The sequence below is a fragment of the Carassius auratus genome, chromosome 4, assembly GCF_003368295.1.
Source record: "Carassius auratus strain Wakin chromosome 4, ASM336829v1, whole genome shotgun sequence".
Taxonomy (NCBI): Eukaryota; Metazoa; Chordata; class Actinopteri; order Cypriniformes; family Cyprinidae; genus Carassius; species Carassius auratus.
Window position 1 is genome coordinate 1,614,963 of NC_039246.1, and position 144,179 is coordinate 1,759,141.

General features: G+C 38.7%; 3 protein-coding genes across 8 annotated transcripts; 1 reads left to right on the forward strand and 2 right to left on the reverse strand.

Moving 5' to 3' along the window:
* Nucleotides 1-12,047: 12,047 nt before the first annotated feature.
* LOC113066761 (C-type mannose receptor 2-like) lies at nucleotides 12,048-18,398 on the reverse strand. Its single transcript, XM_026238782.1, has 4 exons — nucleotides 18,365-18,398; nucleotides 17,913-18,272; nucleotides 16,587-16,934; nucleotides 12,048-12,409 (listed from the first exon to the last, which is right to left on the reverse strand). The coding sequence occupies exons 1-4, from the start codon at nucleotides 18,396-18,398 to the stop codon at nucleotides 12,048-12,050; spliced, it is 1,104 nt and encodes a 367-aa protein (XP_026094567.1).
* Nucleotides 18,399-50,256: 31,858 nt separating this feature from the next.
* LOC113068402 (uncharacterized) lies at nucleotides 50,257-52,232 on the forward strand. Its single transcript, XM_026241182.1, has 5 exons — nucleotides 50,257-50,878; nucleotides 51,117-51,399; nucleotides 51,570-51,660; nucleotides 51,778-51,877; nucleotides 52,166-52,232. Exons 1-5 carry the CDS (start codon nucleotides 50,565-50,567, stop codon nucleotides 52,230-52,232), a joined length of 855 nt encoding a protein of 284 aa, XP_026096967.1. The 5' UTR covers nucleotides 50,257-50,564.
* An 808-nt stretch (nucleotides 52,233-53,040) lies between these two features.
* Nucleotides 53,041-105,938, reverse strand: LOC113065764 (NACHT, LRR and PYD domains-containing protein 12). Of its 6 annotated transcripts, none has more exons than XM_026237304.1 (12): nucleotides 105,733-105,935; nucleotides 104,667-104,858; nucleotides 93,987-94,265; nucleotides 93,826-93,894; nucleotides 91,776-93,522; nucleotides 91,352-91,525; nucleotides 82,119-82,292; nucleotides 81,831-82,004; nucleotides 81,543-81,716; nucleotides 75,598-75,771; nucleotides 53,994-54,040; nucleotides 53,041-53,907 (listed from the first exon to the last, which is right to left on the reverse strand). In XM_026237304.1, exons 3-12 carry the CDS (start codon nucleotides 94,243-94,245, stop codon nucleotides 53,381-53,383), a joined length of 3,519 nt encoding a protein of 1,172 aa, XP_026093089.1. In that variant the 5' UTR covers nucleotides 94,246-94,265; nucleotides 104,667-104,858; nucleotides 105,733-105,935; the 3' UTR covers nucleotides 53,041-53,380. The 6 variants fall into 6 exon arrangements, with proteins under 6 accessions (XP_026093089.1, XP_026093079.1, XP_026093063.1 ...); XM_026237294.1 differs by having other exon boundaries at nucleotides 91,716-93,522; nucleotides 104,667-104,855; nucleotides 105,733-105,934; XM_026237278.1 differs by having other exon boundaries at nucleotides 91,716-93,522; nucleotides 105,733-105,934.
* Between the last annotated feature and the right edge of the window lie 38,241 nt (nucleotides 105,939-144,179).

Here is a 144,179-nt window from a genome sequence, read left to right on the forward strand (position 1 = left end):
AGCTTTTAAGTAAATCTAGGTTTACACCTATTTTTTTAGTATGAGCCAATGAAGTGTAAACAAACTAAGGCGGGAAAAATCTTCTTTGTTTGCTGATCTCCGCCCACTGGTCTAATTTATGGCGATGTCAAAGTTAAACATTTTTCTTAAGCAAGATCGTTCCTCTGAAACAATGCATCTTTTTGTAATTTGCTATCAAGATTCGTTACAGTCGTGTTTTTACGATTTTACAGACACCAAGAACTATGATTTTACCAGTCCTGTATCCAAAGGTACAGAGTTATTCTTAACGAAATGCATATAAAGTTTGCATTAAACACGCAGTAACATTCATATATTCCACTATGCCGCATACATACATTTGAGCACAAAAAGGGAGACATTAAAATACATTTAGAGGTAGTTTTAGTAAAAGAAGGTCCATGGGCCAGCAAAAATGCTTGTGCCTGTTTTTGAGTGTGTGTGCGTCTCATGAATGTGTGTGCGTCTGTTTCACTGGAATGTGCGATCAAGAAGGGGGGGGGTGTTTGTCTTCCCTTTTGAAGTTCGATATCGCATCTCTGGATAGTCTCCAAGGTGTTATAACTCTCATCCTCGCCAGGACATTGCCGTCATGGCGGCGCCCAGGGTGGTGAGTTATGTTGTAAGAGGGTTGTAAAACGAAAGTCCTTGTTTTTTCTTTAACTCACGTTCTGGTCTTTGAGTGTAGAATGTGTCAAAAGGGTCAGGATTCATTAACATGGAACAGATGGTTGAATACCATCCGCTCATTGGTGTTACACTAACCATTTGAAAAGCTCAGTCTATCACGCCCGACATGCATTTCACACATTCACCTACCCACCCATATCACCCTCCTACATACATTGCAGACTTCTTAAACAAGTTTGGAGATTTTTAGGGTGAAATTGTACCAAAGTATGATAAATGGTTAATTCTTGGCAATTTGAATATACATGTTTTGCACAACAGACCCTGCCTTTGATTTAGATCATCGTGTAAATGTTCCTACTCATCAGGGTGGTTATACTCTTGATCTTGTGTTATCACATGAAATTTCTCTTTATGATCTGGAGATTGTGTCATGTTTTCTATTCCTGTATCATCAAACTCTTTGCAACTCAAAAAGCAGGTCCATAAAATCAGTATTAATTAACTCTGCTACTAATATAGTTTTTTCATCAGCTTTCTGCGATACTATGCAAGCTATGGATGCAAACCATGAATTAAGTGCAGAGGAGCTTTTGAGTTCAGTTGTACGTGTGAATGTTTTAAACATAGTGGCTCCTGTAAAGACCTTAAAATCTAAACCAAGAGTTGACTCATGGATTGATAACGCGCTCCCTGAGGCAGTCTTGCAGAAGAGCAGAGCATAGATGTAAGAAAGATAAGCTTCAGGGGTCTCATTTATAAATGTCGCGTATGCACAAAATTTGGAGAGAAATTGCGTGCGCAATATACCACATACATATCGGGATTTATATAAAATAAATTTGCCATAAATATGTACGCATCTTATGGACATTCTAGACAATGGATACACACTCTTTTTCCTGGCGTGAGAAATGTAATGAAGTAAACATCCATTTTAAAACCATTTTTCATTTCAATATACACATTTACATTAAGTATTCCACTGTCGTTAATGGAGATAAGCACTGAAAATACATAAAGCAACAGAATACCACTTATTTGCCCCAATAAAATAATCAAATCAAACTTTTTCTCGACTTTGTTTCGATAAGTGGGGCAAGAATGGGGAGAAAAGAATAAAAAATAAATAAAAAATGCACCATTGGAGAATCCGTGAATGTAGAAGATGTAAACAACAGCTCTCCATCGCAGGCCCAAGATGGTGAAGCTAATGCTAATGATAATACTCATTTGAGCGATCCAACAATTTTGACAAAAGTTCTGGAGGAGATAAAGGACTTTCAAAAGACACAAAATAACAACTAAACAAGATTATTACTGAACTCACCAGTGTTAATCAAAAGATTGCAGAGGTGGAAACGTGAATTGGAAAGCAGAAGAACATGTTAAAAATGTAGAACAGATGATGAGCAAAATTATTCGTGATGAACCAACAAGAAAATAAACTCCTTGATCAAGAAGGGAGATCACGACGAGAAAATATAAGGATCTATAATGTTCCCAAAGGAGCAAAGGGGAGGTCAATGATGCTGTTTGTGGAAAAATTGCTACGGGACAAGCTGGAGATCCTGTCACGGTTGGTAAACCGTGATCTCGGGTTGTTTTCACTTTGTGGTGAATTCTGTGTGTTCTGCGTCTGCACTGATTAGTTGTGGGCGTCTCCGTTAATTGTATCAGCAACAGCTGCCACTCATTACTCATCTCCTAAATAATGGCTTGTCTCACGTCTTGTGTTTGTGAGATCGTTGTTTCATGTCGTTGTGTTACCCCCGTCTGGCTTCTGTGTTAGTTTGCGTTTTGGATGTCTGTGTTTTCCCTAGAACCTCATCCACTCTCCGCACGATCACTCAGCCACGGACACTTACCTTCGGCTCTGTTCCCCGCAGTTCCTGTGCCACTCTCTCCTGCTGCCTCACGCCGTCAAGACCCGGACTCCTCACCTACACTCCACTACCAGCTGGATTTCTCACCTTCCACCGTCTCCCTGGAGTGTTATCGCCTCATCGTCTTTGTGTGTCTTTGTATCATTCTCAGCATCTCATTAAATCCTGTTAACTCGCATTTGTTTCCGGACTGTCTTTTCACCAGCCGTCACAGAACGATCTCACCCAACATGGAAGCAGCGAGCACCAACACCTTCACCGATTTCCTGCACCATAGCGTCAAGAGAATGGATCAGCAGCAGGAGAGCATCTCGAACACCGGACGCGCTGTCCAAGGGCTAGTGGCACAGGTGTCCAAGCTCACCCAGCAGATCCATCAGCTCACGTCTCCCACTGCGCCCATCGCCCCGCCTGCGCCGACCGTTCCCCCGGGGATTCCCCAGGACCACTTCCGGCCTGAGCCGCAACCTCCGGCTCCGGAGAGTTACGCTGGTGAGCCAACTTATTGCAGTACATTCCTTAACAAGTGCTCTATGCATTTTGCCCTGCAGCCCCGCACTTTCGCCACCGAAGAATCCAAGGTAGCGTTCATGCTCACACTCTTATCGGGCAAGGCTGCCTTATGGGGAACGGCGGTGTGGGAAAATCAACATCCGTACTGTGCCTCGTTCCACCTCCTTTCTGACGAGATGAAGAGAGTTTTCGACCGGGCCGCGACCGGCAGGGAGGCCGCCCATCGCCTCTCGGAACTCCGTCAAGGACATTCATCGGTCACAGAATATTCCATCGAGTTCCGTACCCTGGCGGCCGCGTGCCAGTGGAACGAGGCGGCGCAGTGGGATAGATTCCTGCATGGGTTATCCGACCGTGTGCAGCAGGAGATCTACCTCCTCGAGCTGCCCCCTACCCTCAACGAACTCATCGACCTGGCGTTGCGGGGGGAGGCCAGGTTTAATCGCCTGGGCCGCCAACACAGTCCTTCCAGACCTCCATTCTCTCCTGGTAGGGGGCGCTTGAGTCGAGAGAACACGGTCGGCTCTGTCGACGATCACGAGCCCATGCAGGTGGGTCAAGCTCGGCTGTCCCGGAGGGAGAGGGAACGGCGGAGGTCCCAAGGACTATGTTTATACTGTGGAGACTCTGATCATAACATCTACTCATGCCCGGTTAAAGGACCCAGCCCGGTAGTAAACCTGAGGCTACTATCGGGTGGGATCTCCGCTGAGAAGTCCTCACCTACATCATCGACCCTCCTTCCGGTGAAACTGCGGTGGAGAAATCAACATCACGAGAGTCACGCCCTTCTGGACTCCGGAGCCGAAGGTAACTTCATGGATTCTTCACTTGCACATCACCTGAACATTCCTGTCCTTCCTGTGTCTCTTCCCATCCATGTCACCGCACTCCACGGCCAGGAACTGCCTCCCGTCACCCACCATACTGAACCCATCACACTCATCACATCCGGCAATCATCAAGAAACCATATCCTTTTTTCTCATGGACTCCCCTGTTGCTCCCATTGTTTTAGGTCACCCATGGTTGTCCAAACATAATCCACGAGTGGAATGGGGTTCGAACACTATCACATTGTGGAGTGAAAGTTGTCATGAGTCTTGTTTGGTTTCTGCCTGTCCTGTTGTTCCTGTGTCTGTCTTTCAGAAGGAGATCATGGCGTTGCCAAACATGCCCGTAGAGTATCTGGACCTGAAGGAAGTGTTCAGTAAGTCCCGGGCTGCTTCTCTTCCTCCGCATCGTCCCTATGACTGTGCCATAGACTTAGTGTCAGGTAAATCTCCGCCTAAAGGCAAGTTATACTCTCTTTTTATTCCTGAGAGGGAGGCCATGGAGAAATACATTTCTGATTCCCTAGACTCTGGGTTCATCCGTCCTTCCTCATCTCCAGCGGGGGCGGGGTTCTTTTTTGTGGGTAAGAAGGATGGTTCTCTGCGACCTTGTATTGATTACTGGGAGCTGAACAACATTACTATTAAGAATACTTATCCATTACCACTCATGTCTTCAGCTTTCGAGAGGTTGCAGGTAGCATCGGTATTCACAAAATTGGATTTACGTAACGCTTATCATTTGGTCCGCATCAGGAAGGGGGATGAATGGAAAACTGCCTTTAATACCCCTAGAGGGCACTTTGAATATTTGGTTATGCCGTTCGGGCTCTCCAACTCACCCGGGGTTTTTCCAAGCACTCGTGAATGACGTGTTGAGAGATATGGTAGATCAGTTTATATATGTTTACCTGGATGACATACTGATTTTTTCTTCATCTCTCCAGGAACATGTTCAACATGTCAGACGAGTGCTCCAGAGGATACTAGAGAATGGGCTTTTTGTCAAGGCGGAGAAGTGCGTATTCCATGCACAGTCAGTCCCCTTCCTAGGGTTTATCGTGTCATCTGAGGGAATACGAATGGACCCTGACAAGGTAAAGGCTGTGATAGATTGGCCATCTCCAGATTCCCGTAAGGCCCTACAGCGGTTTCTGGGGTTCGCCAATTTCTATCGGCGTTTTATTCGTAATTACAGCCAACTAGCCTCACCTCTGACAGCCTTGACCTCCCCCAGTACTCCGTTCAGGTGGTCTGACGCAGCTGAAACTGCGTTTTCTAACCTTAAGAGCCGCTTTGTTTCGGCTCCCATCCTTGTCGCCCCTGATCCCACACGGCAGTTCGTGGTGGAGGTCGACGCATCAGAGGTGGGGGTAGGAGCAGTGTTGTGCCAACGTGCTGCTTCAGACGATAAGGTCCACCCTTGCGTGTTTTTCTCTCATCGATTATCTCCTGCCGAACGTAATTATGACATTGGCAATAGAGAGTTGTTGGCGGTCAAATTAGCGTTGGAGGAGTGGCGCCACTGGTTAGAGGGTTCAGGGGTTCCCTTTATTGTTTGGACCGATCATAAGAATTTAGAATACATTAGAACTGCTAAAAGACTCAATTCCAGGCAGGCTCGGTGGGCACTTTTTTTCGGTCGTTTTGATTTTACCCTATCGTACCGCCCGGGTTCCAAGAACGTTAAACCCGATTCTTTGTCACGTCTTTTTGATCCCTCCGCCCGTCCCGTTACTCCTGAGTGTATTTTGCCTGAGAGATTAGTTGTCTCAGCACTCGTATGGGAGGTCGAGTCGAAGGTCAAGACGGCCTTAGAAGGGGTAATGCCTCCGTCCGGTTGCCCACCGAACCGCTTATTTGTGCCGGAGGACTTAAGGTCCGAAGTTGTCCGGTGGGGCCATTGTTCCAACATGGCTTGTCATCCAGGGATAAGCAGAACTAATGGGTTGGTTAGACAACGATTCTGGTGGCCACGTATGGCTCGCGACGTCCGCGATTTTGTTTTGGCTTGCTCCGTTTGTGCCAGTGGTAAGTCATCTAACCGACCTCCTGATGGGCTCCTTCAACCGCTGTCTGTCCCTTCGAGACCCTGGTCACATATCGCTCTAGATTTTGTTACCGCCCTTCCGCCCTCTAATGGCATGACAGTCGTTTTGACTGTAGTGGACTGGTTCTCGAAGGCGGCACATTTCATTCCCTTGCCCAAATTACAGACAGCCAAGGAGACAGCGGTTACTGTTTTAGATCATGTCTTTCGGCTCCATGGCCTCCCGGTAGACGTGGTCTCAGACAGGGGATCCCAGTTTATATCCAAATTTTGGAAGGAATTTTGCAAGTTATTAGGAGCGTCAGTTAGCTTGTCGTCGGGTTATCATCCCCAAAGCAACGGACAGTCTGAGCGAGCCAACCAAGATTTAGAGAGGACGTTGAGATGTTTGGTCTCCAAGAATCCTTCTTCCTGGAGTCAACAACTCTCTATGGTGGAGTACGCCCACAATTCGTTGCCAGTGTCAGCTACGGGCCTCTCTCCGTTCCAGTGTAGTGTAGGGTACCAGCCACCAGCTTTTCCCAGTCTGGAGTCTGAAGTCGCGGTCCCCTCCACTCACGCGTTTGTCCAGAGGTGCCACCGCACCTGGACCAGAGCCCGTGAGACTCTGCTCCGGGTGAGGGAGCACACTAAGGCCAAGGCCGATCGCCACCGGTCAAAGCCTCCCGTCTACATCGTGGGTCAAAAAGTGTGGCTTTCTACCAGTAACATTCCATTGCGATCTGTTTCGAACAAATTAGCTCCCGAATTTATCGGCCCGTTCACTATCACCAAGATCATTAGTCTGGTGAAAGTCCGCCTCAAACTACTTCCTGCGTACAAGAGGATACACCCCGCCTTTCATGTGTCCAAAATTAAACCCGTGTTTTATGCACGTATTAATCTGCCTACTCCGGTTCCCCCGCCGCCGCGTCTCGTAGAAGGGGAACCAGCATATTCGGTTAATCGTATTCTGGATTTGAGACGGAGGGGACGAGGATTCCAGTATCTGGTGGACTGGGAAGGTTACGGTCCGGAGGAGAGGAGTTGGGTACCTGCTAGGGACATATTGGATCACTCCCTTATTGATAAATTCAATCAGCAGGTAGGCCCTTCTGGGAACTCCAGGAGGAGTTCTTAGAGGGGGGGGTACTGTCACGGTTGGTAAACCGTGATCTCGGGTTGTTTTCACTTTGTGGTGAATTCTGTGTGTTCTGCGTCTGCACTGATTAGTTGTGGGCGTCTCCGTTAATTGTATCAGCAACAGCTGCCACTCATTACTCATCTCCTATATAATGGCTTGTCTCACGTCTTGTGTTTGTGAGATCGTTGTTTCATGTCGTTGTGTTACCCCCGTCTGGCTTCTGTGTTAGTTTGCGTTTTGGATGTCTGTGTTTTCCCTAGAACCTCATCCACTCTCCGCACGATCACTCAGCCACGGACACTTACCTTCTGCTCTGTTCCCCGCAGTTCCTGTGCCACTCTCTCCTGCTGCCTCACGCCGTCAAGACCCGGACTCCTCACCTACACTCCACTACCAGCTGGATTTCTCACCTTCCACCGTCTCCCTGGAGTGTTATCGCCTCATCGTCTTTGTGTGTCTTTGTATCATTCTCAGCATCTCATTAAATCCTGTTAACTCGCATTTGTTTCCGGACTGTCTTTTCACCAGCCGTCACAGATCTCCCCCCAACTACAGACCTTGATATCGAGAAAGCTCACCAGTTGCTCGCACCGAAACCTTCTGGCAACAGGGAAAACAGACCGTGATCAATAATAATCAAATTTAACCACATAAAAATCTAAGAGATTCCGAGCAAAGCCTGGGGAAAGGTGTTTTTGAATGAAAGACCAATATACTTTTACCAAAATTATTCTCCGACAATACTACAGAAACAAAATACTCTAAAGCCAAATGTGTACTAAAACAAAAACAGATGTGCTTCCAGACCCCATTCCCAGCAAAACTACGGGTGTTTTATAATGACGGGAAGTGGATGTATCAAGCGGCAGAGGAGGCAACTGCAGACATGAAGGATAGTGGATTGCCAATCAGGGTTATTACACCAAGAGAGAGCCTTGCTGAGCAACTATCCCGTATGGCTTGGGAGACGTTGAGAGGACTGAGACAACAGGGAATGGAAGAAGAATGTGAGAGGAACATTAAAGAGAGGTTTCAAGTTTTCAGAAGACGGCCCCTTTCTCCTCCAGAAGAAACTTTAAACCTGAACTAATTTCAAATTTCTGGTGAGCTAAGCAAACGATGAAAGAGATGGTGATCTATATACATCTTTTTCCCCTATTTAAAGAAGAATATATACAAGGGAGGAATACGTAAGAAAATTTGGGGAAATGTACACAGACTTAAAGACTTAATTTTTTTATATTCTACAATGGGGGCCCCATAACCATTTGGGACAGAGATTTTCCCCAATAGCTAGATGTTTCTTCTAGCTTAGTTCAGGGTCATCTGTTAGCGACCCCAGCCTTGGAATCATATCACTGTTATTTGTTTTCATGCTATGTGTTTTCTTGTTCATACTTGGATGGTCCACTCCCTGAACAAGTTCTAACTAGCGAAGTTTATTAACACAGGATCTTCAGATAAATATGGTTAGAGACAAAGTTAACATGTATATAATTTAATGTCAATGGGTCAAATGTCAAACCTTTTCTAGGCTGTTCTTCTATTCATATAAAACAGGGCCTAGGAAGGGAGTCGCTATTCTTATTTTGAACAAACTACATTTTTAGTACATCAGAAATGGCAGACAAGGAGGGCAGAAATATCATAGTAAAGGGTAAAATATATGAGAAATCATATACTGTTTTAAATATATATGTACCCCCAGGAAGTGATTTTAGCTTATTCCAGAATATTACTAATATCATGACATTGAAAGCGGAAGGATTTTTAAAATGTGGGTGATATTTAAATACATATTTGAAACCAAAATTGGATTCCTATAGAACAGGGGTAACCAACCCCTGCTTAATTTTTAAGTGATTCTGAAGACCTAAATTAGTTGCTTCAGTTGTGTTTGATTAGGATTGGAGCTGAACTTTGCAGGACAGTCGATTGCGAGTAGCAGGGGTTGGTTATCCCTGCACTAGAAAGAGAAATCTAGTGGAATTTAGGAAAAGATGATCATCACAATCAGAACAACTGGTGTGTGACATCAAAGAACCATAAGAGCTTAGAGAGCAGATGACTCTGTGTGCTTTTGAATTGCTCTCACGGTACTTTGATGTCATACACCGATCGTTCTGATGTTCAATGATTCAACACACCCTAATGATTCAGCCAATTCGTTCAAAACCTGGATTAAGAAATTAAATGCTGCTCTATGTTGCTCGGGGATGGACAGTTCTGATTTGTCTTTATCTTCTGGTTCGCAAAATTGAGCAAAAAAGGACAACATTGTGTCTAAAATAACAATTTTAACTTCTTAAGGAATTGTTGTATACGATGAGTATCACATTTGCACTCGTGTGATATTGCACTCAGTTTACAGCTTGTGTGATATTTCTTAACAATATTATGTACATATGAGACATAATCTTAAATGGCCATTTTGCCTCATATCTTTAATTTTAGGGATATTCTCTAGGGTCCATCATGCAGTAAGTTGTTGCTCTGCCTCATATTAGTCATCAATCGACTGTATGAAATGGCAGATGATCCACATAGGTCTGGGGCAGGGCAAGTGCTTTAAATGCGTTAATAATTAATTATGGAGAAAAATAACACATTAAAATTAATATAATACGTTAAATTACCAGCCCTAATTTCAAGTATACTTTAACAATAAAGCATTTAAATCAGGTTCATGATTCTTAGAGTTTCAGATACAGATACAGTCAGATACAGTGGCTGGTTTTACATCCGTTTCTTCATCGGAATCAGATGATCCCCACAACCCTTATTTTTGTCACTATCATTAGCTGGAGTGCCCATGAACTTCAGTAGAGGGCACTCCACTCAGGACCATTCCATCCATCCACCACCAGATGTCACCATTTCATCACTTGTTGCACCTCTCATACACACCTCTCATACTGTTGCACCACACCCGAACTACATCTCCCATAAGTCATTGCATCACAACCCTTGCCACACCTGCACCTCATTCATCAGCCAATTTCCTTGCCACACCTGCACCTCATTTAGATTAGTGAAGTGACATTCAGCCAAGTATGTTGACCCATACTCAAAATTTGTGCTCTGCATTTAACCCATCCGAAATGCACACACACAGAGCAGTGAACACACACACACACACTGTGAGCACACACCCGGAGCAGTGGGCAGCAATTTATGCTGTGGCGCCCGGGGAGCAGTTGGGGGTTCGATGCCTTGCTCAAGGGCACCTAAGTCGTGGTATTGAAGGTGGAGAGAGAACTGTACATGCACTCCCCCCACCCACAATTCCGTCCGGCCCGAGACTAGAACCCACAACCCTTCGATTGGGAGTCCAACCCTCTAACCATTAGGTCACGACTTCCCCGTGGGGGAATATATTTACACACACATATAAGTACCACAATCACTCTCACTCACTGTGAAGTCTTGTTTAGCCTGTCTAGCATTTCCGAGCATTTTCCCTTGTGTTTGATATTCCCGTGTCTGATCTTGGATTGTGTATTTTGTCTCTGATTCTCTGCTGCCTGCCCCGATCTCTGCTTGATTCTGGTTACGATTCTGGTTATCCCTGACACACCTGATGCCATTCCTGATTTCTGCCTGTCTGACCATTCTCTGAATAAAGTTCTGCACATGGATCCGAACACCTCTGACTCCTCGTTACAATTTTATTCTTTAGATTACAGACGGCACAAAATGTAATCTCAGCTCATTTAATTAATGAGTCGTCACACACAGGCACACACTTTGTTTTTTATGGTTTATATGGAATTTCAATAGGTTAAATGGTTTTTATACTGCACAAAATGTATTTACTATTACCATAAACCAGCCCTACACCTAAAACTATCCATCACTGGAAACTTTTTAGATTTTTTAGAATTAAAAAAAAAAAAACACCCTTTTTGTTTTAGAGTCTTTTGAATCATGGGGAACACAGGAAGTTACCTTATAAATCACTCTCACATTGTAATACCCATGTCATACCTGTGTCCTCATAAAAATGCACACACAAATATATAAAAGTTTTCTTATGTCCCAGTTAGTGCTGGGCCTGTCTTTGTTTTTTGTTAAGTTTTAGGTATGTCGTTTGTGGGGGTGTGGTCTTTCCACCTGCGGCTCATCATCGGGCCTGTAAGAGCTACAGCACGGTGGATTTGCGAGAGGGTGCAACGATGTGATGGTACTTGAATGAGCGGCTTCTTTTGGTTTTCTGTCATTTGTGTTACTATTCATGCTGACCTTCAGCTTCCAGTCCTCTCTCATCCATTCTTCACTACTAATGTCTATATACTGACTACTGATTGTTTGGTTATCTTTTGTTAAATATATTATTTTGTTAAATAAATCTTTTCTTTTTTCTACTTGCCCGCCAGTGTTGCCTCATGTTAATGTTGTAACTACGAGCCAGTTGTAAGAGGTATGCTCAATAATCGAGGCAACATGCTTTGTTATACAAGATGTGATTTAAGTCGTTTTAATAGTTAAAATTAATTAAAATGATTTGTGCAGCCAGTTCTAATAACTTAAAGCAGTAAATTAACTTATGTTTTGAGTTAAAAGTGGAAGTTTTGTCATGTTTATTTCATCAGACTATTAGAGAAGAGAATCCATATTATAATTCACAGGATTATTATACAATCAAATTAAAATTTTACCTATTTGTTACTAACAAACATTTAGTTTAATGCAATGTTGAGAGGAATAAAAAAAATGAGACAAATCTAGCTGTACGTGAGTTTATTTGAGCCGATGTTGTGTTTTCATGTTTGTGTTCAAAATAAATTATTAGTGCAAAACATACAGAGTCATAACCACACTGGAAATACACATATATCATAACAGAAATAAAACAGATTTTTTTTCCACTTTTAAAACCCAATAAGGAGATTCACTCAGAACTTACTAAATAAATAAAAAAACATAAAAGTAAATCAGAAAGATAATGAAGTGGCCTATGAAAATTGTTAATGTGAGTAAACAAATTAGCTCTTAATTTCTGATGCAGATGAAGTTGAGTTTGTGAGATTCAGGAAGGCTGATCCAGCGCTGATCTCCTCCAGACTGAACTGCTCCTTTTCTGTTCTCCAGTTTGCAGTTTTCGCGTGTCGTTCCGTTCCCTGGAGCCCAGTTCTGATAGCACACGACCTCTCCACTCAGCCAGAGCCACATGTTCATGACACAGTAGTTGTGTAAACCCAACCACACTGCCTCAGTAGACGCTCGTTTAACCACGTTCATCACACGACGCTGAATCTCTTCTGAATGAACCGACACCAGATCCATATGATTCTGTCTGCAGTATCTCAGAGCTTCAGCCCACGTCAGATTCTCCATGATCAGAATCAGTTTATCTGGAAACCAAACAAACCAGAAGCAGAAACTAGAGAGAGACAACATGGAAAACAAACACTGTGGAGGAATTTGTCATGTCAGACATGTACAGTAGGTGGCCAACCAAAATAATGGTTCTACCACCAGGTGTACTGTCACCACACACTCTGCAAAATGCATTTGCAGCTTTTGACCGCTGAGTAGCGCTTTATCTACAAGTTATCAAACAAGCGCATTAAAGCACATTTTCCCAAATAGCCATCAGCTTTGCTTCACCGATGTTTTACATTTGATGGCTGCAGTCGGGGGAAATGAAAGAGAAACACTGTAGTTAAAATATTTAATATTCACAGATGAAAGTTTAGTACTTATGCATTTCTTAGAACGAATTCAAGTAGGATGAATGTCAAGCCTATGTGCCTTTGCTTATATTTTCTCTAAGCTGCACAGTATTACACAATATATTAGATTTGACATTTAATAGGTGTGGAGTGTTATTTATATAATATGAAATGTTATGTTATCCTAAAGAAATTGTGGTTTACTTTGTATTGAAGCATTAAAAGTGGTAGCCTAATTTATTAAACTCCTTCAATAAAACAGCATGCATTTTTTTTTCAGGCACTACTTTGTTATTCGTTACCTGTCCTTTATTTTGACAAATATCTGTACACTGATTTAAAATTTGTTGTGTTTAAAAATTATTTTAGTAAAACGTGAGGCACTGTATAATTTAACTCCCATTATTGAGGCCTAATTAAAACAAGAAATGAATAAATTAAACCTGCATGATAAGAGCTTCATTAATTGACAACTGCAGTGATTTTAAAGGGAGCCTTGTTTACTTGCTTTCATTTAATTTAAGTAAAGAAAAAATAAAATAAATAAATAAATTGCATCCGCATTTAAATGCAGGTGTGTAAAATATCAGAGTGCATGATTTGCACGGCGCTTGTGATGCTGAGTGCATGTGCAGCATTTATTCTTATTTGTCTCAATATTCTTCTTAAGATTCAATAATTTTTTGTCACATACACAATAATATAGAGCATACATAACCAGCAGTGAAATGTGAATCAGGACCATGAGAATCTGCTCCATGGACAGTGCATTTATTAAAAAATACATCACAGATTAAAATGTACATACATCTAGTTATGAAAGAATTAAATAAAAGTAAATCATACAAATATAAGAATAAAATATTTAAAACATATGTATACTGTAAAATTAAATAGATTATACAGAATAATGTGCATTATGCAAAGTACACTGTAGTCTTCAATATTAAGGTACCCAGGATGTACAAGAGGCAATATAAATATGTGCATTATACTCTAGTCTTAAATATTAAGATACACAGGAATGTACAAGAGGCAAATGTGCAAACAGGTTGAGACTGTCAGTATGTTAATGTGAGTTAGTGAATGATGAATATCTTACTGATAAAGTGAACATTAAGTGGAGGCATGAAGATGTTAAGAGGCTGGTTTTGAGTTTAGGTCTGGGGGAAGAAACTCCTCCTGGGTCTCTCGGTTTTTGCCATCAGGCTATGAAGTGCTTACCACATGGCACCAAAGTGAAAAGATGGTTACTGGGGTGAGACCCTGAATTTCCTCAGCTGTTGCAGATGGTACAGTCTTTGCCTGGCTTTATTAACCTGAGTTTGAAAGTGTGTAGTCCAAGTCAGGTCCTCCGAGATGTTTTCACCAAGGTACTTGAAGCTGCTCACCCTCTCCACAGGGGTCCCGCTGATCATAAGAGTATAGGGCTGCTGCTGTCTCTTCCTGAAGTCCACAATCAGCTCTTTAGTTTTGCTCACATTCAGAGAGAGACAGTTGTCCTGGCACCATGATGTTAGTTTCTCTACCTCATCCAAGTATCCGGTCTCATTATTGTTGTGAATGAGGCCCAGAACCACAGTATCATCAGCAAATTTGATTATAGATGTGGAGCTGTGCGAAGACACGCAGTCATGTGTGGAGAGAGTAGAGCAGGGGACTCAGGACACAGCCCTGTGGGGCTCCTACGTTCAGGGTGATGGAGTTAGAGGTGTACTGGCCTACTTTCACCACTTGAGGTCTGCCGGTGAGGAACTCTTGAATCCACTTGCAGAGTGAAGAATTCAGGCTGAGGTCTATGAGTTTAGAAGCAAGTTTATGGGAACTATATTATTGAAAGCTGAGCTATAGTCAATAAATAGCAGCCTTACATAGTTCCCGTTATTGCTGTCAATGTGCATGAGGGAAGAGATGTGAGAGATGCCATCATCAGTGGATCTGTTTGGGGTAATAAGCAAACTGAAGAGGGTCAAAACTGGGATGGAGGAGCATTAAGTAGTTTTTAAACACTCCTTTGAAGACCTTCATGACTGTTGATGTGAGGGCAACTGGATGATAGTCATTCAGACAAGATGGTTTATTGTTCTTAGGCACAGGGATGATGACAGATTTTTTAAAGAGGTGAGAACCACCGAGGCAGCAAGAGACAAACCAGTGAGCTGATCAGCACAGGACCTCATAATGGCCAGAAATCCCATCAGGTCCGGCTGTTTTTATTACATTCACTCGCTTTAGGGCTCTCCGAACCTCATCCTTCGACACCGTGATCACATGATCATTGCTGCTCTAACTGCTGCTTCCTGACGCACTGATCATCAGAGTCGCATTGCTTAGATTGTTTTCAAAGCGGTCGTAGAAAGAGTTTAGCTCGTCAGCCAGCAACGGATCTGTTCTCACCTCTGCAGAGAATTTATTTCCAAAGGCACAGATGGTCCTTAGTCCCTGCCTCATGGGTCCGGAGTCACTGAGCAGAAAATGGCTCAGCTGTCCTGTCCCTTTCCGTAGAACAGAGAAGTTATCAGATGACATTACAGCAGCGTCCGGGACTGAGGGCATTTCCTTTGTCCTTAAGACAAAGGATGTTACAGTCCTTAATGTCCTGTTGGAAATCCTGACTCTAAGATTGTCCATCTTATTCTCCAGAGACTGGACATTGGCAAGCAGAATGCTCATTAGAGGAGGACTGTGAGCTGTTTTCCTCAGTCTGTTGATCCCGCAGTGTTTCTTGATCTGTCACCTCGGGTGGAGAATCTCAGATGGCCACGATGAATTAGAGGATAAAGTTTTCTGAAACAGGTCAGTGAAGTGGTGTCCAATTTCCAAAAGTGTTTCTTTGTCGTAAATGATCAGTGCAGGCGTTATGTGTGTTAAAAGAGAAAGCAAAAGCAGGTTAAAAAAAGTAAATAAAATAACAATCTAGGCGGAGCAACCTGGACGGCGTCCGAACTCGACGGTGCCATTACAAATCTTGTTTGGTTTTTCAATTTTGGATAATTGTTTAAATTGTTTACTTTGTAATGCATATGCAAAAAGTGAATTATTATTCATATTCAAGTGTTTGTGTGAAAATTATTAATGCACAAGCATGACAGGGAGGCACCCTCTCGATCACTTGAATTTTTTTCCTGATAATGAAATAACTTAAAATTGGGGTGTCTCACATACATGAGAAATGTATCTACAGAAAGCTTGAAATGTCTTATTTTAAACTAATCAATTCAAAACGAGAGCATTACCTAATCTGTGAAGGTTGCATTTCTCTATAAAGGTCCATGTGGAGAGAGTCAGCGCTGTGAATTTCACCTTGCAGCCGATTAAAAAAAACAATTTCTTTATTAATAAATAATTAAAATGTCTCCTTTTTCTACTATTAAGCTACTTCTGTCTGTGCCTTGTGGTACTTAATGCTTGTGCTCAACCTATTATGTAATGGCTTTTTAATAACAATAGCATGCAGTAAGAGCCTTTGTGTAAAGGTCTTTCTTTTAATTTTTGATGAGTAGACTGTAGCCTAAGACTATCCTACATTTTGAAATTAACTCACTTTAACTAAATTTTCTAATGGTTTGTAAGGATGTTAAAATGTTATATTATAATGTTATTGTTGTTTTACTTCCTCCTTTCATCTCCATTAAAAAAAAAAAAATTTTTACAATTATATTCAGTTCATAATCCATCCCTTTGTGCCACCGGGCGGTAGTTTCACTAATTATATTAACACACGACTGACTTGCAGTTAACACCGTGGCCCTGTGGTACACATGGTGGTATTACCCATTCTGGTTGTCTACCTACTGTAGCGTGAACTTTATGAGATCTGGAGGAGATGGATAGTTTTTTGTGAGGATCTACTAACCTTCATGACACACAAAAGTATAGTTGTGGGTGCAAGGGACGTCATCCCATTGCCCCTGAGCATTCAGTTCAACCACTGTACAGTTTTCACCACCTCCATAATTATCAGGTTTACCAATTTTCCAGTATCTGAATGAGGAGTTACTCTGATCTGACCACTGCCATGAGTTTTTGAACAGACCGATCCAGACCCATGATCCAGATAAATGATTATCACTGATGATCTTCTGAACCTGTTGATTCTCATTCTGGTTCCTCACACTGACCAGATCGGTGTGATTCTGTCTGCAGTAACTCTGAGCATCTTTCCAATTCATCATCTGATTGACAAGGACGAGTCCTGTGTTTGCTTTAAGAAAAACAAATGAAAATCCATTTGTTCATTATTCTTATGCTGTTTTATGGTTTGGATGTGAACAGAAACAGCAGTGGAAACATTAGAAATGCATAATTTAACCCCTTTTAACCCTGTGTATGAGGTTATCATATTAATTATAACTATTCAGTGTTTCCACCATATAATGCTTATTTTAAGTTTCAGCCATTTAGATACACATAAGCATTCACAAAATATATATTTATAGTTTGCAAAATACACACCAATGTCTATGGAAGTGGCAATAACAATCCTTAGAAATATAATATGACAACTTTTTATTGATATACACATTGGGTGGGTTATAAGTTATATTTTAAACTCACTTGTAAAAAGATTAAAGACTTGAGCTGCTTCTACAGCTGGTAATTATGATGTATTAAATACTCAGATATTTCACATTATACTGTGATCTGTCTAAAAACTTAATTTTGATCGTCTAGATGTGCATTCAAACCATTTAATGAAACACACAGAAATACAGACAATCAGTGGCACACAGAGAAACATTTAAAAGCACAGAAACTTGATGTTAGCCCAGCACTGTGTCCTAAAATAGCTTCACTATCGAATCACATTATTTTTCTCTGAAATTAGGGTTTATGTTATAATGGACTATCATTCCTTTATGGACCAGACTCAAGTTAATCTACATAGGAAAAACAAAACCCTTGTAGCTGAAACATGTCTAGTGGTTTATTAATAATAACATAAGATCAATTTAGATCTCTAAGATTTTCAGGCTCTTTAATAGCAAGTTTTCATTGTGATGAATTATCATAAAGAGGGACAACAAACGTCTTTTCCTCTGGAAAATATTGTATTGACACAAAATTTGTATCAACACTGAAAGTGTGACAAATATCCACAGTCTCTTCTAAATTCACAAAAAAAAAAATTAAAGTCATACCTTTTACAATCCAAAAACTGGTGCATTTAAAATGAACTCACTGTTGTTGCAGATGAAGGGCCGGTTATCATTACATGTCAAATCATGCCATTGTCCATTTGTCATCATACCACACTCTTCTCCTTTAGCTTCAGGTTGTCCAGAAGCCCAGTTCAGATAGAGCGCAGGTTCACCTGAAGACCACTGCCATTCATCACGACCCGTCTTCTGCAGCCCAATCCAGACATACTGAAGACTTCTATCAGTCACACTCTTGTTCAGCTCCTTCATGTCGTTCATGTCATCAGTGGTGGCCAGATCTGTGTATTTCTCTCTACAGTATCTCTGAGCTCCAGTCCAGGTCTTCTTCTCATTTATAAAGTGATACTGACGCAAAACACATTGAGATACAGAGCAGAGAGCTGTGAAAGAGAGACTTTGAATTAATGCTTTTCTTAACAGAATCAAACCTAATGAAACTAGAAACCAGAAATAAAACCACAAACACACTCACCAATAAGAAGGATGAAATATAGAGTTTGGTCCATTTCTGAGGAAGAAAAATATAGATAAACTCAGATTAATTTTGGTGTAAAACATGATTTCAGTGATAAATGAAAATCCATCTCAAAAGGAATATAAATGCACATACACAACGATAGAGACAGTATTGACATGTCAAAGTCTAATTCTAGTTTAAGATTTAAATTATGGGTTGTTCTTACTTCAGAGGTTGTGTGTTTCTGTCCTGATTCTGATCTTTCTGTATACAGCTGCAAACTGTGTGATTATTATATCTGCTTTCATCCCTCATTCAGCATCACATCATTTGTTTATTACTCTGAACAATAGCACTTTCAGGTTTTCTTCCTCATTCATGTGTTTTTCTGACATTTTGCTTTGTTGTTGGTCTTTCTTTCTGTAATTCTCTGGAAGTGTGTTAATTTGAATGTGGTAGAGACTGATGGTCTGTATGAATTGCATTTACATAGAAGCCTCTCTGGAAAAATCCACCTCAATATTTGCATTTTCTTCTTTTTGTTTGTTTTCAATGTTGTTGCACCTTTGATACTGTCAGTGACCAACAGCATGTTTCTGTGTGATAAATTAAAATGTAAATTAAAACCTGTCGCAACAACATACATGAAGGAACGTGATTAAATTGTGTTCATAAAACAATTTTAAAAAAGCTTATAATTTATTTGTTCAAATAATGTAAATGGAAAGTTTGTTTCCATGGTTTGTTGTGCATCTGTAATCTATTAGTCAAGTTAAGGTATGTTGGTATTTGAATTATAAAAGCTGCACACTTAAACAGATGAAACAAGTGAAAATAAACAAAATATATATAAAAGAAGTTTATAATGATAATGAATTACAGCAAAACATTACAAATTCTCATATTAACATTTAATTAATGAAAACTCATTATATATAAATTTGTTTGTTCGGAGCCTTTTCTTAACATTTTATAAAATATATATATATATATATATATATATATATATATATATATATATATATATATATATATCATTAAAACTCATTTGACTTGGCATATGCTACTTTCATTGTATGACAAAATAGCATCATCAGGATTATGAAAAATATAATCACAATTTCTACCAACAAATTATTAACTCGACATAAATTGACCTTATTTATTCATCTTGATGGGTATAAACAACTGGAGATATGTCATTTTTTGCTAATAAATTGTCTCATGACCGCAGTCAAAGAAGCAAACTCGAAGATAAAACAGGTTTGGAAGGTCATGGTATCTGGGTAGGGATGCTAACATTGACCCATTAACTGACAGTAAGAATTTTTACCGTTAAATTGTAAAAAATAATTTGTAATGTTTTTTATAAAAAAAAAAAAGATGAGTCATATTCCGCACCCGTGATATATTCACTCTTTGTTCACCTGCTGTCCACTTAGAATAATTTTCTTTCTAACCCAAGCGTTCTTTCTAAATTTAGATATTGCTACCAGAATCTCACATTCAAATTTGTGCTTAAAGTAGATTTCTGAGTAAAGTGCAGATATGCTATTCTGCAGATATGCTCCCATTCAAATTACACCAGAAGTACAAGCTGCTACCATGTTTTATTCAGTAATTTATTCGCCGCAAGAAATCTGGTCAGGTCGAGCCATAGTTGTAGTATCAACTTTATATGGCCGCTCAAGCTAATGTTAATCTACAGAAATGTGCGCTATTGAAGTGTGTGTGGAAGCTGAACCGCAGCGCTCACAGCAGGACAGATGGAGGCGCCGGTGCTCTCACTTGCTCTTAAAATACTCCAACATTTTTGGTCATAAAGATAAAAGAAATAAATCTTTTCAATCCGTATATGTTTATTTGTGTGCATGCATACAGAATAACAAAGAAACGTTGTACTCTTTCAACACCTTAACTGGCACTTTTGGATTTTTGTATCTTTTAGTTTTGCATAAATTAAGTAATAAGCATCAAAAAAGTGTCTAGGTTTAGTGAAAACTTACTTCTAACTGTTGTAACATCAGTAAAAACAACAACAGCACTGATTATATCTATTATCAAGGGAAATGCGCCATTTCGTTCTTCCAGTTTAAATTTTATGAGAACATATTTCTCATAACGAAACTCCGTTCCTGGAGAGCCCCAGTCCTGCAGAGTTCAGCTTCAACCCTAATTAAATCTCACCTGCCTGTAGCTTTCTAGTAACCCTTCATCCTTGATTACCTTGTTCAGGTGTGTTTGATTAGGGTTGAAGAAAAACTCTGATCGCGAATAGCATATAAAATTATCCATAGCGGATCTATACAGGTGGAGCTGGGAAAGATGGAGGGTTTCAGAGAAACTCTGAAACCGCGCTGCAGGAATCTCTAATGAATGCTCGCCAGCCATATAAATGCAAGGCAGGAAGCTCATTGGCTGCATATGCAGCATGATCCAATCAGCTTGTGCCAAGTCATCTAACTCTCTGAATATTATCAGATACATTAGCATCCTGTGTTATCTAGAGTTTCTTGACAGAAATATATATTTAATATTCATCATACATTTTAAGTTAGAAGTTAAAAAAAATAATTTTATTAGTTTGTAGTCTAGATAAGGCTATAGGCTAATTTTTTTTAATTAACTTTTATTAGATGCATGCAGATTGAAAGAAATAATAATTCTTAATAATCTTTAAAATGAGATATTCACTGTATTACATCTTGAGTCATATATTTGATTGTTTTATGTGCCTTGTGGTGTTTTTCCTTTTGTTTCCTGCTACCACTCTCATGGAGGAGGTTAGCTCAGCTTCACTGATTGGCTGCAACCAGGATAAAGTCAGCATATAAAGTCAGCACTGCCTCACTGCAAGCTGAGAGGGAGTATATTAGCTGATTGGTAGACTTTATGGTACAGTATGCAGAAAAAAACTTTCAGAAGTAAACCTTCCCTCTGAAATATTTACTGTAGGAAATCTGGCGGCTAGTGGCGTGGCCCAAAGGGATGTGACTATGAAATTGAAAGTAAAAAACAAGAGACTCTGAGGAGGAAAAAGCAACTCAAGGACGTAACATTCCAGAATAAAGAAATGTTGACAAAATCAAAACAAGTCCATGTCAGTCCACTGGGAACTTATGCTGTTCCCCTGCTGTTCTCATTTAGGATCTGCTGTTCTCTTGCATTATATACTCACAGATCTTGCGTTATTCCTCCAGGAACAATGGCAACTGATCATCTGTGTGTCTGGGAGTAAAGAGCATGTGGTCTCTTCAGTCTTTATGTCACAGGTCGGAGCGGACCACAGATGTCGTGAGTCTCGCCCCTCCCTAGTTTCCACCTCGAGGAGGTCTCAAGAACACCTCAATGACCAGACGCACGAGAGAGAGTGGGTATAATTAAAACAACTTTGTTTAAATTATTTAAAAAGTGTGAGGGGAAGGGAAAAGGGAATCTAAAATCCACTCTCGAGGCCAGAGAGTATAGGTCCGAGTCGCTTCTGACTCTGTCACGGGGACTCTCAGGTAAGCCTGTAGGTGAATTGGTGTCCTTTCCTTCACTTGACTCAACAGGGTTTTTCTCAGTAGTGCCTTTGTGTTTCTCCTGCAGGAGAACCGTCGGTGGGGCCCTTCCAGTCCCTGCACACAGAGCAAAGAAGGTAAGTAATTCTGATTAATTGGGTGGGGTGCGTACCTGACGCCGTTCGCCACGAGATTCTGGGTCCGCGGTTTGAAATGCCTAAAAGGTCCACAGGTAAGTATGCAGGTGAATATATTGGGGTCTTGGCCTTCAGTGTATAGGTAAGTATGCAAGAAAGATACACAATCCTTAACTCCGATTTTCGTCCAGGTAAACCCTACGGGTGGAGTTTGCAGGTGAGCATGAAAGGACGATGCACTGGTATTTCATTCGGGGCGTACAGGTAAGTATGCAGAAGGACAACTGGGTCTTTACGTTGAACGTACAGGTGAGTATACAAGGGCAACTACAGCTTGACTCTGGGCATACAAGTATACAAGGACAATACGCTGGCTCTTAGCTTTGGGCGTACAGATGAGTATACAAGGACAATATGCTGGCTCTTAGCTTTAGACGTACAGAGGGGTATACAGGGGCAACTGGAGCTTGACTTTGGGCATACAAGCATGTATACAAGGGCAATACGCTGGCTCTTAGCTTTAGGCATACAAATGGGCATACAGGGGCAACTGGAGCTTTGCTCTGGGCATGCAGGTGGGTATACAATGACAATACTGAATGGATACAACTCACAGACCCTCGACGAGGTGGACGTCAGGCTTTTCAGCTCGGGAGTCTAGAGAAGGTGTATATGTCACGACAACTGTGGTCTTCTTCACCGGGGCAGACTTCCCAGACCAACACTCAACACGGTCAACTCAAACCGTGGAAACACTCCCACGACGACTCAGAGCCTCAAGCTCAGACCTGTAGGACTGGTAAGCAGACAGACATGGTTCCTTCACAAATGTGCTTAGCTTCAGTGAATATGTGGAGAAAGACACACCACCTCTCGAATTAGACCAAGAGTGGATAGAAATACAGATTCAAGTTGCTGCACGTTGGGCCTTCCACGGCCTCAGCTGGTGTCACCACGCTGGGTGACTTCAGGTAGGTTTGTGCCACCGGGTATGTACCTCAGGAATGACTCAAACGCTTCCCTCTCCTCTCTTCCAGACAACAGACCAGAGATCTAGACAGGGGCGAACCTCTGAAAGCGCTCCACAAACAGGTATTCATACACAAGGGCTACACAGCTGGATGTTCATATAGCAGCCAACACTTCTCTCAGTCGTCGTCCCCCACAATATGCACACTGTTCCTTACTTGCTATTGTTGACACGTCACCACTGGGCGGAGTAGGGGTCCAAAAGCCATGAGCGGGCATGTATATAAAAGACGGTCGTCTCACAACACCGGTGCACGTTCTTCTCCACAGGGTTTTCTCACCCTGCCTAGAGGGTGATTACTGACGACATGACAGCACGACACTGCAGACTTCAAGTGTACACACGGCAAAGAAAAGGACTCACCCACTGCACTCCACACACTCACAGTGAATTAGGGTCAAAACCACATAGGACCGGGGATTAGTTCCTGGACGTTGGGGGCACCGATGCAGCAGACGGCCAGAGGAAATGTCACAGCCACGACAAGGCACCAGACTCCTTTTTCGCTGGTTCCGGCTCACCCACCAATCCTATTACGGTGGGGCCGCTCACACTGGCCACAACTCACAAGAGGTATATGGATATTCCACACTTGCAAAATAACTGTTGACTCGATGAATATTTCAGTGTACTCACACTTTCATTAACACTGGATCTTTCCACTTCTCTTCCGGATAACCGACATCCGACACAACTGGCAGCACAATCTCCTTCCTGCAATCCTAGCAGATCTTCAATGTGTGTTAACTTCACCTCACACAATGCATCTGAACACAATGCTCCAATAAAGATATTCGTATACTCAGCCCTGTGTGTGTATCTCTCTTTGCCCAAGCTCCACAGTACACCATACACTCTCTCTCCAACTCGCCCCTCCGCTCCGTTGCACCCACAATAACTACTAGGAATCACCAACAACTTCCTGTGTTTCTGATGCCCTATTTATGTGTCTCCTCTTCACCAAATTGCCCAATCAGTGATCGCCACGCTCAACAAGACACCTGTTCCCAATAACACGCCGATTTGGGTTCGCCAGCGTTCCCGGAAGCAGCAGTGTTTGCGATATATGGTCCGGGCGGAACCAATCTCCGTCACTTTTAGTTCCACCCTTACAAAGTCACTCCGTGACATTTAGCCATCACTAAGATATGAATTTCTTATCTCCAGTTACTTCTTCCTGTGGAGGACAGCAAGGGAGTTTACTGACTCCAGATCTGCATCTGTGTTCAAGCGGTACTGCACTCCTCAGGTGTGTAAATATAAAGTTCTGTATGGACGTACCATGCTGCTTCAGAGCATCCCACAGATTGACAATATACTTGTGTACTGCATACTAGCCTGCATCAGATACTGCTGGCCTTGTGCCTGTCCTGACCAGTGTTGCATTTCCTGATAATGATGGATTTTAGCACTTAAAGCTGCAGTAGGTAACTTTTGTAAAAAAAATTTTTTTTACATATTTTTATAACTGTCATTATGTCCTGACAGCAGAATATGAGACAGATAATCTGTGCTATCTGTCCTATTGCCATTTGCAGAAATACACCGCTCCCGGTAAGAAAACAACCAATCAGAGCCAGGAGGAGTGTCTTAGGAGTGTCAATCAAGCTTGTGTGCGCGCTGATCACCCCCCCCTCTCCTGCACACTCACAGCATGTGCAGCCATTCAAAATCAATACTGCCGGTGTGCTGCCGCTGTGCTAATGACGGATAAACTATCCAAACTGCCAATTCCTCGTGTGACACTAGCTCATAATATAACAGGTAAACGGAAAAAGACAGATGGCGATGAAAAAAAAAAACAAAAAGAAAGAATTTGATAGAGTCCGAAATAAAAGAGGGTAAATATCGGAGCGGCTTGTCAGAGGTGGAGGGAGCTACGTGTCCTGAAAGGATTTAAAACCGATGCAGAGTTAGCCACATTTCTGCTTGACAAGTAAGTATCCATGCTTGATTTGTTTCATTTTTTAAAAACTACACAACTAAGATAATTTCAAAACGGGCCTGAAAAAATTATGTATGGCATGATTTCTTGTAGATTTCAGGGTTGAGCTGTTGAGGGAGGGCTTTAGCGCAGCAGAGAGCGAGGGGGAGTGACCTGTAAGCTGTGATTGTTCAAAATCTCAGGCTAAGTCGACGTTTTCTAAAAGTTCCCTACTGCAGCTTTAACAGCGTTCTCTACAAGCGATTTTACAAGTGCTTGTTTCTTTAACGCACTTTTCACAAAAAGCACTTATCTTGAACACACAGCTGTACTTAAAAGAGACAGTTCGACCCCCCCACCCAAAAAAAAAAGAATCTGTTTTTTTTTTTTTTTTTTTTTTTTTGTCACCCTTAGATTTGTACCAAATCCTGTAAAAGTTTCTTTCTTCCATTCAACTCAAAGGAAGATATTCTGAAGGATGTTGATAACAAGACATTGACTTCCATGGTATTTTAATTCATACTATGGAAGTCAATTGCTACTGTCAACTGTTTCATTTTTGCGAGACTATCCCTTTAAAGATCCCCTTTTATAATTAAAATCATCCCAAACAAACACACCTCATTGCTCCACCTCCAAAACACCCTACAATCGTAACCGCCCTGCTTCGAATCAGTCTTGAACCCTGATATCGCCGGCATGTGAGATTAATGCACTAACAATGACAATAAACACCACATTCTCTATCAGTCTTCAGCACAGCTCTCGAGATCAGGGGTTTAACTGCACAAATCTCACTAGCTGGCCTCCTTTACACATGAAACGCAAGAGTGAATATTATTTGTCATAGCAGACACACAACAAAATAATGCTTCATGATAAATAAAGAGCTGATGATAAAAGAATGACAACGAAGCACAAAAAATTAACATACAGTATAAAATAGTGAATGCTTCAGACAATAACACGTAAAAACCAGTGCTACTCACGTATAAACCAAGAATAGGCTTTCTCTTTCGGGCAAAAAAAAAAAGTTTTTCCTTTGGAGCTAGAAAGAAAATTATTCATAGTACTTTTTTACCCATTTTAGATTATGGAGATATTATTTGTATGCATTCTTCTATTTATTTATTAAAAAGATTAGATTGTATTCATCATGCTGTGTTGCGTTTTATAACAAACGCTTGTTCACGTACACATCATCGTTTGTTATATAATCATGTAGGCTGGACGTCCTTACATCAAAGAAGGAAATCACATATATTAGTATTTACAGTAAAGGCATTGCTGGGTATGCTGCCAAATTACATTACTAGGCTGTTATGCCTGTATAAAAAGAACTATAACACTAGATCATCGATTGGCATTAAATTAGAAATACCTAGGATACACTCAGAACATGGAAAATCAGCTTTCTCCTACTCTGAGGATTTTTTTATTCTTAAATTTTCATATTCAATGAAAAATATGGGTTAAAAATGAAATAAAAAAGTAAATAAAATAAATTGATATAAAGTATATCCACTTAGCTTACCTGTTGGGTTTACCTCTCTCATTCTGGACACATCCAAATGTTTCTATATTCGTGATTATTATTTATTAGGTAAAATAAAAATTCTCTTCACATTCATCTGTGCTCTCTTGCGCAATACCTTCCTCTCGCATTGCTCAATTGTGGACGACGTAAAAGTGTTTGATATAACGGTTGCTGTCCCATTTTATACATGAATTGTTAATAATTAAAAAAAGTTATTTTGTTAGTTCCATGGTAACATGCAATCAAGATCTTCTGTTATATAGGCTATATTTAATATTCACTGTGGCATTTTCACCCGTTTACACTTAAAATTCCATTACATTTTAAATTCAGTTTAATAGTATTAAAAATTCAGATTTAAACTAGTATAAAAATGCATTAAATTGCTTAAATTATTTCTATAAGTTAAAGTAGCCAACCTTAAAAATGTGTTGTCAAGACTTTATTTTTTTACAGTCTGATAACAACTGTATTCGTTTTCATTTTTTTATTATTATTTTTGTTTTAGTTTATTGAAAATAAATTGGCTAAAATAGAAGCAGACACGTTTAAATTAAAACAACCACAAAAACATGACTAGTCTTAAGGGAAATATAGGTTTTATTATTTTTATAAATCACAGATCTCACAGACAAACGTCTTAATATTATCGCACATTAGAAATGTTTGGTGAGATAAAATGTGCATGATAACATTAAGCAAATCTCTTCGCCATCGTCACTCTTTATTATTAAGCAGGAGTTCACGTTATTGCGTGTGCATGCGCGGGGCTCGTTGTGGTGTGTGTGTGTGTCTCTCTCTCTCTCTCTCTCTCTCTCTCTATTTAACAGCATTAGCTCAATAAAATCCGTCTTCCTTCTGTTAGAATGAATGTACATCGTCTGATGAAGCTTTCAAAGTTGCTGAACCGGTTTATATAGGACTGTTGTTTTGGTTATAGACAAAAAAAATCGTCTGTCCCCACGTAAGATTTTTCTAGTCGTCCATTTGTTTTACTAATCAGGGGTTTATATTAAATTTACATAATCAAATCTTAATATATTCCGCGCTCAAGCACATGCATTAAGTTTGCCACAAAGTACATGCAGAAGTAGCCTAATAATTGTGAAAAATGAGACATTTTAATTATTTATTAATAAACAAATGTTTTCTTGTCTGCTGCAAGATGAAATTCACAGTGCTGGCTCTCTCCGACAGAGAAATGCAACATTCACAGATTGTTGAATGTTGAATATTAATGCGCCCTGTCATTAATGCGAATTAATAATTTTTGCACAAATACTTGCATATGTATTAATTCACATTTTGCATTACAACGAAAATATTTTTTTACATGCAGTTATCCAAAATGAAACCAAACAAGATAAAATAAATATAAAATAAAATAAATAAGAATAAAAGCTTCACATCTACCATAACACGTGCAGTGCAAATCTTGCACATATTTTACACACCTGCCCAGCTGGCATTTCAACGTTGATTCAACGTTGAAACAACGTCAGGTACCATGGTTGAATCAACGTTGAAAAACCTTTCGATTTTGCAAATTGGATCAACGTTGAAATCACGACGTTGATTCACCGTTGAAAACGTGACGTTGATGTACGGTGGAAATCACAACGCTGATTCACTGTTGAAATCCCGACGTTGAATCAACGTTGAATAACCTTTCGATTTTGCAAATTGGATCAACGTTGAAATCGCGACGCTGTTTCACCGTCTTACCTGCATTATGGGTGAATTAGGGTCGTGCTGCAGCCCTGGGATGAAAGCTGAATGAGGTGTTGATTTTGAAAAGTTAATCAGCGTTGATAACACGACGTTGTTTCCCCGTCGTACCTTGCACCGTGTGTAAATACACCTAGATCCTAGTTGGCATTTAGATCAACAATGTACATGCAAGGCTAAAAATCTAATGACTGGCAGCAATGACTTTACACACAACTTCAATAAACGACCACATCCTCAAAATTGTCAAACAGCAGTTAAATTTTGGAAACATACTGAATAAAACAGATGAAAATAATCCCACACTTTATTATGCAGAGTATGCATGGAGGTAATGCTAAAAACATGTAGTAGAACAATCCAAATACAATAATATTTAAAGGTTTTTGTAAAATAATTTGGCACAAAAATGCATATTTTTTTCAGCACTTACAAGACAAACCCTTGAACCTTTATGACTGAAACCAGTGGATCTTTTATTTTGGTGGAAAACTACAGTTTCTGTCAAAAACATGTTTTAGTAATGTGTCTCATTTCAAGTTGTGCACATTTGTGCAGTGAAAATGTGTTGCACAGTACGAGCAGGGAACCTTCAACCAGTTGATTTCTAATGGAACCCCCCGGACTGTGTCTTCTTTACCGTGGGGAATGCAGAATGAGATTTCTACCGCAGGGCACTCTAAACTGTTAGAACCAGCAGCCTTAGTGTATACAGTGTGGTTGTGCTTCGGGTGATCCTTGAAAGTGTCCCAGCGCTAGGTCCATTCTGACGCCGTCCCCTCCACTCTCTCCCACTTGTGCACTTTCTGTACCTTCCTGTATAAACATTTACATTTAATCATTTAACAGACGCTTTTATCCAAAGCGACTTACAAATGAGAAGAACAGAAGCAGTCAGGTGTACAAGCGAACAACAACAGTATACAAGTGCCATGACAAGTCTCAGTTAGTCTAGTACAGAACGCATAGCCAGGTTTTTTTTTTTTTTTTTTTATAATATGAAAGACAAGAAAAGTGCTAGCATTAGTTGGTTAAGTTCCGGTGAAAAAGATGAGTCTTAAAATGTTTCTTGAAAATGAGTAAAGACTAAGCAGTTCGGATTGAGATTGGGAGGTGATTCCACCAGCTGGGCACAGTCCAGGAGAAGGTCCGTGAGAGTGATTTCGAACCTCTTTGGGATGGCACCACAAGGCGTCGTTCACTTGCAGAGTGCAAACTTCTGGAGGACACATAAGATTTAACCAGTTTGTTTAGGTATGTCCACAATGTTTCACAATAACTTTGATATTGTGAAATATATTTAACTGAAAACTGAATGCAAAATAAATCACACAATATTTTCACTTTACAGTTCAGTAACAGTGAGGTTGGAAACAAAGTGGACAACACTATTCATTAAACACTTATTTAGTGTATTCAGATGAAAATTTACAATATTAACAAATTATTCACAAGCAGTGTTTTCAGAACCCCCAGTTACACTGTTTTAATCAAAACACTAGTAATACAGTGTAGTAAAACAAATAAAATCTAATTCAGTAAATTTTTAATAAACTAAGTACAATCAAAACCTATCACAAAAGGTCAAAGCATCTCTAGCAGAAGTGACAGTGCAATGTAGCAGATGAACAATTTCTTACCAATGTTTCAAGAATAAACTGGATCCTCGATGACTCTACAAGGGGAAAGAAGAAATGGTTTACTGAAAAGTTCTTAAAAAGCAGGATTTCATATTATACCATTTCTTTAAACCACTGGTTCTCAAACTTTTTATACCAAGTACCACTTCAGAAAATATTTGTTATTAAATATTAAGTTGCACCATAATGACCGACATTACATTTCAGCAGCGTAGTAGGCCAAACTATTCAGCTACAGCTCTACAGTTAAAAAATGAGGCAGTTTTATTCTAATAAGAATATGAATTGTTGTCAGACACTTTACCGTGGTAAATACAGTTTGAACATTAACACTACAACTGTGCTTACATACACAGGTAAATAAAAAAAAGTTTAAATTAAAATGTACTTTTAAATGTAATTATGTAACAAAAGTTACAAAACTGTACTGTACTTTAACTCTAACATACTTAAATGTGCAAAAAAAAAAAAAACTTACTCAAAGATTAAGTTAAAATATATTAACATTAATTAGTTTAATTTAGTGATTCACCTGCATAACAACTAGAGGGGGCCTGACACTTTGAGAACCATGGCTTTAAACAATCCTTTTATTTATTTATTCATTTTCATTAATTCATTAAAATTATATTATTTAAATACAGACATTTGCACTTATATGTTTCAGAAAACACTTTGAAACTATTATAAGCATACAAACATATATAACACACCTAATGCATGGGATACATATCAGGAAAATATGGGAAAATCTCTAAACCATCTCTAAATCTCTCTTACCAGCAACACATTAGGTGAGCACCTAACTTGATCATCTGTGATAAAGCAATGCAAAAATAGACACACGGGTATTTATTCATCTGCAGATTACATGTCCTTTAAACTACCCATTTGTAAACTCTGGTAATACTTTACTATTTTCAAAAGATAATAAAGATAACGTTAGCGATTTTCTTACCTCATTTTGCCAGGATGTTTTCAGGACCTCGCAGAACACCTGACCCTTCTTGTGTTCACAGTTTTTGTTCTCCATTGACATGTCACGACTCAAATTCGCTCAAAATAAATAAAAAATGTACAGGCAAATATGAAATAATTCGGGACCGATAGAGCAGTCAGTTATAACGAGCAGCAGCTCACAGTTAGCCGCCTCACTCACAGAAAGACGACAATAACGGTCATATTTTTAAATGTAGAAAGGCGCGAACCGATTCATTGTCCAGTTTCCTGAATGACAGCCAGATTAACCAATCATGATAGAAGTAATAAAATACAACTACCAATGGGAGTTGTTTCAGTGTGATAAAGCAGCGAAATGTATATAGTTTTATTGTTGTTAATGATGATAATATTTAACATATACCTTTAGATTTTAGAATAGGTATCATGACTAAAATATTTTAAAATGCTATTAAAATAATTAATTAATTTAAATAATTTAATATAAATAATTTAAAAGCTTGTTAACCTTTAACTACCATTTAGCATTAAACATTTTTAACGTTGTTTCATTAAAACAACTGACCTTATTTCAGCCATATTTCAATGTTGAAAGTTGGTCATGTGCTGGAAGTTTTTCAACAGTTCATCTTTAAACGTTGAATCAACGTTGTTTCAACGTTGAAACCACAACTGACCTTATTTCAACCATATTTCAACATTGAAAGTTGGTCATGTGCTGGATGTTTTTCAACCATTCAGCTTTAAACGTTGAATCAACGTTGTTTCAACGTTGAAACCACAACTGACCTTATTTCAACCATATTTCAACGTTGAAGGTCGGTCATGTGCCGGCTGGGTGCATTTAAATGCAGCTGCATTTATTTTTCATTAAATAATATGAAAGCAAGTAGGGCTGGGTGATAAATCGATTTGATCAATTAACTCAAATTTCTTATTTACATCGGTTTGTTTGAATGAAAATCGGTTTTCTTTTTAACATCCACCGACGCACCACTCAGTTCTCCCGTAGTTCTGAGTGGCTCAACCCTGACAGAGACACGCCGCTGAGCAAAGGATGAGCGGAGCGGTTTGATTCTGACTGGAAAACTCCATCACGAGTACAATTCATGCCAGAAGCCTGTAATATAACTGCATATTCAGCAAGAATTCATGTTAAACATATTTAGCTATATGGCTTGATCAGGTTATAATGACTGCAATAGTCGAGCGGGATGTTAAAGGCTATATGAGTTTGTCTGTTTCTTTTACTGATTATTTTTGGGTTAAAGCATGATTTAAACAGATAAAGCACATTCACACGCAATCGCTTTAGCAATAGTGCATTCAAACAAATGGAATCTTACAGTGCTATTACATTACCAGTAGGCTATTTGATTTAGAAATCTTGAAGAAATTAATCGATCTGTTTAGATAAAATAACTGACAAAAATGTACTGTTATGAAGCTCTTTTTTACATCGTGTGTATTTTGTTGATTATAATGAGAGAACTTGAGTTTAATCGTGAGGACGTTTTATTAATCCGTCCATTCTTTAGAGTTTCAAAGATTTAATCGTGCAGGTTTAATTTTATTCATTTCTTGTTTTAGGCTAATTAGGCATAAATAATGGGAACGAAATTATACAGTGCTTCATGCTTAAACATACAACAATTTCTTAATCAGTTTACAGACAAATGTTTTTTCCCCAATAAATTAAAGGACACCTAACGAATAACAAAAATGCATGTTGTTTTATTAAAGGAAAAAATATATTTATATTGAAGATATAAATTAAAATATAGGCATAATATATGAAAATATTGACATTTTTCATATTAATCCATGAAGCCAACCCCCCTAAAATAGGCTACCACTTTTAATGCTCCGTTGCAAAGTAAACCACAATTTATTTTGAATAATATAATGCATAATTAATATAACATAAATAATAATGCACACCTTTTAAATGTGTCAAATCTAAAATATGGTTTAATATCATGTAAATTAGAGAAAATATAATCACAGGTTCAGGCACAGCCTTGACATTTATCCTGCTTGAATTCGTTATAAGAAATGCACATAACTTCATAAGTACCAAACTTTAGTCTGTGGATATTAAATATTAAATATTTTAACTACAGTCTTTTTCTTTCATTTTCCCAGACTGAAGTCATCAAATGTTACACATCCGTGAGACAAAACTGATGTCTATTTGCAAAAATGTGCTTTGATGTGCTTGTTTGATAACTTGTGGTTAAAGCGCCACTCAGCGATCAAAGGCTGCAAATGCACTTTATACCGCCGCCGCGGTGGTATGTGTGGTGGTAAAAATGGCCTTTTTAATGTCTACTTAGTGTATATTACCACAGCAACTATAGAATTTCTACAACAAATTAATTCAAGTACTTTACTATAGTATGGTTCAAAAACACTATAGTATTTACTATAAATTACAATAACATTTTTTCATGTGGGATATTAGCTTATAAATGTTTTTTTTCTGTTGTGTTTGTTGTACATTTGGATGTGTTGATGACAGGTAGAGGGCTTCCCCACTCAAATGCAGAGGCAGAGATGGTTTTCTCCATTGTGGCTTTGAATAAAACCAAAACTAGGAAAAGTTTGACTCTGGATGGAATGCTATTATCGTAATGGTGCTTTATGTGGGAGTCCTCCACCCCTGTCATCAGGCATCAAAATGTGCAACAAACACTTAGAACTGGGGGAAAAAACATTAGCTAAAAAATGTGTACTCTCTATCTCTTACACACACACACTCACACACAGCTTGACATATATCCGCAGGGCAAGTTCTGCAATCCTACTGTAGGTGTACACTTTGAAGCCTTGAGCAGCCATATTTATTCTTACACCTGCATCAATTGTGGATATTACCTTTAAGTGGTGATTATGGATCTCAACAAGAAAGGGGTCTTCAGTATTCCTAGTAAGTATGTGTTGCGTACATTGTATTACAAATGCTGTCTAAAAACGGCATGTTACTGATTTGTGAATTTGTGTTTTTTTTTCAGTCAGTGAAATAGCCACACCACCATCAGATTTCAAGGGTGATACAAACGTTGTCTCTTTTTTTGGGGGAATCCGTGACGATGGAGATGATTGGCCGGGGATTTCTTTCATGTAAGTTATTTAATGTGTAATATTATTTAGGTCTGTGTAACTAAAGAAACTAATTTCTTTAATGTACTTATACATTCTGTATTTCTCTTAAGGTGGCAGGAAAAATCCCTTTGTAGTTTGCCCAAGTCATGATTGTTGGGCTCCTTGGATTGGACCTAACACTCGAAAGTCAGAAATTGTTCTAAAAAAAATATAATAATAATAAAATAAAATATTTATATATATATGAATTTGCTACAGACAATGTTTACAAAGTGTTTTTCTGTAAGGTCTACATTCCCAGTTTACATGATATTTATGTATGGCTCCCACAGCCGATCAAAGTCTTTCCTCTTGCATTTAGCAATATAAGTTAGCCTTTCCAATCCGATACAGTTTGAATATCTCCTTAATCCACATTTTCATGGATGGAGCACCCATACTCTTCCAGCATGGTGCAATAGATCTTCTGGCTTTAAGCAGACCAAAGTCTATAAGTTTAATCTGTTTTGATGTTTGTATGATGTCCATTGGATATATTCCAAGAATGCAAAGTTTTACATTCATACGAATTGTAATGCCAAACATATTTGACATACATTTTAAAACCTCCTTCCAGAAGTTTTGTATTTTTGGACATTCCCAGAGGCAATGGTATAATGTACCTTTGTTATCCAAGCATTTAGAACACACATCTGGAATATTACAGGATATTCGATGAAGTTTGACAGGTGTTATATAGGTTCTCATTAACCATTTATATTGAAGTAATTTAAACCTTGTATTTATTGTCTGTGTTTGTGCTTTAAGACATGCATATTTCCAGTCTACTTCATCTATATCTTCTTTTATATCCATTTTCCAGGCATTTAATTTGTCCAATGTTGATTCAGTGCTGTGTTTGACCATTAGATTATAGTACACAGATAAATGACCTTTGCCTTATAATTTTCCAAGAGTTATTTCTTCTAATTTTGATAAAGATGGCATACAGAGTATCTGTTCTTCTTTTGATAGCATATAACTTTTCAACTGCAAATACTTAAAAAAATGTTTTTTTTAGGGATTGTATATTTCTGGCACAGCTCATCAAATGAAAGTAAAACCCCATCCTCATATAAATCCTTCATTTTCTGAATGCCTCTTATATTCCATAACTTAAATCCACCATCTTTATTACCAGGTATAAATTGTTCATTACCCCAAATAGGAGTAAACTGGGATAATCTCGGCATATCCCCAATATGCTTATGTGCGGCGTGCCAGATAGAAACAGTATTTTTAAAGAAAGGATTTTTTGTTTTCTTCTTCAATGACTTTATATCTGAGGAGTATAGATACATCTTTAATGGCATATCTGGGATGGACTCTTGTTCGATGTCTACCCAAGCTGGAGTTGTTGTTGTGCAGAAATAATTTAATGCTGAAGTCAGCTGGGCAGCCATATAGTACCATCTAAAATTCGGAAGTTGAAGCCCTCTCCTTTCATAGGGCAGGTGTAATAGTTTAAGGCGAAGTCTAGCTTTTCTATCATTCCAAATAAAAAGAGCAATTAGTTTGTTAAGTTTATTAAAAAACAGGTTTGGTAATGGCAATGGGAGTGTTTGAGAAACGTATAAGAATTTGGGTAATATAGACATTTTAATTATGTTAATTCGTCCGATCATGGATATTGGTAAATTTGACCATTTTTTCAATGCTTCAGTGGTTCTTTCCACCAGGGGATCGTAATTTATTGAGAGGATTTCACTAAGGTCGGGAGTAATTTTGACACCAAAATACCTAAAACCTTCTGTAGTTGTCATAAAAGGGGTATTTATTATGGGTCTATGTCTTTCTTCCTTATTGAGAAATAATAATACTGATGTAGAGTTGTTAATTTTATATCCAGGAAACGCTCCAAAGTTTTCGATTAAGCTCATCAAATTGGAAATACTACTTTTCACATTAGTGAGAAAAAATATAATATCATCAGCAAATAAAGAGATATGATGATCCTTTTCCCCAATTATAATGCCTGATATTCCTGTATGTGCTCTCACTGCCATAGCTAGGGGTTCGATTGCCAACACGAACAACAGCGGGGACAGAGGACACCCCTGACGTGTGGATCGCTGTAGATTGAAAGATCTTGAGATGGTGTTATTGGTTAATATCCGTATATAACAGTCGAATCCACTTCAGAAAAGTTTCACCTAATCCAAATCTTGGAAGAACATCAAAGAGATAGTCCCATTCTATTCTGTCGAATGCTTGGCATGCATCTATTGATAACATTGCGGTGTCTTTTATCATTGTGTCTCTCATGTAGAACATTCAAGACTCTTCTGATATTATGATAACCTTGTCTTTTTTTGTACAAAGCCTTGTTGATCGTCACTAATTAATTGGGGAAGGTGTTTGTAATTTTCTAGCAAGTGCTTTACAAAGTATTTTTGTATCACATCCCATTAAACTAATTGGTCTGTATGATGAGCATTCAGTTGGGGGTTTATTTGGTTTTAGTATTATAGTTATTATAGCCAGTCTTAATGAATCTGGGAGCCTTCCAGTAATAAATGATTCCTCAAACATGTCAAGTAATGGTCTTAGAAGCTGTCTTTTAAATATTTTATAGAATTCTATCAGAATCCCATCTGGCCCTGGTGCTTTACCACTGTTAATATCTCCTATAGCTTCACTAAGATCTTCTATTGTTAATGGGCTGTCTAATGCTGTTTTCTCATCTTCTGATATAGCCTCAAATTGCAGCTGATCTAAAACAATTTCTGAACTGTTTTATTGTTTGCTTTATATTCTGATTTGTATAACTACTGATAAAAGTCTCTAAAATGATTATTTATCTCTATTGGGTCCATAGTTAGATTACCGGATTTCAGCTTTATAGAGTTAATTGCTCTTTCAGATTGCATTTTCTTTATCCTCCAGGCCAAGTTTACCTGCTTTTTCCCCCTGATCATAGTATGTTTGTCTAGTCCACATTAAGCTTTTAGCCACTTTGTCAGTTGTCAATTTATCATAATTAGCTCTCATAACAGACAGGTCATGTAATTTTTCAGGATTATTATCAATACTTATTTCAATTTCAACTTTTTTTATTTGATCCTCTAGATTTTGTAATTCCTGATTATTTCGTTTAACTTTAGCACTTGTATAACTGATAATTTCTCCTCTTATGTAAGCCTTAAACGCTTCCCATCTAATACTTGCCGTAGTTTCATTCGTATTTAGTTGAAAATATTTATCAATACTATTCTCCACAAATGTAATAAACGCTGAGTCTTGTAACAAATAAGTTTGTAACCTCCATCTAGAACAATGCTGAAATCTACCCAAATGTATATCCATAGATACCGCAGCATGATCACTAACTACTATACTATTATACCAGCATTTTTTCACATTAGACAATAATTCCCTTGAGATTATAAAATAATCTATGCGCGAGTGAGTTTTATAGGAACTTGAGTAACAGGAATATTCTCTTCTTTTTGGGTTTAGCATTCTCCAAACTTCAATTAATTTTAGATCCCTCATATAATCAATGATCATTTTTCTAGTTTGTATATGAGTATCAATTTGGGTGGATCTGTCCAAAACAGGGTCGAGGGTACAGTTGAAATCTCCGCCGATTATATGAAATCCCTCCAAAGCAGATAAAGTTAAAAATAATTTCTCAAAAAATAATGGGCTGTCATCATTTGGACCGTAAATATTAATAAGATATGATATGATCCTGTATAGTTTTTGTAACTTGAAATGACAATGATCTATGAATGAGGATAACTACGCCCCTTGCATGACTATTAAAAGTTGAGTGAAATACTTGGCCAGGCCATCTTTTATTTAAGTTGTGTATATCTGTTGCAACCAAGTGTAATTCTTGTAGAAAGAATATTTTAGATTTGAGGTATTTTACCCTGTTCAATATTTGCTTCAGTTTGGTCAATTTTCTCATTCCACAGACATTCCAACTTGTAATTTTAATGTCCAGACTGTTTTTTAGTTTTGTTTTCTCCATTAATTATCAAGGCATATTTTGAAATATTAATGGAAGTAGATGAAAGAGAGAGAAAGAAAAAAGATGCAAGTGTACACTAACCTCCCCCACCCTACAGGCAGACACCCACACTCAGAACATCGAACTTTTCGAGTTTTAAACCTGGTACTTCCAACTGAAGTGCCTCCCCCCTTAAATAAGAATCTGAGGGATGCTGATCCACAATTTTTGAGGAGCAACTAGTCAGCGTAGCTCAGCCCAAGATCCCAACAAAACAGTCAGTGAATGAGTGTCAACATGCACATTCAATTCGGAATATTCTCCAGCTTTTATCTATAAGAATAGCCCATGTAACTTGACCATTTCAAAACAATACTTCTTTATCTAATAGCCTACATATAACATACAAACTATATAGAACAAAGTTAACATAGTTGTACCCAACGCGTCGCGCTGAAAGTGATTGCAATATGCATACTTAAAACTTTGCACACTCCAACTGAAGCATGCTTTGAGTTATTTAAACTCACTACCGCTGTACATCTCGATTGTCCGTCTTATCAACAGCTGCTTAAACATTTTACCTCTTGGTTTAATGCCATAGATCACCTAACTGTAGATTGTACTTTGACTGTGAGATGCTTTTATAGAATTTTTCAGCTTCTTAGGGCGTTGAGAAGAGATGGATCTTGCCATTGTGTAACACTCGAAGCTTGCAAGGGTTATGCTGAAATCCACGGAAAGGCGTTGATATCCACAAACAATTTCGTGACTGGATTAAATCCCCGTCAAATCCGTACCGTCTCCGCTGAGAGATCCTGTGCAAAGGATATTTTGACTCCGTCATACGTGATGTCTCGTCGGCCTGATTCACGGTAGACAAATTCTTTCTCCTGAAACTTTAAGAAGCGGATGAGTATTGTTCTGTTTTGGTTGGGCTTCCCAGATGCGAGTGTGCGATGAACTCGCTCTAGATTTGTGAATGATTTGTCTGGTCCCAGCCATTGTGTCACCCTCTCGCTTATAAATTTTGAGGAGAGTTTTCTGATATATATATATCACTACCACTCGCAAATCATACATCACACAATGTAGGCAGCGCATCTTATCAACCTGCGCACTTTGCCTATATCTGCTAATACACTGCTTTCTTTTTCTATTGGAATTGACAGTCTGCTGTGAACAAAGCCGATTTCATTATCTCTATTATTAGTCTTTCAAAGCTTAATCTCATGGTCCTAACAGAGACCTGGATCAAACCATAGGACACTGCTACACCTGCAGCACTCTCCAATAATTTCTCATTTTCCCACTCCCCCGTTTGACTGGAAGAAGTGGAGGTACTGGTCTGCTGATCTCTAATGATTGGAAATTTAATCCTTTACCATCTTTGGGTATCAACAGCTCCTTTGAATCTCATTCAGTTACTGTTACCTACCCTCTTAAAATACATTTTGTAGTTGTCTGTCAACCCCCAGGACCACTGGGTAACTTTTTGGATGAATTAGATCTGTTGCTCTCTACCTTTGCTGAGGATGGTACTCCCCTAGTTATGCTTGGAGATTTCAACATCCATCTAGATAAACCTCTGTATGCTGATTTCCACACTCTACTTGCCTCTTTTGATCTCAACCGAGTGTCAACTACTGCTACTCACAAATCAGGCAACCAACTGGACCTTATTTATACACTACACTGATCATGTTGTGGTTACTCCACTGGACACGTCGGATCACTTCCTCCTCATTCTTAACCTCAACATGGTCCCTGACACATCACTTACCCCTCCACATGTCATCTTTCGACGTAACCTACGCAGACTTTCACCCTCCCGGCTACCTGCAATGGTTTCATCTTCACTTCCTTCCCCTAAACTGTTTGCATCTTTAGATGCCCTACTACTTGTCCACTTCATCCTATTCCATCTCATCTCATTCAAACTATTTTTCCTGCAGTTGTATCTGCACTCACTCACATCATCAACACATCCCTCCACACTGGTGTTATTCCCTCATCATTTAGACAGGCTAGTATAACTCCACTACTTAAGAAACCCACCATCAAAACATCTCTTCTAGAGAGCTACAGACCAGTTTCCCTACTTCATTTCATTGCAATAACAATTTAACAAGCTGTGTTCAACCAAGTCTCTACATTTCTCACACACAACAACCTCCTTGACAGCAACTAATCTGGCTTCAGAAGTGGACATTCAACTGAGACTGTCTTGCTCTCAGTTGTTGAAACTCTAAGACTGGCAAGAGCGTAATCCAAATCTTCAGTACTTATCCTGCTTGATCTGTCCACTGCTTTTGACACGGTTAACCACAAGATCCTCCTCTCAACACTACTGGGAAATGGCATCTCAGGAACCACACTTCAATGTTTTGGGTCTTACCTATCAGTTAGGTCCTTCAAAGTATCTTGGGAGAGGTGAGGTTTCCAAGTCACAACATGTAACTACTGGGATGCCTCAGGGCTCAGTTCTTGGACCACTTCTCTTCTCTGTCTACATGGCATCTTTAGGTTCTGTCATTCAGAATCATGGCTTGTCATACCACTGTTATGCTAATGACACTCAACTCTACCTCTCATTCCATCTTGATGATCCAACGTTAGCTATTTGTATCTCAGCTTGTTTAACAGACGTTTTTGCTGGATGGTAGACCATCACCTTAAACTCAACCTTGCCAAGACAGAACTGCTTGTGTTTCCAGCAAACCCACCGTTTCATCACAATTTCAATATCAAGTTAGGCACATCAACCATAACTCCTTCAAAAACAGCTAGAAGCCTTGGAGTTATGATTGATGATCAGCTGACTTTCTCAGACCACATTGCTAAAACTGTCCGATCCTGCAGATTTGCTTTATTCAACATCAAGAGGATCAATCCCTTTCTTTCGGAACATGCTGCATTGTTCTGTCCAGGCTGAAACATTGCAATGCCCTCTTGGCAGGTCTTCCAGCCAGTTCTATCAAGCCGTTACAATTAATCCAGAATGCAGCAACAAGATTAATTTTTAATTAGCCAAAAAGAATACACGTCACACTTTTGTTTAGAAATTTGCACTGGCTTCCAATAGCTGCTCGCATAAAATTCAAGACATTGATGTTTGCCTACAAAACTAACACTGGCTCTGCACCCATTTACCTAAATTTGTTACTTCAGACTTATGTGCCCTCTAGAAGCTTGCATTCTGCAAGTGATGTATGTTTGCAAGTTATGTATGTAACCCTCGTTCCCTGATGGAGGGAACGGAGACGTTATGTCGAACGACATATGGGGTCTCACTTGGGAGGCCAATCATCTCTGGGTTTAAGAGAAAACGTCAATGAAAATTGGCTAGTGGATTTAACATACCTGAGCCACTGCCCGTGCCAGTGGGTATAAAGGGTGACAGGTTTTATGCTGAGGAGCCAAGAGCGGGTCCCAAAAAACAGCAAACGGTTCAAGGTTGTGGCATGGGGACATAACGTCTCCGTTCCCTCAATCAGGGTCCAACGAGGGTTACGTACGTAACCGAGACGTTCCCTATCTGTCGGTCACTACGAGTTATGTCGAAAGACATATGGGATCCTATGGAAAATGCCACAACCCGAACACCGTCACAACCCTGTGGCGCTGCAGTTGTCGGCAAGCCTTGGTGTGCCCCAAAAGCTACGCTTAAGGTCATAACCTTCCCAAAGCCCTAGCGCAAATTCACTGACCTTGGTACCAAGGGGCCAAAGGGTGAGTAGATCGCTGCTGGAGAAGGCCACACTGCTGCTCCGCCCACACAAAGTTAGTGAAAGGGATTTCAACCTTCGTTGAAAGATTGCTTAAAATCTTCCCTATTTGTTCTTTTAGCTTGGCAAGACAACGGGGAAGCGAGCTTAGGAACAGGCCGCTACGGAGACCACATCCTACCTGTAGGGAGGTGACATGTGGAGATACTGATATGGACTGACCCAGGGGGCAGTACTACATATGGAAAGGGTCTTCCTGAGGCAGGTTCTACCTTGGAGAAGGGATGGAACAGCTGCCAGAGGAGACTGACAGAATGGGTCTATCGAGGGAAGACACGGGTTTGCCAAGAGGGAAACATTACAGTGGAAGAAAACACATATGGGGTTACCTGTAGGGAATCAAGCCATATGGAAAACTAGCCTAGTAGAGGGGCTGACCAGAGCTCCGGACATGCTAACACCAGTACTGGGCCTGGCGACAGACTGCTCTGCCAAGTCTGACCGCCGAGGATGCTGGAGGATGCTCGACCAGGGTACGCCGACTGGGGAACTCTACTGGGAGAAGAAAGGTGCTTGCATCCCTGTGTTAGGGGGAATGGCGCAGCAAGCGTCACACCCAGCCAGCCCTTCCCGCCAATTACCTGTTACCCAACACACGGGAAGAAACTGGCTCTACATGAAGGTTGTAGAACCTCGCGAAGGTGTTAGGTGTCGCCCAGCTCGCAGCGCGACAAATGTCTGCCAGACAGGCACCGTGCACCAGGGCATAGGAGGAGGCCACACTCCGTGTGGAGTGGGCCCTCACCCCCAGGGGGCACGGTTTGCCTTGGGAACGATATGCCAAGGCGATGGCATCCACTATCCAGAGGGCCAACCTCTTCTTGGAGACAGCCTTCCCCTTTTGCTGACCTCCAAAGCATGCCAGGAGCTGCTCAGAGCTTCTGAAGCTCTGGGTAAGGTCCACGTATATGTGAAGCGCTCTTACGGGACACAGCAACGCCACAAGGCTGGATCTGCCTTCTCCTGGGGAAGTGCTTGTAGGTTCACCACCTGGTCTAAGAAGGGAGTGGTGGGAACCTTGTGCATCTATCCAGGCTGGGGTCTCAGGACAACATGAAAATATGGCACAAGGCACTCTTCACTTACCGAAAATGCTTGGAGGTCCCAGACCCTCCGATGGAAGTGAGCACGACCAGGAGCACTGTCTTGAGAGACAGGAACTTAAGCTCGACTGAATACAGTGGCTCAAAGGGACCCCTCTGAAGTCCCGTCAGAAAAATAGAGAGGTCCCAGGAGGGAACCAGGGATGTCCTAGGAGAATTTAACCTTCTGACACCCCTCAGGAATCTAACGATCAGGTCATGCCTCCCCAGGGACCGACCATCCACTGCTTCGTGATGGGCTGCAGTGGCAGCCACATACACTTCCAGGGTGGAGGGTGACAGCTTACACTCCAACCTTTCTTGCAGGAACCTTTCTTTCCTGATTGAGAACCAATTGAATAGGCATAAGCACTCAGGGCTGGGCGGTGCATTCACCTCCATCCTGATGCTCACAGCTGCCCGGGCAAGCACGGCTGTCAACTGTGGGTCCAATTCGCTTTCACTGTTTGGTAGCATTGAAACGGTGACAATGACTGCTCTTCTTATTCCATGTGGATTCCAGCATCTACATTTAATGTGCTAGATAAACTCATATCAAATAAAATATGAAACATTTTCAGTTAAATTCAGATAAAAACATCACCAAAAACATCATTAAATTTAATTTGGCAGAATAGTCGACCCAGACTTGGACTAAAGATGTTAACTCTAGGAAAAGATAAGGGAGGGTTGCGTCTCCCTAATTTAAGATTTTAATACTGGGATGCTCAGCTCACAGAAATAGATGCTTGGATTAACAATGATTTGTTAACATGGAACAGGGCTCTGTACCAAATGCCCCTTTGTTAGCATTAGCCTTCATGACACCCCAATCTCATAAAAAGGTGAAAACATTTGTGTTAAGCAAACTCGGAGAGTTTGAATAACATTAAAAAAATCCCTGAGAGGAGTGACAATCTTATCAAGAGCTGAGTCCATAGCAGATAACCCTGAGTTTCTACACTCAGGTGGGGTGGTACTTCCAAAAGATGGTCTGACAAGGGTCTATAATAATTTATCAGTTATTTAACAGAAGTACATTGCACTCATTATCTGATCTTAAATAATTTTTTTTATTGCTTTTCTTACAAATAAGAAATTATATTACAAATCATAAGGAAAGGGAAATATTTAAAGAAGCCACAATTAATGTGGAACAGTACTTCAATGATATAAAGAAACAACACTCATTACATAAAGACATGTATAGCAGAGACATTTAACCCCTTTACGTGCAAACATCGCCGATGGCCCCAGTTTATTATTGTTTCACTTTCACAGCACGTTAAACATCACTCTCTTACTTGATCTGGGCAAACTGTGCATCAATTGAAAGTTTAAAGACTCAAGCTTCGATATTTGACCAATATTTTGATACAACATTGTTGCAGTGACAGATATTTAGTGATTTATGTCAGGAGTGCAAAATAATAAATCCGTATTATGCCACATTTTGAATGGAAATTCACCACTCATTCATATTCAGTCACGTCTGCAGTGGTTTATTTGTGTTCACATAGACTCACTGAACAGCGTCAATAAGGATTTATAGACAAAAGATGCATATCTGCGGAGATATATGGATATATTTACTGATGTTTACTTCATATTTCTTCAGACAGAATCGTCATTTCTATTCATTTTCCATGGATTTACATAATCTGATGATAAATAGCCTCTCCCACTGATCTGTGTGTGTGTTTGCTGTGCTGTCAGCTCGTGCTGTGTGTCACTCAGACTCCGATTGGGCCTTCCCAATGTCAATCTTAGAGTGTCATATCTGGACACCGCCACATCGTGTCACATGCTTCCTGCACACTTCCTGGTAGTTATCTGGCCAAAACAACACTGAAACACCTATGTACACACGAAATATCCGAATAATAAACCCGCGATTACGATAGTAAAGCTTGGTATGAGATTTTCTTGAGATCTGGGGCGTTTTTATGAAAAAATCGAAAATGTATATCAGAAATGCTAACTTGTGCAGCGATGAAAAAGGCTACAAATAACATATTTTTACAACAGTAAACGACCAAATTCCACCCCTGTTCACTAAAGGAATTTATTATAAACACTCGATCAGGGTTTAAAGTGAGTTTTGAGTAAAAGTGTACTAATAATTTCATAAATTGTCTGATGTAGCTTGATGCTAACATTAGCTCTAATGCTACTAATAGCAGGTGCATTTCTTCTTCATAATGCATTTTTGTCTCAATAATTCACGTAAGGTCGTAAGAAAATGTTTTGTTGTATTTTTATAGTAAGACTTTTGATAAATAAGGGCTAAATGCAAACAGAGACTGAAGTGAGATCGCTGCTTTGTGTCCTGAAAAACCACAATAAAGGCTAATAAAGGTGGAATAAAAACAAAAGAATAATGCTAAAAGAATAATGCGGATAATGTGTCATACCTGGCGGAGGTGTGAAAGACTCGTTTGGTGAGAACAATACAATAATGAATGGGGGAGTTTTGCAAAGCCAACACACATACAAAATTCACAGGAGAGTTTACATGTGAGATCTTACAGAGATGACAAGGGCCATAAATCAATCTGATTAGCCTTCTCTAAAAACACACATGACATGGCCTTAGAAAATATTTAATAAAATTCACAGTTTTACAGATTCCATTATGAAATTTTTATGAAGTTTTGGAAGACTTGTGGCCTTAGCTACACTGTGTTTTCAAATTCATTTCCTACATCAACAATTTTAAAAATACATTTAAAAATTTTTGTAATATTTTTATTTTTATTTTTGAGCTTATATATCTCTATTATCATAACAGTCTGAGTGATTCTGATTCCTGAACAGTAAACTTTAAAGTGTCAGCTTTGTGAACAAAGGTTGATTATGTATCTAGTCAGAAAGAATCATGAGCAGAAACCTTTTTATTTTGGGTATGTGATTTCTGTCTCCATGCCAAAAAAGGGGGGTTACTAGTAAGGGGTCAAACACTTAAACATTCACATTTCAGCCTGTCTGAGTGACATCTCAAGCTGGATGAATGACCATCACCTTCAGATTAACCTTATGAAGACAGAACTCCTGGTGATTCCAGCTAACCCATTGCCACATCGCCAGCTCTATACAGCTGGGTTCATCAACCATTACTCCTTCGACGACCGCCAGAAACCTAGGAGTTGTGATGGATCATCAGTTAAGCTTCACAGACCACATGGCTACAACGACCCGGTCCTGCAGGTTTGCCTTATACAACATTAGGAAGATTAGACCCTTCCTGTCAGAGCAAGCCACACAACTTCTTGTCCAAGCTCTTGTTCTCTCCAGACTGGACTATTGTAATGCTCTCCTGTCGGGCCTTCCTGCATGTACATTTACATTTACATTTATTCATTTAGCAGACGCTTTTATCCAAAGCGACTTACAGATGAAGACAGAGGAAGCAATCAAAAACAACAAAAAGAGCAATGATATATAAGTGCTATAACAAGTCTCAGTTAGGTTAACACAGTACACGTAGCATGGGATTTTAAATAATATAATAAATAAAAAGAAAACAGATAGAATAAAAAAATAAAATAAAAGAGCAAGCTAGTTAGAGGTCTTTACACATACACACACACATACATATACAATTGCATAATAAATGAAAAGAAAATAGAATACAAAAAGATTAGAAAGGTAGTTAGATTTTTTAAAGAATAGAATTAGAATAGTGAGTGTTAAAGTTAGAGGGTCAAATAAAGATGGAAGAAATAGGTTTTAAGCCGATTCTTGAAGATGGCTAAGGACTCAGCTGCTCGGATTGAGTTGGGGAGTTCATTCCACAAGAAGGGAACATTTAATTTAAAAGTCCGTAAAAGTGACTTTGTGCTTCTTTGGGATGGCACAATCAAGCGATGTTCACTTGCAGAACGCAAGCTTCTAGAGGGCACATAAGTCTGAAGTAATGAATTTAGGTAAATGGGTGCAGAGCCAGTGGTAGTTTTGTAGGCAAACATCAATGCCTTGAATTTGATGCGAGCAGCTATTGGAAGCCAGTGCAAACTGATAAACAGAGGTGTGACGTGTATTCTTTTTGGCTTATTAAATATGAATCTTGCTGCTGTGTTCTGAATTAATTGTAAAGGTTTGATAGAATTGGCTGGAAGACCTGCCAAGAGGGCATTGCAATAGTCCAGCCTGGACAGAACAAGAGCTTGAACAAGGTGTTGTGCAGCGTGTTCAGAAAGAAAGGGCTTAATCTTCTTGATGTTGAATAGAGCAAATCTGCAGGATCGGAGTTTTAGCAATGTGGTCTGAGAAAATCAGCTGAACATCAATCATAACTCCAAGGCTTCTAGCTGTTTTTGAAGGAGTTATGGTTGATGTGCCTAACTTGATGGTGAAATTGTGATGGAACGATGGGTTTGCTGGAATCACAAGCAGTTCTGTCTTGACAAGGTTGAGTTGAAGGTGATGGTCCATCATCCAGGAAGAAATGTCAGTTAGACAAGCAGAGATGCGAATAGCTACCGTTCATCATCAGGATGGAATGAGAGCTAGAGTTGAGTGTCATCAGCATAGCAGTGGTATGAAATGCCATGTTTCTGAATGACAGAACCTAATGATGCCATGTAGACAGAGAAGAGAAGTGGTCCAAGAACTGAGCCCTGAGGCACCCCAGTAGTTAGATGTTGAGACTTTTACACCTCACCTCTCCAAGATACTTTGAAGGACCTAACTGATAGGTAAGACTCAAACCATTGAAGTGTTGTTCCTGAGATGCCTTTCGCCAGTAGCGTTGATAGGATGATCTGGTGGTTAACTGTGTCAAAAGCAGCGGACAGATCAAGCAGGATAAGTACTGAAGATTTGGATTCTGCTCTTGCCAGTCTTAGAGCTTCAACAACTGAGAGCAAGGCCGTCTCAGTTGAATGTCCACTTCTGAAGCCAGATTGGTTGGTGTCAAGGAGATTGTTGTGTGTGAGAAATGTAGAGACTTGTTTGAACAGAGCTCGTTCAAGTGTTTTTGCAATAAAAGGAAGAAGGGAAACTGGTCTGTAGTTCTCTAAAAGAGATGGGTTGAGGTTGGGTTTCTTAAGTAGTGGAGTTATACGTGCCTGTCTAAATGATGAGGGAAAAACACCAGTGTGGAGGGAAGTGTTGATGATGTGAGTGAGTGCAGGTACAACTTCAGGAGAAATGGTTCTCCTCACTACTCCAAGTTTGTCGACGAGCTGCCATGCTAAAGTGCAAACTGTCAACAAACGCTTCCTCATCCCATAATGCACAACGCAGCTGATTACGGCAGCTGGTTTAGTCCAAAAATGATCAATACTTTTTGCAGTTGGGTCTGTTTGAGGTCGGATCACATTCTCACCACAAACGAACCGCTCCAGAGTTCGTTTGAAAGCGTAACGAGACCACCTCTTCAAGCAGGTCTCGGTACGCTTGGTCCGCTTTTTGGTGCGCACCCGAGTGTGATTGCGGATTTCTCACTTGCCCAATCGAACCGCACCAAAGGGAGAAAAAAAACTCTGGTACGATTCAACCGAACTAAATGAGGCAAGTGTGAAAGCACCCTTATTTGCCCTCCAGAAGTTTGCGTTATACATGTGAACAACGCCTTGTGGTGCCATCCCAAAGTTCAAAATCACTCTCACAGACCTTTTCCTGGACTGTGCCCAGCTGGTGGAATGACCTCCCAATCTTAATTCGTACAGCTGAGTCTTTACTCATTTTCAAGAAACATCTAAAGACTCATCTTTTTCGCCAGCACTTAACCAACTAATACCAGCACTTTTCCTTTTCTTATCTTTTCATTTATAAAAAAAACAAAAAAAATATGGCTATGCGTTCTGTACTAGACTAACTGAGACTTGTCCTGGCACTTGTATACTGTTGTTGTTCTCTTGTTGACCTGACTGCTTCTATTGTTCTCATTTGTAAGTCGCTTTGGATAAAAGCGTCTGCTAAATGATTAAATGTAAATGTAAACACTTAAAGACAAAGTGAGCTTAACAAAATAATTGAGGATGGGAAACCATTTATGGCCCTGAAGCACAAAAGCAGTTTTAAGTCGTATATCTGTGTAACATTCGGGAACACAGGAGAAAAACTTAGGCCCAATTCCCGTTCCCCTTTGAACGTGCGAAACGGAGGGGTAGGGGTGTCTCGATTCTCTTTTGGTTGGAGGGGTAGGGGTAAGAGGAAGGGCCCGATATCCCTTCAAATGAAGATTTTTCGAGACTACACTTCAAACGAAGGGGTATAAATTATTTCGGAAACATGGCTGCTACAGCAAACAAAAAGACACATAAATGTAAACTTTTTTGGCATAAAGATTTTAATGAAAAGTAATCAGTTGTTAATCATGAATTCATATTAACGGTCATGTTTCTCAAAGAAATGTTTGCCAAAAATCACTTATATTTGCTAACCTCATATCATTACAGACTGCATGATGCAGTGCCACAGCATATGTCTGATCAGGGCGATAACTGCCATAGACATTGATGGGGGCTAATCCCCCCAATAATTAGAAATCGCTAAACCATTTTCTCAAATATTAACCAATTCATTATTAATTAATAATAAATATTGAGTTTTTATTTAGTTGTATTTTTTATTTTTTGATATTTGGGTATTTCAATAGTATTACTCTTGCAATTATAACATGTTTATTATCATCTTGTAATAATAAAATAAAATTTACATTTTAGTTTTTAATAATAATAATAATAATAAATAGTAACTTTTTTGAATAAATATTGCAATGATATTACTGCAATAATAAGAGGTTTCTGAATTTGTTTAATGGTTGTAATTTAAATAATAGAATTACAATTAATATTATATTATTGATATTTTATAATTATTGCAATTATAACTTTGTTTGTTTCTTTTAATATTTGTTAAAATTTTAATTATAATAAAAGCCAAAATAATATTTTTATTTCATTATAAAATACTAAATTTAATTTTCAGTGCAATGTGATTATTGCAGTAATAAAAGCTTTTTTATTTATCTGTTTAACTGGTATAAAATAAAATAAAAATTAAATAATATTTTATAATTATTATTATTATTACTATTATAATTGTTGTGGTTATTTTTATTATATTAATATTTTATTATTATTATTATTATATTATTTAAGAGTACAACAGTATTAGTGTAATCATATTTCTTTAATGATTTGTTATAATTCAAATAAATAATATTGTGGTTGCTATTATTATCATCAATTCAGTAAAGGTTTCAACAAAGCAATTCAGCGAATGTTAATTTTTACATATTTGAATAAATAAAACATGTAAACAAAAATAATATTTTATTTACTTGATTACAGTTTTTCTCAATCGCTTTGGTGCATTTCTTAGATCAAAAGTGCAATTCTTGATACTACTTGTACAAATTCCAAATCATCTAGTCACTTGTGCACATCATTAAAGCAATTTCTTATTCCTTTGAACAAATTGCAATTGCTTTTGTACATATTGCAATTGATACTGTACAAGTGTCAGCTTTTTTCCACATTTTCAATTGCTCATGTCATGTTGATCAAAATGTAGTAAATGGTTCTCTGTTGAATAGTCTTACCCCTCAAAATATCTAGGCATTAGTTCTTTGCATAAGCCATTACATGCAAAATTGTTGAACTATTTGTCATAAACTGTCAGGCATAGTTTTACACATTTTTTTTATTAGACTTTTTGTACAAAGATGTGAATTGATGAATCGTGCAGGTGAAATTGACCCTCACTCAAGGAATGTAAAGTGTTAGTTCAACCAACAATCAACCAGTTGTCTAAATTACTCAAAGGTGCATCTCATGAACAATCAATTGGGAAGCATATATAGACAGACCACAACACAGAGTTGCAACTTTCCAACAATGGATGGACCAGGAAACGAACAGGGTCAACAGCCAGGAGGAAGAAGAGGAGCAAGGATGCGTGGTGGAAGGCAAAACAGAGGACGAGGCAGAAGAGGACATAGGCGCATATCTGATGACATAAGGGCCACTATTGTAGACCATGTTGTCAATCATGGCCTTACTATGGCTGAGGCGGGTCGAAGGGTGCAGCCGAACATTGGGAGATCAACCGTGTCCTCAATAGTTCAAACGTTTCGAAGAGAGAACCGGTATGTCCACCAATGTACAGTGCACTGTTACTGTATATAAGCAGTATACTGTATACTTCCTATAATGCTTCCTATTACAGTAGTCCACTTGTATTTCACAGCATACATAAATATACTCTATACAGATAGATACTGCACTTTACATCCACCCAACTGTATGTTTTACAGTAAAATGTGTTTGCATAATTTTTGTCTATGTGAAAGTGTGCAATGCATCACTGCATTTGTCCCCACATAGGACAGCAAAATTACCACAAACCGGTGGCAGAGGACGCCTTTTCACACCTCAACAGGAAGAGGCTATATGCACCATGGTCCGAGCAAACAATGCTATGAGACTCAGGGAAATACAAAGGACCATTATAGAAGACAACAATGTCTTTGAAAACATCCGTACTGTTAGCATCTCAACCATTGACAGGGTGCTGCATAGAAACCAGATGAGTATGAAACAGCTGTACCGTGTACCATTCCAAAGGAATGAGGACCGAGTTAAGGAGATACGGTACCAGTATGTACAGGTAAAACATATATCTATGTAACTATTTTACAGAATAATTTTATTGTGATACATAGTACAGTAAGCATAAACTGCACACACTTCCATCGCTGTGGAAGGAACATACAATATATGCACATTTTATGTCACTCTTCCTTACCAAAACTAATTCAACTGTGTCCTGGGATATAGCGTATAATGGAGTTGGAATCAAGTGAACCCTCTCACAACTTTGTATACATGGATGAGGCTGGCTTCCACCTGACCAAATGCAGAAGGCGGGGTAGGAATGTCATCGGTCAGAGAGCTACTGTGGATTTGCCAGGCCATAGGGGAGGAAATATCACCATGTGTGCTGCTATTTCAGAGCATGGCGTCCTAACCCATATCCCCCTTATAGGACCATACAACACCCAGCATCTACTCAACTTTTTAGAGACTCTCTACAGGGCTCTCATCCCTGATGATGAGAGGGGTCTGTTTAGAGAGGATTTGCCAAAGTATGTTGTCATTTGTGATAATGTGAGTTTCCATCGATCAAACATCATAAGGCAATGGTTTGTGACCCACCCGAGGATGCTCATAGAATTCCTTCCACCTTATTCTCCATTCCTTAACCCAATTGAGGAGTTCTTTTCAGCATGGAGGTGGAAGGTGTATGATCATCAGCCACACACACAGATGACCCTGCTGGCTGCAATGGATGCAGCATGTGAGGACATCACAGTAGATGCCTGCAGAGGATGGATAAGGCATTCCAAAAGATTCTTTCCACGTTGCATTGGAAGGGAAAATATCCGGTGTGATGTGGATGAGAATATGTGGGCCGACAGACAGGAACGTCTGGATGTGTAGAGACAGCACTAGAAACAGTGCTGCAGGCAAAGTTGTGCCTTAGGGGTGTTTCCTGTGTTTTAGTTTTTATTTTACTTTGTGCCCCTTGTCTTTTTCTTACTGTAAATTATTTTGTTGTTTTCTTTCATAAAGTAGCACTAGTAAAGCTGTGAAAAACAAAATCAATTTTGTCTCTTTCAATCAATAACCCACATAGAGTAATATGTATATAGTACTGTTGAAATTGATTTATGCCATAGAAGTGCAGCCTTGTGCATTTTCAGTACAGTAACCGTCATCCAAACTGTAGCCTAAGTTTACATCTGGTAATACTGTCAAAGTACACACAGTTACATTGACAACATGCCTAAACATTTTGACGAGCTTGTTCGTGAACAATGACTCAATGACTTATCATTCTGATGGCACTGACATGATCGTTGGCATGAATATTTACTTTTGAGAGATGTACTAAGGATTTTTAGTGACTGACTAGCTTTAGAAACATATCTATTGTATATTGCAATTTGTACAAATTGTTCTGAGGAATGCACTTATTATTTTGCACATGTTAGGGATGATGTGAAAAACGCACCAAAGCGACTGAGAAAAACTGTATTAACTTTAATTAAAAGATATTAATTTGAACACATATTTTGACAGCTTTCACTGTTTGAAGGAGATCCCATAATAACTGAACACAGTTTTACTGTGATTAATGTCATATTTTGTAATGTCAGAAACTCTCATGAAGCTCATGTCAGTCTCGTGAGGAATCAATTATATTCATGATTCAAACATCAATTCAAATTAAAATCTGATCTCAAGCTGATTGTCATTATGGTTTATTATTAATGCACAAAAACAACAGAGAATTACATGTTTATGAAAGATACATTTCAATTGAAAGCTTATTTTGATAATAGTACAAATGATGTAACACTATAATAAAAGCAATTGTAGGTTGTTTTGTTGTGACACACACACACACACTGATATTACTGTGTGAATTAGGATATCTGAAACACATTTATTCTGTTATTTCAGTGACAGATTTTCAGCTGCAGTATTGATGTGATGAAGAGACTTTATAACATCTCACTGTTACTGATTAATCATGCAGCTCAAAGCATTATGGGTAGAATCTCTGCTCTTTCTCTTCTGATTCATCAAAACAGTTTCACTGATGATCCACATTCAACAATAAACCCAGGATAGAGCGGCTGAGTGAATGTGGTCTGTTCTGTGTAGATGTGTCTCATTGAGTCAGAGACGTCGTAGAAGGACAGAGTTCCTGCGCTGTGATCCACATACACTCCTATTCTACCAGTGGTTTTGTAGGGGTATACAAGGAAATTAGTTAACATTTTATTGTGTCTGAATGAATAATATGTCGGAATGCAGCACAAACTCCAGGACTGATCATTTTCTCCAAACCAACACTCATCATCTCCCTTCCTGCTGATGCTCTTATATGACACTGATATCTGCAATTCTCTACCTCCATACCACTCAATCTCCCAGTAACAGCGTCCACACACACTCTCTCTACACAACAACTGACACACATGATCAAATCTGTCTGGATGATCAGGATACAGCTGTTTCTCTTTCTCCCATTCCGCCTTTCTGTCCTCCTCAGACAGACCTAGATGAGGGTATGCAGTGTTTGGATCCAGTGTGAGAGAACAGGCATCTGAACACAAGAACAGAGACATTAATAACACAATAACAACCACTACAGCTCTGTGTGTGTGTGTGTGTGTGTGTGTGTTTACACACATTTCTTCAGTCCGGCTGTAATCCTGGATTCTCCTCCATGATCCACACTAGAAAACACACACAGAGTCACATTCATTCAGGAAACCAGTTTTAGTTTAGTCATTTTGAATAACTGACTTTTTGACAGGACTAAAAAAAGGCAGTGGTAATTACATTTTAAGTGAAAATAGCATTATTTCTTAGTCATTTGTTGTCAACACTAAGTGAAAATAGATTCTGTTCACACTACAATAGCAGGATTTTCTGCACATGCTTTAAAACACAAGCAATGCTACACAGATAGCAAAATGACTCTGGAGTGGATCCACAGGTCTGTATCTGAGTTCACTTGCACAGCACAACAGATCCGGATCCGGTCCAGACCCTACATGTATCCACTAATAAAGCGGTTCATCCAACCCAGATCCAGACCCCTTCATTAAATGAGTTGATTACTTAAAATGGGTAATCTGGCCAAAACTAGCTATGGAAATACCAAAAATAAAGCTGACAAACATATAGACTAGACTGCTCTATAAAGGCTTAAATATCCCATATGCCTGCCTTTATTATTGATAAAAAAATAAACCATCAAATCATTGAAAACTTAAATATCTATATTAGTGAAAATGAATACATTATGAAACAAAGTCGATTCTGTGATAAAGCAGCTCTGGAGAAAACAGTGATATCATACTCCAACTAAATTCAGTTCAAGTTTTGTCATTCAACAGCATTAATACAATCAAATCAATATTATTCCTGAATATTCGGTGTCTTTTTAAACCTCAGCTAAGGTGAAAGTGGAACCCAAACTCCAGCAGGTGACTGAAACGAAGTAAAAGCACTTTGGGAGAAACACAATATATTCAGTCATTGCTATTGTAGGTGGATGCTGCTGTAAGGGAACACAGTAGTGCAAGACAATTATACAGAAATACTTTGATGACAGACTTTGCTCAGGTATTTCAGAATGACCATAACAACATATAGATGCTGTGAACGAGATCGGTTATACCATCTCATAGCGGAAAGTCACATGACTTTTTCAATGCGCGCCGTGGAATTTATTCAGTAAATATGTTTCCATCATAGTTTATGTACATTTGTTCTTATCAGATAAAACATTTAAATCAATCCTAAATGTAACTGGAAGCCAGTGTAAGGACCTGAGGACTGGTGTGATATGCTCAGATCTTCTGGTTCTGGATGAGCTGCAGCTGTCTAATGTTCTTTTTGGGAAGGCCAGTGAGGAGCCCATTACAATAGTCCACCCTGCTGGTGATAAAGGCATGTACTAGTTTCTCCAAGTCTTGGCTGGAAACAAAACATTTAATTCTTGCAATGTTTTTTAAATGATAGTATGCTGATTTAGTTACTGCTTTGACATGACTACTGAAACTAAGGTCTGTGTCCAGAATCACACCAAGATTCCTGACTTGTTTTTTAGTTGTATGACCCCTAGAACCAAGGTATGCATTCACCTTGAACACTTCATCTTTGTTTCCAAATGCAATGACTTCAGTTTTTTCCTTGTTTAACTGAAGAAAGTTCTGGCACATCCAACTATTAATTTCATCAATGCATTTGCAGAGGGAGTCAATGGGGTTGTGGTCATTTGGAGATAAGGCTAGGTAAATCTGGGTATCATCAGCATAGCTGTGATAGGCAATTTGGTTATTTCTCATTATTTGACTCAGTGGAAGCATATACAGGCTAAACAAGAGCGGTGCAAGAATTGAGCCTTGTGGGACTCCGCATGTCATGGACGTCCACTTAGACTTATGCTCTCCTATACTCACATAATAGCCTCTCCCTTCTAAGTATGACCTGAACCATTTGAGTACCATCCCAGAAAGCCCGACCCAGTTTTCCAGTTTCTCTAGTAGTATGTTACTTGCTGGCACTTTTTAATATGTTGCTAGAAGTCCATAACAGTGTTACACATGACACTTCTTGGACAAAAAAAGTATCTTGGTAGAGAATTAGAACTCTGCGTGCGAACAGAGAGATTCACGCTCGTGCATTATTTTAATGTGCTTTCACGTTATATTTATGCGCTCTCGCTGCTGACCGCATACTCATACTGTATACACACTGCAAACACCTGAGGCACCGCTACAATTAATGAGCTCTATAAACAATGCATGGCAAAAAAAAAAAGTCCCTGGATACAGTATGGTAAGAAATTACTTGGTAAGAATTATTAAGAAATAATCTTGTCAATATATGTAAAAATGTCTAAGTCATAACATAACATCATTTCATATATATTATTAAATAACAAAAAAGTAAATATTAAACTGTTACTATGCTTCCACTATTCGAGCTCGCTGATTGGTTTAAGAATAAACCACCAATTTATCTTAGATATTTTTGCTGCATATGCTACAGAACAACAAATTCAAACATGCATAAATGAATGTTGTGTTTCCTCCTGACTGCTTGCGCTGGGGACTATCTACCCGCTGCCGAGCTATGACTGGATCTGGTTTTCCCATTTTGCTGAGGGAAAGAGTTAAAAGAAAGGTAAAAGAAAGAGCAAGCCAGAGTTATTTTCTGTTCATTTCCAGTCCATTCCAGTCCATAGCTGTGGGATTAATAGAAATCGTCATAAAATTTCTAAATTGCTTTATAGCACAATTTTCCGCGACCCTGACTTCCCGTAGTATGCTATCTGATCCAATCAGAATGCATTGCGGCTAGCGCGAGAACAGAACAGACTGGGCATATGCCTAACTCCAGGGCCCGTATTCATAAAGATTCTAAGAATCCTTTCAGAAAACTCTTAATTTATCTTAAAAACTTTTACGTAGGAGTCTTAGCTTAAGAGCGATTCGGGACCGATCTGAGAGCAACTCCGAGTAAGGAAAAGACAAGAACTTTCATGTTAGTGAGGAGGTGGGGTTGACCCCCGTTGCTATGTATGACACAATCTTTTGAAGACTGTGATTGGTTGATTGTCCAAGAAGGAAAAAAAAGAGTGATTTTAAGTATAGGGTCTATTCTAATTCTCACATTGAATGTACATACGTACTTTTTCCTATTTGACCTTTCTCTCTCTCACACACACACAAACACATACTGTTAAATCTTTACTATAGTGATAATTTTGACTTATATCTGTTCTGAAGACGTTAAAATTTTTTGATAAAGCTCTAATTGGTTTTCTCTTGGAAATATGTTTAAAATTAATCCTGAATGCATTTATGACTGTAAAAGCATATCGGTGTGTCACAATCGCAAAATTTATCAAAGAAATCGCGATAGGTTTTTTTTTTTCGATATAGCACAGCCCTAATTCATTCAATAAATACAGTTAACAATCTAGCTTCTGAGTACTTAGTTATTAACCCAGCAATAGCGGGGTCAGTTAATTTTTTTGAAGTGGGCCGTGCAAACATATGTGTGTGGTGTGTGGGCCGCGAGCTGAAAAAGGTTGAGAACCAGAAGTTTGGGGCAGATTGGACATTTCTTGCCTGAGTTACAGCAACTTCTTTTTTCACTGCATTAGTAGCACTTAGCTAAGTGTTGCTAGCATGTTTTAGTATGCTTCTAGAATGTTGCCAGCCTATTTAACACTTGTTGATGCTTTTTATTATTTTGCAAGTCCATAACCGTGTTAAGCATGCCACTTCCTGCTGCCATTAGGTGGCGCTATGACTATAATCGAAAAAGGACAGGACTTTTATCAAACTTGTTCAATTTGGGGCAGATGGGACACTGTATGCCTGAATTACAGTAACTTTCTGATTCACTGCAGTAATATGATGCTTTAGCATTTAGCCAAGTGTTGCTAACATGTTTTAGTATGTTTCTAACATGCTGCCAGTGTATTTATCGCTCAATGGTACTTCTTAATTTGTTGCTAGGAGTCCATAACAGTGTTACAAGTGGCACTATGACTATAACCAAATACGGGCTTGTTGATGTGTTCAATACAGGACTCTTGTCAAACGTGTGAAGTTTGGGGCAGATAGGACATTGCTAGCCTGAGTTACAGCTACTTCCTTATTCAATGCTATAGTTGCATGCTTTTATCACTTAGCTGAGCATTGCTAGCAAGTTTTATTATGTTTCTAGCATGTTGCCAGCCTATTTAACACTTTTTGACACTTTTTAATTTGTTCCTAGGAGTCCATAACAGTGTTAACCTTGTCACTCCCTGTTACCAGCAGGTGGCGCTATTAATATAACTGAATTTGGTCATGGGTATTTGTTTGGAACAAAACACCTATCACACGTGTGAAGTTTGGGGAAGATCGAACATTGCTTTCCTGAGTTACAGCAACATCCTTTTTCACTGCATTAGTAGCATGCTTTAGCACTTAGCTATGTGTTGCTAGCATGTATTACATTTACATTTATTCATTTAGCAGACGCTTTTATCCAAAGCGACTTACAGATGAAGACAGTGGAAGCAATCAAAAACAACAAAAAGAGCAATGATATATAAGTGCTATAACAAGTCTCAGCTAGGTTAACACAGTAAACGTAGCATGGGATTTTAACTAATATAATAAATAAAAAGAAAACCGATAGAATAAAAAAATAAAATAAAAGAGCAAGCTAGTTAGAGGTCTTTACACATACACACACACATACATATACAATTGCATAATAAATGAAAAGAAAATAGAATACAAAAAGATTAGAAAGGTAGTTAGATTTTTTAAAGAATAGAATTAGAATAGTGAGTGTTAAAGTTAGAGGGTCAAATAAAGATGGAAGAAATAGGTTTTAAGCCGATTCTTGAAGATGGCTAAGGACTCAGCTGCTCGGATTGAGTTGGGGAGTTAATTCCACCAGAGGGGAACATTTAATTTAAAAGTCCGTAAAAGTGACTTTGTGCTTCTTTGTGATGGCACAATCAAGCGACGTTCACTTGCAGAACGCAAGCTTCTAGAGGGCACATAAGTCTGAAGTAACGAATTTTGGTAAATGGGTGCAGAGCCAGTGGTAGTTTTGTAGGCAAACATCAATGCCTTGAATTTTATGCGAGCAGCTATTGGAAGCCAGTGCAAATTGATAAACAGAGGTGTGACATGTATTCTTTTTGGCTCATTAAAAATTAATCTTGCTGCCGCGTTCTGAATTAATTGTAAAGGTTTGATAGCATTGGCTGGAAGACCTGCCAAGAGGGCATTGCAATAGTCCATCCTGGACAGAACAAGAGCTTGAACAAGGAGTTGTGTAGCATGTTCCGAAAGAAAGGGCTTGATCTTTTTGATGTTGAATGAAGCAAATCTGCAGGATCGGACAGTTTAAGCAATGTGGTCTGAGAAAGACAGCTGATCATCAATCATAACTCCAAGGCTTCTAGCTGTTTTTGAAGGAGTTATGGTTGATGTGCCTAACTTGATGGTGAAATTGTGATGGAACGATGGGTTTGCTGGAATCACAAGCAGTTCTGTCTTGGCGAGGTTGAGTTGAAGGTGATGGTCCATCATCCAGGAAGAAATGTCAGTTAGACAAGCTGAGATGCGAATAGCTACCGTTCATCATCAGGATCAAGGATCAAGCAGGATAATTACTGAACGTTTTCAATTCTGCTCTTGCCAGTCTTAGAGCTTCAACAACTGAGAGCAAGGCCGTCTCAGTTGAATGTCCACTTCTATAGCAGGCTGGTTGCTTTCAAGGAGATTGTTGTGTGTGAGAAATGTAGAGACTTGTTTGAACACAGCTCGTTCAAGTGTTTTTGCAATAAAAGGAAGAAGGGAAACTGGTCTGTAGTTCTCTAAAAGAGATGGGTTGAGGTTGGGTTTCTTAAGTAGTGGAATTATACGTGCCTGTCTAAATGATGAGGGAAAAACACCAGTGTAGAGGGAAGTGTTGATGATGTGAGTGAGTGCAGGTACAACTTCAGGAGAAATGGCTTGAAGGAGATGAGATGGAATAGGATCAAGCGAGCAAGTTGTAGGGTGATTAGAAAGGATGAGTTTTGACACTTCTGTCTCAGAGAGTGAAGAGAAGGATGTAAATGAGTGTAAGTTTGCTGGTGATATGAGCTTGACTGATTGTGGTGTGGAAAATTGTGCACTAATGTGTTTAATTTTATTAATGAAAAACATTGCAAAGTCGTCAGCTATTAGAGATGAAGCAGGAGGAGGAGGAGGACAAAGAAGTGAGGAAAATGTTTTAAAAAGCATGCGAGACTTGTTGAGATGAATTGTTAATTTTGTTATGGTAGTATGTCCTTTTAGCAGAGGAGACATTAGCAGAGAAGAAAGATAGGAGTGACTGATACACAATAAGATCAGTAGTATTTTTGGATTTGCGCCACACCCTTTCAGAAGCTCTAAGCTTAGAACGGTGTTCGCGTAGAACATCAGATAACCAAGGGGCAGAAGGGGTGTTACAGGCTGGGCTGGAAGATAAGGGGCAAACAGTGTCTAAACAAGATGTAAGAGTGGAGCAGAAAGTATCAGTAGCACTGTTAGCATCCAAAGATGCAAACAGTTTAGGGGAAGGAAGTGAAGATGAAACCATTGCAGATAGCCGGGAGGGTGAAAGTGTGCGTAGGTTACATCGAAAGATGACATGTGGAGGGGTAAGTGATGTGTCAGGGATCATGTTGAGGTTAAGAATGAGGAGGAAGTGATCTGACGTGTGCAGTGGAGTAACCAGAACATGATCAGTAGAGCAGTTTCGTGTATAAATAAGGTCCAGTTGGTTGCCTGATTTGTGAGTAGCAGTAGTTGACACTCGGTTGAGATCAAAAGAGGCAAGTAGAGTGTGGAAATCAGCATACAGAGGTTTATCTAGATGGATGTTGAAATCTCCAAGCATAACTAGGGGAGTACCATCCTCAGAAAAGGTTGAGAGCAACACATCTAATTCATCCAAAAAGTTACCTAGTGGTCCTAGGGGTCGATAGACAACTAAAAAATTTATTTTAAAAGGGTAGGTAACAGTAACTGAATGAGATTCAAAGGAGCTGTTGATACCCAGAGATGGTAAAGGATTAAATTTCCAATCATTAGAAATGAGTAGACCAGTACCTCCACCTCTTCCAGTCAAACGGGGAGAGTGGGAAAACAAGAAATTATTATAGTATTAGTATGTATATATCATGATGACAGCTTATTTAACACTTGTTGACACTTTTTGGTATTTTCCTAGAAGTCCATAAGAGTGTTAACCATGTAACTTCCTGTTACCAGCAGGTGGCGCTATGAATATAACTGAATTTGGTCATGATTGTTTGTTCAAGACAGAACACCTATCACACGTGTGAAGTTTGGGGAAGTTCAGACATTGCTTGCCTAAATTACAGCAACTTCCTGTTTTCATGGCGAAACATCAAACTTTGCCAGGCCACCAGGGACACACCCCTTGATGAAAACCTTCACAATTTAACATCACAAAGGTCCTATGACGACTCTCACTAAATTTGAAGACAATCCGATTAAAACTGTAAGAGGAGTTCTTCAAGGTACGAGGCATGGAAATGGCAAAAACTGTACAAAAATCATACCGGAAATTCAAAATAACTTACTTCCTGATGGGTTTTGGATTTTGTACCAAGACACTTTTTTGTAGATAATGGTGTGCTACAAGTGTGTACCGATTTTCGTGCACGTACATGAAACCTAGCTCGAGGCGCACTCCGTTCAAATATATGAGGTGGCGCTATTGAGCCATTTTGCCACGCCCGCTTCTGAAACCTATATCAGATGTACATTTTCGCCATTTCTGATGCGTGTGCAAAGTTTCGTGAGTTTTGGAGCATCGTGAGTTTTAGGCCATCAAAAATGCGATTTATTACAGAGAAGAAGAAGAAGAAGAAGAAGAAGAAGAAGAAGAAGAAGAAGAAGAATAAACAGAGCAATTCCAATAGGGTCCTTGCACTGCAGTGCCCTAATTAAAGCTGTAAGCAGCGATGAAAGGGCCCTCACACTCGGGCTCACCACCACCCGGTGCCCATAGGATGAACAGTTTTGAGAGTTTTGGAGCGTGTTTAGGCCCTCAAAAAGGCAATTCATTTCGGAGAATCATATAAATCACTCTAATAAATCACAGCAAGTATCAAATTATTATTATTATTATTATTATTATTATTATCATTATTATTATTATTAGTATGACTTTTATCAGAGACCCTCTGGCAGTTTGAGAACCGCTGGTCTGCACAGAAGAAAGCCCTGTCTACACTCTGCCTCGGTATGAGCTATGTTGAGCTATTCATTAATCTGGTTATTTGATGAGAAAAAGATGAAATGTAGTTACGATAAATACATCAAGAGTCCGTACATCTGCAGTAGTGGAGGATTATTATTCTGCCTCGTGAAACTGTGGAAAAACTGATGATAGCACTGTTTGATCTTGGCTGACAACCGATGCAACTGGTTTCAAGAAGATCCGGTTACATCGAATGATTAGTTCGCGAACCGGATATCACTACACTGCAGTGTTGTGAACGGGCTCACAACAGACCTAGAAGAGAAGACAATGATGAATAAAGTCGTAGTTTTTGCTACTTTTGGACCAAAAAATTCTAACTGACCCTCTGATTCCACATGGACTACTTTGATGTTGTTTTTCTTACCTTTCTGGACATGAGAGCTCTCGGACTAAATTTAAAATATCTTAAACTGTGTCCCGAAGTTGAACGGAGGTCTTACTGGTTTGGAACGATATGAGGGTAAGTCATTAATGACATAATTTTCCTTTTTGGGTGAACTAACCCTTTAAGAAGACAGTGATTCATTAACAGGGGTTGCATGAGTAACTGTCATATTCACTTCGTGTATAGTTCTTGAAGTGTCATTTTTGGATGTCCTATACACTTTCATTATATAAAGAGAAAATATTATATTTTTCTAAAACTCTTAGTTTGTGTTCAAATGATAAATGAAAGTCATATAGGATGGCATGAGAGTGGAAAGGATGGAGTTTCCCTTTCCCTGTATTTTTATTTTTGTTGGTGTTCCGCTGGGTTTCATTTTAATTGTTGTTGTTGAACTAAATATACGTTTGACCTGTGCCAATGCATTTTTTTTTCATTCTTTCCCTTTAACCATTCTTCTGTATTGTCTACTTCTACTTTTTTAATACTTGAGTACAATTTAAAGTTGTACTTTTTTACTTTAACTCAAGTATGATTTTGACCAGATACTTGTACTTTTAATTGAGTAAAACTTTTACTGAATAATTATACTTTCACTTGAGTAATTGTTTGAGTACTTTTTACACCTCGAAACTAGTGTTGCACGGTGCACCGATACTTCAAAAGTATCTCGGATATTAAAAGATTAAAATTAAAAGATTCTCGGAAATTAAAAAAACGTCACGATTCCTATATTTATTAGTATCGATACTTCAAAGAATGACTGCATTCCAGATTTGTAAGAGAAGTATTTCATGTTGGCGTGTGCAATGCATGCTTCCAGTGCCTCCCTATTGACGTCTGTGTTTTTTCTCCACACGCAAGCAGCAAAAAAGCACTACGGCGAGATGGCTGCATTAGTGGCTTTACTAAACTGATTTGGCTTTACTAAAATGTGTGCATAATCGCATTAAATAGTTTAAATAAGTTGCTCAGATGAACAAAGCACAAGGTTTTCTTGCATAATTAACATTTTAATTGTTTGGTCAGACAGTTTATACAGTATATAATATTCACATTAATCAGGGATTAAACGTATGCTAAATATGAAAACGAGCGTATCTGCACAGCACCTATAACTGCGCTTTGTATCTGCTGATTGCTGATCGAGATTTACATGCTTGGCTCACTGACCCTGTATACGCATTCATTTCGTTCACGAACGAGATGTATCAGTTCATTCAACTCTTTCATGAATGAGAAGATCTCTCGATCTCGTTCAGTGAAGGACGGATTTGTTCACTACATTCAACAAAGCACATGCTCCGTCACATCTTGAGTAACTCTTTGACAGGATGTCACGAGCTGCGCATCCTGTGGAGGGAGGAACTTCAGTGAACAAGAAATATGAATGTAATAATACAATCTCCATAATAATCGGGAAGAAGGAGGCGGGAACCAGCGGACAATCAAAATGAAACTTGAATAATTAAAAATAAACAAAAAACAGCGCATCAGCCCCTCACGAACGACTGATGCGCACAAATAAAAACCAAAACATAAAATAAAGCCCAGGCCTGGGGCCTGTTCTTCATACGTCGCTAACTCAGTTAGCTGGATTTGAATGTTGACGATTTGGCGTGATCTTGGATCATTTGGTTCTTCGAAGCTCATCCTGCAGCTGATGTCATAGCAACATGTCCGTAAGCTTAAACCTGCTCGGGAGCAGCTTATTTCATGTAAACAGGATTTGATCGCTTCTTTTCAACCAGAACTGATACTCAAAATATGTCTGCTACCACCGCTACTTTATTACAAGAGTATCGTACTGATCAAGGGACAGCCAATTTTACTCACTGAAATATTTATTTGTCATAAAATTATTACTTCATAATTGTATTAGAGTCTTACACACATGCTATACAGATAATAGAGTCGTGCATTATTTTGAGTGATGACTGCTATTATAAGAGTGGATTGATGAAGCGCAGGAGCAGTGTTGCCAACTTCTTTCAATGGAAAGTAGCTAAACTCTGCCTGAAAAGTCGCTAGATGACGTCATATGCAAATTAGCATATTCATGACGTAAGTGCGTCATATTATCTCGCCCTTTCTATGCTCATGTACTGCGTTTTAAGGCAGCCAAAATTCTCAATAAAAGTTTTTTATTATTATATTTTAATGTTTCTGTTGTCCGACAACGGAATTAATATTATAATGACTGAAACGCGGTCCATTAAGAATACATAACCAGCTCTCAAAGATGTTAATCTCTGCACTAAAATCCTATTCACGACATTGTCTAATTAAATCACATACACATAAGATTAAGATAATGATTGTACTGTGATTTCGGCTATACTTGTATGTAAAATAGAGTTAGAAGCAACAGAATATATTTTATTAACAGAAAGTGCTGCTCCTTTCTGCCCGCTGAACATAGCAGAAGCAGATGCAGAGAGAGAGGGGCGTGTGCGCACGCTGGGAGAGAGAGAGAGAGAGAGAGAGAGAGAGAGAGAGAGAGAGAGCTCGTGCGGCAGTACTGGAGAGTCTCAGAGACTAAATAAGGTCTGTCAAAAAAAGTCGCCAGATTTGTCGCTAGTCGCTTTTTTGGAAAAAAGTCGCTATGGGGGTCTGAAAAGTCGCTAAATCTAGCGACAAAGTCGCTAAGTTGGCAACACTGCGCAGGAGATGCAGAGAACATGATATTGACCCTTAAGAAACTTTCATTAATGCTGTCACGTAACAAATCTGTCCAAATATAAAATGAAATGAATAGATAATTTCTACATTGAAATAAAAATGTAAAGTCTGCACAACTATTATAAATTGCGAATCTAAATAATTGGGAATCATTAAAACATTATAATAAAATAAAAACATTATCTATTATCTGTATCTATTATCTATTATCTGTTTCATGTAAATATTATAATATTTATGTAGTTTTGTTTGCTTGGCTGTTTCCTTATAAAAGAAATGTCAAGTTTTTCGTCAGGTGTCGTTTTAAATTATATGACGTCATTACATTGCCGTCTTGCCACCAGCCAATCGCTGCACTGCTGATCATGGTTTGGAGTATTGATACATATCCCCTTTAAGCCAACACATGAACGCGCAATTATCTCAGATAACTCAATCAAGCGATACTAATCATACACAACAGGTGTGTTCGAAGAACCCAATTAGCCGGATCATGATTAGCACGATGATATTATCTTGGATGTGTCATTTGTTCTCGGATGTAATAAGCGACAACGGCCCCTGGTCCTCTCTCGTCCTTCACTGTCGTCGCTCCAGTTTTATAGCCTTCCATCTCCTCTGTGGGACTCGAGACCAGTGGTGGGTCGCAGGTGTCGCTCATTCCCACATCCCTCAGCCCTGCCCCACTCGTCACAATGAGTCTAGTAGAAACGTATCTTCCGTGATTTCCGCTATAAGCGGGTCAGGGTGGGTAAAGAAATTTTAATTTATTTGCGGGCTGGCCAAATAATTTCATAAAAGCAGGACCCACGCATCACTAGGCTGCATGAGCAAGCACTGTGATCGCCGGTCCATGACTGGTAGAAAAAGATGACGCTCACTAAAGATGATGTTCATTAAAGCTCCCTGGCTGAGTTTTCTCCTTTGAAAGAAAAGGTTGCACAACTGACAGAATAAGTTACCATATCTACAATTTATTTTCTTTCTTTTTTACTTAAATGCCATTGTTTAAATTGATATTTATCTTTTGACATTTAATCTTCTGAGAAACATTGTTTAATATAATCACTGTTCATATTTTTATTCAAAGTTCAGAATAAAGATACATTTATTACTCTTATGTTTCTTATGATAACTGAGATAATGCTGCTAAATTTTCTCTTTCTTTACCTTGAATGTCATTGCTCTATTTTATTTTTTATATTTTGATATTTCATATTTTGTTCAAATGTTTAATATATCTGCTGTTCATATCTTTATTTATTAGTGTGTTACATGATTAGAATGTTGTCCCGGTTTTAAAATAAAGCACATCGATGATATTTGAGAGTGTATTTTCCCTTTTCAGGAAAAGTATCGGAAAAGTATCGAAATTGCAATTCTTGACTAGGTATCGGTATCGAAACAATAATTTTGATATCGTGACAACACTACTCTAAACTGAGAAAGTGCATTTGAAACTTGCATATGCTTGGGTCTGGTGAATTAATTAAATACACTGATGTTAATCCCTACTGTCAGCGAAATGAAAGTTGAACTCATTGTGTGTACTCACAGCTACATAAGGTATTTTTCCCTTAGCAATTATGTAAATGTACAAATTACTTATTTCTTGAAAATGTTTGTATTGCATTGATTTAGATTTTTATGAAATATTTACCTTGTGAGACGTGGACTGTGATTTATCTTAAAAAATGTCCACTTCTTAATTGTACACATACATCAGTTTGTTTCATCATTTTCACAACATATTTTTATATTTTGCAGTTAAAATTGCGTATTTTTAAATAAAAAATTGGCTGTAAAATGATACAACTAATACATGACTAATTTTAATATTTGTTTTATCAGATAATTAATGCTAAATAAATCATAAAAATATACATGCTTATAGACAGATAATGATTTCTGCTGCAGAACTTTCACATGTGCATCTTGGGAAACATCTAATGTCTGCAGTTACATATGCAAGATGTATTTTTAAGAGTGCTTGTTCATCTGCCGTACGTCTCTAAGATGTTTCCTGTCAGATGTCAAATAGACATTTATTAGAAAGCATGTAAAACTGTTTCTGAGAGCTTTATCAGATTACACAGCAGATGTTTCCCAGATCTTTAGCAGACGTCTTACACGTTTAATAAATATATTACATCTGATAAAATGTAGAGACGTTCATAATGTCTAAATATAATTTAATGAATACAAAAATATATATATTAGGGAGTGGCCTATAAGTAAATCTCTGCAGCCATCTAGTAATGGTATTTTAATATATATTTTATTTTTTTATTATTGTTTGCTTTCCTACATCATGAAACTTGTAAATTTATACATGGGGGAAACCTATGAAGGATGAACAAATAGTGTCACATAAAAAATAGTCTTACTTTCATATTCTGTAAAACTTGGAAAAGTTGTGTGAAGCATTTAACACTTGAAAACATTAAACCATTTCTGCCACAAATTCCTGTAGTTTACTCTTAAATCAATGGTGAGCGGAGTTGGAGATTTGTGTTTACTGAACAATGTTTGTTTTCGTCTCCACATCAGTGGCGTTTGTTCTGATATCAGCTTTAACTGAATTTGAATGCTTCTCACAAGATTTCACAGAGATGTTACTGATTCTGTGGTGAATTCGACTGCTTTCTTCACTGTATCTCCCATTGCTGTGTATAACGGTGTCTTGTGATCCAGATCAGCCAGAGGATCGAGCAGATAAATGGTCTGCGCTGCGGAGGCCAAACTAGTGCGGATTTGTTCTGCTTTCGGTTTGTTTATCCAGTGTAGCTTATGTTGATGTACATCAGTCATGATGAGAAAACAAGGCTATTCATTCCATTTTTGGAACTGAGAAACAACCTTTCTTTGACTGACTGAGCATTGCGATGACGTCATGGGACACGTCTAAGCCCAAATTCTAGCAATTATGAAAATTTGCGAGCTTTTGCGAGTTTGCTAGATTTTGCGATAAATTCAGCGATTGCTAAATCGCTAAATCTTCGAGAGACTGGCTAATGTGCAGAGGAGCTAACTGTTCCACAATGCTATTTCAAAATTAAAAACTGCCAGCAAAGAAATTAACTACTTTATTAATTATAATTTTACTGGAAACTGTACAAATAAAGCATATTTTAATAATATTTCCAGCCGGCACATGAACGACCTTCAACATTGAAATATGGTTGAAATAAGGTCAGTTGTGGATTCAACGTTGAAACAACTTTGATTCAACGTTTAAAGATTAACGGTTGAAAAACATTTATATTTACATATAATTTAGTCGCTATGTCAGCACAGGCGTTTCAAACAGACTTTTATGATATGGATTCGACAGCACCGGCGCAAGCAGTGAGTAACAGTGTTCATTAATGCCTGATCTGTGATCAGTGATTTCTGATGTGTAGCTAATCATTCAAGTTCTCACAGACTTTCTTTCTAAATCGTTTAATACTGTTTATGCATCAGTGAATCAAGCCAGTGACTAAACGATCAACTTCACGTTGTTTCTCTTAGTAGCATGAAACAAATCTGTTATTTAAATTGTGATTTAACTACAGAGAGCGATCAAAGAACGCTCGCTTTTTTCCAGAGCTGTTACACATCGCGAGTATATCTGCACACTTGCCCAAACTGCCGTTACAATGAATGACGCTGTTATGCTGCACAACGGAGCTCTTACTGTATTCATGTGTTTGCTGTTAACTGTGGTGAAAGCATTTTGTGAGGAAAACATGTTGCAATAATGACGAGATCACTGCATCCACGCGATAAACAGACTCTGTCTACTCAATGCTCATCACTGCAGCCTTTCATGTGATGGGGAAAAGATTGAAAAAATTATTATATAATCAACACTTCCACGATTCGTTAATCTCGACAGCTGTAATAGTAATATATATATATATATATATATATATATATATATATATATATATATATATATATATATATATATATATATTTGAGAGGGGTTTCACATGTAATATGCATTTCGAATGCAAAGATGTCAGCCAATCACAACAGTTGTGGTTTACTCAGAGTCTCACAGCAGACACGCCCCTTCAAACAGAGCATTCAAGCCAGAGGGCTAATATCAGGAACTAAAAATGCTTTTTATTTCTAAATTTTAAATGTAAAAATCATACTAACAATATAAATACACCTAAGGAAACATTAAAAAGCATTTAAAGAAAAGTAAATAATCCATGTCATGGGACCTTTAACAAACTTTAAAATTATTTATATTAAATTATTCAAGATTATTATTATTTTAATATCATTTTACAAAATTTTAGTCATGATACCTATTCTAAATATTATCATCATTAACAACAATAAAACTATATACATTTCGCTGCTTTATCACACTGAAACAACTCCCATTGGTAGTTTTATTTTATTACTTCGATCATGATTGGTTAATCTGGCTGTCATTCAGGAAACTGAACAATGAATTGGTTCACACCTTTCTACATTTACATTTCTACATTTCTACAAAATATGACCGTTATTGTCGTCTTTCTGTGAGTGAGGCAGCTGACTGTGAGCTGATGCTTGTTATAACTGACTGATCGCTCAGTCCCAAATTATTTAATATTTTCCTGTTAATTTTTTATTTTTATTTAGAGCGAATTTCAATGGAGAACAAAAACAGTGAACAAAAGAAGGGTCAGATGTGTTCTGCGAGGTCCTGCAAACACACTGGCAAAATGAGGTAAGAAAATCGCTATCTTTATTATCTTTTAAAAATATTAAAGTATTACCAGAGTTTACAAAAGGGTGGCTTAAAGGACATGTAACCTGCAGAAGATAAAAAATAACCGTGTGTGTATTTTTGCATTGCTTTATCACAGATGATCAAGTTAGATGCTCACCTAATTTGTTGCTCGTAAGTTATGTTTTAATGTCTGTCTTTTAGAGATTTTTCCACATTAAGTGTGTTGTATATGTTTTTTTTATTCTTATAATAGTTTCAAAGTGTTTTCTGAAACATATAAGTGCAAAAGTCAGTACAATTTTAATGACTTAATGAAAATGAATAGGATAGTTTAAATGTAGTTTAATATTAATACATTTTAATTTAATCATTGAGTAAGGTTTTTTTTTTTGCACATTTAAGTATGTTACAGTTAATGTACAGTACAGTTTTGTAACTTTTGTTACATAATTACATTTAAAATTACATTTTAATTTAAGGTTTAAGTTTTCATTTACCTGTATGTAAGCACAATGTAGTGTTAATGTTCAAACTGTATTTCCCATGGTAAAGTGGCTGAAAACTACGGACCCCCTTAAGTGTCATTGTGGTGGGAAAAAATCAGAGTGAGTGAAAAAATTTCGGGTGGGAGGAAATTTTTTTTTTTTGCGTTCTCTCGCAAAACTTTGGCGTTCCCTCGAGAAACTTTTGCGTTCTCTCGCAAAACTATTGCGTTCTCTCGCAAAGATATTTGCGTTCTCTCGCAAAACCAGCGTTCAGACAAAACACTTCCTGTTTACTTTACAGCTTGTAGTGGTTCATACAGCTCCATAAGTCCACAATGGAGCGGTTCATAGAGTTTTGTTTTGAAATTGGAGAAATAGTCAGTGCATGCTTCTTAAGGCAAGGTTTTGGGACATAGTAAAACGCTTTATGTAAAACAATGTGTGACGAGAGCCGAGGGAACTAAACGATCAGTGTCTAATCACAGACGCGTTTTCTTTGAGTCTGATCTGATGACGGGTATTACATACATATGTCAAACAGACATTAAAGAGACCCGGGACCGGACCGGACCCGACCTGGCTGACCATTCACTGTGAAGACCTCACAATACTGGGACTCTCCATAGGTGTAATGGTTTTACTAATGTACAAACTGTATAATCTATCCTCCTACACTAATGTAACCCTACCAATCACAGAAAACGTTTGGCCTTTTTTGAATTTCAAAAAATACCATTTAGTATGTTTTTTTGCAATATTTTCATGATACCCTAAATAGGCTACCATTCTTTCAGTTCAAAACCATGTGGTTTCAGATGGGCTTTGTTGCACATAAAATTGTTAGCTATAAGATAAGCATCTTACTTGTTGTCTTTTCATATTCATCAATGACATCTTCAGTTTTAATGAGTTCAACAAAGCAAAAAAAGGGACCAGTGCAGAGGGACACAGCAGAATTGATTCATTCTTAAGCCAGACAAGAGGTGTGCAGCTATACAGCCAGGGGCATCCCAGACAGAAGGCCATTACTGAATCCATAATACAGGACCTCATCATTTCATGCAACCTACCACTATCTTTGATTGACAAGCCTAGCTTCAGGAATTTTATGTCAGTGGTAGAGGAGAGATATTGCCCAGTATGCCAAAGCACCGTAACCAGACGTCTGAGTGAGCTAGTAGCAGAAAAAGAGTCCAAGATAAAATGTAAACCACAAAAGACTGACAATGTGTCAGTGACAGTGGACATCTGGACTAACAGGAGCATGCGTGGCCTCTTAGGGGTAACAGCCCACTTCATGGAAGTGGAGGTGAAAGAGTGCCCAAGAAGACTGCAGACAGTTCTCCTAAGTTGTGAACGATTCACTGGGTCACAAACTGGAGAGAGAATAAGTGGGAAATTTGAGGAGATATGTGACAACTTTAAGATAAAACATAAATTTGATTACATCATCTGCGATAATGCCTCAAATATGAAGAAACCCTTCACAGTTTGTTTCCCTTCTGCTAAAACTAACAATGAAGATGATGATGAAGATAAGCTGGGAAACAGCTGCATGTGGGAGGAAGTAAGTGAGGAATACCAGGATGACGTGGAATCCATCCAGAGCAGCTGTCGGCAGCAGCGGCTGCAGTGCTTTGCACATTAATTGCAGCTTGTTGTAAGAGATGGGCTAAAGGAGACAAAAACTCTGAACAGTACAATGGCAAAAATGACAAAATTTTGCAGTTTACTCCATTCTACTCGTAGACTGAAGGAAGCTTTTGAGGCGGAGTATGGAGCAAACCGAAGCATCCCCTCAGCTGTGTCCACACGATGGAACACAACTCTTCGCTTTGTGGAGGCAGTCACTGACCTGGATCCCCAAAGCCTAAACTCTCTCCAGGAAGCCCAAGGACATAAAGGTGTGTGCTTATCAGCCAGAGAATGGAGTCAGCTCAAAGAGCTTGTTGACATTTTAGCCCCATTTCTGCAAGCAACAGACCTTACACAAGGGGAGAAGGTGGTGACTGTCAGAGCGGCTCTACCTTGTGTACTCTCACTCAACAGCCACCTCATCCATATGCTGAATCTCGTCACCTGGTTGGCTTAGTGAAAGCACTGCAGACGTCACTCCAACACCATTTCCAGGGGATGTTTGCAAATGTCAGAATGGATGAAACAGCACAACCCTCCGTAGAGCTTCCATTTGGAGATATGGTCTACATGTCTGCACTACTAGACCCATCATTCTGCCTATTTTGGCTAGAACAAGATGTCCTCACACCAGATGAATTCAAGAGTGAGGTGAAGGAGATGATGATAGGTAGGTGAATACACATTAACAGATTTAAAAGATTATCATCACATTATGCATCTAACATATTCAAATCTTGTCTTACTTTTTATTGTTTCATGACTTAATCATCACCAGTGTACATTTAGTGTATTAACGTCTTAATATTGTAACAAACCATAATTTTTGTGGAATATTTTCAGAAAGTTGCACTTTTTGAACTATCTCTCAAACAGACATGGAAGAGAAGACAATGCTGAATCAAGTCGTCGTTTTTGCTATTTTTGGACCAAAATGTATTTTCGATGCTTCAAAAAATTCTAACTGACCCTCTGATGTCACATGGACTACTTTGATGATGTTTTTCTTACCTTTCTGGACATGGACAGTATACCGTATACACAACTTCAATGGAGGGACTGAGAGCTCTCGGACTAAATCTAAAATATCTTTAACTGTGTTCCGAAGATAAAAGGAGGTCTTACATGTTTGGAACAGAATAAGGGTGAGTTATTAATGACATAATTTTCATTTTTGGGTGAACTAACCCTTTAAGACTTTTCTAGTTCTAAGGCCACTGAAGGACACCTAGAAGCCAGAAAGAAAAGCCTAGACGTTTTTGTGGCCGGGTTAGCCAATCTAATCTCATCCTTTGGATTTTTTTTATTTTATTATTTCTAAACATTCTGTTCTTAACAAATTACAGGCCATAAGTTGGTCAGTTGCTTCACATTCACTCTAAAAATGTTGAGCGTTTGATTGTTGTGCTAGCCAGCCACTGAGTAAATAACAAATAATTGAGGATTCTCTATCATAAGGAAGTGTACAGTGTGTGCAGAATTATTAGGCACATTGATTTTCTGATAATTTTTTATTCCCAGGCACAATAAAAATGATCAGAAAATCAACGTGCCTAATAATTCTGCACGCCCTGTAATGTGTTAATTTTGTGGATAGTATGAAGAGTTCAGATGCAAAAGCCTTTTAAGTGCAACCTAAAATTTTCTTCTAGAATAATCATTTTTATAAAGCTTGTATATTTAAGTTCAGTAATCTCACTTAATTGACAATTAATTGCATTGTGATTTAAGTGAAATTACTGAACTTGCATATATGAGCTTGATAAAAATTATCATTCTAGAAGAAAATTTCAGATTGCACTTAGAGGCTTTTGCATCTGAACTCTTCATATATTTCACATTGTTTGGTTCATTGCAATAGCGTTTTGCATTTAGCTACAATGTAATGTTTGACCATATTTGGTCTTTCTTAATTTTTGGTCTGTACTGTACTGTGTGTTCATGCTACAATGCAAAATACAAATATTAACTTAAAAGTAAAGCATTCTTGGTGTTTTTTTTCATGTTGCAATAGCCTGTTTACACTGATTATCTACCAAAATCAAAGCTGATACTGTGTGCTAATAGATAGAGGTGTCATAATAACATATTACATGCTTTGAATTCCATATATATAGCTATGCAGTGTTCTAAGCAGCTTGGATGGGTCGCTGTACGTGATGCAACATTTATTATAACCAGAGACTTAATATAATATAGTGACTTGAGACTTTACTTGGACTCTAGCTCAGAGACTTGAGACTTGACTTGGACTCTATCTCAGAGTCTTGAGACTTGACTTGGACTCTAGCTCAGAGACTTGAGACTTGACTTGGACTCTAGCTCAGAGACTTGACTTGGACTCTAGCTCAGAGACTTGTGAGCATCTCTGATGAATATTAAATATTTTAACTACAGTGTTTTTCTTTAATTTTCCCTGACTACAGCCATCAAAGGTATCACATCATTGAGGTAAAGCTGACGGCTGCTTGCAAAAATGTGCTTTAATGCGCTTGTTTGATAACTTGTGGTTAAAGTGCAACTCAGCGGTTAAAATCTGAAAAACCATTTTGCAGACACGCCGGCTGCAGCAATCCCGGCACAGAAGGCTAATTTTGGCATGGCCACCTACTGTAAGTAGTTACTCCCCAACACTAATCATGATATTGCGATAGCAAAACTGTTGTCACAAGACTATATGAAACAATAGGTCTTCCAAGCAAAAGTATAGTTTTTTTAATATATTATAACATCTTATTCTAAAATAAAAAATCTTTAAAGTTGTTTTTGGGCCATTATGCTTTGGCACAGAATCTGGAAAAAATAACTAAAACTGAAAGCACAATATGGCTTAATCCCTTCATCAAGTCTGTTTTCGCTGCGTGTTTCAAAGCGAAGTGCACACATTGTTTCATCAGCTTGTGATCCGGTGTTTTATGCGCTGCAGAACGCCTCCATTAAAGTGAATAAATGCAGTTATCTTGTTTATTGCATATGCTGTGAGTTTAGCATGCATTTGGGAATGCAACAGCTACCAATTTGGCATAATTTTATGGTAGATTACAGCATTCTACTAGATTTGTAGTAAGACAAATTTTTGTAAGCATGTTTTCACTGAAGCTGGAGTTCTCATTCAAAATAAAAGCTTAAAAATGCAGTATGAATTGCTGACAGCTAGTGGTTTAAATGGGTAATGTTACAGCAGTCCAAATTCAAAATATATCTTTCAAGTGTAGAAATTAGGAAAAAAGAATTGTAATTTTCCTACTGTAGTGCATAGCAAAAGTAATATAACCATAAAATATTTTATTTAATTTATTTTACAGTGCAATTGGTTTAAAATATATGTCTATTATTCTAATTTTTTTATATTATTATTATTATTATTATTTTATTCTAATTTGTTTGTTTTTCTGACTTACGTTTTCTTAGTTAAGAACATGAGTTGAGCTCTTAATTTTGAACTCTAAATGTGCATTGACTTCATATCGTGATATTATTGTTTGGTGAGATTTTGATAGGTACATCCCAACTAAAAACTCCTCCTGCTCAACATACTTGAGTTTTTCCAATGAGCATTTTGGATCCTCCAGTTTTTCAGAGAGTAGCCTGACTCCAGAATCTCCTGGGTGATTGTAGCTCAGATCAAGCTCTCTCAGATGTGATGGGTTTGAACTCAGAGCTGAAGACACATAACCACAGCCTTCCTCTGTCACCATACAGCCAGACAACCTACAAAAATATACAGCAACAGTCTACATCACATTGCAGTAGTTCTATAGCATTGTGACTGTCCTTTTACTTAGTACAGAAATACAATCTTTCATTGCTTTATTCACGTTTAAATGCTATAAATATAAGCAATGTTTTATTCCATGAGTTTTTCAATTAGAATTTATATATTAAGTTGCTCAAGCAAGTGGCAAAACATTTAAATAAAGTCTACAGTTTACTTGCTTTGTTTTAGAGTATTAGTCTATCAAAATTATTAAATTAAAACTTACCACTGACACAGTCACACCCTCTTGCCTTTTCTTTTGCATTTAAATATTTGATGAAAGGAATTTTGTGGTTCAGAAAAAACTTTCGTTTTCCTACCTCCATGAATCCCATATTGCCTTGTTCATCTGAAACACTTTTTTCTTGTTTTAAACCTAGCCAAGAAGCCATATGTATACTACAACGGCCGCCATTCCAGTAAGATGTATATATAGGCCAAGATAGAAGCTCAGTGTCTCTCCAGTTTTTGCAATTTTGCAATATTGTTCCACACCAATTCCTGCATATTCTATTCATCTCGGGTCTGTTCATACTGAACAGCTTTGAGTTAACATACTACACCTGACAGGAGCTTTTGGATATCGGTGAAGACTTTTCCAACAGTTGTATCACCAGTCTTCGACTCATCCGAGATCGCCAAAACAACCAAGGCTACGCACTCTACCTGGCCGGGTCTAAGAGCCAAGCTAAAGCTAACACCGCTCAGGCTCTCTTTACCCAGCATTTTCCTCGCTAATGTGCGGTTTTCACAGAAACATGGCTACACAGCGACGTACCCAATAATGCTATTGAGCTAGTCAGACGTTACACGCTCCGGGCAGATAGGACAGCAGATGACTCTGGCAAGACAAGAGGTGGTGGATAGTGTATTTATGTCAACAAAGCTTGGTGTACAGACACTGCTCACCTAACCTAGAGTTTCTCATGGTTAAATGTAGACCTTTTTATCTGCTGCGGGAGTTCACTTCCACCATAATAACTGCAGTCTATATTCCACCGGATGCTAATGCCAAGCTTGCTTTGAACGTGTTTCATGTAGCCATTATTAAAGGGTTAGTTCGCCCAAAAATGAAAATTATGTCATTAATAACTTACCCATATGCTGTTCCAAACATGTAAGGCCTCCTTTTATCTTCGGAACACAGTTTAAGATATTTTAGATTTAGTCCGAGAGCTCTCAGTCCCTCCATTGAAGCTGTGTGTACGGTATACTGTCCATGTCCAGAAAGGTAAGAAAAACATCATAAAAGTAGTCCATGTGACACCAGAGGGTCCGTTGGAATTTTTGGAAGCATCAAAAATACATTTTGGTCCAAAAATAGCAAAAACGACGACTTTATTCAGCATTGTCTTCTCTTCCGTGTCTGTGTCTGTGTGTGAGAGAGTTCAAATCAAAGCAGTCTGGATTTCCGGTTCGCGAACGAATCATTCAGTTCACCAAATCGAACTGAATCGTTTTAAACGGTTCGCATCTCTAATACGCATTAATCCACAAATGACTTAAGATGTTAACTTTTTTAATGTGGCTGACACTCCCTCTAAGTTCAAACAAACCAATATCCCGGAGTAATGCATGCACTCAAACAATACACTGACTGAACTGCTGTGAAGATGAACACCGAGCCGAGCCAGATAACGAACAATAGACTGACTCGTGAACGAGTCAATGTTTTGTTCGTTATCTGGCTCGGACGGTGTTCATCTTCAGTTCTCTCTTCACAGCAGTTCAGTCAGTGTACTGTTTGAGTACATAAATTACTCCGGGATATTGGTTTGTTTTAACTTAGAGGGAGTGTCAGCCACATTAAAAAAGTTAACAGCTTAAGTCATTTGTGGATTAATGCGTATTAGAGATGTGAACCGTTTAAAACGATTCAGTTCGATTTAGTGAACTGAATGATTCGTTCGCGAACCGGATATCCAGACTGCTTTGATTTGAACTCTTTCTCACACAGACACGGAAGAGAAGACAATGCTGAATAAAGTCGTCGTTTTTGCTATTTTTGGACCCAAATGTATTTTCGATGCTTCCAAAAATTCCAACTGACCCTCTGATGTCACATGGACTACTTTAATGATGTTTTTCTTACCTTTCTGGACATGGACAGTATACCATACACACAGCTTCAATGGAGGGACTGAGAGCTTTCGGACTAAATCTAAAATATCTTAAACTGTGTTCCAAAGATAAAAGGAGGTCGTACATGTTTGGAACAGCATAAGGGTGAGTTATCAATGACATAATTTTTATTTTTGGGCGAACTAACCCTTTAAACAACAGACTGCTCACCTGGAGGCTGCTTTTATTGTCGCGGGTGATTTTAATCACTGCAAATTAAAGACAGTGCTCGCCAAATTCCATCAACATGCTTCCTGTCACACCAGAAAAGACAAAACTTTGGATCATCTTTACACAAACATTGATGGAGCTTACATCACGACCCCCCTCTCCCACCCCAGAAAGTGTTATGATCCTAGCTATTTGTTTTGTGTGGGTGTTGTTTTGTATATATGTGCAGGGATTGGCTGTCACCGGTGGAGTCTGATTGGTGGATCTACTTGGATCCCATAACCTTCAGTTTATTGTATTTGTTTGTTTATGATGATTTAATTTGGTTATGTTTTAGGAACGTAGGAGTGTCCTGCCATTTATTTTGATCTTGTTTGTGAATTGTTTATAAATAGGGAGTTAGGGAAGTTACTGTGTAATTTTGTTTATTCCCTGAATAGGTAATTTATATATGTTTGGTTATAAGTTTATTTAGTTTATTATTTTGGCCTTGGGGCACCCTGAAGTCATGGCTCCTTAATTTAATTATTACTTCCACTTTAAATAAATTATACTTTTGTGGAACTTAGTTTTGGTGTCGTTGGTGATCTGTCGGCTTGGGCTGGTTTCCTGTTATTATCAACAAAATGCTTGCCAAGCCCGTCCTGATAATATAGGATGTAACAGACAGTTTGATCACCTTTCTTTGTTTCTCACCCCTAAATATTCACCCCTCATCAACCGTGTGAAGCCATCAGTGAAAACCATCAAAGTGTGGCCAACTGGAGCAGACTCTTTACTTCAGGACAGATTTCAATACACAGCCTCGAGTATGTTTGCTTCTCAGGCTGCCTGAGGCTCCCACACGGATATTAATATCTATACATCCTCTGTACTGGACTACATCAAAACCACCATTGTCAGTGTTACAACAGAAAAACAGATAACAACATACCCTAATCAGAAGCCATGGATGAACAAGGAGGTGCGACATCTGCCGAAAGCCCGCAATACTGCCTTCAGATCAGATGACGCTCAGGCCTACAACAAATCTAGGGCTAACCTGAAAAGGGGCATCAAAAAGGCCAAGTACTGCTACAAGCTAAAGTGACAGGAACACTTTTCCAACTCTGACCCCCGACGCATGTGGCAGAGCATATAGATCATCAGTGACTATAAGTCAAGCAACTCTGCTCCAACGGTAATGGACGTCTCCTTCCTTAACAAGCTAAATTGCTTTTATGCTCGCTTCAACGGTGACAGCAAGGAGACGGCCACCAAAATCACACCCTCAGACCACCAACCCCTTAAACTCACCTCCACAGATGTCCACACTGCACTGAGCCATATTAATGCATGCAAGGCTGCTGGCCTGGACAACATTCCTGGACATGTGCTTAGGGCATGTGCAGAGCAGCTTGCAGGGGTATCCACACCCATTCCACCACCATCACACTTAACACTGGCGTACCTCAGGGCTGTGTGCTGAGCCCATTCCTTTACTCCCTTTACATCCACAACTGTAACCCTGTGCATGGGTCCAACTCCATCATTAAGTTTGCAGATGTGATTGGCCTCATTAGTGACAACAATGAGACTGCCTATGGGGAAGAGGTACAGCACCTGGCTACATGGTGTGCTGACATAACCTGCTCCTTAACACCAGTAAGACAAAGGAGCTAATTGTTGACTTCAGGAAGAGAGAAAGAGCGCACGACCCCATCCACATTAACGGGATGGTTGTTGAACGTGTCTCCAGGTTCAAGTTCATGGAAACCACCATCTTGGAGGACCTGTCCTGGACAACAAACTGGTCAAGAAGGCTCACCAGCGCCTCTTCTTCCTCAGGACACTGAAGAAGAGCCAGCTGTTTTAAGCTACATGGTTAACTTTTACCGGTGTGTGATCGATAGCATCCTGACCAGTTGTATTATAGTCTAGCATGGGAACTGCTCAGTTGCTGACTGCAAGGCACCACAGAGGGTGGTGAAAACTGTCCAATGCATAACAGGGACACCACTTCCTGCTACTGAGGACATCCAGAAGAAACACTGTCTATGACTGTTTAACTTCCTGCCCTCCGGGAGGCGCTTCAGGAGCCTACGGACAAGGACCACAAGATTCAGGAACAGCATTTTCCCTACAGTGGTCTCCTTGCTGAACTCTGCCCTCTGACATCCCCCACAATACACACACTAACTCCTCACCGCTTCTCATAACTACATCTGACTGATTAATTTATTTATTTACAACAAGCTAAAAACAGTAAACTTGTTATTACTTGCACTACTGTCTGTTCATCCAGAAACACTGAGTAATCTATTTGCACACTGAAATATTTTTTATGCACTTTACTGTCCATTGCAATAGTCTAAATGATGTTCGTATGTTCATAGTTCTGCCTATAGTGTACACTTTTACATAATCCATCTGTATAGCATGTGCATAGTACACCTATCTGTATATATCTATATTTTACCACAATCAATGAGCTGTCAGTATGTGCAGCACAGCAAACATAGACTCGTGCAGAAACATTTCTCTGCTGCAGGCATACTGCTCCTGGAACGCACCGCTGGACCGCAAACACATGCAGTGTGAAAGCTCTAATCTGTTAACTTGGTTGAGGGAAAAAACACACACCACTTAAGCACTGCAAACAGAGTATGTGTGAGACAGGGATCACACTTCACTCCTATATTGAATATGTGTAAATGGCATTAACTGCAACAACATAAATAAATGTTACTGTGTATTAACGTGTTTGTGTAAAATATTTTTGCACTGTAAAGCAGACGGACTTATTGAAATTGCTAAGTCATTCTCTGCCAACAGGAGGTGCTTTAAAGCTGGAAAAATAGAGGTTTCACCAGTATCAGCTGAACACGAAGCAGTGCTTAGCTTACAAATGCTGTTAATCACCTTAATCAGGCATATATCTTGCAAGATGACATCGAAAATATTTTAAGGACAGTCTTCCTTCAGAGATTTAGTGATATAAAAACACCTGTGCCTTATTTTGAATTTTAAATGTGCACATGCTCATATTTATTCAACAAAGCATTTTGGAAAATCAATCAGTTTTGATATTGTGGCGGGTCCCCACAAATAAATAAATGTATGGGAAACACATCCCACAACACATCAACCTGAACCCAACTTCATTACTCATCACTTCAAATTTAACTGCATTTGTAGCCAGCGCCACTACCCAGATGATAAACAAAAACAGAACGGAAGTTAACTTTGGGCCAGGGGCACGTGCCCGATGACACCATCTATGTAATCAAGCATTTCTATAATTACATTACAAACTTCACAATCTGATAATCACACTAAGCCATGTTGACATTCTCACAACCATGCATTGATATAATTTATTAAAAAAGTTACCTGCCACCTGGCCATTAATTGTGGTAGTATTTTGTTAGTTATTTTATGGAAATCTATTTACCTTAATATACCAAGGTGACAGTTTAGACTCTTTAGTCCTTCAGAAAGAACCTTCACTCCAGAATCCTGCAGGTCATTGTTACTCAGATCCAACTCTCTCAGAACAGAGTTTGAGGATTGTAGAGCTGAAGACAAATTCTCACAAGACTGAGCAGTGAGATTACATATGGAAAATCTGAACAATAAGAACAGAGTATTTAAATGCAGAATACATTTTTAAAGTGCATGTTTTTCGTAATGAACTTCCAAAAGAATTATAAAGAATTAATCAAGTATTTAAAACTTAAACCTCAGTGTCTTCAGCTGACAGTTTGGACTCTTCAGTCCTTCAGAAAGAACCTTCACTCCAGAATCCTGCAGGTCATTGTTACTCAGATCCAACTCTCTCAGAACAGAGTTTGAGGATTGTAGAGCTGAAGACAAATTCTCACAAGACTGAGCAGTGAGATTACATATGGAAAATCTGAACAATAAGAACAGAGTATTTAAATGCAGAATACATTTTTAAGGTGCATGTTTTTCGTAATGAACTTCCAAAAGAATTACAAAGAATTAATCAAGTATTTAAAACTTAAACCTCAGTGTCTTCAGCTGACAGTTTGGACTCTTCAGTCCTTCAGAAAGAAGCTTCACTCCAGAATCCTGCAGGTCATTGTTACTCAGGTCCAGCTCTCTCAGGACACATTTTGGGGATTGTAGAGCTGAAGATAAACTTTCACAGGACTGACCAGTGAGATTACACCCACACAACCTGTGTAAAGAATACAAAAAACAACAATGTTAATGTGAATCTAACAGTTTATAAAGTTTATAATTTGCAGTGCATGTTTGTGATAGTGTAATTAGACTTTTTGATAACACTTTATAATAAGTATACAACACTTAATTTAAAAACTATTTTAGTTGATCAGTAGTTTATAAACTCTAGTTAATACATAAAGAGACAATACACATAGTGAATTTGTCATTCGTTGTCAATGTAATAAGCACAGTGTTACTGTTCAGTTAGCACAAATGTAAATATATATATATATATATATATATATATATATATATATATATATATATATTCACATATTAGCTTTATTAACAACTTTTTTGACCATAAATAGTTCTCACTTTAGTCTAGGTCATGGATTTATGTTAAAGAGCCAGTAAGATGAAAATACTAAGCTTCCTGTCACTGTTTATAAGTCCTGTACATTAAGTTTAAATCCATCCAAGGTTAAAAAACATTGTCATTTTGTTAAAATATCATTTTAAAATTACCTCAATTCTCAGAGATCCCCAAACGGTTCGTGCAAACCTGTTCAAAAGATTCAGTTTCCTTAAACCCCACCTTTCGGTAGCATACTGTGTTCTGATTGGTCAACTGACATAGTCAGGTTTGATTGGTTGTTCCGCACACACCTCCACGGTAAACTATGAGTTAGCATCTGTTTGGGGGTGAATTATCTCTTATTCCTCTAATCGTGAAGCAAACAGTAAAATAAAAAACTTGAACAGTCTCGCTGCTTTTTCTTCTGTTATTGTCGTATTCAAGCCACGCGCTTCAGTTTGAATCTGAATAGCGCGTTCAGCGCGGGGGTGTGGTCACATTAGATGTAACGAAGGGAGACATGAAAAACATACATCTCGTTGTTTTCATATGGATTACTTTATCACAGAATATCTGTTTTCAGCAGCACTTGTTTAGTTTTAAAGTAGACATGTCAAGCTTTCTATAGATATCTCTCTCATGTCTCTTCATTGAGTATTCATGGAGTTACACTTCATTTTAATGACGTGTTTGTACATGACGATCAGCGAAGACAGGCTGCAGACAGCACACATACTGATAAGATGCTCGGGAGAAAACAGACACATAACTTCATAATCATACTTCGCGTTGTGATTCGGAGATGCTCGTTGTTCTAAATAAAGTTGGTAATGAACCCTCTTTTATGGCCAAATGCTTTGAAAATCCCGCTGTACTCACCCAAATTAGAAAAGCAGTCATCAGTGAAATGTTGTGAACACAACAAAAGGGATTTGTTGTACTGCTCTGGTATTGTGCTAAAAATGAATTTTAGCCATTGGTTATTCTGATCTTCATTCTTTGGCAGTGAAAATAAAAAAAACTTGCCTTTACAATTAAAAACACTCCGTCTCCTCGACATGATGCTATCACACCAAACAGAGCGTCTGTGTGGGGGGGTGGGGCAGGTCAAGACGGTGGGCGGAGATTATTATGCAAAGTGTTCCTAGTGACGTACGTAGAGATGGGCAAAAGATTTGAAATCTATAACGACTCGTTTCAGCAATTCAGAGTTGACTCCTTACTTTAGAAGCCAATAACTTTATAAATCGTGTACTTTTTGGTTTAATTACTTTGCACATTGTTTTCAACTAATGGACAGCTACATCATACACTGTAATACAGGTAATTTTTGATTTCCCATCTGTGTGACTCTTTAACAGTGGCTCTCATCGATCACAACAAGCTCATTTTTTCCACCAATCAGCTGGCCTTTACATTTTCTAATCTTCTCAACAGCTGTAACACACAATTTTTTGATTGCATTTAATCTAGCAAAATCTGTTTAACACGTATGCATCAATACACTTATTTTACTATTATCTTGAAATTATTTCCTAAGAGTATTTCACGCTGGGTTTAAAAATATCTGATGATGATCAGTTGTTTAATTTGGTTCACGCCCTCCATGGACAGAGACTACCGGTCATCTCATACATCACTGAAGACATCACCCTAATCACATCAGGCAACCACTCAGAAACCATCTCTTTCTACATCCTTGACTCTCCTCTTGCACCCATAGTCCTCGGGTCACCCCTAGCTCCTCCTACACAACCCCAAGATAGACTGGCATTCTAATTCCATTCTGGCCTGGAATGATTTCATGAGTCTTGTCTAGTGTCTGCTTGTCCATCTGTTTCTGTCTGTGTTTCAGGAGGAGGCAGTGGATTTGTCTAACGTGCCGGTGGAGTACCTCCACCTGAAGGAAGTGTTCAGTAAGTCTTGTGCTGCTTCTCTCCCTTCACATCGTCCCTATGACTGTGCCATAGATTTACTGTCAGGTAAGTCTCCGCCTAAAGGCCAATTATATTCACTTTCTGTTCCAGAGAGGGAGGCTATGGAGAAATATATTTCTGATTCTCTAGCGTTGAAGTTCATCCGCCCTTCCTCTTCTCCAGCCGGGGCGAGGTTCTTTTTTGTGGGGAACAAAGACGGATCGCTGTGACCTTGCATTGATTACCGAACAACATGAACTGAATAACATCACGGTAAAGAATACTTATCCTTTGCCGTTGATGTCTTCAGCCTTCGAGAGGTTGCAGAGAGCGTCGATTTTCACGAAATTGGACTTACGTAATGCTTATCATTTGGTCCGCATCAGGAAGGGGGATGAATGGAAGACCGCTTTTAACACCCCAAGGGGGCACTTTGAATACTTGGTCATGCTCTTTGGGCTCTCCAACTCCCCAGCGGTCTTCCAGTCATTCATCAACGACGTGCTGCGAGATATGATTGATCAATTCATATATGTCTACCTGGACGACATATAGATTTTTTCCTTGTTTTCGTCAGTCAGAATTGTTGTCAGTCAAAATGGCATTGGAGGAATGGCGCCACTGGTTAGAAGGATCGGGGGTACCTTTTATACTATGGACAGACCACAAGAATTTAGAATATATTAGTACTTCCAAAAGATTGAACTCCAGGCAGGCTTGGTGGGCACTTTTTTTTTAACGTACTGCCCAGGTTCCAAGAATATTAAACCCGATTCTTTGTCACGTATTTTTGACCGTTCCGAATGCCCGTTCACTCCCGAGTGCATTTTTCCTGAGACATTAGTGGTCTCCACACTCACATGGAAGATCGAATCGAAGGTCAAGACAGCCTTAGAAGGGGTAACGCCTCCGCCCGGGTGCCCACCGAATTGGTTATTTGTGCCGGAGGGATTACGGTCCAACGTCATCCAGGGGGGCATTGCTCTAATGTGGCTTGTCATTCAGGAGTTAACCGTACTAAATTCTTAGTCAAGCAACGATCCTGGTGGCCACTTATGGCTCGCGACATTCACAGTTTTGTTTTGGCTTGCTCGGTTTGTGCCACTGGTAAGACTTCCAATCGACCCTCTGATTGGTTACTTCAACAGCGTCCGATCCCTTCAAGACCCTGGTCCCACATCGCACTAGACTTTATTACTGCCCTCCCAGGGCAACACAGTAGTTTTGACCATGGTGGACCGGTTCTCGAAGGCTGCCCACTTTATTCCCTTGCTTAAATTACCCTCAGCCAAGGAGACAGCGTTGACCGTTGTAGATCAGAACTCTCGCCAAATTTGGACACAAATTGGGGTCCCCTGTTGGAAACCACGTCTATCGGGATGCCATGTAAATGAAAGACATGGTTTCCGACAGGAGACCCCAATTTGTGTCCAAATTTGAGAGTTCTGTAGAATACTGGGAGCGACTGTACGTCTGTCCTCAGGGTTTCATCCCCAGAGCAATGGTCTAACCGAGAGAGCCAACCAAGATTTGGAAAGGGTGTTGCAATGTTTGGTTTCCAAGAATCCTTCCTCCTGTAGCCAAAAATTGTCAATGGTGGAGTACGCCCACAATACCTTACCAATATCAGCTATGGGCCTATCTCCATTTGAGTGTAGTGTAGGTTACCAGCCACTAGGGCTGGGCGATATGGCTTTAAAAAAAAATCTCAGATTTTTGCACACCAAACCCGATTTTCGATTTTAATAAAAAAAAAATTCTATTTAAAAACAAACTATAACCGACAAAGAAATTGCTCAAAACAAATGTACTCTTTATTTTGTTCTGATTTTCACTTATGCAGTTTAATCTAAATTTCCCCTTTGTGCATAAGTTTAACAGGAAACAAGCCTCAAAACATGCTTGTAAACGAGATGGCAGGCACTGCCATTGTAAACAGTGAAACTGTAGCTTATCAGTTTTCTAATAACTTACAGTGACACAGTGCACCTTCAAAATAAATTAAATTAAGTCTTTGATAAAACACTTTTTGGTTAAATAAATGTAACAAAAATGACAAAATTATTTTTTGTGTGTGTGACTGACAGACTGCCTCCGCAGCGCGCATGACAGATTTTGCAGATCTCACAGACAAACGACTGACCCCGGGGCCAGTTTAATACCGGGTTTCGGTACCCATCCCTACTGTTTAAGATGCTAGAATAAATTTGTTGTGCTGCTACCTTTTGTAGCAACGGCTTTTGAACACACTTTGCAATGTGGCATTATTTGTTCTGTGTCTGACACTAAAAAAAGCAAACCAATTCCAAACAACGGATGAAACGGTGCCTTTCTTTGGAACAAGCCCCGCGCTGTTAACTGTCATGTTGTCTGTGTGCGGCTGTAAGGAAAGTGGGGGGAGGGCGAGCCCACTCTGAACTACGGAAGCCTAAGGGGAGAGCAGTTAAAGAGGTGGAAGTTAAAGAGAAAAACGATTTTCATTAAAAACAAATCGCCCTAAATGTCAAATTCGAGTTAATCGATAAAATCTATTTATCGCCCAGCCCTACCAGCCACCTATTTTTCCCAGTCTGGAATCAGAAGTCGCGGTCCCGTCCATTCATGCCTTCGTCCAGAGGTGTCACCGCACTTGGACTAGAGCCCGCGAGACTCTATTCTAAGCGGGTGCCTGCACCAAGGCTAAAGCCGATCACCACCAGTTTAGGCCTCCCGTATACGTCGTGGGTCAAAAAATGTGGCTTTCTGCTAAGAACACTCCTCTCCGTTCCGTCTCTAATAAATTGGCTACCAAATTTATTGGCCCGTTCACTGTTCACTGATCATCTGATCAGCGGCAGCTGCAGCTCATTCCATCAGCCTACTTAATGCCCTGTGTTTCGTCTCTTGTTTGTCAGATCGTTGTTTGAGGTCCTCTGTGCTTCATGTCTGTTCTTCCTCCTGTACTACTGCATCGTGTCTTGTTCTAGTTCGGTCAACCTTGGATTACCAGTCATCATCACGGATTAACCACCACCACCACTTCCACCAGCGCACTCAAACACCTCCTCACCTGTCTGTGCTGCCGTCGAGGTCCCTGCGTCACCCACCATCATCTCCTCATCATTACTCATCCTAAATAAATCTTCAGTACTCGGATTTGCCTCCTGTCCTTTATCGCACACGTGACAAAGATATGGTTTTTTCCTGTATATTTTAATATATGGTTTTATCCTTTAATACGGTATGGAAACTGCATGTGCATCCATGTTTAATGCTTCTCATAGCTATCTGAAAAATATCTGTCTGGCTATACACAAAGTACAGGGCACAAAACAAGGTTGTTATGGAAAAGGACAGGCCATTCAACTGATTTAAATATGTTAACCATAGCCTGATTTCTCTGAAAAAATATATGTCTGGCTTTACACAAAGTACAGTGCCTTGCGAAAGTATTCATACACCTTCATTTTTTGCACATTTAGTTATGAAGCAGCTTTATATAAAACTGCTTTAAATTACTTTAAACATCAATGTACACACCATTCACTATAATGACAAAAAAAAAAACAATTGTCACAAAAGGGTCTGATCATCAGCTTCTTGTTCATCAAACCAAAGCCCTTCTCCGTCAGCTGCTCAGTTTGGCCAGAAGGCCAGTTCCAGGATGAATCCTAGTTGTTTCAAACTTCTTCCATTAAGGGTAACAGAGACTACATGCTTTTGTGACTCTTCTGTGAAGCAAAATTTTTTTCTGAACTCTTTCCCCCAATGTGTGGCTTGACACAAACCTGTTTCTGAGCTCTATAGGCAGTTATTTTTACCTCAGTGCCACAGGTTAACTTCACTCGAAGTGAGTTAACATCTACAAGCAATATGAATGCACCTAAGCTGAATTTCAACTGTCCCAGATAAGGGTATGAATACCTAAGCAATTGAATCTTTTTTTTTTTTTTTTTTTTAATACATTTGCAAAGATGTTCAAAAAACAGTTATTAGGATGTATAGTACTGAGTGCATATTGATGTGGGGAAAAATAAATTTAAACCAGTTTAACATAAGGCAGCGATAAAAAAAATGAAGGGGTTGGAATACTCTCACAAGACACTGTATATAATTGAAACAGTTCTTTGATGGAACTGATGATCTGAATGAGAGGGAGAGATGCAGAGCAGGGGAACACGAGAAACCGTATTAAGAACTGCTGCTTTAGAATATTGATTTTGAAACTTCTAATGAATCCATTAGAATCATTAAGAACATAATCACAATTCATATATAAATAGATGTTTTCGAGCACCGCTAGTTTTCTCTTCCTCCTCTCTAAAGAAGTACAACATGGCCTTGCCCCATTTGTTACATGTTCCGGGGTGAAGTTTATGTAAATTTCAGGGTTTGTGACATCACAAACCTGGGAAGTAACTTGTTGTAGTCCCTACCAGCCATTTTTGTAGGCATTAAACTGCCAGAATTTTAAAAGAAGAATTTTAAAATATCTACTTTTGCATTGAACTTTCAGCATAGTAACTTTGCAGATATTATGTTTAAACTGCAAAAGGAAAATCGCAATCAACCACCCATTAAATGTGTTCCGCCACTTACATTACAGTATGTTAAATGACCCCTATTTATGATGTCTTTCCGGTGTTAGAGCAATACCTTTAAAGTGTCAAGTGTGATCCCTTGCCTCTGAGTGCATGTTCTCATTGGCCACATCTGTATAATTTATTTTGAAATGGTCTATTTTGAGTGGAAGCAAAAACATGCTGTTTTTGTGTCTCTTTAAATGGAAATGAGCTGCTCACCACCCCCTTTTCCAGAACAGATCAATGCCTTTAAAGCTCATACCTCAGAAACTATTCAAATAATCTGCTTGTTTTGATAATCATGTATGTAGAATTGAACTAATGTTTTAAAGCCATATCAGTTTAGATTCCTAATATATGGTTTTCTGAGCAAACACATCCGTATCGCGTGGAAAGAAAGTGGTTGTCTTAAAATAATTTTGTTAAAAACACACTTAAGTTACATAAACACAGTCTGTCTCATGTACAATCAGGTTATGTGTGTGTGAAGTTAAACAGCTGGGAAAGAAATTTACTGTCACATTTGATCTGTGTATTAAGTGACAGTACCTATACTGCTACCTGTGCTGTTAATATGACCCAAACAACAAAATAAAAGCAGAAAATAACTTACTGCTCTGGTGTGATTAACATCTATAGCTTTAATAAGAATATATTTATTATATGAACGCTGCTTTTAAATGTTCTATCTAACATGAAGATAAACATGACAGAATCACTCAGGACGGACGGGGTCTCTGCCAATATGGCAGTATCTGACAACACTTGTGGGTGGGGGTTGTAAAATGTGACATCACATTTTACGGATTCTGTGTTTGGCTTGCTATGAGACACTGCTTATGATTTATGAGGATTTGAAAAAAACATGCAGGTGAATTTTTTATTAATATAGGATGGTTGTGTACACTGCCAACACACATTTATGTTCAAACAACAAGTAAAATTTTTATTTTATTTTATAATAGGTGCCCTTTAAATCATTATAATGATTCTTTAATTGCCTACAAAACCTAATAAATGCTCAAGCATAGACCAACCGTCAACTATCTGCGTGACTTTTCCAATGTGGATGTTTTGTTGGTTGACCAAGCCTCTTCTGTTGACTAAATATTAGGGGGCAGCCCTAACCTTTAGTGGATGGGTAGGATGTATTGTTGTATTTTTTAGAATACCATGATTTTATCATGATTCTTTGTTATGTTTTTTTTTTTTTTTCATTTTGCATGCTGTTTGAGCATTACAGCCAAACTAATATCCCTATAATAAAGATTAAGCTTGTTACATTAAGGTAACAAAATATGTAAAAGTATGGTAGATATTTAAAAAAAGTGGGAGAAGATAAAAAATCTTTGTCATTATTTTATATTTGTTATTAAAAAATAGAATGAAGGTACACATTACAAATACGCATAATATACAAATAAAAACAAACTTTTATTTTAAGGTACAATAGTATTTAGCAGTAGCATTCAAAAAAATTTAATGAACAAATAAAAATAAAACACTATATACATGTATTTATATTAAAGCAACTATATTAAAGCTTTTCAGTCAAGAGTATTGAGTTGTTTGGTGTTTTATAATCATTAAAGGAATAATTCACCCAAAAATTAAAATAGGTTAGTGTTTTTTTATACCTTCATGTACCCAACTCAAAAGTTGTTTTAAACCTTAGTTTCTTTTTCTGCTAAACATAAACTCTAATTTGAAAGAAGGTGGAAAACCAAAGTCACAGTGACTTCTAGAGTATTTTCCCTCCTACTATCAAAGTCAATGTGGACCAGCAACTGCTGGGTTATCCAGATTCTTCAAAATAACCTCCTTTTGTGTGGGCACACCTGCTTTAAAGCATATGCGGAAAAAAAATAACTATTTTGAACAAGCAGTGTCCCATGAGAGTAACTCTACTGCTGAGTTAACACTTACATTAATGTAGACGCAGTATATTTATTCTTTGTCACCAGAACTGCAGCTGATAGAATGTTAGCTGTAGCACAATACAACAATATTTCTTCAAAAGCAGATTGTGGAGACATTTTTATCATCTACAATCAAAAATCTTAATATTGCGCAGGCCGAGGACAAACTGGACCACAAGCGCACTTTAGTGGTCGGACCTCAAAGGGGCAGGAGCTCAAGACCCCACCCCCAAAATGGGTTGATGTCTTTCTTATTACAGATTCATGGTTCAGGCACACCCCTAATAGTGATTTGGTGAATGTGATTGGCAAACCTCAGTATGTTTAGTCTACAGTGTGGACTCTTCACTCCATCATAAATCAGCTTCACTCCTGAATCCTGCAGGTCATTGCTACTTAGGTCCAGCTCTGTTAGATGGGAGTTTGACAGTTGTAGAGCTGAACACACAGTTTCACAGCATGTTTTATCAAGACCACAGCCATCAAATCTAGAAAAAAAAACAATGTTCAGTTTAGTCAGTTATTTTCTGATATTTACTGTTTTTAATTCCTGCAATAACTTAATATGGCCTTTATTTAAAATCAGAGCAGGAAAATATAGCATTTTGACATATATTATTTTGTGACAGAACAAGATATTTGCTTGAACAGCAGTCAAGTTAAAGTTAAATTACTCACAGTGCTTTTCTGCAGCACCTCACAGCTGGGAGGAGTCTCCTGAAGTTTGAATATACAAACCTCTTTGGGTTGAACTTGTCCAGCACCATCTCTGACATCAGCAGTATGTAGATCATTACTGTGCACATTGAAGATGAGAGGTTTCTTCCTGGATCTTCATCTGAACTGAAGAAGCTCTTTATTTCCTCATAGAGTGAATGATCTTTGAGCTCAAGTAAGCAGTAAAATAGGTTTACTGAAGTTTCATCTGAGATGTAGTTGATGTCTTTTTGTAATTCTTTAATGTGTGCACTTATTTTTCTGATGCTCACACTAGTGTCTTTAGTGTTTATGATCAGGCCTTTGAGCAGATTTTGACTGGATTTCAGTGAAAGTCCCATCAGAAACCGCAGGAATAGGTCCAGATGTCCTCTCTTACTCTGCATTGCTTTTTCAGTGGCCCTCTTTGTTAAGTCATGAAATGTGACATGTCTAAAGAAGAACTGAAGCTTTTGTTTGAGGGTAGTTTGTGAATCTTCAAAGAAAAACTGAAGCTCCTGCATGTTCTTGTTCAGGTAGCAGATGAACACATGCACTGCAGCGAGGAACTCTTGAACACTCAGATGCACAAAGCAGAAGACATTTGTCTCATAAAGTCCATTTTCCTTCTTAACAATCTCAGCAATCATTCCTGTGAACTCCATGTCTTTACTCACATCAATACCACATTCTTCCAGATCTTTCTCATAGAACACAATGTTTTCCTTCTGTAGCTGTTTAAATGCTAGCTTAGCTAATTTCAGAATCATTTTTTTATTTGAATGTAAGAGCTTTGCGCGTTGTCTTTGTTCTTTTTCATCGTACTTCCTGTTCTTCATGTTCATCTGTATCAGCAGGAAGTGAATGTACATTTCAGTGAGTGTTGTGCTGATGTTTTCTGCATTGTTGTTGATGAGAATATCTTGAAGTACCGTGGCTGTTATCCAGCAGAACACAGGAATGTGGCACATGATATAGAGACTACGAGACATCTTAATGTGTGAGATGATTCTGGACACCAGACTTTCATCTGTTATTCTCTTTCTGAAGTACTCCTCCTTCTGTTGGTCAGTGAATCCTTGCACCTCTGTGAACAAACCCACATACCGAGGAGGGATCTGATTGGCCGCTGCTGGTCGTGATGTCACCCACACAAGAGCTGATGGAAGCAGAGCCCCTTTGACCAGACTTGTAAACAGCACATCTACAGATGCTCTTTCCTCAACAGTTTCCAGTGTTTCGCTTTCAAAGTCCAATGGCAATTGACTCTCATCAAGTCCATCAAATATAAATACAAGCTTGCATTCCTCATATAGCTTTGATTTCTCCAGGTCCTTTAATCCAGGATAAAATTTCAGCAGAAACAAATGGAGATTGACCTCTCTGTCTTTAATCGTGTTGATATCTCTGAATGGAAGCAGGAACACACAGTCTATATCCTGATTGGTGTTTCCTTCTGCCCAGTCAAGTATGAATTTTTGCACAGAGACAGTTTTTCCGATGCCAGCGACTCCCTTGGTCAGCACAATCTTCTCCTCATCGTTTTTCCTCAGTTCAGTAAATATATCATTGCATTGAATTGGTTTATCCTGTGTTTTTCTCTTCTTGAAAGCATCATCAATATTATGAATCTCATGTTCCTTATTGACATCTTTCATATCTCCCTCTGTGATGAACACTTTTGTGTAAACAGCTTTGAGATCCGTGTTATTTTTTTGGTTGCCCTCAAAAATATATTTTGCTTTCCTCTTCATGTTGTTTTTGTGAGTTCTCAAGAAGTTTTGCAGCTCTATGATTAAAAAGAAATAAATACAATTAACAAAAGAGCATTAAACAAAATTGACATACTTTTTCCTACCAACATGATCGTTATAAATAACTTGCAGACAGATTCAATTTTTACTTCACAGTCTATCCCTAACAACTTGATTTTTAATTTTACAACTTCTGAATATGTTTATGTTCTTGCCAGATGACTTGTTGGATTTATTCAGACCATGGTGACAGATGTTAACAAAAGCAGATGAATGCTGGAGTTATATTTTCTTGTTTCCATTTACAGACAGTGATTGTTATTTACTTCAAATCTGACCTGAATTAGCTCTAAAACGGACAGATGTGTTCGTATTGCCATCAGCCTGAGCCGTGAAAGAAACACTCACTGAAAAACATAAATCACACAATCAAACCGTTTGTCAAACCATCACCCTGGTAAACAATCAATCATATTACAGTCAGTGATTTAAACATTACCTTTCTTGTGTTTGTTCTCTAACTGTTCAGCCAGCTCATTATGATTCATCTTCCTCAGGGTGTCAACCATGATCTTCACAGCTTCTTCTGGTCCAAAACATGCCACTATCTTATCCACTGTTTTTAACCTGTTTGCATTCTTAATTTCAGACTTTGATATACCCTCATGATCTTTCTCTAAGTGCCACTGAAACTCCTCCAGTTCATCTTCTACCAGCTCCTTCAGTGATTCCATGAGCAGATCTTTAAAAGAAGCCATCGTCCTTCACCAATTAACAGCTGCAGAACAAGAAGATATTATTAACATTATAAAGCTGTGAGCAGAGGCAAATTGAATATTTTTAAATGATTTATTTTTGTTAGCAAAAATTAGAAATGTATATAATAGTGTAAGTGTAGAATAAATAGTATTGCTTCACTGATTAAGGATTTGCCGGGAAAACACAGAATATTCCTGGTGGTGTTTATACACTGAGGGTGCTGTTACCCAGTGAAATGTTGATCTAGGAAGTGGTAAAGGACTGTGTAAGCTTTGGATGTGCTGATGGAAGCCATCTACTGTATCTTTGCCTTGATCATTGTACTGAAAATGATCTAAATGTAGTGTTTGATAAAAAGGCGATGTTCTCATCCTATCGCTCAAAATGTTTTTTTGTTTTTTTTTTAAACCTACCCACATTGAAGAGTTGACTTAAAAAAGAATGCTTGAACATGTAATAAAACTTCAAAAATGCTTATAAAGAGTTAAAAAAAAATAACAAATCACACTTTTTTTCCCCTGCAATTAATCATGATTAATTCTACCTAATAAAGTTTTTAAATATACTTTTTTATTGCAATAATTTCACAATTTTCAAATTGATGTATAAAGACAGTATATTTTTCAAATGTTACTTTAAGACTGAAGTTAAGTATCACTGATATCAATACTACTGATGTCTCTATGATTTTTTTCCCCCTAATATTGTACCATTCACTGCAGTCATTCAACTTTATAATATAATTGAGAGCTATCAATCCGAACACTTATTAAACTTTAAAGAATGATAACTTTTAAACTCCATTTCAATAAATGTCATATTTATCTGTATTTCAAGTAGGAAATAGAAATAAACTGAATTAAGTTATCAAACACTAAATTCTGGATTAAATATAGATGAATACTTAAAGCTACACAAGTTATTGAATTCCTCTTCTTTCTTTTGTTCATCACATCACAGCTGCTGGTTATTATGTTATTTTGGCTGCTTTAAATCCCCTTATGCACCAATCTTGATATTACTATTTGTGCCATAAGTCCACAGGTCTGAGGATAATTCTATAGGTAGACGATTTTAAGGCCAAATCATCTAGTGTGTGGGTTCAGAGGATTATAAAGCTGAAAATCGCTTGAACTATCTTCATGTCCATCGTCTCCCATGGTTTTAAAATCATTTAAGATTTGAAAGTCATCGATGTATTATATTTTACATTTATTCATTTAGCTGACGTTTTTATCCAAAGCGACATACAATTGCTATATAAATATACACCTCTGGAACAACTAGGGGTTAAGTGTCTTGCTCAGGGACACATTGGTATCTCACAGTGGATTCGAACCCGGGTCTCTCACACCAAAGGCATGTGTCTTATCCACTGCTTCCACTTGCTCTTTTTTCTTGAGAAGAATTGCGTTTATTTTGACGCTGAATGTCGCTGAAGACGCTGAATGACGCTGAAGACCTCATCTAAAGGTAGACGTGCACTCCAACTTCATGAAGTTATTATAAAAGCAATTAAAGCTGCCTTAAACTGTACATGCATGTAAGTATTTGTTACATATGAGTCATATTTAGGAACATGTGCACTCCAACTTCACCTCAGTACCAAGCACTAGTCAAACAAGCACAGAAAAGGTACATATGATGAGGGAGTTTCAGTAGAACAACAGTAAACAAATTAACCTTATAATTATTTACCAAATTATATTGTGCTGGAAGCATATGCTCTTCAACTGCATGTCATATTAAAGTGCAAAAGAAACTGCAAGCATGCAATGTCATAGTAATGTCATCATTTATGTCATGAAGTTACCAAAAAAGCATTTAAGGCTCCCTTAAATTGTACATGCATGGAAGTATTTATTACATATGAGTCACATCTAGGAACATGTCTCTAAAATGCAATGGTAAAATGCAAACTCCCTGATCTAATTCACCCAATTTAACTCATCAGCTCATTAGTAGAGACTTTAAACCTGAAGTGGGTCAGAAAAGATAAAGAGTTATGAGAAAATATGATGCCTGTCAGACCCGCTGTAACAGATCTTAATTTCCCAATATCAGAGTGGTTTTAAGAGGAAGCAAGAGTATAATGGATTCTGCGGTTATTCTGGAGGCTGTGAGACAGTGTTTAAGTCTTGTAGTAGAGGTAGTAGTAGAGTTGTCTATTTTATTAAGAATTGGTTTTCTTTCTGTTACTTTTGAAAGATGAGTGGTAACCACCCCCACCTTAGTTTTTCTCTCCATCTAAGCACTTTTCATAATAATTAATTTAATAATAATTCCTTACATATATATAGCGCTTTTCTAGACACTCAAAGCGCTTACATAGTCAGGGGGTATCTCCTCATCGACCACCAGTGTGTAGCATCCACCTGGATGGTCACACCTCTACTTTTTTCGAAAGATATCCCGGGATTTTTAATGACCACAGAGAGTCGGGACCTCGGTTTAACGTCTCATCCGAAGGACGATGCTTGTTGACAGTATAGTGTCCCCATCACAACACTGGGGCGCTAGGACCCACACAGACCACAGGGTGAGCACCCCCTGCTGGCCTCACTAGCACCTCTTCCAGCAGCATCCTAGTTTTCTCAGGAGGTCTCCCATCCAGGTACTGACCAGGCTCAGCCCTGCTTAGCTTCAGTGGGCAACCGGTCTTGGTCTCCAGGGTGATATGGCTGCTGGCGGATACATTGTTTTTGTCCAAATCAAAGCATAAATACATGTAGAAAACATATCTGTGTGGTGCGGCTGACACAGGACAACATATGCTGTTTGCGTTCAGTGGACATTTTCTTAATGTCACGCTGTCTGGTCTCTGTTTCCCTGGGTGTCCACTAGTGGTCTCACTTCCCCATAGGCACCTCACCGCAGGCACTACTATTCCCACTAGCCTTGTCCCTTCATCACAGTAATTGCACTCCTGTTAATTGCACTCAGGTGTCCTCACTTGATAGTCATTACCCTCCCTATATTAACCAGTCTTTTCCTGTTTGTCTTCATGGAGTCCTTACTTTCCGTCACCTTGTTTCCTCGCGTTTCCTAGTCCTTGAGTTCCAGTTCTTGTTCCTGTTTGGATCTTGTTGGTTACGACCCCGGCTTGTTTTTGACCCCGATTTGGATTACCCTTAATAAATCCACACTGCACTTGGATCTTCCGTCTCCTGTATTCCCGTACGGGACAGAAGGACTCCATCATGCTAAGATCCAGCGGTGTAGGATTTTGTATACGTTCCCCAGCTACCATAGAGGAGCAGATGGGGAGACTTTCTAACCTAACCACTCTCCGTCAAAAGGGACAGTAGGACCGCAAGCCCAGCGCCACCACGCAAGATGACTGCCAGCCCAGCGCCAAAGTCAAGTCACCATTGATCTTCATGAGCAGAGTCGGGTCATCAATGACCTTCATGAGCAGAGTCAAGTCACCAATGATCCTCATGAGCAGAGTCAAGTCACCATTGATCTTCCTGAATCCAGTCTAAACTCTGCGGAACTACCAGAGCTTCTCCACATCTCTGCTGAACTACCAGAGCCTCTCCACGTCTCGGCCAAACTCTCTGAGCGCTCGACTGATCCTGTCGTGGCCACGGAGGCCACCCTTAACTTGTTCATGTTCTCTGTTTCAGACTTGCCTATGCAGACTTGCTCTCATGTATCATCGATCCCGCTGTGGTGGTCTTCTGTGCCGCCCTGGTGGGCTTCTGTCTCAGCTGCACAGCTGAGGCCTTCTGTGTACAAAAATATTCTCGTAGCTTTCTAAAATTATGGTGGAGACCCTGTTGTTACATAAATTACTTTAACAATTCCTTGCTACAGTTCTGAGCCTTGATTATATCATTAACACTGCTGTCTATGGAGGATCAGAGAGCTCTCAGACTGACATGAGGGTGAGTAATAAATTACAATTTTCTTTTTGGGGTGGAGCAGCCCTTTAAAAATCATAGACTCACTAATAAACAGTAAAATGGGAAACAGGTTTTACAGCATTTGACAACAATATCAGACTGAGCAGCTTTCTGTGATTTACTTAGACACTGTCATGTTCGTTTGAACTACCAATTTAGAAATTAGATTTCTTACTTACAATATTCACAATCGTTTGTCACTGGGTAACTGTGATAATGAACCAGGTAAATTAAAGCTTGATTTTGGTAACCTTTTTTTAGAAGAGATTCAAAAAGGAGCTGGAGCAAGAAAGTCAAACGACAAAAGAAGAAAGTAGGAGTGGGCGAATCAATCTAAATATCGATAGTATCGATGCCAACACTAGTATTGGTATTGGATTGATACAATTGTAATTGAATCGATATTTTAATTTAAATATCTCTCATCTACGTTCATTATACTTTGCTCGTGTCTTCTACCTCTACAATCCAGAAAAAACGCTGCTTTCACATTCTGGCCCACTTTGCTACTCCTCCCCCTCCTGCTGCTCTGCTGTGATTCGTTGTTGTGTACTCACGTGGCTCACTGACACAATGCGCCGAGGAGCAGTGAACAGAGTGAGAGTGAAGCTGATAGCACATTCAGAAGGGGGGCTCAGGGAATGTAATTGCACAGATATATTTGTTCTGTTTGTTCTTCAGTAACAATTCTGTGCACGTTATTTCATTTGCTTTTAAAACAATAAAAAATATTTTTTATTTTAAAAGGTTGTAAAGAATTCATTCTACAGTGCCTAATATCTAATATTTTTTTGGACTTCAATACATTAATAAAAAATATTGCCTAAATAATTGATCATTCATTCACCTCAGAAATAATGACATAGACCTACTGCACTCCCCTGATTGAATTGGTTAACTTTAATTTGGAGTTGCAGTCTCTTGCAAATTATATATGTCACGGAACGCTCGACAACGCCTCCTCCTGGTTTCACCAGATCCCTCTCTCCTGCGTATTAGGACTGCCTATTACTCACCTGCTCATTATCTCCTGATTAATCTCCTTAGCGTTGCATTATATTCACCTGTGTATCCTTAGCTCCCCTTGATCTGGACTGCTCTGCTGTTAGTTCATTTGTGAAGTCTTGATTTACCCTACTCTGCCTCTAGATTGTATCTCGTGTTTGTTCTTGTGATTTTGGACTTGGAATCTGATCTCGATTGTGAACCTAAGCTGCCTGCCCTTTGACCCACGCCTGTTTAAGTTACGATTCTTTGATTGCCCTTACCTGTGTGAATAAAATACTGCAGATGGATCTGACAGTCTCAGCCTCTTCGTCACAGAAGACTTCACCAAAACAGGATCCAGCAGATTTCCATCGACTGGCCTCTGAGGTATCCTCTCAAGCTAATGTGCTGGCCGCCCATCAGCAACAGCTGGTCAAATTAACAGCTCTCACCGAGGAGCTCGTGAGATCTGTCCGAGCCCTATCCTTGCCGAGCACGGCTGAGAATCAAGCTCCGAGTACCGCTGCATCCGCTCCCGTTACACCTGCCGTGAGTAACAATACAAACCAGCCTAAATTATCCCTTCCTGAGAAATTTGATGGCTCACCTTCTGCCTGTAAGGGATTTTTGTTGCAGTGCAGCTTGTATTTTAACCAGCAGACACAGTCCTACTCCACTGATGAGAGCCGCGCTTCCTTCATATGCTCCCTACTCACCGACCGAGCTCTGGAATGGGCTACTGCACTCTGGTATGGAGGTCAGCTATCTTTCCCCTCTTATGATGAGTTCTTAACCCAATTTAGAGAGGTGTTTGAACATTCAGCCGGAGGAAAGGGTCCAGGAGAACTACTGCTCACGTTACGCCAGGGTAATTCCACCGCAGCGGACTACACACTCTCTTTTCGGACCCTCGCAGCTCAAGCTGGATGGGAGGAGGAACCTCTTAAGCTCCTGTACCGCAAGGGACTCAACTCGGACCTCCAGGGAGAGCTGGCATGCCGCGACGATGGTAAATCCTTGAATCAAATTATGGAGCTCGCCATCCGCCTTGACAACTTGATTCGCTCCCGACGCACACCTCTCAGGTCCAGTTTCTTTGAGTGTGCTTCCCCCAGCACGGAGTCGGAGCCTCTTTTTAAACGTAAAGGCCTTGATTGATTCTGGAGCTGCTGGAAATTTTATCGACCTTGCATTTGCCAAAACTCATCATGTTTCTCTCCTCGCATGTGAGTCTGGTGTGACCGTGGAAGCACTGGATGGACGCCCCCTGGGGACTGGAGAGGTGCATTACACCACGCAACCCCTCACGCTCAGCTTCGGGACACAGCATTCTGAAACTATCCAGTTCTTCACTATTCACTCACCTGGACATCCTATAATCTTAGGGGCTTCCATGGCTAGAGAGACACAACCCCCAAATTTCCTGGTCAGAAGGGAAAATGTCCCGGTGGTCCGCATTCTGTCAGATCAACTGTATGGCTGCTGTCCAAGGTTCTGAACTCCACAGCGCTTCCCTCAAGGGAGTGGATTTTCAGAGGATTCCCTACGAATACCACGATCTAGCTCTGGCTTTCAGCGAAACCGAGGCCTCTCATCTTCCGGCTCACCGTGCCGGCGACTGTGCCATCGAGCTTTTGCATGGGGCTGTACCTCCACGGGGAAGAGTTTATCCGCTGTCACAACCTGAAACAGAAGCCATGAGGGCGTACATTGAAGAACAGCTGGCTAAAGGTTTCATCACTACCTCTACATCTCCGGCTTCAGCCGGATTCTTTTTCGTTAAGAAGAAGGATGGGGGTCTTCGGCCGTGCATCGACTATCGTGGTCTTAATGAAGTAACAGTGAAGTACCGCTATCCTCTCCCGTTAGTCCCAGCAGCCCTGGAGATGCTTCGTACTGCCCGCTACTTTACCAAGCTGGACTTAAGGAACGCATACAACCTGATTCGCATACGGAGTGGTGACGAGTGGAAGATTGCGTTTTCTACTACATCCGGACACTGCGAATATCGGGTAATGCCGTTCGGCCTGTCTAACAGTCCTTCAGTTTTTCAAGCCTTTGTAAATGACATTTTCCGGGACATGTTACATCAGAGAGTTATTGTCTACATTGATGACATTTTGATTTATTCTGATTCCCTTGAGGAGCATGTCCAAGATGTTCGTGCGGTCCTCAAGCGCCTGATTGATAACCAGCTCTATGCCAAGCTCTCCAAGTGCGAGTTCCACCAGACACGTATCTCCTTTCTGGGCTATATTATCAGTGCGGACGGAGTTTTGATGGATGACAGCAAGGTCAAAGCCGTGGTGAAGTGGCCCCAACCTTCCTCTGTTAAGGAGCTGCAACGCTTTTTGGGCTTCGCCAACTTTTACCGCAGATTCATCCGCAACTTCAGTGTAATTGCATCTCCCCTCACATCTCTGCTTCGAGGAGGGGGTAAATATTTTAAGTGGAGAACAGAGAGCGCTGCGGCCTTTGCTCAGCTCAAGGAAAGATTCACTTCTGCTCCTATTCTCCATCACCCGGATCCTGAAAGGGAGTTTATCATTGAAGTGGATGCATCTAACACAGGAGTGGGGGCTGTGCTGTCTCAGCGGTATGGTAACCCTGCGAAAATGTTCCCGTGTGCCTTTTATTCCCGCAAACTCAACTCTGCAGAACGCAATTATGACGTGGGTGATCGTGAGCTCCTGGCAATGAAGAACGCCTTTGAGGAGTGGAGGCACTGGCTGGAGGGAGCTCGTCAGCCTTTTACAGTGCTCACTGATCACAGGAATCTGGAGTACATCAGGTCAGCTAAGCGTTTGAATGCTCGCCAGGCTCGCTGGTCTCTGTTCTTTTCAAGATTCGATTTTAAGATTATCTACAGGCCGGGCTCCCAGAACGGCAAAGCGGACGCCCTGTCCCGACAGTTTGATGGTCCCAGTGAAGAATCTGAGCCTGAACCCATGATTTCCCCTGCACTAATCGTGGCACCTGTCCAGTGGGACATAATCTCTGAGATCACGGCGTCTCTAAGTAATCATCCCGCTCCGCCAGAATGTCCCGCCGACCGCCTCTTCGTTCCGTCTCGGCTCCGCCACCGTGTGCTTCAGTGGGTTCACTGCACCCTTAGCGCTGGTCATCCTGGTATCGCGGCCACCATACAGTTGGTTTCCAATCGCTTTTGGTGGGCTTCACTCCAGTCTGATATCATAAAATTTATTCATCAATGCTCCGTTTGTAACACTGTAAAATCCTCCCATCTCAAACCCGCTGGATTATTACAACCTCTGCCAGTACCACAGCGCCCCTGGTCGCACATCGCAGTGGATTTTGTTACGGATCTGCCTCCATCCCAGGGATTTACTACCATCCTCTCCTTGGTGGACCGCTTCTCTAAGTCCTGCCGTTTTATACCCCTGACTGGCCTGCCCACGGCCTTACAGACAGCCGAGGCTCTTCTCAACCATGTGTTCCGTCTCTTTGGTCTGCCCGAAGACATTTGTCACTGACCGCGGGCCCCAGTTTACCTCCCGTGTCTGGAGAGAATTGTGTTCCAAACTCAATATCAATGTCAGTTTAACTTCTGGTTACCATCCCCAGGCCAATGGGCAGGCGGAACGTCTAAACCAGGATTTGATTCGATTTCTAAGAACTTACTGCCACCAGAATCAGCAGGACTGGAGTCGCTTTCTGGCCTGGGCGGAGTATGCCCAGAATTCCCTGTTAATACCTGCCACTGGTCTAACGCCTTTTCAATGTGTTTTAGGTTTCCAGCCTCCCCTCTTCCCGTGGGCCGGGGAGCCATCCGACCTCCCAGCAGTAGATGCATGGCTCCGGCGCAGCGAGGCCACCTGGGACGCTGCTCATGTTCACTTGCAGCGCGCCATTCGCCGTTACCAGCATCAGGCGGATCGGAGGAGGCGTGGGGGTCCCAGTTACCGACCCGGCCAGTGGGTGTGGCTCCCTGCCCGAGATCTCCGTCTCAAGCTCCCGAGCAGGAAACTATCTCCTCGTTTCGTCGGGCCATTTAAGATTCTACGTCAGATAACACCAGTTTTTTTTGTTTGGCTCTCCCTGCTCACTACAAGATCTCACCCACATTTCATGTGTCCCTTTTCAGACCCGCTGTCGCTCCCAGGAGAGAGAGGAGCCGGGAGGAGGTCGCTCCTGTGCAGACTCCCCCCATTGAGGTGGATGGCGCGGAGGCTTTCCGGGTGCGAGAGATCCTGGACTCCAGACGTCACGGTGGGGTGTTGCAGTACTTTATCGACTGGGAGGGGTACGGTCCCGAGGAGCGTTCCTGGGTCAGGTCTCAGGACATCCTGGATCCCACATTAACTGCCGCTTTTCACCGAGACCATCCAGATCGACCTGCTCCTAGACCCCGTGGTAGACCCCGCCGTCAGCCAGGTCCTCGCTTCCGGAGCCGCTCGCAGGGGGGGGCTCTGTCACGGAACGCTCGACAACGCCTCCTCCTGGTTTCACCAGATCCCTCTCTCCTGCGTATTAGGACTGCCTATTACTCACCTGCTCATTATCTCCTGATTAATCTCCTTAGCGTTGCATTATATTCACCTGTGTATCCTTAGCTCCCCTTTATCTGGACTGCTCTGCTGTTAGTTCATTTGTGAAGTCTTGATTTACCCTACTCTGCCTCTAGATTGTATCTCGTGTTTGTTCTTGTGATTTTGGACTTGGAATCTGATCTCGATTGTGAACCTAAGCTGCCTGCCCTTTGACCCACGCCTGTTTAAGTTACGATTCTTGGATTGCCCTTACCTGTGTTAATAAAATACTGCAGATGGATCCGACAGTCTCAGCCTCTTCGTCACAATATAAAAGTTTTGAAATGGCAAACTTCTGTTACAAAACCAGAAAAGCCTTAAAAGCTAACAGTGAGATGTACAATTTGTTAGATGGGACACTTAAAAGGCAGTAATAAGGAATGCATGATGTTAAAATTTGCTCAACAGTTTAACCGGGCACGTATTCCTGCTTTTTTGCTAGCTGAATGATGATTGTGCAAGGAAGCGCATTATGCAGCTATGTTGCAGAATGGACTTTCTTTCTAAAAGTTGTATTGCGATATGTTTTATCCTATCATAAAAGAAATGATGCTATGCAGTTTAGAAATAGTTATTTTGCTTAGCTTGTAACGGTTTAATATTAAAACTAGATATAGATTAATTTGCTTTAATGGAAGAAAATAAAGCAGCAATTACTTAATATAAACATCTGCTGACAAGGGGTTGGTACAAACAGAAATGTCACACTTCCTTTATCATTAGAAACCTGTCTGTGAGTGCGTGCGGATGTGTGAGTGTTTTTTCACCGAAAAAGGCATCCAGAAAAAAGGATGTGTTGTTTTTGAGACTATAAAATGTAATGGTTTGAACACATCCCTCACTGCATTCTTGGGGGTGAATACTTACGCTTTTACTATTTGCTTCAATTATTGTTTAAATAAAGCGAATTACCAATGACACATATAAGATGACACACAAACAGTACATGAAAACAGCTAAAGATGAAACACTCACCTCAAATAGTATAATGCAGGTCTTTCTAGTTCCTCCTCTGAAACCGTTGTGTTGAACAGCAGCTCTGAAATGTCTTTTGTCCCCGTTTTCCTTTGAGGAAGCGGGGTGTGACTCCGAAGACAGTTTGACATAAACACTCACACACTCACTCTCATCTGGTTTGTTATTCAGAAAGATTGAAGCAAACTGCTGCTGAAATGCACAAATTATAAAGTGTAATGGTAACTACACATTTGTAACGATACTCAGCAGTGTGTCAAAGTGTCTGACTCAAATAGTCCTCCTGATTGTTCCTAGGCAGGGGTTATGAATATAAATACACAAAGTAAAGAATATAAATACAAATTATTAAAGGGTTACTTCACCCCGAATTTAACATCTTCTTATTAATTAGTGCTCTTATCCCATCCAAAGTGCACAGACACACCCCATCCAAAGTGAACACACACAGCAGTGAGCACACACACACACACACACACACCATGAACACAATTTTTTCAGCTGAGGGTTCGGTGCCTTGCTCAAAGGCACCTTAGTCATAGTATTGAAGGTGGAGAGAGCACTGTACATACACTCTCCCCTCACCTAAAATATCTGCCAGTTCTAGACTCGAACCCACAACCTTTTGGCCAACTTTTAAAGTAAACTTTAATGTGATAAAAGTCGAAGTTGAATAGTCGCTTATGATGTCATTAATGAACAAATAAGTCTGGAGCTATGACAAACACCTTGTGCACAGCTATGGCATATGACACAGCACTGCGTACATGGCTATTGCTCCTATAACAGCTCATTTTTGTCTTTGGGTCACTATATTTCTCACAGATTTCAGCTTGTCATAAATCAGATACAGATAAAGTAGCACAGAAGATTACATTCATATGAGAGAGACTCAAAAGCAGACCCGAAACAAGAATAGGAAGGGGAAAAGACTGAAAAGCAGAAGTCAGTGTAGAAAAAGAGGAAGTCAAACAAAAAGAAAGTAAAAGATGAATACAGATGAAGTTAATCAAAGATTATTATTTCAAAATGCAATTTTGGAAAATTTATCAGAAATTCCACTTACAGTTTACATTGATATTTTGATATCCACAAAGAATAAGTAAGAGCACTTGAAACTGCAGTTTGTTTTGGTGGTCTGTTTTAGACATTCTGCTGACGGTGTTTAGCTTTGCATAAAATCAAAGAATTAAAGAGAGAGCACCCAGATGGGAGGAGGGATTGCACACTCCATCTGTGGAAAGGAGCGAGTAAGATGGGAGGAGGGATTGCAAAGAGGCAAATTCACATTAATATCTGACAGAGATCATGATATAATCTAACAGTTTCCCCAATTTGTTTATATAATAGACAACATAAAGGCTCTTTAATTCCCCTTGTCTTAACATTAAATTATCATTTTTCTCATTCCACTTAAGATCAGCACATTCAACAATTCTATATATCAAGGCACTTTCGAGCATCCTTTACCAACTTGTGAACCAAGGCAAAAATCATTCTGAGTAGTCGCTACTACTAGGGTTGCCACCCGTCCCTTAAAATACGTAATCGTCCCGTATTTGAGAATAAAATAGCGTGTCCGTTCTGAATCAGTACGGGACAGGGTTTGTCCCATATATCCGAAGTTGTCTTCAATGCAGCATCTCATGCAAATCATTCCACCGGCATTCTGTGAAGACTCGTCCTATTCTGCCCAATTGGGTAAGACTTGCTGCCATCGTTGGATTGATTGGTTTGTTTCAGGTTCACGGCCAATCAGAGTCGGAGGAGGGCGGGTCTTTTGGCAGAGAGTTGATTTCAAAGAATGGCAGAGGCTGACCAGATACCCTTTGCGTCCAGCGCTATAACGAAAGCGGAAGCAGAAGTACAGACGAAAGTGGAAAGAATCAGATACTTGTGTCAGCGGAAATGAGTATCAAGCACAATTTGTTGGTGAGTGTTCTCTGTTGCGCACGGTGGCTTTTCAGATGTGTGACAGCATGCCTCGGGAGAACAATATTCATACACTTTACAATTAGGTTAATTTATTAAACATTAGTGTATTAACTAACATGAACAAACAATGACTAAGAAACACATTTGTTACAGTATTTATTAATCTTTGTAAATGTTAGTTAATAGAAATAAAGCTGTTCATTGTTTGTTCATGTTAGTTCAGTGCATTAACTAATATTAACAAGATTTTAATAAAGTATTGTTAAATGTGGAAATTAACATGAACAAAGATGAACAATTGCTGTATAAGTGCAGTTTATTATTCGTTAATGTTAATTAATGTAGTTAACTAATGTGTACTAACTAAGGTGTACAGTCAGACACATAAGCATTATTTTAATAAAAGATAAGATAGATATATTTAATAATAAAAATATAGTGCCTAAATGAAGCAAATAAACAACTAATTTAAATGATTGCATTCTTCAATAGGCTACTGTAGAATTAACAATAGACTATAGAAAATAGATTAATTTACCAATAATAATAATAATAATAAAAATTGAGTTTTACATGAATTTAGAAATGTTTATAGATCAGTTATTTATTATGTGATTTTGCTGTTGGATGGTGTTACTGTCTGCAAACAATGACAAATATTTTATCCCAAATCTGTGTTCACGCCACCTTATACAATTACTTAAGTTCATTAGCAATTAATATTTTTATGAAAACATGTTTTAAGTTGTGATTTACCACCACTGGCACATCATCGGACCTGTGGTTATCGTGGCCCGAGGTGTGGCCCATGGTGTGTCCCCCAACAGGCGTCCCTTAATTTTCTGTATTGAAGGTGGCAACCCTATCTACTTCCTTTGCCTTATAATTCTTAAGCATTCCTAGACATATTCAGTAAGCCTTTATCAATCAGCATCAATCCACCTTTATCAAACATTTACCATCCGCCTCATTATGAGGGTTATCTGTGCAACATGAAATTCCCACTATATCACATTTTCCATTTTAAACATAACCTGTTCATTTTGCAGTGCAGGTAGCTGTAAGCCTTGTAGCTTATATTTGGCCGCAGTCTTTACAATATGGTTGGCTAATCACTACCACATGTTCATCGCAAATGTATGTTGTATCTTTTTATATCCTTATTTATAAGGAGACATGTACAGGTGAGCAGGTATTTAACAGCCAGGCATATTACCAGTTTAGTATTATTCTTACAAGTTCTAGATTCCTTCAAATAATTCTCTGTCAAAACATAATAACTTAGACTGCGAACAAATTAAATGGTTTGCATTTCACTGTTCACATATTTGGTTTTTTAAAAATATCTCTTTATCCCCAACCGGATATGTATGTATGAGACCTTAACAAGGACAGTCAGATTTGGGCTAATATAAGAACTAACCCCTAATGTCACCAGCTCTCAGATTTTTTTATGTTAGGTGGACATGTGGGCCAATATTTCAACTCATCTCATTTGTGCTACACTTTTAATTTGAGCTAGTCTTATTAATAATTATGTTGTGAAAATCAAGTTAATAAAAAAACTTTTAAAGTCTTTATCAGTGCTATAGACCTATGCAATAACTCAAGTCAACTAGAACAACAACATTATCAGTAATGTCAAACAAATACACAAAAATACATCTTCTGATACATCTAAACCACATGGTAATCTGTTCGTTACATGCTGTATCAGAATGAGGTCAGGATCAGGATGATTTAATTAGTCTCTTTTTCCTGCTAAGAGTTGCTCCTCAATCTTTCCAGCAGGCTCTTAATCAGTTGGAGCACACAACAGGCTTTTAATCCACCAGTTGAATTTAGTCATTCTCCTCACTAGTCCCCATAAGGGACTCTTCTGCCCCTGCCAGGGTTAGAGGCACGCCTGATGTGAACTCAGGATGTTCCTCCTTACAACGACATTGAGGAACACCGAAGCCATGTATCTAGTTTATTGAACACAATTTATATTTGGCAGTATGGTTCCTTAGGGGGGTTCTTGCTCCCAGAATAATTGAACATACAAGAGCTTTAACATTAACCCCCTGGAACCATGAATTAAGAAATATATAACAATTAAGACTTTGAATTAGTATTTAAAGCAAACAGTGATAATCATATGGATGTGGCAGTGGGACGTCTATCCTTTAGCCTGGTTATGAAGATGGGTGTCTCTCAGCAGTGAGGTCCATACCAGCTAAGATTTTGGAAGCCTTAGTGATCTGAAACAAAGAAGATGACAGACAAAAGGTGCACAGTAATGTGCTCATGCTTATAATGGGGAGGGAGGGTTGCGAGCCATTGAGCATACTTACCGAGCAGTAGTGCCACATATATATATGTCCCGTGTCTAATAGGAGAGAGGTGGTGATTGGAGCAATTTGACAGCTGACCGCATCAGCTGTTCACAGCCTTGCCTCCATGGGCTGACTGAACTAACGCTGCGCTCGATTTCAGACAGGAACCACTTTGGGAAGTTTACTTGAGATTATTAGGTTAAGAAAAAGTAGGTACTATCTTACAGCGGTCTCCTTTCCCCCACAATGCATTGCATCACGTCACGTTGGGGAGAGAATTTACCAAAGCCGCCTTGAGAGCATTGAGAGTGACTAGAGAGACGAGTAGTAGACGAGATAAATAGATATATAGATAGATAGACATATCGACCAACAGCGACCGAAACGCACTCACTTTTTAACGCACAAGCTTATATATATATATGTGTGTGTGTGTGTGTGTGTCGTTATTGTGCACTGCTGCTTGTAGACTAGCTACAGTGCTCATTGCTGCGATGGTAAATAATAGCAACTCACCAGAACACTTCACCAACTCTCCACTCATTCTCCTCGGACCAAGCATAGGCTTTGACGGACATCAGTCCTTGGCAATTCCTCATTTGCTCTCTCACGGCTGGCTCTATCGAAATTACACGGCTGCGGCCCATCATACATGTCGGCTCTTTCCACCTCTTCCTTATCCCAGTCAGTCGATATAGTTCTGATGCTGTGTTCCAGGCAGGTTTTTGAGCTTGTAATCACTATTTCATACCACTACTAATGACTTTGTACCGTTCCAGGCAAGTTCCGCCAAACTTTCTGAGTGCAAGGAATTGTAACTAGATTAATTTATTTTATTGCAACGTTACATTGACCTAAAATAGTTTTTTCAATGTGTACCACAGTGCATAAAAACTGCATCCGTAGGCAGTATTTTTCGTAGGGGCTGTCATCGTTGTTTCACGTTATGTTTGACCTCGGAACTCAGAGTACATTGTTCTTGAAGTACAAGACACGAGTTCACAGGTGGGAAGTCACGGGTTTGACTGTCGTTCCAGTGCACTTTCACGGGTTTAAGGTTGGAAAAACATGGGTTACGGTTTGCCTGGAACGCGGCATCATATTAGGCTGAGGCTACCTTTCCTCGACTTCTCCCCAACGTGACGTCATCACCTAGTTGCGTAAAAAAAACGTTAATACCAAAAACTTAAAAAATAGGTCTTTAAGACCATTTTAAAAATGATATACATATCTTGAGGTATTTATGTACCCATTAATCGAAAGTGGTGGTTAACCTGCAACATGGCCTTTAACATAAACCCCAAAAACGTAATGAGAGTATTACTGCCTGAAGAAGAACCCCCAAAACCAACCTTGTTCCAGTCCTGCAAAGAGAAAAGACAGTGTTATTGAGATATCCTTAATGTAACCTACTGGCTACGAAGGGGTATCTCCCTTCTAATGAGACAGAAAATAGTGGGCCTCTCTATAATTAAGGTAGCTGGTAATAGTAGCGTGAGTATTTTCTCTACCGTGAGAACCACAAACGAGCAGCATGTCGGTGAGCTTGATATGAGTGGTAGGAGAGTTCGTCCCTCGCTTGAGGGATAACAGCGGCCCCCTCAGGTATCGCGGCAAGAGGTGATCTCCCAGCCAGAGAAAACAGCAGCCCCTTTTCCTTTATAATTGTTTCTTCTTTTTTTCTTCATCTTCTTCTCATCCAACTTTGCCTTCTCCATCTCCATTAACAAAACAGTAGCCCCCCCTTTTTTTTACATAGCAGCAAGGGTTTTCTCTCAGCAGCAGTTCCTTCCATGTTCTTCTCATTCTCCTTCTCCATTCCTTCTAATCCGCCTCCTCATTCTTTTCATCCTCCTTCTTCATTTCATTCTTCTCCTCGTTCTACTCCTTCCCCATTTCCATCTTCTCATCCTCCTCCTCATTCCTCTCATCCTCCTCCTCATCCTTATTATCCTCCTCCTCATTCTCATATCTTTCTCATCCTCTTCATCCTCCTCTTCTTTCTTCATCACCTTCTCTATCTCTTTCTCTTCCTCCTCCTCATTTTTCCCATCTTCCTCCTCATTCTCCTTTTTCCCTTGCGGTCAGTGTCGTATTTTATTATTATTAAATGTAGTTTTATAACAAAGTTCAGGAGGAGCAGTTGCAGTTCATTAACCTGATTAACACAAGTGGAGACCAATCAGTAAACAACTCATGACAAGGTATAAAAAACAGCAGAACCTACCTCTGTTCATTGACAGTTTTCAGCAGTCAACAGCTCTTCAGCTCTCCTCTCTGCAAACCGTGTTGAAAAAACCAAGCTCTTCATCTGATGAAGAAGTGAATATCGCCAGGGATGCACCTTCGCATTCCGATGGCCACACGAACATCCTTCCTACGCCGGACGTCACACCTGAGCCCCAGGCTTCTCCTCGCGGCTGCACACCGGCCCGATCAGACGTGCGCTCACCAAGACGCCGAGGCCAGCCTTCACCACCCCCGGCAAGACTCCCATCTTCTCCAGCATCCTCCTACTGCTCGGCCACCCCGACGATCCCACCTATTGGGAAATGGACCGTAGCTGGACTAAGGAAAGCACTGGAGAATGCAGACATACAGGCTTCAAGGAAAATGCATAAAGCAGAGCTGTATGGACTGTATGTCTCGTTACAAGCAACACCTAAGACGATCCACAGACAAAGCAAATCCCGCACTGCCCGAAACTCACCGGTTCAGTCACCACCGTCAAGTTCCCGCATAAGATCCGGCTCGCTTCAATCGATCTGGAGGAACAAGCCTTCAGCGAGCCTGTGCCGCCCCCTCCACCACCGCTTATGCCGCAGCAGCCCCCCCACAGCTACTCGCTCAGGCACTCCCGCCGTTTATAACCCTTTTCCCTTTCAGTGGCCTCCAGCTCTTCTCGCAGATGCTAGCGCGAAGCTCCCGACGCTAGCAGGACAGGCCCAACCATATCAACAATCCCACCCACCAGGTCATAACCCCACCCACTTCCAGTGGCCTGCAGCTCCTGTAGCTCAGACAAGCACGGTCCCGCCCCCACCGCCAGCTCATGCCTATAATCATTCCTATCACCCTTCCTTTCCTCCACATCATCCAAATAATTTTTCTCTTCAAACCTCAACAGGTCATCAAAGCGCGAGGCCTCCGATGACAGTTACAGACCCGGCGCATACCCTCCCCAGCTATTCGCTCCAAACTAAAAACCAATACTCTCTTTCCACAGCAATACAGATGCCCATTCCGCCCAATGCCGTCGCAATGGAGCCACCTCCCATGTCACAAAACATCCAGGCACAGATCCTCGCAGGTATGGACGTAGATCTTTCATCTCTACTCTCTCTGCTCCCCGCAGCCCAATCAGACGGGCAAATAGACTGCGGGGACTTCTCAGTCACTTTAAAAAATCCAACCACCCACTCATCCCACCTACTGTCATTTCCTGAATTCACCATCGCTTTCGCTAGATACACAGAAATTATCTGTTCAGTTTTCCCCCACAGGCGGCGTGAACTGAATGATTATTTGGCAATAATAGCAGAGCTCGCGCTGTCCTATGGGGGCGGGCATTTCTACACCTATCACAAACTCTTTTCAGCTAAGAGTGCAGTGCGAGTCGCCAAGTGGAACCAGTGCACATACTGGGATGCTCTCGACCAGGATCTCCACAGCAGGGTATTTCTGGGCTGTAAAAACATTTCCTGTGCAGTCTGCAGGTCAGTGGCACACTCAACCATGTTGTGCCCCCAAGTTAATCCTTCTGTTCCACCCTACTCAGGAACCAGCCCAATGAGATTCACCAGCTATGTGCCACGTCCTGCAACAGCCTTAGCAAATAAAAAATTTAAAAACCCCTCCTTTGAAGGAAGCAGGCAGCCCTGCAACCAGTTTAACTCTGGCAAATGCACTAAATCGCGCTGCCGGTACCTACATTTTTGTAGCTTCTGCGGCGGCGCTCATGACCGTATCATGTGCCAAGTGTACAAATCTGGAAATAAAAATTCCAAAAATTACTTATCGACTCCTGTAAATATTTCACGCATGCACGCTGAACTAGCTCATCACCCGGACCCCGAATTTACCAAATATCTGCTGACAGGCCTCGAAAACGGCTTTAAACCCGGCGCAGAATGCCCGCTCTCACAGAACACTATCTGTAATAATCTTCAGTCTGCCCTAACAGAACCTGAAGTCATCCACAATCTGATTAAAAAAGAAGTCGAATCTGGTTTCATGATCGGTCCTTTCAACACTCCCCCATTCATTCATTCAAGCATTAACATCTTAATTCCTCTCGATGAATTTTCGCTTAAATACCAAGACATAGATCAAGCAATCCAGCCAGGTCTGGGTGCTTGGCTCGCAAAAATCGACATTACTTCAGCCTTCAAAATTATGCCTATCCATCCAGATTCATGGCATCTTTTGGAGTACGCTGGCGTGGGAAATACTACTTCGCCGTACGCCTAACCTTCGGTTGCAAAAGCAGCCCAAAAATTTTCGACATGCTATCAGAAGCAGTTTGCTGAATCTTGTCGAATAATTCAGGCCCGCATTTCTATAACTCAAGCATGTCGCGACGACGTTATGGTTAACATTCCTAAATAGGCATGTGATTGGCTAAGGACAAAAAAGCAGGAAAATATACTGAGACCAAATTTGAATTTGAACAAAAAAAACATTTTATTTTATAGCTAGATGTGCAACATGCAATTTTTTTTGTACATTATGAAATATAAATTATTTGGTGGATGCATTTTTACCCAACTTTAACAGCTAAATGTGCAACATGCACATTTTCATGTCAAAAGAAGGCCTTAATTTTTGTACGACTCTTTAGCCTTTGTAGCAAGCTTTTTTAGAGCCTCTACACGTTTCTTTTGGAATTTGCGCCTGGCACTCACAGCTGCTGCCACAATGGCATCTTTTGCCATTTCCTTGCCGGCTGTTGGCTTCTCAGAGTGATAAGGCCTTTTGTTCAGTTCTTCTTTATCTCTGAGCAGAGCTCTGTACCTTTGGCTCGATCGTTTTACATTTCTGCACAGCTGTACATTAACAGGACTCTCCTTTGTCTTCCGGGAGTAGTGCTGAATGGCTGACACCTGCATGGTCTTCAGGTTGTATTTGACCACTTGATAGGACTCATATGTCTCAACACTTAGGTTTGCAGCTTTGGCTTGCAGGATGTTGGACATTACACTGAATGCTGATTCCACTTGTGGACCATGAAATGGGCATAGTGCTAGGGTGACCACCCATCCCGTGTAGCGCGTGCGCGCACAGCGTTTGAAGCCCAATTCATGCGTCCCGCAAATTGAGACTGTGTCACACATAATCAGTGCTTGCTCAAAAAAAAAGTTGATTGCTCTATATCCTCGAGCCCCAGGCAGCCAAACGAACATTACTTGACAGTTCAGCACGCTACTGTGAGAGCGGGAGTGAGTGAGTTTGAATGAGAGATGAAGTTTACATCTTTATTATTTCTGTTTCAACATTTTTCCTACATTATTTATATTAAAATAGTAAACTCAGTTTACTATTTGACTAATTTACTGAGGTGGCATCGTTGTTAACTTACAAAAATGTGGATAATTTACATTTTCCTTTAATAACAGGTAGTGTATTCTGATGTAAAATTAACGGTCGCCTGAGGACGCTCTACAACCATCTTATCTGAGCTCAAAACGCTGCTTGAGTGAGTGTAAAGATACTAAAAGTAATAAATATATAATTATGAACGTTTATGTGTGTTTATTTTTGTTCTCAGTACGTTATTTTAATAGCAATTAATGATTATGAACATAAAAGCATTACAAAAAAAAAAAAAAAAAAAAAAAATATATATATATATATATATATATATATATATATATATATATATATATATATATATATATATATATATATATATATATATATATATATATATACCATCGATGAAACCACAAAGCTGACGCGGGAGGTATGTGTAACTACAATATAAAGTAATTTTGAGTATTATTGCTATTAGTATTATTTTCTAAAATTAGGTATACATGTAATATAAAAGTACACATGGCAATGTTTTTGCAACAGCTCCAAGTCTCACGCGAAGTCTAGGCTATACGTCACTGCCTGAATCCGTTCACTTATTTATTTGTTCACCCTTGAGCAAGGCATCAAACCCCCAACTGCTCCCCGGGCGCCGCTGCATGAATGGCTGCCCACTGCTCCGGGTGTGTGTTCACAGTGTGTGTGTGTTCACTGCTCTGTGTGTGTGCACTTTGGATGGGTTAAATGCAGAGCAAGAATTCTGAGTATGGGTCACGTCACTTTCACTTTTTTATTTTATTGCATAAATACTCTTACCTTAGTGGAGCACATTCACAGATACCCCACGGACACCCTTACTTGTAAAATGTTTGGATTTTAAGGCACATCATCAAATTGCCAACAGGCGGCGCATTTGGCCCGGTATAACGGTTTCTATGAATGTCCTTATAATAATGATGTCCTTAGATTTTGTCACAATAACGATTAATGTTTGTTGGAGAATGACAAATCATGTTCATACATACAATATCGACAGCCTTGACCACAGATTAACGAGGCTAGTGGGTATATTTAACTGTGTTACCGGTGTGGTAATATGATAGCATGCCTCACAACGTAACTGAACAATAGCTTTTTAATAAACAATGTCTGAAGTATGTACGCCAAATAGCACTAGGCTGAATGAAATATGAAAAAATGAAATAACTTTGCTTAGCTTCGTGAAGACGTCCAGAGATTAATTAAAGTTGAAATTGCCAGTTGTTCGTGGATGCTTTGATTTGTTGAATATATAGCTTCTTCCAGCGGGGAGCAGATCTCGTCTAAGTTGTGATTCGGTCGTATTAGTACACTCTGACGATGAATCGCGTGCGAAGTGTCTATATCAAGAGCTCACTTGTATCAATTCAGTCTGTTGCTTGACAAAAAACTTTAAGTCTGCGACAGAAATCTGGTGAGATACTCTGTGGAAATCCTGCCAAACCTGATTTAACGCTTCCTATGGAGATAGATTTGCCCTCTGATAGTTCCTGAGCGAGCAAAGGCTCTCGTGAGCAGTTTGAGCCTTGCGAGCCATTGAGCATACTTACCGAGAAGTAGTGCCACGTATATATAATGTCCCGTTGTAATGATGAGACAGAGAGGTTCGGATCCATGTGCAGAACTTTTAATGAGAATGGTCAGACAGGCAATGATCAGCAACGGCGTCAGGTATAAAGGAATAACCAGAATCGAAAACAGGAACAAGCTGATGTCGGGGGCAGGCAGCAGAGAATCAGAGTCGGTAGAAACAATCCAAAGGTCAGGTATAGAGAGATCAAACACAAGGGAAACGCTCGGAAATGACAGACACAGCAAATCAAGACTTCGCAGTGAGTGAGAGTGAGTGTGCTGCAATGTGTGTGTAAATGAGGTGCAGGTGTGGCAAGGAGATTGACTGAGGAATGATGTGCAGGTGTGGCAGGGTGATTGTGATGCAGAGACTCATGGGAAATGTAGTTAGGGTGTGGTGCAACAGATAAGAGGTGCTAGAGTCCGAGTGACATCTGGTGGTAAATGTGGAATTGTCCTGATTGGAGTGCCCTCTACAAAAGTTCATGGGCACTCCATGTAATGATCGTGACACCCATGTCTAATAGGAGAGAGGTGGTGATTGGAGCAATTTGACAGCTGAACGCATCAGCTGTTCACAGCCTTGCCTCCATGGACTGTCTGAATTAACGCTGCGCTCGGACTAGGACTAGAACCCATATCATCCCAATTTCAAACAATATTAATTATTTATTTATTTTTCATCTTATTTCTTTCATCTTCCCCCTTTATACCACGTTGAACAAAATCCGTTACCATGACTTCCCTGCTAACACATGATGCATCAGTTATGTAACGTGTTGGTAATTTTTGGTAATTCCGTGACTTACCAATTGACAATGTAACTACGACGTCGCATGCCTGTAATTTAATTACCATCACATTATTAACTCACAATGTTGTCAGTATGTCGTCCTAACGTTTTAATGTTACCAAGCACGTCCCAGATAGGTACTTTATTGGTAATATACTGGTAACTTCGTGACTTCCTGCCAATGTTATTATTATTGATTGTATTGTAAAGATGCAACATTTATTTTTTATAAACGATTGATGCGATATCAATTCAAAAGATGGGTCAATAATTTATTGTGAGAGGCAAAAGTACTTGATTGAGTCAGATGTTCTGTCTGACTCAAACTTAGCTAACCACATGTAGGTTAAGCTGCTCCAGTCTTCTCTTTACCCGCTCTGTCTCGCTCACTTTTAAAAAGAATTACATTTTTATTTTTATCTTGTTGTCTGTCTTTAACTTGCGTGACATGGCTTCTTCTGGTAAGACTCCTTGCATTTAAACATACTCCACATGGTTTCTGGACATTAGAGTGATAATCACAAGTGTCTGTGATGTAAACACACAAAATAAACATTTATAATAGGCATGCATGTATGTATGTATGTATGTAAATCTCTAAGTAAAAAGATTTGAACTGCACACTCACTCAAGTATTTTGTCAAATAATGCATAATAAAACCCACATTAAAAACTTTGGTCACATATGGTTTGAATGTAGATTTTGGTTTGAGTTGTTACTTCTTAATGAGATGATCTAATTATGTAATGTATATCTTAATATAGTTTTCTTTAAAATAGCTTACTGATCTGGACAAATGTATGTGCACTTAATGTGTGTTTTATCATACTTCGTCTTTAGTTCATTAGCGTGTATCTCATAAAGGTGTGTGTTTGCTTTAGCTACTTCAGAAAATTCAAATCTCTCTTTCTAAACTTGTATAAACTAAAAACACCCATCTCTTTCTCTCTTCAGGGGAAGAAATCATATCTATACAGAGAGGTTGCAACTTACCTGCACTCAACAGATACACCTCCTACTCTTCCCTATTTTACTGTCCTTTCTATACTTCTGATTTTTTCAAGTCCTAGAAGAAAAATAAAAGTACAAACTCATCTTCAGCTTCACTTTTCTAGGGCAGTCGTCCATGAAGGTAGCATAATTTATGATTGATTTAGTTTTTCTAAAAATGTTGTAATGAATGTTAATGTTAAATGGATGCATGATTGATGTTATAGTTTACTCAAATAAAGCACATACAACATGCCACACACACAACAATTCAGGGAACAAATCAATCTGTATAAAGAACAAGAGTCAGGCATATTAACACACAAAATCAGTAAGATTTGACAGATTTTACTTACAAAAATAAAATATGTATATAAATAAAATAAAAACAATAAAATCTTCTGCTAAAAAAATAAATAATAATATTTATTATTTAATTAAGCTGTAAAAATATAGCTTTATAATCTGCAAAATAAAGAAAATAAAAATGGGCTGCTTTTTATTCTTTCTAGCAACTGATGCTGTATGTCTGTGGCCATGGCCGTGAAACAATTTGTTCTCCCCTTTTCCACTTTAAAAATGTCTCCACCTGTTTCACACATACTCTGTCTGCAGTGCGTCTGCAGTCCATGTGCGTTATGTATGTAGAGCAGGAGCAGCACGGACTCATTGTGCTTTCACACAGGACGCGTTTGCAGGCTGTTTAGTCCACAAACACAACATTTGTTCATTATTTTATATTTCAAATCATGTAAAAAAAATTTTTATAATAATAATAAATTAAAGCTTTTTCATGAATGTGATTCTCTTTTATCACAGTACAGTAACAATCTTTCATAGACATCAGTATAAACTCAAATATAAACAATGTATTATTCATGCACTTGACTTCTTGGTATGTATAATAATACGTTTCTCAAGCAAGCGGCAACACATTTAAACACAACATTCAGCCTAATTTTCTTTTTAGGCAATCACAAACATTTAAAATTAAAGCTCACCACTTACAGAAACAGTTGGCTTTCTTGTCTTGTGCATTTGAATCTTTATTACAAGCAATCCCACAGGTCTTAATGAGCTGTTTTTCTGTCTTCATAAAAGTGCATTGCGTTTCCTTGTTTATCTAAAGGTGCTCTTTTTCTTGTTTTAAACCTAGCCAAAAGTAGGCCTTAATTGAATAAATGTATTGTGAAATGATTGCATTTCCGTGTCAATCCATGTTCATTTTTACTGTAAACAATGGTGCTGTCACTTTAATTCAGCGTGTAGCACAGGAAAAATAGACTCGGTACAGGCTGATCAGAAGCACAGCGGTAGGATTCGCGAGACCACATGATTTACCTATCCAACACTACAGTCTATGGTCCAACATTGTTTTTCTTGATTTGTGTGTTCTAACATGGTTGGCTAAATGTTAATGCTTTGTCCGGTTTAATTATCTTTATTCCAGTCATGCAACTCCTGCAATTAAACTCCACGCCACTTCCTTTTTTAAATTGTCCTTGTAAAAAGGATCTGTGGTAATGTGAGGTTTTTTAACTTTTAGGATGAACCTCTCGTCATCTATTTCTAGCCTCCTAGCATGAATATAGTAATGTGAAATACTATTGGGAGTCTGCACAGGGTGTTTATTTTGAAACATGATTTTGTTTTACTTCTCTTTTGTATTTGCTGTGCGGTTTGGACGCGAGGTGCATCAGGAATAGACTAGGCGCCTATCTTTAGCGGAGCGATGCGGAGAACTACTTCTGGGACGCTTTTGAAAAGTGCCACGGAGCGTCTGGTGTAAACACAGGCATAGACTAAAGTGACTAAAGACTAAAGTCTGCAACGCGTCAGAGCCGTAACGCGTTGCAGACGTGTGCAGTGGAAATCAGGGGTGAAACAGGTGTAACTTTTGCTTCAGGCTACGCTTGACTGAGTGTCTTCTTCTGCTTATTAGTGCTTGTTAAACAACTGAGGCATTAGTGCCACTGGTGGTGGGATGGTGTATTGTAACTGTATAAATTCACAACACCATTTATCAGCCAGTCTCCTGTATATAAAAACAGTTGATAAATAAATATGAATAATACAATTTACAGTAGGCCTAAGGTCTGCAGCCTCCCCATTGACGTTTTGGAAAAATCCGTATCTAAAAGGTTTTAGAGCATGTCTGAGGATAACCAACTACAGCTGAACTCATAAGGATACAACATATCATTTTGAGTGAAAAAAAACTAAGAGAAAATCCCTAAAAAAGTAAAAGAGCGAAGAGCCTTTTAAGCGAATCTGACGACGGCCACGCAAACTTTTTCCTCCAGTGAATTTTATATAGTGAATGTGCAGTTAACAGCAGTACTTTCGGTAGTAATCGTGTAAATAATAGTGTTTTATATAGGTATTGAGTATTGAATTTTAGATTTATCATTGTGTATTTTATTGTGTATCTTATATTGTGTGTGTGTGAAAGCAGTTAACGATAACGTTAGCAACATGATGCAGTGCTTTGTACCTGACTGCAATCACCGCTCAGTCATCAACACGTCGTTTCCATCGATTCCAAAAGAGTGATGCCGTGAGGAATCGTAGATAAGATATATCAAGTTAGTACATTATTATAATTTTTTTTTTCAAATGAATGTAAGAATCAGGGTGTTGTGTGTTAATAGTAACATTAGGGTAACGTTGAAGCGGAGTAGCAGCTATCAGTGTTTTTTGCTTCTCACATGTGCTCTTAGGATGTCCAATTTATCAAGTGGTAAGTGCATTTATGTACTATACACATTACCTATCTTATGTGTTCGCGTTACGGTATAAAGGACGTCGTCGAGGTGTACGTTTAAATCCATTAATGCACATTTATGACAGTAGTGCATTAAAACATTTGTTAAACATTTGGTTTATGCATTAATGCATACATGTACTTGTTTAGACATTAATGCATAACTATTTGTTAATGCTTCAATGCATACATGTATTTGCTTATGCCTTAATGCGTAACTTTGTTTGTTTATGCATTGATTGATATATATATATATATATATATATATATATATACACACACACACACACACATACGCTGCATATGTTTTTAAAATGGCACAGATGTAAGATAAAACGTAAAAAGAAGACCGTTCTCATTGAGTGCGGATCATAATTTCTTATACTAAGTAACTTAACAGATTAACGCAGCAAATAAAAATTAAGTAAAGAAGAGCACAGTATAAATGGCATTGTTGAACAATTTATTGTAAGGAATTCAATTTACTATTGGAAACACAAGATTGTATTATTTGTAATTTTAGACATTACACAATAAGTGAGGAAAAGAAAGAAAGAAAGGCAATATCTTAGATCCTGGAGAGCTTTATAGGAAAAAAAAATGTGTAAATGATCCAGAACAAGTCCCAGGGTTTCAGAAAGACACTGATGATGCATTAAGTTCTATGGAGGACCACCTGTCCACTGAAGCATCGTGTACTTTGGGGACTGGGATAATGACTTGTGGAAGATATAGACTGATGAAAATGACATAACTGACCATAACAACAAATCATCACTGGGAACAGATCTAGCAACCTGGGCATCCCAATTCCATGTCAAAAACAATGCTGTTGATCATTTATTAAAGGTCCTTCAGAGACACAACCATACAGACCTTCCATCCACAGCCCGTACATTACTGAAAACACCAACATGTGACAACCATACAAAAATCCATTACATAAATGTTCTCTGCATCATCTGCTCCAGCGAAAGCTTTTGTCTGGGCACAAAGCTCTACTCAGGATATTAGGCTGCGATAACTGTGGCCAAAAGAGTTAATGGTTCAACAGAGTGACTTTTCAGGACACTGAAAACCTCACTCTAAGAACAGATGCATCATTCAGAAGCCGGGTTCAGCCCGGACAATACAAAGACAGCACACCACTGGCCCAGCTTTTCTTGGATATGGTCAAGTTCTTCCCCATGGACTATATGCATCAATCGTGCCTGGGGGTGATGAAGAAGCTGCTGCTTAGTTGGACCAGTGAAGTTCTTCAGCACTCAAAAACTAGAAGTAAGCACTAGGCTTCTTCAATTCAGCATTGAAATACCATCCATCTTCTCTCGAAGCCTGGTTGAGCTGGAGAGGTGGAAGGCTACAGAATTTCTACAATTCATGCTGTACATGGGCAAGCTGGTCCTTAAGGGAATCGTTGAGGATGACCTCTATCAACATTTTCTAGCTTTCAGTGTGGCCATGTGCTTACTAGTGTCACCAACACTAGTAAAGAGGCATGCGGAGTACGCAAGAAACCTGCTGTACTACTTCATCTGTAGAGGATGAGCTTTATGGTGAGGAGTTTACAGTATACAACATCCACTGTATGCTCCACATCACTGATGACGCTGTGCAATTTAATGGGCTTGACAGCTGCAACGCATTCAAATTTGAATCATACCTGCATACCATAAAGAGGATGGTGCGAAGTGGAAAACGCCCTTTGAGACAGGTGGCCAAGAGGATAGAGGAAAGGCATCTCCTCTCGAAAGACAGAGAGAAAAAAACTTCAAGTGCCAAGGAAAAAGCCTTCTTGATCAATGAAAATGGCTGTGAAATCACAGATTAAATGGAAAATGATGGAAAAGTCCTTTGCAGGGTTTATCATAGTCCTCTAACAATGTTCATTGAGCCATGCCACTCCTTTCTTGTGGGAGTATACAATTACAACAAAAAACAAACATCAATGAGTCGGATCCCTAGAGAACAAGTGGAGAAGAGAGCAATCAGAATCAATCATGGGGATACAGTAATGTTCATGGCCATTTTGCATCAATAGTGAATTTCTGACATAGATAACGTGAGATTTACATATAGATGTATACATACATATATATGAGTTAATTTGCAAAAACCGATAAACACCACATTCAAAAGAAAAGAGGTGATTGCAGTGCATTATTCTCCACATACAGCGCAATCTGAACTATAAACACGTTTTGTCAAAAAAGCTGGTATTGTCCACTTTCAAGGCATCATGAGTTCACATTTTCCTGCAGAAACTGGCACGTGCCCTTGTTGTTTTTGAACAGAAGCTGAGAAGTCCATTTTAGTGATTCAGTGCACTGTTTTCAGGTCAGGGTACAAGGCTACTTCCACTTTGAAAAGACGTGCATTGCTCCAGCATTAAATGAACCTGTAATATCATTTTCAGGGAATCTTGCAAAAGCAGTGCATTACAATGGTGAGGGAAAAGGTCTGTGTATTGGGAGTAATCACATCCATACAATCCATGATCACAACAACGTTTGTCAGGCATTTACATTGTCATCTGAGGAGTTTACAAAGATTTTTTTTTAACTCTAAAACACAAAATGTGGAGTTATCTGCTTTTGCTGTAAAGCTTTTAATATGTAAAAAAACATACTTTGAAATAAACTTTAATTCTGTAAAATACCTGTATTTAAGTTATTGTTACTTAAAACAACACAACTGCAGTTTGATTGATATTAATTGGAATGCACAATAAAAAAAAAATTATATATATATACTAGGGCCGGGACTTTAACGCGTTAATTGAGATTAATTAATTACAGAAAAAATAACGCGTTAACTAGAATTAATTAATTACAGAAAAAAAATCCCGCATTTTTAATAACTTATTTTTACACCGCGGAATGTTTCTCACTGGATGAGTTTCGGCGGACCGATTATACTGGAGCACCAACTAGCGTTCGCATATCACCGCAGCAGCACGTCGAGCTTCAAGTATCACCTCAACTCAAAACATATAGCAGCTAGCATGGACTTTACACTTTATGTTGAACTATTATTTTGTTGGTGCAACAGTTTATGTTGAACTCTTTATTGTTTTGGCCAAGGTTATTGAGAGTTGCACTTAGTATGTTATGGCCTCTGAAGCAACAGAGAGATGTTTTCTAATAGTCAGTGTTTCCAATGTTCTGAATGTAATTGACAGTATTGTGTTTTACTTAAAAAACACTTTACAGAAGGTTCAGCACCTATAAGCTTCCTGAATTTCTGAAATGTACTATTTCTAAATTGTTTCTAAATATGCTATTGCTACACTTCATGGCAAAAACTGCACTGGTCTGCTACACTTGGTTGAACAAAAATAAACAATATTTTGTTGCTTAAGCTTATGTATTCAGTGATTATTCAATGGTATACTATAAATCCATGTGAAAAAAATTTATTTCTCACTGTTCTCAGGTCAAATATTTATATGCGATTAAAATGCGATTAATTTCAATTAATTAATTACAAAGCCTCTAATTATTTAGATTAATTTTTTTAATCGAGTCCCGGCACTAATATATACAAATACATACATATGTGACCCTGAACCACAAAACTAGTCATAATGGTAACATTTTCGAAATTGACACATTTATACATTACCTGAAAACTGCCCGAGATACAAAAATTACAAATAAGGAAAAAAAAAATAAAAAATCTAAATATTGGGAAAATCATCTTTAAAGTTGTCCAAATAGGGCCATATGATTTCCGCGATGCAGAAAACGTGGACAGAATCGTGGAATCCAGTCATAAAAACAATTTACAGTTTAAAGTGGAATGTCATGGAATTTTTTATGATTTAATCAAAATTAGGTTATTACACTTAAATCAAATTGCGATATGGACTAATTTCTGTAAATATTTAGCCGGAAAAGTCGACTTAAATATGAATCCTCATGTTTTGCGTGTCTCTGTTAATGAATGGCCCGTTTATAACACACATATGGAAGCATGTGTGATGGTCACCGTGAATTCAGCATCTGCCTTGTCACCAAATGAGGACGTAAACACAAACAACATCTCCAGAACTGCTCTGGGAGTCACTTCATGAGCATCTGACCATTTGATTTCAGTAAAACTAGAGTCATATCACATACACAGAACTGTAAAGGAATTCACAGCAACCCGTCAAAATAAAAGTCTGGTTTAAAGTATTTGCCAGAAATGTACTGTGTTACTATTGTTTAGCAAATGTATATAGACTACTACTACTACAAGGAAACATTATTTTTAAAGAATAATCACACATTTCTTCCATGTTTTAATTTTATTAGTAAATCCCCCGTTTACCAAAAAATTAAGTTTGCTGAATAATTAAAAGTTAAATTAAATCAACGTTTTATGCCTTCATTTAAAAAAACATTTAAAATTTTAATTAAAAAAAATTAAATAACAGAATTTCTGAGGGAAAAAAATAATACAAATTAATAATACTATTTTAATATGAAATTGAATAAATTAAGTTGTTATTATGCATTTAAATAATTACACATGCTAAAACACAGAATTAGGTAACAATAAAACACGGTGATGAAAAAATAAAATGGATTTCATAGGGCCCTTTCCAAATGACCAATCAAAACTTAAGTTTTACCAGATCAAGGGCATTGTGCACAGTTCATTTTCGTTGTGACATCACAACAGATCATGCTTAACTTACAACTTTTTTCAATGAGGCTTAGTGTAATTCCATTTTAACCTTTGCAGTGCAAGCAATGACATACACCTCAATCCATAAAGTGGAGGGAAGTGGATCGTGTAGAATATTTGTATTGATCTGAATTAATATAATTCACAGAATTATGCCTATAAGAAGAAATTGTTCTACTATTATTATTGGACTGTGTGCAGTAGCTTAGAACAGAAATAACTATTTAAACATTCATATATGTAGAAGACCTTGTTCAGGAGCTAGAAATACATGCATGACAGGCTACTGATCATTCTTTACAAACTCTTATGTTAAAGGACACTAAAAATACAACAGTACATGTATGGAATTCTGTAAACGACTACAGGCTTATATTTATATATTTCAGTGTAAAACAGACATTCTGGACTCAACTTAGGTTTTGATCACAAACAACAATCTAGCAATTAATTTAGAACAAGGAAAATTCGACAACATTGGCAGCCTTACTAAAGTCACCTTCAATCTGGAACAAGATAAACTGGAGGAGGGACTTTTACATCAGTGATTTGTCCCTTTGCTCACAACTGGTGAAATGTTGCTTTGCGATCTCTAACCCTAATGTTTCAGACTTGTACAGCAATTATAAGAAGATGAAAACCTTCACTGATGGTCAAGAAGGCAACATGATGCATTAAGAGCAAGAAGGTTTATACATTTGAACAGAATATGGAAATTACATTTAAAAGGGATAGTTCACCCAAAAATGAAAATTACATCAGAATTGAATCACCCTCATGAGATTCTAGGTGAATACGACTTTCTTTTTTAGACAAATAAAATTGGAGCTTGCGCTGCTGGTAAGTAAATCATGCATTTGTTCAATAAGTTATGTTCTTCTTAAGCTACAAAAAAATGCAGGCTTCCCAGAAAACTAAAGTTTAATGTATGATTTTGCCTTCTTGCTCAACAGTTTTTTCACTTTTTGTCAAAGATTGTGTAGGAGTCGTTCACTGTGAAAGGATGCATCTCAATTATATAGTCACTATTGGAAAGGGTTCGAACTTGCAGAAGAACTTGCTGTTTTTCAACTAAATTAAATTAATTCAAGAACTTTCAATGCTATAAGAGAAAAATTAAAAATTAAAACTCAGCTGCATTATTGTCTAACAGAATTGTGATGTTATCTTTTCAGCAGAAACAACCATGGACAAGGCCTCCATGAGATTCTTCAGAGCCAAAAGACCTCAAAGGTAAAAGATACAACAAGATGGCAAATTTGTTTAAATGGGATCAAAAAATTTACACAAATGTACACAAATGCGATTACCTCCAACTAGAATGTTAAACAAATTTTGTGTCTTAACATAGTAGGGAAAAAAAGTGTTAATGTTGTACAAAATGTGTATTTATTATTTTTGTTAATCTTGTCATGGTACAATTTCTTTAACATTTTGCTGTCAACACAAAAGAGCAAAGAAAAAATAAAACAAAATGTTTGTCCAAATATAGCCAGTTAGCTATTTTTATTCGTCTTGTCAAGATACTTAATTGGTGAGAAAAGTGTCACAGAAAAGAAATAAATATGACATCTGTCAATTATTATAAGACGTCCTTGGAGGACAGCGCATCCACACTTTGCTCCATCCTGATTCTGCTCAATATTAAGTGATCAACAAGAATGAAGCACAGATATGCTGCTCTGAAAGGACATCGGGAAAAGATATTGTTAGACCAACCGCTCATTCAAATTACACCAAATTTAAAACTACTGCTGCTTTTTATTTGGGAATTTAATCTCGCGTCGCAAGAAATCTTGTCAGGTCCCGTGGTTGCCAGGACCCCTTCCTCTACTCCTTAGGTTAATCTATTTATTTTGTTGTTGGTAAATGATTCTGTTCATATTTAAAATGAGAGTTACCTCTTTTCAACCCTTCAGTTATTTAAAGAAACCCTTTTATTGTAGAAACACTGCAGAGGTAAACTACTTTCGGAGGAACCAGGATCGTCAAAGGAGAAAGATATCCTGGACCTCAAGACAGCTCAGTGCAAGGAGAATCAGAGGACCTTGAGGAACACCTTGGCATTTAGAAAGAAAATGGTGGGTGCCAACTTAAAACAGAGAATAAAGATAAAAGTATTCAACTTTCTCTTTACTGATTTTATATCAAGACCAGCATCATTTTTTTAAGATTAGGCGACTTACTATGAGATCAATTTTACATCTACCTCATAAAGCTACAGATTGTCTTGACCTTCTACAAGTCCTTTCCTCATTTTCACAACTTTTTCTTTTCCTTTTTACTGAAATTAAAAATGTAAATTTTGACACTGTAATACTTTCTGTAAAGATACTTTAATTAGTTGGATTATTATAGAATGTCAAAGTAGTATGATTAATGAAATAAGTGTATACAGTGTATTTAGATGCCGTCATGAAATGGAAAGCTGGACTTGGGGAGAAAGAGATTGAAAGATGAATTGCTGTGACTCTTAAACATGAGCTGGTGCACATAAATAAAAGTGTTGAGGTATGAAAATCAGAGACTGTTCTGTAATTAAAAGAGAGAAAGAAAAAAAACACTGACGATTACATTTAACACGTGAAAATCTGTCATCAATACATTAAATAATTTATTAATTAAACCTGTGAAAACTTTTTAAAAAGCACATAGATCTTCTTAGTGTGACCGGTCTGTATCTTCTCTCTGCGTTGTGTTGATATTTTAACCAGACCGGACAAGAAGATTCTTCGGACCAATTTTTAATTCTGAATTAATAAAAAGGAATTTATGAAAACAAAAGTCAATCCGTGGACTTTCTCCACAATTTCAACATTGACCTGCCAGTCAAAACAGATAATTTTAGCCACGGAACTTACAACACGGTTAATAAACACGAAAAGAAAATACATACTTCATGTTACCCAACCTCTATTAGTGTTACAATAAGATTAAACTGTATTTTTAACAACAAAATACATTAGCCACAAGAAACAAACTAATTTAAAGCTTTTTATTGAGAGCTCCAGCTGCGCTTACCGCGAACTGAAGGAAAGCAACCGGAAACTAACTCTTAAAGGGGCCACGTACTATATTTTAACAATTACAAAATAACACTGAAAAATTTACATACAAGGATAGAAACAGCTCAAATAACATCCCAGAGGAAAGAAAAATTCCCATAATTGAAAAAAAAAATTATATAAAAACAAAGGGAGGGATTTTGTGTGAAATTAATATAACACCTGTTAAATTAGCATGAGCGATGTGGTCAGCTGCCGGATAACTTATCTTCAGGGTGCTTTCTGAAGCTGTCCTGAGCGACACAATACTACTTTGCTGTCTTTTACATAGGTCTCACTTTCATACAAAGTAATCCACAGGTTTATCCACACATGTTGGATGTTTAGTCTGTAGGTGATGTTCAAGTATGGATGGCTGCGTCCAGTATAACTTCGTAGGTCTGGCATAGCAATCTCCCGCACCATCATTACCATGAAACGGGGTAAACAGATGTTAGCGTGTGCAACGTTACGTAAAGAGAGCAGAACCTTGTCCTATAAGAGCCATTCGCGGTAGCAAAAAATTATTGTTATTGGACAGTTTAGAAAGTTAAGGCAATAATCAGAGCCGTTGCTCTGGCAATAATGATTCAACATGCGACATTTGAAAATACAGTTTTTTTGAGGTCACTGTTTCAATGAACCTTTTGTGAAGCGCACTTACTGGCTGTTGCAGGTGCGACCCCCCCACAGAATGATCCGCGATCACTGGTTGAGAAACACTGCACTACTGGAATGTTACAAATTGATTGTAATGTTGTAAATTTATTGTAAACTTGCTGGTATTTATTAAACCTTAGACTAACAATAATATGCTGTCTCTTATTTCTAAGCATGACAAAGAATGAAACCACATGTTTATATTTGTAACAAATTAATTTCAATCCTTCACTCTCACTTTGGTAATAATAACGCAATTTTATATATTTTTTTAACTCAAGGGCTGGGTAAATATAGGACCGAACACATTTTCAGATCTCTCCGTAATGAAAGCAGAATTTATGAGAATTTATCGCACGTTTATATTAAATGAACACAGTCTATCCATATTGAGCTTTCATATATTCCACGCTCGAGCACACACATTGACACAAAGCACAGACAGAAGTAGCCTAATAATTGTGAAAAATTATATTGTATGTGCCTTTAGAGAGAAATGCAACCTTCACAGATTACATAATCAGGGAGTATTTGCTTTTGTTTTGAATTGGTTCGTTTAAAAGAAGAAATGTCAAGATTTCTGTAGATATATTTCTCATGTATGTAAGGCACCCCAACTTTAAGTTATTACATCGTTAGGAAAGAATGGAGTGATCACTGGGGCGCCTCCCTGTCATGCATGCGCATTAATAATTTTCCGCACAAACACTTGAATATGAATTGTAATAGAGCAGATTTCTTTTAGGTTACAGTATGGGATCCGCTAGTTGTTATTGATCAATATTAAATGTATGCATGACTCTCATAAACTTATTTGATACATTAAAAATATATAAAGCAGGTTAAGTTAAATGTTATTGTACAAATAATTACAAAATGCTATTTACTGCGAATAAGATAGCAGTTTCACCTTTTGCATATGCATTACGAAGTTAATTATTTTTTACATGCAATTATACAAAATAAAGGCAAAAAATATTTGTAATGAAGATAAAATAAGTAGACAAATAAGAATAATGCTGCACGTTGCACTCAAATAGACAAATAGAATACACTCCTGCATTTAAAGGCGGCTGCATTATTCTTTAATAATTTAGCTAAATCGTGCATGTTTAATTTATTTGTTTCTTGTTTTAGTCAGGCCTTAATAATAGGAGCAAAATTATACAGTGTCTCACGTTTTACTAAAATAAAGGATATAATTCATGAAACGCGCAACAATTTCTTAATCAGTGTACAAAATATATGTTTCCCCAAGTAGTTATCTGTCAAAATAAAGCTGCAAATGAACTTTTCCGGCGTGTCTGCGCTCGCAGCAGTGGAAACCACATTTTGGTTGGCCACCTACTGTACCAGGTAACACTACAATAGCACCGACCTCGTTTTCTGTACCGTGTAGTACAGCATCAGCCTTGTCTGGCTCATTTTCTGTAGTTTATATAATGTTAACTTTACTATAATTAGTTTGCAGTGTGTCACCCGAAGCAGCAGCAGCTTCTGGGACAACCTTAAAAAAACAAAAACAAAAAACAAACAAAGACCACAAGTGTAGCCAAGGTAATGGATGTCATACACCCCTGCTGAAAAACCCAGCATGCTGGTTGCTGGTTACTGGATCCCAGCACAGTAAGCAAGTGTGCTGATGGACAAGTATAAGGCATGTTTTGCATGCTGGGACCAGCTTAGGATGATGGTGGACCAATATTTGCTGTCTTTTGGGAGCTGGTATGATCCCAGGACAAAAAAAAAAAAAAAACTTCATGTTCTTTTTGAAATTGGTTAGTGTTTGTAGTTAAAGACCAAGAGCATTTCAATTACATTTTAGTAAGTTATTTAATAAGGAGGAACTTTGGGGATTTTGGACTTTATGTTTTGTTTGACTTGTTCCTTTGCATTTATGCCTCAACATTGGATTACATTTCCAACCATGTACTCTGCCACTACAGACACATTGTGATTTCCTTTAATTGTTTATTTATTATCTAATGTTACCTTAATTTAGTAGTAAAAAAACATATTTTTGAGACAGCTTAATATTTGGTTTGTGTGTGTCCCTTGTCTTTACTTCCCTTGAGCCAGGGGTCGTAACACTGGTTAAACAGTAAAATACCCAGTCTTAAACACACACTGCTCAGTTTTCATATGATCCTGATCTATAGAGAGTAAAAGTAACATTGAAGCAGTGTTGTGGTTCGTGAAATAAAGTAGATTGACTCTACAGATGACTGAGCATTAGTGATGACTCCTGTAGTTAACAAGCAGAATCAGAGAGGATAAGAGGAACATCAGGAACACAATTACTTACAGACACACAAACAAAATAACCTAACTTACTAGCGGTTCTGAAAAAATGTTCATTGCTTTAAGGGGGGGGGGGGGGGGGGGTGAAATGCTATTTCATGCATACTGAGTTTTTTACACTGTTAAAGAGTTGGTTTCCCATGCTAAACATGGACAAAGTTTCAAAAATTAAGTTGTACATTTGAAGGAGTATTTCTGTTCCAAAAATACTCCTTCCGGTTTCGCAAAGTTTTTTTTTTTCGAGTATGGCTCTGTGTGACGTTAGATGGAGCAGGAATTTCCTTATATGGGTCCTGAGGCACTTCTGCCGGAAGAGCGCACTCCCGTATAGCAGAGCACTGAGAGCACAACAGACTTCACTGATCAGAGCGAGAGCGTCGCCAAATGTCACAAAAGGAGTGTGTTTTTGGTTGCCAGGGCAAGACAACCCTGCACAGATTACCAAAGAAAAAACAGCATTAAGGGAGCAGTGGATGGAGTTTATTTTTACAGAGCATCAACGGAGTTGTGCAAGTGTTTGTTCCCTGCATTTCGAAGATGCTTGTTTTACAAACAAGGCCCAGTTTGACGCCGGATTTGCAAACCGTTTATTTCTTAAGGAATAAGAAATAATTCTTTCAGGCTCTTTCTCCATACAGATCCCCAAATCACACTGCAGTGACGTCCTGAACACCATGTTCAACATCAAGTGCTCTTCAAAATCTTGTGATCCATTTAAGAGATCAGAAAGGTTCTCCCTCTGCACAAACCTGTATAAAGCACAAATATATATAACATTAACCAAGTTAAAGTTTGCACAAAACCCAAAACATTATCCATAGCACAAATAACAAAAACATGCAAAAATGATCTTACAGTGTCATATACCTATAATATACCAAAACTAAAATGACAACTTAACTTCCAACTGTAATGATATTGTGAAGACATAATTACTGTATCATTTATTAATTTTATTTTAGTTTTACCTGTCATTTGATTAAAAACTATTAAAATTAAGATTTTATTTTATAATAACGGAAACAAACTAAAGTATTAAAAACATATTATTAATCATTTTTTTTCACATCTTTTTTTTTTTTATTCCTCCAAATTATGCATTCATACAACACATACTACTTAGTTTCAATTACACATAAATGTTACACATACCTTTTAATAATCGAGCTTGGCAAGGTCAACTCCCGCTCACCAGAATCACCAACAAAGGTCACTGAAGCATTGACGGTTGGTTGAAATGCTGGAACATGTTGCAGTCTTTTGCTACGAATGGAATTGACCTTGTGTTTCAAAATCTTGTTGCCAAGCCTGGCATCGTGAACACCTCAACGGATGTAATGCTCCCTTCAAGCACAATGACTTCACCTTCATCAATTCTGAATTGAATAACTTCATTCAGTTCTTGAAGAGGGGCCACTTGTTCAATTTCACTTCTGCACATGCTTCCAGCGAACACTCTGGTACTGGCATGAGTCATTTTGTAGGCAGACCCAAATTCTAGCATGTACCACATACCCAACAACAGCACATACCTATTTAAAAGAAACAAACAAACACAATTACAATAGCCCTAATAAATACATAAATAAAACTCTGTCTGACTCTAAGACAGACATAATATAATGAATCCATTAAATATTAAATATTAAACAATTCTTAAATTACGTACAATAAAATGTTGTCCTTATAAAAAAACAAAAAAAAACAATAATAATTACATAATCTCAGCTCACATATTTAAACTCATACACTCACGTATCACTAGTAGTTTTTTATGTGGTAACAATTGGAATTAAGAATGGTAAAATTTAATTAATATTAGGCCTAGCTATTATATTAACTTCGTACAATATCAATACATTCTTTATAACCAAATGGTTGGTATGTGGGAATATGGTTTATACAGAGGTTTAACACAAACATTATAAACTTTATAACCTAATTTGTTCTGAACATGTGACAAGTAGGGGTGAGCATTACAGCCAAACAAATGTCAATATTATAAAGAAAAATACTTTTTAGGTAACAAAATATAAAAAATAATGCTAGATAAAAATATTTTTATGTTGTTAAAAAAAAACATCATACACATTACAAATAAATATAATAAAACAAACGGTTTCATTTTCAGGTACAAAAGATCTATGTAGCAGGAGCATTCAAGAAACTTAATGAACAAATATAAAACTATTGTATATATTGTTAAAGTTCATTTATTTCAGTAATTCAACTAAAATTGTGAAACTCATCTATTAAATTCAATGCACACAGACTGAAGTAGTTTAAGTCTTTGGTTCTATTAATTGTGATGGTTTTGACTCACATTTAACAAAAATCCACCAATTCACTCTTAACAAATTAGAATATGGTGACATGCCAATCAGCTAATCAACTCAAAACACCTGCAAAGGTTTCCTGAGCCTTCAAAATGGTCTCTGAAAATCATTGACACCCTTTATTTACAAGGAGTGTATGTCACAAAAATGTATTTCCAATGAGCTGGCTGTTCACAGAGTGTTGTATCCAAGCATGTTAACAGAAAGTTGAGTGGAAGGAAAAAGTTTGGAAGAAAAAGATGCACAACCAACCGAGAGAACCACCGCCTTATGAGGATTGTCAAGCAAAATCAATTCAAGAATTTGAGTGAACTTCACAAGGAATGGACTGAGGCTGGGGTCAAGGCATCAAGAGCCACCACACAGAGACATGTTGAGATATTTCCTGAACCACAGACAACATCAGAGGCGTCTTACCTGGACTGAGGAGAAGAAGAAGAGGACTGTTGCCCAGTGGTCCATAGTCCTCTTTTCAGACGAGAGCAAGTTTTGTATTTCATTTGGAAACCAAGGTCCTTGACTCTGGAGGAAGGGTGGAGAAGCTCATACCCCAGTTGCTTGAAGTCCAGTGTTAAGTTTTCACAGTCTGTGATGATATGGGGTGCAATGTCATCTGCAGGTGTTGGTCCATTGGTTTTTTTGGAAACCAAAGTCACTGCACCCGTTTACCAATATATTTTGGAGCACTTCATGTTCCCTTCTTCTGACCAGCTTTTGAAGATGCTGATTTAATTTCCCAGCAGGATTTGGCACTTGTCCACACTGCCAAAAGCACCAAAAGATGGTTAAATGACCATGGTGTTGTTGTGCTTGAATGGCCAGCAAATGCACCAGACCTGAACCCTATAGAGAATTTATGGGATATTGTCAAAAGGAAGATGAGAAACAAGAGATCAAAAAATGCAGATGAGCTGAAGGCCACTTTCAAAGAAACCTGGGCTTCCAGACCACCTCAGCAGTGCCACAAAATGATCACCTCCAAGCCCCACCGAATTGAGGCAGTAATTAAAGCAAAAGAAGCCCCGACCAAGTATTGAGTACATGTACAGTAAATGAACATACTTTCCAGAAGGACAACAACTCACTAAATGTTTTTCTATTGGTCATATGTGGTATTTTAATTTGTTGAGTGAATTGGTGGGTTTTGTTAAATGTGAACCAAAACCAACACAATTAAAAATACCAAAGGCTTAAAATTCAATGCACACAGACTGAAGTAGTTTGTAATACACAAGTTTCACAATTTGAGATGAATTACTGAAATAAATGAATTTTTACTTGACATTCTAATTTATTGAAAAGCACCTGTACAATTGTAAATTAACAAGTGGATTTCTTTATGACAGTACTAACATATTAGAATACTATTAGTATTAGAGTATTAAGATAACCTAACAATTACTGTGTGCCATTTTATTTCTCATTTTTAGTTCAGTGAATTTAACTTCTGCTTCAAAAGCATTACTTTTATTCTTAAGATTTCAATGTTATATTTGTTTGAATGTAAAGTCATTTTAACAATTTTTTGCTAATAAATAGGCCTACATTATTACCTTTCGCTTTATTTTCACTTCTCATAATTGTTTCTGTAGACACACACACATATGCATACACAAACACACACAAACACAAAAACATATACATACATGTATAAAGTATATACACAGTAGGTGGCCAAGCAGAGTGTGCTTTCTACCGCCGTGAGCGCCACTTCTACTGCATCTGTAAAGTGCATTTGCAGCTTTTGACCGCTTTTGAGTGGTGCTTTAACCAAAAGTTGTCAAACAAATGCATTAAAGCATTTTTTCACAACTAGCCATCAGCTTTGCCTCGCCGATGTGCTACATTTGACGCTGCAGTCGTGGATAATAAATATTATTAATAAATTATTATTAATAAATATTATTAAGTATTAAATATTAATATAAATATTAATATATTAATATAAATATTAATATATTAATATAATAATAATAATTAAGTATTAAATATTATATATATTATATTATTATATTATATTATTAAATATTATATATATATATATATATATATATATATATATATATATATATATATATATATAATATATATTATATTATTATTAATATAATAATAATAATTAAGTATTAAATATTAGTATAATAATAATAATAATAATAATAATATAATTATTAATATAATAATAATAATATAAATATTTAAGTATTAAACCATATTTTAGATTTGAAACATTTACCAGATGTGCAGTATTATTTCGATTTTATAATAATTAATCATTCATTTATAATATTTTATATTTTATAATATGATCTGTTATATTATCCTAAAGAAAAGGTGGTTTACTTTTCATCAAAGAAATTAAAAGTGGTAGCCTATTTTAGTGAGCTAGGCTACATAAGCAATCTAAATGCAAAATGTCAATATTCTCATATATTAGGCCTTATTTTGGCAATAGGTTTGCATAACCAAAGACTGCTGCTCGTCGTCCTGATCAGGGTCTCGACCTGACTACAGTCCATCATTGTAACCGACTTGAGTGGGCAAATGCTCACATTCAATGGTGTCTGGCACTTTGGAGAGGTGTTCTCTTCACGCATGAAACCAGATGTTCATTGTACTGGGCTGATGGCAGACAGCATGTATGGGGTCGTGTGGGTGAGGAGTTTGTTGATGTCAATGTTGTGGATCGAGTGGCTCATGGTGGCAGTGGAGTTATGGTATGGGCAGGCATATGCAGGGCTCGACATTAAGATTCGACATGATCTTGACACGATCTTGTAAATCCTTCATTCACTTGTCCGGGGGAAATAAAGTTTTTTTTTTTTTTGGCAAAAATGTAAATTATTGTGAAGCAGTTTCATCAGTTACTATTTTGATATACAAATATGAAATGTTGGAAAAATGCAATGATACGTTTAAATGTGAAATTAAACCACCAGTAGGTGGTGACAAGTCACTTTCTTAAGGAGTTTTAAGCAAGTAACCATTTTTATAAATTGCTCACTGAATCCATTGACTCATTTAAAAATGAATCGTAACGCTTCACAGAGATGCCCGACTGTTCTGCCGTGGCTTTGTTTAGAACTATTTTCTTAAGCGAAATGGAGAAAAATGATCCATAATGTGTCTAAAATGTAAGTCAGTTAATATTACTTAATATTACGAGCCTCAACTGACGCAACCTTGATACTGTCCAAACATTACCCGTTATTAGTCACCGTTTAATGGAAAAATAAGTTGATTAAACACATCTTAAAAAAGTTAGGACAAGGTCATGTTTACCACTGTGTGTCATTCCCTCTTCTTTTTATAACAGTCTGCAAACGTCTGGGGACTGAGGAGACAAGTTGCTCAGGTTTAGGAATAGTAATGTTGTCCCATTCTTGTCTAATACAGGCTTCTAGTTGCTCAGCTGTCTTAGGTCTTCTTTGTCACATCTTCATCTTTATGATGCACCAAATGTTTTCTATGTGTGAAAGATCTGGACTGCAGGCTGGTCATTTCAGTACCCAGATCCTTCTTCTACACAGCCATGATGTTGTAATTGATGCAGTATGTGGTCTGGCATTGTGATGTTGGAAAATGCAAGGTCTTCCCTGAAAGAGACGACGTCTGGATGGGAGCATATGTTGTTCTAGAACTTGTATATACCTTTCAGCATTGATGGTGTCTTTCCAGATGTGTAAGCTGCCCATGCCACACACACTCATGCAACGCCATACCATCAGAGATGCAGGCTTCTGAACTGAGCGCTGATAACAACTTGGGTTGTCTTTGTCCTCTTTAGTCCGGATGACATGGCTTCCCAGTTATCTAAAAATAACTTCATATTTGTAGTCATTCATCTGACCACAAAACAGTTTTCCACTTTGCCACAGTCCATGTTAAATGAGCCTTGGCCCAGAGAAGATGCCTGTACTTCTGGATCATATTAAGATATGGCTACTTTTTTGACCTATAGAGTTTTAGCCGGCAACGGAGAATGGCACGGTGGATTGTATTCACAGACAATGTTTTCTGGAAGTTTTCCTGAGCCCATGTTGTGATTTCCATTACAGTAGCATTCCTGTATGTGAACCAGTGCCGTCTAAGGGCCTGAAGATCACAGGCATCCAGTACTGGTTTCTGGCCTTGACGCTTACGCACAGAGATTGTTCTAGATTCTCTAAATCTTTGGATGATATTATGCACTGTAGATGAAGATAACTTCACTAATTCTTTTCAATTTTTCTCTGAGAAACTCCTTTCTGATATTGCTCCACTATTTTTCACTGCAGCATTGGGGGAATTGGTGATCCTCTGCTCTTTTTGAGAGGCTCTTTTTATACCCAATCATGTTGCCAATTGACCTAATAAGTTGCAAATTGGTCTTCCAGCTGTCCCTTATATGGAAATTTAACTTTTCGGGCCTCTTATTGCTACCTGTCCCAACTTTTTTGCAATGTGTAGCTCTCATGAAATCCAAAATGAGCCATTATTTGGAATGACATTTCAAAATGTCTCACTTTCAACATTTGACATGTTATCTATATTCTGTTGTGAATAAAATATATGTTTATGAGATTTGTAAATTATTCAATTCCTTTTTTACTCACAATTTTTACAGTGTCAACTGTACAACTTTTTTGGAATCAGGTTTGTAATGATTTTCTTATTTTGTGATCAATTTCCTCAAAAATGTTATTAACCATTATATTAAATAATAGTGGTCTGAATACACTACCAAGGTCCTGTATAATGGTGTATAATTTTCTACAGAGTTCATAGCTGAGTAGTCCTTTCCAACCCTTTTGGAAATTTGTATTGCTTTAGTTATAATTACATAAGGGTTGCTGCACATTTTTTTTTAAAGATCAAATTTAAGGGCCGTTTCATAGTCAACGCATCTGTACGCATACGCGTCCCCGAGGCTACGCATCGTTACACTTCGGCCGCCATTATGTGGATTCAATCATTTTCCTCCACAAAAACATGTAGACCTAGCCTAATCTCTGTGAGTAAAGGTTTTTCAAATGATAACTAAATATTCATTGAGTCTTAAATGCATAATGTTGACAGAGTATTTACACTAATGTTGGCATTATTCTTTTATTAAATAAAGCAAATCCGGCGGAGCCTTTATCTTAATTTCGTTGTTGCCAAATACCCATCTTAATTTAAAATTTATCTTAATTTAATTTTTTTTAAATGACTCGTTTTTATTGGTGCGTTGGTCTATTTATAGGTTAAATGAGCCTATGTCTAGAATGCTGAGATGTTACGATGTGACACAGGACTTATTTTATTTCTTTATTCCAACTTCCAAGTGGTCTAGCCTACGTTAGTTATGAGTAAATTATGTTAAAACATGAATAAATTGCTCATTGTTGGCAAAAGGCAAAAGAGCTGTGTGCGTGCGCACATTTGAATAATGTTGGGCTGTAAACGGGTTCGGGCTTTAAAAAAGCTGTCAATCAAAATGTACTTGTCGGGCTCGGGCCGAAACCTGTCGGGCTCGGGTCCTGTCAGGCCTAACTTTTAAGGCCCGATTACAGCTCTAACATGGACTCCCCCCATCGTCTACTCAAGCCAATCAGATAATTCTGTTGCTCCATTAATGTACATTACAAACCTTTATGTTTTTTTTATGCAAATACACATTTTGGCCAGGGCTTAATTTGTGGCGGAATCAGCAGGATCCGGATCCGGCACCTCATCTTGGCTGATCCCCCTCCTCCATGGGTGGCGTTTGCGTATGACGTGAAAAATTAACCAAAATTCATATCTCTATTATAATTCGTCATTATTATTTTAATAAATTAGTTTTTTACAAATATTTAACCAATGATAGGTATTTAAAAGAGCTTGTCAGTAAAACTTTATAATGCCATTGGATCCTCAAGCTCTCGCGAAACCTCGTCACTTCACGCGCCTCCACTCAGATTGACGCACTTGCACAGCCTGGAGGAGACAGCTAGTTTAAATGTTCGTTTTTCCTGTACTCTCTTTCATTAACAAACATTATCACCATTTGCTAAGTAAAATGTATTTATTTTTGTTCTTAAACGGATAGAATATATATATATATATATATATATATATATATATATATATATATATATATATATATATATATATATATATTCTTATAATATGCTTGATGAATTTTTTGTATAACTTATTTCCCAAAAACTAGTCTGTTCCAATGGTATCTTCATAATAATAATAATACATGTAGTGCAATAATACTAAAAGTTATCTGAAGACCAATTGACCATGTCGCTACAACGTCCCCGATGGGACTAACTAGCGACATCTTTTGAGGATGTGCCCACGACGTTTCTGGGAAGTTAGCCAAGATTCTTTACTTTACCACAACGTCGCCATAAAGTAATGTCGCCCTGACCAAATGACGACTAACTGGCAACGTCCTTTGTTTGCTGTGAGATCTCCGCTTATTCGCAAAGCAAGGGTAAACACATATCTGATTGAATAGTAAAGCATTTTCTTTACTCAAACACTATGTTTGTAAAGGCTATTGTTTGTGTGTGCTTGAAGACTGGAGGAATAGATTTTTTGCCATCTAGCCAATATACTTTTGCATATGAGCAATGGAATTGTAACGATATTCAAATACTTCTTATTCATCTGGAAGAAGGAGGCGGGAACCGGCGCACAATCAAAATGAACTTTAATGACAAAAAAGAAACACAAAACAGCGCACCAGCCGCTCACGGACGACTGGTGCGCACAAAATAAAAAGCAAACATAAAATAATGTCCCAGGCCTGGTCCTCTCTCATCCTTCACTATAGTCACTCCAGTTTTATATCCTTCCATCTCCTACGTGGGACTTGATACCGGCAGTGGGGCTCAGGTGCAGCTCTTCTCCAATCACTACACCTGGCCTCACTCCTTGTTCCCACGCCTCTCGGCCCCGCCCCACTCGCCACATACCCCCATCGCCCCTCGCAGGCCGGGGGGTACTCTCGAGACTGTGCTATTTTTCCTCTGTATGAGTGTGCCATGAAACTGTTTCATTTGTCAAAACCCATCAGACATCATATTGTTTGTATTTGGTTGCTTAAATTCAACAAACTACGAAAAAAAAACTTGTATAGCTTTAGATGTGACTGTGAGGGCACATAACTACTGTAATACAGCCTGTGGAGCGCGCGAGTACCAAATGGCTTAAAATACTTAAAATGTGTGCGAATAATACATTTTTGTGACAATGCAACAATTACCTGATTAGTCAATTGACAGTTCTGTCAGCTGTCCCGATCGAAATGTGAGTGAGTCTTATCGCAGCATGCAGCAGGTCGCTTTATACAGAAAAGATGCGCTGATGAAAACCGAGTGAGAGAGTTTATGGATTCGAAAGCTGGTTTCGAATGACTGATTTAACCTAATAGTTTGTGTTGATTTATTTTATTATTCAAACCTAAGTTATGTTGAATAAATGCAGGAATTTCCCTCATTAAAACTTGAAAGCTGCAAGAATTATTAAAACCATGTTATATAGCTACACATAGTCCCCCACAGAAATTTCGGACCTGATTAAATATAACTCTATTACACAGAAATTTGAAAAATACAATTCCACAACTTTTTTACAAAATTTTGAGTCCTGGAAATTGTTCTTTTAAAATCGCATGGCAATTCCATGTTGTTCGTGTCCTTACAGACTAAATGCAACTGGTGCACGCTCTCTAAAATTACTTGGTCCAGCCTGTGATTGGGCGAGTGCTCCCTTACCTCTCCCTCCTGTAATCGCATCCTGGATCCGTTACCCCGCTTTGTTTGGTTTGACCTCGCAATTTACAAATTAAGCACTGATTTTGGGGCAGTGAATAGCACACTTGTTATTAAGGTGTGACTTTAGCCCCTTTTATAACATCTTTTGTCTTAACAAGTATGTTGTCAAAACCCTTAAAATAAGAATAAAGATAATGTTGAACAGCATGTTTAAGTCTGAATTATATTGTGTAAAATTGGTTATCAAGTATTCTTGCATTGATGATCTGAAAGGAACGATCTTAATTTATGGGCTGCACTTCCATTATTGCACTAATTTTACATATTTATATGTTGTCAAGAATGAGCTAGAAACAGACAGCCTAGGTTTGTCAGGGCAGTCACAGAATCAGGATGTCACAATAAAAAGAAACTTGGCTGGAGAGAACAGATGTGGCTTTTAAACCCTGGCTGCTGTTGTAGTTTTTTTTTTTTACATTGTATAAACTCTATTAAAATTAAAAATTAAATTAATGCATTTAGCAGACGCTTTTATCCAAAGCGATATACATGGGCGCCCTCTTTTCATATATTTATTTTTAATATAAATACATAATATCTTTCCTGTATATATTTTATAAACACAGTTGTGTGTCATGTGTCTCGGGACAGAACTCTGAACATGGTACCATGGACTCACTGGTACCAAGAATTAGCATGGCTTCATTTTGAGCCTGGTATTGATGGGGCATTGTGCTTCTACTGCCACAAAGCCTTTAAAAACAAAACATCAGAACTTACCAAAAATACAGAAACCACCTTTATCATCCATGGCTTTAAGAACTGGAAGAAAGCCAGAGAGAGGTTTACATCACATGCAGGATCAGAATATCACAAGACGGCCATAACAACACACATCTCTGAATCAAGACCAATAGATGTTGAGCTGTCCAGTGTACTGGCATCCCAGCAAGAGGAGCTGAAGATAATCAGTGCTGTGCAGTTTCTGACAAGACAAGGTTTATCTCTTAGAGGAAACTTTCATCAGCTTCTAAAATACGAGTCAGAAGATGACCCTAGTCTGAGCTAATGGATGTCCCTCAAAACTGATTATACTTGCCCACAAATTCAGAATGAAATCCTCAATTCATTCAGGAATTCTATAATTCTATAAAAATCTATTCACTTCCGAACTTGCAGTTTTGTGTCATCATGGATGGTGAACAAGATTTATCAGGAAACGAACAAGAATAAGTCTGCCAAAGATATGTAGATCATGATTCAATAGTCCATGAGGAATTTGTTGGCCTGTATGAAGTCTCCGTCACCAGAAGAATTTGTGCCGTGCTAAAACAGTATCAGCCAGTGTTACTCGCTCTGGAGGAAATGGCACGTGGTCATTCAGAGTCAGCTTGCAGGATAAAAGGTTTGTTCGATAGATTTCAAAAAGTTAATGTTTTGATTGGCCTTGTCCTTGCTTTAGGAGTGACAGAAGAGCTTGAGTGTCTCAATGCTTCTCTTCAGAGCCGCAGTCAGACAGTAGATGGAAAGCTAGCTGCTGTAAACTGTGTGAAGGACACAGTTGATGAAAAGAGAACGGAGGATAATTTCCAAAGCAACACAAATGTGTAACTCCCTAAATCTCTCTCCTATTGAAATGCCTCGTGTTCAAAACCCTCCCAAATGTCTGTCTGGTCAGGGTTCAGCACATGTACCTACTTCTTCTGCAGAATACTTCAGGTCCTTGATGTTGTTAATGTGCAGTTTCAAGACAGATCTGAGCAAGAGAGTCCCCTTAGGCACTTTTGACGGGAGAGTCTGATGGAGGTCTATTGGATCAGTATCCAGAATTGCACAAGGCTTCACTGAGGGTGTAGTTAGCGATGTTTAAGTCCAAGTATAAGTCCAAGTCCAAGCATTCTTCAGAACATGTTGTCAGAAGTCCTCCAACTCTCTGACCGAGTGGAAACACTTGTGAGGTTGCTCCTGGTTTTCCCTGTTTCTTCAGCAGAAGATTAAAACACAGTCCCGATTAAACCGTGTTGCTGTGTGTCACATTCACAGTGACAAAATTGACATTATAAATAGGGAAATGGTTGCACAGCAGTTCACAGATGGGAAGAAACGTCACAGAAATACTTTTGGCAGTTTTAATTAGCTTTAAATATTGAGATATGTGTTAGCTTAAACATGGTGTAAAAAGCTACTACTTTTAAACAAACCAGCCAGGAAGCTTAAAAGAAGTGACACTAAAGTTGTGTTTCCACCCAGGAACTAGGGACTTTGGGCTGGTACTCGGTGTGTTTCCACTACAGGAACCAGGAGTTAAATAAAGTTCTGGGTAATAAAAATGCCCATCAGAAAGTCCCTGCTGGCGAGGTGGTACTTTTTCAAAGTTTCGGACCTTTCGGGGGCGGGACTTGGGCGCTAAACATCCTGATTGGTTGAGTTTACCAGCATTGTGATTTCAACCACCATTTATTCTGATAATTTTCAAAATATTACTGTTATTGTGTCATGAAATGCAATTTAAAAGTATTTCAGGCGAGAATCTATTTTTTTTTTTTTTAGAATTTATCTATATGTTAAAATGAAAATAAAAAGGGGCAATTGATATAATATTTAGTTTCATTGTAATGTCTATATATATATACAGTACACTTTTCCCTGAACTAAGTACATTTCTGCAGCTATTATTATTTTTAAATTAAAAACGAAAGGAGGCAATGGTATTTGATATCATAATTAATTTTATTGTAAATATACAAAGAGGAAAATAGCAGTAGTCAAGGCGAGCTGACTGAAGTTATCAAGTACACTGCTGTTTGAAGATTAACTG

What these genes read in the sequence shown, in the direction of transcription:
- LOC113066761 (XM_026238782.1), bottom strand. Translation starts at nt 18,398, where the DNA reads ATGGACCAAACTCTATATTTCATCCTTCTTATTG. An exon ending in ATATTTCATCCTTCTTATTG is followed by an intron (nt 18,273 to 18,364) that starts GTGAGTGTGTTT and finishes TCTCTTTCACAG; the next exon opens with CTCTCTGCTCTGTATCTCAA. An exon ending in GCCCTTCATCTGCAACAACA is followed by an intron (nt 16,935 to 17,912) that starts GTGAGTTCATTT and finishes TTTTTCTTAAAG; the next exon opens with CAAACACAGGACTCGTCCTT.
- LOC113068402 (XM_026241182.1), top strand. Translation starts at nt 50,565, where the DNA reads ATGAACAATCAATTGGGAAGCATATATAGACAGACCACAACACAGAGT. An exon ending in ACGTTTCGAAGAGAGAACCG is followed by an intron (nt 50,879 to 51,116) that starts GTATGTCCACCA and finishes GTCCCCACATAG; the next exon opens with GACAGCAAAATTACCACAAA. An exon ending in TTTAGAGAGGATTTGCCAAA is followed by an intron (nt 51,878 to 52,165) that starts GTATGTTGTCAT and finishes TTGCATTGGAAG; the next exon opens with GGAAAATATCCGGTGTGATG.
- LOC113065764 (XM_026237294.1), bottom strand. Translation starts at nt 94,245, where the DNA reads ATGGCTTCTTTTAAAGATCTGCTCATGGAATCACTGAAGGAGCTGGTA. An exon ending in TGTAGACTAAACATACTGAG is followed by an intron (nt 82,293 to 91,351) that starts GTTTGCCAATCA and finishes TTCTTTACACAG; the next exon opens with GTTGTGTGGGTGTAATCTCA. An exon ending in TGTCAGCTGAAGACACTGAG is followed by an intron (nt 82,005 to 82,118) that starts GTTTAAGTTTTA and finishes CTTATTGTTCAG; the next exon opens with ATTTTCCATATGTAATCTCA.